Source organism: Ranitomeya variabilis, chromosome 4 (genome assembly GCF_051348905.1).
Source record: "Ranitomeya variabilis isolate aRanVar5 chromosome 4, aRanVar5.hap1, whole genome shotgun sequence".
Lineage (NCBI taxonomy): Eukaryota > Metazoa > Chordata > Amphibia > Anura > Dendrobatidae > Ranitomeya > Ranitomeya variabilis.
This window is the reverse complement of record NC_135235.1, coordinates 49,370,352-49,514,530: the sequence shown is the minus strand read 5'-3', so window position 1 is coordinate 49,514,530 and position 144,179 is coordinate 49,370,352. Positions and strand designations below refer to the sequence as shown.

Sequence of the window (144,179 nt, the reverse complement as noted above, 5' to 3'; positions counted from 1 at the left end):
ATACAGTTTCAATGCCTTTATAGAGTGTTAGGACTACTGTAAGGGGCATTATGCTCAGTTGGGGGAGCAGTGAGGACATCCTACTATGCGTAGGGAAGCTGTGGGCCCATCATAATTTTAATAAGGAAGCCTTGAGCCCAGCATACTGTGTACAGGGGAACTATGGGCTCATCAAACTGTGTATAAGGGAGCTGTGGGCCTATGATACTGTGTATAGGGGAGCTGTGGGCTCATTATATAGGGGAGCTGTGGGCCCATTATACTCTGCATAGGGAGCGGTGGGGAATTATACTGTGTATACAGGAGCCGTGGAGTGATTATATTTTGTATTTGAAAGCAGTGAGCCCATCAATCTGTGTGTGAGGGAGCTGTACATGGGGAGACTCAGGGGATATTGTTAAATTGTTAAGTGTGGACTTACGCATTATTGTTATAGGGTCACTCAGAGTATTGTGACAGTCAAAGGTGCACATGGGACATTTTTACATTCTAGGGGAAAAATGTGGACACTGTTTTCTAGGACACATTAATATTTTCTAGGTGGCAATTGTACGTTCTAGAGGGCATTTTGCTATTTAAGAGGGACAGTGGTGAGTATTATTATATTGTGCAGAGGAGGAGCCCAGATTTTGTACCACACAGCAGATATGACCACAAATGGCAGCAGCGGCTTTGCAATAGGGCATCTGCAAAATGAGGAGTATGTGCAGGTTGGTTATAGATGGTGCTGGAAATGTGAGAAGACAAATATGTCTGTCATGCATCTGAATTCAAACCCTTGAGCATGTGCTTTGTGGTCGGCTCCTTTTTCCGCCGAGCCACAGTAGTTTTTGTTATCCTTGCTTCAGTCTTTTTAGGATGACAGGTGTTTTCATTTACTCATTTGTCTGCCCTATCACCTTTTGGGTGCAGCTTTATATACTTTCCCCCTGCTGGTATTTCCTGCTGGTAATAGTCTCATTTGGATGTCCAGCCATACTGCTTTAGTTTAAGACACTCAGTGAAAGACCAGCTAAGGTTTATCTCTTAGCTGTTTATATTCTTTTTACTTTCTACCTCTTTTTTGAAATAGGTGGCACAGTTTATAATAGTACATACTTGACCCTTAATTTTGTGGTTTGTTTTACTCCACTCTGGGATCTCTTCCTATTTAGGCAGCCTTTATTTTCAAAAGGTAATTTTCACTCTGCTCTGCCCTCTGATTCTTTAGGAGAAATGTGAAAAGCTTGACGGCCTTTTGGGCAGCATAGGTCCAAGTTGCCATCTTCTAGTCTGGGTTAGGGTTACCTCTGTTCTCGCAGGAACCTTTGCGGAGTCAGGAGCTTCAGTTTGTTCATGAATCGGCAGGGTCAGTTGCAGTTTTTAATGTGTTACCTACTTACCCAAGTGAGTTGCTACACCATCTTAACATTGTCTTTGTTGTATTTTCTCTGTCGATAAGTTGTTGCTGGAAAAGTTGTCATGTCAGTCTGGGCTAAATGGAAAAGATGGGAAAAGTGAACAACTCCATCTAAAAGTATGTCAACTGTAAGTCACTATATATAACTGCACTGTAATCACTCGTGTGTTCTGCAGGACTGGTATCTGCCACTATAAGGTCACTGTATAACAGTAATATCATTGTTGGCCTTTGTATAGAACTTTATTTTCACTAATGGCATGGTTTTCTGCTGAGTTCCCCTATACCGACTGTTAGGATGCACCACCGTAGTTGTAATCAGGGTTACCTGGTTAGGGATCCACTCAGATGTTTTGACCCCTGAGCTGAACCGGTAGCTATGCCACTGAAGACAGTAATGATAATGCCTATAAAGTAGCTGTGGAATATGATGGCGCTATATAAGCGAGTAAAATAAATATATATTGCAGCTCCAATTACATGAAGGGGGTAAAGCTACAACATCCATCAGGAACCAGGAACTGTTTCTAGAAAAATAAAGCTCATTTTAATTTTTTATAACCTCAAGCTAAAGCTGAATTCACACATTACATTACTGCAACACCATCCAAGTACAGACTGTAAATTGTCTTGGGTGTCTTGACCTGAACTCAAAAAGCCTGATAGGGTGAAGTCATGGTCTGCACTCTGGTCCTTTCTCGGACAGTGATATATTGGCATTTGGGCAGCACAGTGGCTCAGTGGTTAGCACTGTTGCTTTGCAGCGCTGGAATCCTGGGTTAAAATCCCAAAGGATAACTTCTGCAAGGAGTTTGTATGTTCTCCCTGTGTGACTGCTCTGTCATATGAATAGGGATGGTCCTGGTCTGACTTTCCCCTTTAGCAGGGGGCTACAGTATATGATATCTAGCACAGATTCACTACAACTAGTTGGCTACAGGTGTCCTGTGTCCCTACGTTGGCATATTCATAGCTACAGTAGAGACCGGCAGCGCATCAGGCAGCACTGGACCAAGAGTGGCGGGGAACCGAGAGGCGAATATTGTTTCTTTTATATATTTGTTCCAAACCAATCATTTTGTCAATCAGTTTTACTTCCCAGAAAAAAACCTTCATAAGTAAATGGGAAACATTTTAGGAAACTTATCTTGGTTTATCTATTTGGTTTTTTTTTTATCATGCCATTAGTTTTAATTGATATTTCCAGTATTAAGTAAGGAAATGACGGATGTTTGTACCAAACCATGAAGCCATGAGAGACGAGCAGCTGCTGACTTCTTACTTCTTACGCATGCCGATTCTGCCCTGACACATACTGAGAATCGCCAGCTGTCCCTATCAGAAGGTTCCCCCAATGAAGGACTTGGCAGGTCTACAAGCTGATATATATATATGTCATTATTTACTTTCCACACAATATTAACCTCAGCTCATTTACGAACAACTTCTTCTACAATGTCTTCTGTAGGACGCCTAATAACCCTGCTGCTTTTTGTCACTACTAGTTTAGCTCAAGAGAAAGGTGTGGTACCTGTGGGTAAGTAATGGCCATAACCATTATAGACGCCATTCATCATATACTGTTATACCCACTAAAAATCAGTATTACCCAGTGGGGTCCAGTGGAAACCGGGTGCCCCTTTTGATCCTGGCGATCAGTTTGTTTGAGAACTTTGTAGGTTTGGGTGCTCACCAAAAACTCATTTTTAAAAGTATCTTCCAATCTCCAATACCTTTGGAATATCTACAGAATTGGGAGAAGCGAGTTTCTCTAAACTCTATTTCGTTATTCCTGCTCCTTCCACTGAAGTCCAAGGGAGTTGGGGCTCCTATTCTCCAGATAGTTGGGGGACGATAAAACCCTTACCTGCTAAGTATTTGTGATTTTCAGCAATGAGCAAATGTGTGGGCAAAAATGCTGCAACATAAGAATGCTTTCAAAAATAGAAATGCTAATAGTTTATTTTTATCAATTAAAGTGCAAAGTGAATAAACAAAAAAATAAATCTAAATCACATCAATATTTGACGTGATCACTCCTTCCTTTCAAAACCGCATCAGTTCTCTGGACACCTGCAGTTTTTTAAGGAAATCAGTAGGGAGGCTGTTCCAAACATCTTGGAGAACTAACCACAGATCTTCTGTAGATGTAGGCTTGCACAAATCCTTCTGTCTCTTCAAGTAATACCAAATAGACTGGATAATGTTGAGATCAAGGTTCAGTGGGGTTATATCATAAGTTCCAGGAGTCCTTGTTGTTTTTTAGTTAGAAAATCATTTTTAATGACATTTGCTGCATTGGGGTCGATGTACTGTTGCAGAACTAATATGGAGGCAATCAGATGCCTCCCTATTATTTCATGATGGTTAAGTATCTTAGCTGAGTTCTGAGTTGATGGCACTGCTAGACTGCTTCCAAATTCAAAAGGAAGCATGAAGTATTTTTCATCTGCTGCAGTAAGTTTCCTTGCCGACCACTGTCTCTATGGTCCTCATCATTGCCATTTACTTATTGCTTCTTCAAAAGAGCTTGAACAACATCTTGAAACCCCAGCCTGCTTTGAAGTATTTGCCTGGAAGAGACCTTGTTGATGCAGTATAACCGCCTTGTGTCTTGTTGTGTCTGCTCAGTCTTGCCAGGGTGTATGACCTGTGACATGAAAGTGTATTCCACAACTTCACCTGTGTAGCAGAGTTTGGCTGTTCATCATGCAGTTTTGAGCCTCCTACACAGCTGTTTCTGTTTCAGATAAAGACTGTTTCAATCTACATATGAAAATGATGATCATTCTCACCTGTTTGGTATAATTGGTTACTCATACACCTGAATATAATCCTACAAAATCCCTGACTTTGGGCAAGTGTAACTAGAAGAATTGTGATCACACCAAACATTGATTAGTGATTTAGATTTCTCTTATGTTTATTCACTTTATATTCCCCCGAGGAAGCAACATTGCGAAACGCGCGTTGGGGTCTGTCCTCCGCGTCCTTTATTGAGGTTGGTTTATCATGGGTGTTTGCCTTCTACCATTGTCAGTATATACTATTGCACTTTACCTATGGGCCAACAGCGTATTATGATTGATGATCTAGCCGTTTCTATATTTGACTATATTATTGGTTGGGCTTTTTCTACATGATTATTCTTATTTTGAAGCCTGTTTGCACTATGCACTTGCCATTCTACATTTTTTTGGGCTCTTATGAACTATTAGGGATAATTTTCAAATAGCTTTTTCCATATGTATCTTTTTTATTATTTATATATGCATATACATATATAGTCTTTTATTTGGCTGCCCCTTTAGGAGTTATATGTACATATTTAATTATCCATGGTTTGATTACACCATCTCCAATATACCAACTGTCTTTTTGGACATGTCGCTATATCCTTTTTGTATTTTGTTTCTATTTATTTATTTATCCATATGATGATAAAACTGTTTTGCTATGATCATCAATAAAAATTTCCATTTTTAATTTGCTCTGAGATCCATCTTTCGTTTTTATATTTAGTTAATAGATAAAAATTAACTATTAGCACTTCTATTCTTGAATGCATTCTTAGTTTGTAGCACTTTTTCAACACTTGCATAAATCTTTTGCACAGTACCATATAGACAAACTCCCCCATAATTGGGCTTGTTAGAGTTGGCAAACAGGCATTTTTTTTCTGTTGTGCTCTTAGACTTTGTCAAAGTTGACTATCTTGGGGACACATACAAGTGCTTCTCACTAAATTAGAGTATCATAAAAAAGTTAATTTATGTCAGTTCTTCAATGCAAAAAGTGAAACTCATATATTATATAGAGTCATTACAAACAGAGTGATCTATTTCACGTGTTTATTTTTGTTAATGTTGATGATTATGACTTACAGCCAATGAAAACCCAAAAGTCATTATCTCAGTAAATTAGAATAATTAACAAAAAACACCTGCAAAGGCTTCCTAAGCATTTTAAAAGGTCCCTTAGTCTGTTTCAGTAGGATCCACAATCATGTGGAAGACTGCTGACCTGACAGATGTCCAGTAGGCAGTCATTGACACACTCCACAAAAGAGGGTAAGCCACAAAAGGTCATTGCTAAAGAAGCTGGCTGTTCACAGAGTGCTGCATCCAAGCATATTAATGGAAAGTTGAGTGGAAGGAAAAAGTGTGGTAGAAAAAGGTGCACAAGCAACCGGGATAACGGCAGCCTTGAAAGAATTGTTAAGAAAAATCCATTCAAAAATTGGGGGGAGATTCACAAAAAGTGGACTGCTGCTGGAGTCATTGCCTCAAGAGCCACCACACACAGACGTATCCAGGACATGGACTACAAGTGTCACATTCCTTGTGTCAAGCCACTCATGACTGACAGACACCAGAAGTGTCTTACCTGGGCCAAGGAGAAAAGGAACTGGACTGTCGCTCAGTGGTCCAAGGTGTTGTTTTCAGAAGAAAGTAGATTTTGCATTTCATTTGGAAATCAAGGTCCCAGAGTCTGGAGGAAGAGTGGAGAGACCACAATCCAAGCTTCTTGAGGTTTAGTGTGAAGTCTCCACAATCAGTGATGGTTTGGGGAGCCATGTCATCTGCTGCTTGAGGTCTAGTGTGTTTTATCAAGACCAAAGTCAGTGCAGCCGTCTACCAGGAAATTTTAATTCCCTCTGCCGACAAGTTTTTTGAAGATGGAAATTTCATTCTCCCGCAGGACTTGGCCCCTGTCCACACTGCCAAAAGTACCAATACCTGGTTTATAAACAACAGTATCACTGCTTGATTGACCAGCAAACTCGCCTGACCTTAACTCCATAGAGAATCTATGAGGTATTGTCAAGAGGAAGATGAGACACCAGACCCAACAATGCTGACGAGCTGAAGGCTTCCATAACACCTCAGCAGTGCCACAGGCTGATCGCCTCCATGCCACACCGCATTGTTGCAGTAATTGATGAAAAGGAGCCCAACCAAGTATTGAGTGCATTTACTGAACATACATTTCAGTAGGCCAACATTTCAGATATTGAAATAATTTTTTCAAGCTGATGTTATAAAGTATTCTAATTTACTGAGATAAAGACTTTTGGGCTATCATTGGCTGTAAGCCATAATCATCAACATTAACAGAAATAAACACTTAAAATAGATCACTGTGTGTAATGACTATATATAATATATGAGTTTCACTTTTTGTATTGAAGAACTGAAATAAATTAACTTTTTGATGATATTCTAATTTAGTTAGAAGCACTTGTTTTGTAAGATTTTTCAAGGTTTCATGTTTGGTCTCATATTTTCTTATTTCATATGTGATGTTCAAAGAAATTGTGTGTTATAGGTAGTACATGGTGAAAGGCATGTTAGCTAAAAGTCATCTTCACATACTTCTGAGCAGGGGAGACTGATAGAAGTTCCATTGAGAAATTTGAATGTAGTTGTAATGTCTGCCTGAGACCACAGGGCCTGTATTGGACAGACTTGGGACAAGCCACTCCATCTGGCAGACTCCAGAGAAATCCCAATACCCTTCAACCCCTGTACAGGGATCTGGTTTTACAATAGGACCCAACTGGATGCAAATGGTGGTTCCATAGTAAATTAATGGATCGGAGGTGCGCATAAACGACCAGTGCTCCATTCACACGGGGGTTCTTCAGACCCTCAGTTCTTAGGATCGGTCGAGTTCCCAGCAGTTGGACCCCCAGCTACTGTGAAGTTATCCTATTAATAGGGAATAACTAGCTCCCCATGTAAGACTCTGTTCACATCTGCACTGTGGCTTCTGTCTAGAAAGCTATACCTTGATGAATCTGTCATACAATGGACACTAATGATGCCTGATGGAAAGGGGCGGACAATACCATTGGAGCAACCTGCGCTGTACCACAGGGGCCCAAGTGTTGAGGGGGCCATTCCAAAGCAGGTGGAGTTGTGCATTATGATGAGTTATTGGACTGTAAAAAGCCCAAATATTGTTCTTGCACAGGGTTCCTCATCAGTCTCTGTCCGCTCCTGCTAATGGACTCCATTGACTGACAATGTGGTCATTCGGGTTGGTAATTTTGACTGAAATAATTCACTTAAATTTTGGCTTCCTTCACAATTGTGAACAAAGTCTTAATTGACATACAAAGGTTTAATATTTATATTGGCCATTTATATGTTAAAGAAAAAAAAATACAAATAACCTTTCAGGATAAGCTATCATGTGTACATGAGGAATAACACTTTTCCTGGCTATTATCTGACTTGTTTTCTGCATTTTCACCAGTTTTTCCCTCTTCATGCGTCATTCGACTTGGAGCTGCTGGGAGGAGACATCTTTCCGTATGATTTCTCCCATACACATCACAGCAGGATTCCCTCATTATACAACAGTACTGAGCAGTGTAAATATGAATCCAGCTCTAGGGTGAGGCAAAAGACTTGTTAGAAAGCTCAGAAAAACCTATACATGGTTCTCTGTGCCTGTTTTATGACTCTGCTCATCATCAGTTGTCCTTCTCCCTTTCTCTCTCCATAGCGTATAATAAGAGGTGTATCCTGACACCACGGTAAGCTGGCAGTCCATCTTGTCTTGAGCAAGATGGATTGAAGCTGTTTTTTTTTTTTCTTAATGGATGATGAGTTCAGAAGTCAGAAAGAGGAGAAGTGGCTCATAAGGGGAAGAAAGAAGCATATTTTTACGATAAGATATATTAAAAAGTTTATTATACTTAACTGTACTTTTGATTTATGAAAAAGACCTTAATAATAATGAGCCAGATGAAATAAACGTATATAATTTAATACTGTAGTAGCAATATACTACTAATAACACTGCACACAGTGGAAGAAGGTCGGAAGCAAAACTGGTAGTGGTGATCTGAAAGTGAAGGATCATTTCTGCTGTAAACCGTGAAAATCATAAAATCTTCACATTTTTCTAGAAGTTTCATATTCCAGTTCTATTGCATGTTATGAGTAATTTCCAGTATTTTAACCAGGAATCTTACTGCACTTTTTTTCTGGCCTTTGTTTTAGCACGATGTGGAGCCAGCTTTGCAGAATCCTATAAACCAGTACAACTCCAAGTTAATGAAAATACTGACTGCACCTGGAACATAGACAGACCAAGTAATGAGACCACCAGAGTCATCTTCTCCATCCTCGAGTAAGATCAGACTTCTTGCCCTCTTCTATAATCTTTGGTTTGTAGACTACTTGGATGGCTTTGCAGCCATTTAATGGAACGAGCCATGATTGATAGACTTGGGAGTCATGTATGTCCAGAAGATCTGGGAACTAATAGTCATGTAGGTTCAGCCACTAATGGTTAGTAGTGGACAAACACCGGTACTAGTCTATGGAAGATCTAATTGCTCTTACTCTTTGCCAGCCACTAAATTTAGTCTGATCAGTAGCCATGTTGTACCCATTGTCCAACATAATCTAACATATGTATGTGAAAAGGGCTAAGCTGCATTACCACGTAAAGCCATGGTCGAGGGTGATGCTCTCTTGCAAAAAAAAAAGTAAACTCTTTTCGAGAAGATTGGACTGATTAATCTGATCAGAGTGTGGTGCAAGTGTCATCCGATATTCTTGTACATGGAGAAATTTTAAAAAAATTTCCACCTTCGCCAATCTAATAGTTGGCAAAAATAGGACAGCACTTGGATGTCATCCGAATGTAGTCCGATGTTTTTCATGCACCCATTGACTTGCATTGCCAGTTTTGATCAAAATCGAACATGTTTCTGATATTTTCCGTGGACCGCTCAGTCCAAGGAAAAAAAATTGGACATGTGAATGGCCCTATAGACTATCACAGATGCGAGTAGATAACACTTGTACGCAAAAATTTGACGTCTGAATGAGCCCTATCCTTGGATAACCCATTAAAGTTCTGTAGTATTTGGTTGTAATAATTGACTTATTTTCTAATGTTTTTCTAGTTTAAACCCAGGAGCAGACTGTTCCCAAGAAAATATTACTATCTTTGATGATAATTTTGACGTTCTGGGAGTCCTGTGTCCAAACGCTCCTAGGATTAATGTGTACGAATCTCCAGGCAGTGTGTATATCAGAGTATCCACTGACTCCGTGGCGTTTGTGAGGACTGCATATTTCTTGTACTATTCTGTTACTCCGGAAAATGGTAAGAGACCGATGTTACAATAATTTCTGTAATCATATACAAACCATAGATGTAGCCATAATTTAGGTAAACCTCCGGAGAAGTAGTAAGAGAGAGCGCGATATATACGGAAGGAGCAATTGCTTCTAACCAAAGGATTACAACCCATTGTACTTGCCAACGCTCCAGTTATGTCCGGGATTGGCAACTACCAGTCGGTAAGTCCTTAGCACCATAATAAAAAAAAATAACCAATGTCCCGGATGACCTCCTTTAAGGAGATGCATGGGTTTGTATTCAGTCTGGACTTGTCGACCATCTGTTATTTTGTTTCCTTAAGTATTTTGTTCTTTAGTTTTCCTTTTCTTTGCTTCTCCGCAGCTATAGACTGTGGAGGAAACCTGCGAGGTTATTCGGGAACCATTTCAAGCCCCAATTATCCGAATCGCCATCCTCACTTTGCATTCTGTTTGTGGCACCTTGAAGTTCCAAAGAATGCAAAAGTGAAGCTGTCCTTCAGTGAAATCTTGTAAGTTTCTTTGACAACTCAACTCATTTCCTCATTTAGGAATCAAATGTTTCTTGGGTAGTTAATACAAAATATAGAATTAATACTCCGTCTCACCGATCTCCTGCAGCTCCCTTTCCGATACTCACGTACTCCCTTCTCAGCACCCAGAAATACAGAACCTGTTTAGAAACCCACCAGCTGAACCTGGCCACTGTTGTGACAAGTGATTAGCTGTGTTGGTGTTTCTGGTCATTTCCGGGGTGTCGAGATGGGACCATTGGGAACTGGGGAAGCATCAGAACAGAAGCTCCAGTGAATATGTGAAGGGGAGAGGAAGCGACTCTTGATATTTTATGGAACTCTAAACAATTTTTTTTTTAAATATTACATATCGGCTGGACAACCCCTTCATCCATTGTGATTAGTGTCTTTTTATTGCAATTTTTTGTTTTCTTCTGTTCTTCCAATATAGTATAGAAATTGATCCCCTCTGCCGTTTTGACCTCATTGCTCTCTATGACGGTCCGGACACTAATTCGCCAGTGCTGGATATTCTCTGCGGTCGCACAGTGGCTGAGTTGGAGACGACTTCCAATACTTTGACCTTGTTGTTTAGCGCAGATTATGCAAACTCCTATTATGGTTTCTCTGTTGATTATTCAGCAATACCTCAATCTAATAACAGTAAGTACCGAGACACTTGTAAATCTATAAATCATGGTGACCTATATGTAGTGCCTATGCTATAATGTAGACTTTACAGGGACAAGTGGACCATCTTCATACATGAGATGATACCCCCTGGTATAGGCTCAGGATAACCACGTATGATGTATTTGACTCCCAACCTTACGTCTTTAGTAGAAGTAACAAAAATCTTTTTTACATCTTTGGCTGAAAGTAGTGTCGAAGATATCTCTGTCATACACTAAAGAAGAAAAATACATAAAAAATATATCTTTTAGTCCAGATGAGACTGATGAACTTACTTTGAAAATCGATATAATGGCTGTATTAGGCTGGCGTCACGCACAACGTATAAAAAATCGGTCCGTTTAAAAAGAGATGAGAATTGCACAAATGTTTCATGAACAGTGATCCATATGGAATGCCAGGATGCAATTTCCTAGCATCAAAGTATCCGTGTGACATCCGTATGGCGAGATTTTCTTGCCGGCTTGCAATATGGACATATAATGGATCCATGGGCTCAAATATTCGTGAAAACATATATACAGTCTATATATATATATATATATATATATATATATATATATATATATATATATATATATATATCAGTGAGACACATATAGATAGATAGATAGATAGATAGATAGATAGATAGATAGATAGATAGATAGATAGATAGATATTTCAAACAGAGCTAGGTAGCAGAAAAGCCGGTAATTCAATTGTCGGCCTTTGCTAAATCCTTACTGAACCCGACAGGATGTGAGACATGGTTTACATACAGTAAACCATTGCATATCCGTTACATTTTTATATGTCCCTCCCTAATAATGTTAGTAGTGTGTGTGCAAAATTTGGGAGTTGTAGAGGTTAAACTAAAGGATTAATTCACGGAAAAAACTGCCGTGGGCTGCCGCGCAATTTTCTCCGCCAGAGTGGGAAAGCCAGTGACTGAGGGCAGATATTAATAGCCTAGAGAGGGTCCATGGTTATTGGCCCCCCCTGGCTACAAACATCTGCCCCCAGCCACCCCAGAAAAGGCACATCTGGAAGATTTGCCTATTCTTGCACTTAGCCTCCCTCTTCCCACTCCCCTGTAGTGGTTGCATATGGGGTAGTGAAGGGTTAATGTCACCTTGCTATTGTAAGGTGACATTAAGCCTTGTTAATAAAGGAGAGGCGTCAATAAGACACCTATCCATTATTAAGCCACTAGTCTGAAACGGTTTAAAAAACACACACATTAAGAATAAAGTCTTTTAATGAAAGAAAGAGAGAGAAAGAAAGAAAGAAAGAAAGAGAGAAAGAAAGAAAGAAAGAAAGAAAGAAAGAAAGAAAGAAAGAAAGAAAGAAAGAAAGAAAGAAAGAAACACACAGGTTTTAAAATCTTTATTGCGCACTCAATCTAGTGTGACTCCAGTCTTATACTAATTTACTAGCAGTATATTAAAAACAGGCAAGCTATTCTGATACTGATTTGCAAAGTTAGTACACCTGCGTCATCAGGTCTAAGATCTATTTAATAATTTCTGTAGTTTGCACTATAAAAACTGGTGACCAATCAGCTTTAATTCCTGGGCAATTCAGTGAATTTACAGGAGACACAAAGTATATGTATATAGTCCAGGGGAGCATCAACACGATATTACATATGAAAGAAGTTGGGTCCTTACCAGCCCCTTCCCACAAAATTTTATACACACACACATACACTCACCGGCCACTTTATTAGGTACACCATGCTAGTAATGGGTTGGACCCCCTTTTGCCTTCAGAACTGCCTCAATTCTTCGTGGCATAGATTCAACAAGGTGCTGGAAGCATTCCTCAGAGATTTTGGTCCATATTGACATGATGGCATCACACAGTTGCCGCAGATTTGTCGGCTGCACATCCCAAAGATGCTCCATACAAGGCAGGATGGATCCATGCTTTCATGTTGTTTACGCCAAATTCTGACCCTACCATCCGAATGTCGCAGCAGAAATCGAGACTCATCAGACCAAGCAACGTTTTTCCAATCTTCTACTGTCCAATTTCGATGAGCTTGTGCAAATTGTAGCCTCAGTTTCCTGTTCTTAGCTGAAAGGAGTGGTACCCGGTGTGGTCTTCTGCTGCTGTAGCCCATCTGCCTCAAAGTTCGACGCACTGTGCGTTCAGAGATGCTCTTAGGCCTACCTTGGTTGTAACGGGTGGCGATTTGAGTCACTGTTGCCATTCTATCAGCTCGAACCAGTCTGCCCATTCTCCTCTGACCTCTGGCATCAACAAGGCATTTCCGCCCACAGAACTGCCGCTCACTGGATTTTTTTTCTTTTTCGGACCATTCTCTGTAAACCCTAGAGATGGTTGTGCGTGAAAATCCCAGTAGATCAGCAGTTTCTGAAATACTCAGACCAGCCCTTCTGGCACCAACAACCATGCCACGTTCAAAGGCACTCAAATCACCTTTCTTCCCCATACTGATGCTCGGTTTGAACTGCAGGAGATTGTCTTGACCATGTCTACATGCCTAAATGCACTGAGTTGCCGCCATGTGATTGGCTGATTAGAAATTAAGTGTTAACAAGAAGTTGGACAGGTGTACCTAATAAAGTGGCCAGTGAGTGTATATATATATATATATATATATATATATATATATATATATATATATATATATATATATATATATATATATATATATTTATTTTTTATTTTTTTTTAAACCAGAATAAACCTTCCCCATTTTGGGTAAATTAGGATTACCATAATTATTAATATTTGCCAAATGGCAGAATAATGAGACAGAAAGAATGTTTTAAGGTATTTTTATTACTGCAAAGTCAAAAGTTTACATACATTTCATTAGTATTTGGTATCATTACCCTTAAACTGAATGACTTGGGTCAAACGTTTGGGATATCCTTCCACAAGCTTCTCAAAATAGTTGGTCGGAATTTGGGCCCATTCCCCCTGGCAAAACTGGTGTAACTGATCCAGGTTTGTAGGTCCCTTACTCCCACCGGCTTTTTCACATTTGCCCATACATTTTCAATAGGATTGAGATCAGGGCTTTGTGATGGCCACTCCAAAACATTAACTTTGTTATCCTTAAGCCACTTTGTTACCATTTTGGCATTATGCTTCTGGTCATTGTCCATTTGGAAGACCCATTTCCGCCCAAGCTTTAACTTCCTGGCTGATGTCTTGAGATGTTGCTTCAGTATTGCCACATAATCTTCTTTTCTTATGATTCCATCTATTTTGTGAAGTGCACCAGTCCCTCCTGCTGCCAAACAACCTCACAACACGATGCTACCACCTGGTTCACAGTTGGGGTGGTGTTCTTAGGTTTCCAAGCTTCTCCCTTTTTCCTCCAAACGTATCGATGGTCATGATGCCCAAAAAGTTTAATTTAGTTTCATCAGACCACAGGACATGTCTCTAAAAATGAAGGTCTTTGGCCCTGTGTGCATTTGCAAACATTAATCTTTTTTATGTTTCTTTTGGAGTAATGGCTTCTTCCTGGCAGAGTGGCCTTTCGGCTTATGTTGATACAGTACTTGTTTCTCTGTGGATATTGACACTATCTTACCAGCTTTCGCCATCATCTTCACAAGGTCTTTTGATTGTCCTTGAGTTGATAAGCATGCGTCGGACCAAAGCACGCTCATCTCTGGGACACAGAACCCATCTCCTTCCTGAGCGGTATGATGGCTGGAAATTCCCATCTTGGTTGTCCTTGCGTATAATTGTTTGTACAGTTGAACGAAGCGCCTTCAGGTATCTTGAAATTGTACCCAAGGATGAGCCCGGCTGTGCAAGACCACAATTCTCTTCCTGATATCTTGGCTGATTTCTTTAGACTTTCCCATGATAGCCTAACAAAGAAGCAGTGTGTTTCAGGTGAGCATTAAAATACATCCACAGGTGTGTCTCTAATTAACTCAGATGTTGCCAAAAAACCTACCAGAAGCTTCCAAACACATGACATCATCATATGAGCAGACCAGACTTGTTTAAAGGCACAGTAATCTTAGTGTATGTAAACTTTTAACTTTGCAGTAAGTAATAAAAATGCCTTAAAACATTCTCTCTCTCTCATTATTCCGGCATTTGGCAAATATTAATAATTGTGGTAATCCTAATTTACCTAAAACGGGAAAGGTTTGTTCTGATTTCATGTCAGATATTGAGAAAAACATTCAGATGTGTCTTTTTATATAGTGGATGGAAACTTCTGGTTTCAACTGTATACTGTGTGTATTTATATATCTTTTTGATAGAGGTCCAATGTACTGTGTCATGAGACATCTCCTGTAGGAGCCATATGAAAATCATGCTGTAAGTGCACTGGGGGGGTTGTCATAGCATTTGGACTATTTCTTCCAAGTGCATTGACACGCCCCCAGTGCACTTCCGGATTGATTTGCATATGGCTTCTATGCTACATTTCTCATGAATGGCACATTCAATATCTCTAAAAAAAATTTTTTTTTTTTTTTTATTTTTTTTTATAGAGAGACAAGTACATGCACAGCCATAGCAGTACATCCATATGTAAAAACATGCTGACAGGTTCACATTATAGTTTGGTATTTTTGGCTAAAAAGCATTTATGCGGTTGGGTTCAGTAACTTTTTTGGACCTCTTAGCTTCTATGGTCTCTGTGCAACAAACTGCATAATAAGCCCAATTGAGCTTGTTCAGCATTCAGACGGCAGCGTCTGTAACCCTTATCTCTCTTCTCCTGAGCTCTTCTGAGCTGATTAATGGCCACATCAAGGTTCGATTTTGACTGATAAATCAGATTTGAAAATAAAATTATATGAAAATAATTAAAAAATGAATTTATAACCAGGAATAAAGAAGGAAGAGGTGGTACATAATAGAATCCAAATGTGCTTTCTAAGTTTTGGATTCACCCCCTTTCCCACTGTAGCTGTATCCATCTCCTGTAATGTCTCTGTGTCTATCATTTATGGCTTTTGTGTTATGTCACAGGCTCCTTGTCTTGCTCCGGTGATTCCATGACGGTTATTCTTAATCCAGATTATATTAACGGACTGGGATATAATGCCCTTGATCTGACACTGATCGATCCTTCCTGTGTCGCTCAGTCAGCAAAGCCTCTAGTGTTCGAGGTGCCATTCTCTGGCTGCGGCACAGTTAAAAAGGTGAGAAGGCGAGGTGTACAAGTACACAATAAGTTTATCATTTCATCTGCACTAATTAATAATCATTATTTATATTTTGCTCTTATCATCTGTTCACAGGATCGCCAAAACCTCTAGGGGTTTTTTTTTAAAGGGGTAAATGGAGTGGTAGTGCGCATGCATAGTCGCCACTCTCTTCAGTTTCATGGGACTGATGTGCATGCGCACTACTATTCACTGCTCTCAGGGATTGCTTGGAACCTCAGTAATCATACATGTACTCAGTCTACCCATTGGTTAGAATCTGGCCTTAAAGGGATGCTCTCACCGTAGTACTTGTAGAGCACACGGCTCCCCTACCTCTCGGATTTCTACTTGGACGAGTGCACCATCCCCAAATTGTGCACTCTCTAATTCTGTAAGCAGAAGCAGCTGTTCCTTGCCTAGGAAACCGACCACCTCTGATAGACCGCATAGGTGGATGGTAACCAAGGTAAAGTAAACTTAAAAAAAACAAAAACCCTCCCTCTAGTCTTGAGAAATTAGACATTTTAATAACAAGTAAGCTACAAAGATGCTTGTGTTAGTGTTGAGGATAACTCTTTAAAGTGTCTACTAAAAATGGCAGCAATTCAACCGCTGAATTTTGTGCTTGTTTTTACAAAACCGTTCACTCTAACATCTTGCAGAAAATCCTGCAGACTAACCAACAGTACGGTCACAATGTTCACGCTACCTTTCATCTCTTTTCTTGGTTTATGGCTATGTGCACAGAGAGTTTTTTAGAGGAATCTTAAAAAAAACACTTGAAAAGTTGCTTAAACACTTGAAAGAGTTTTCCTAATCATTTCTTTTGTAACACCACTTTGCTGTTCAGTTATTCAGTGTTTTGAGTGTTTCTTTTTTCCCCACTTCATTTTTTTCTTAAATTCCTGGTGGAAAAAAAAAAGAAATCAAAAGTTTTTTTGGTTGTTTTTGAGGGGTTCCTGATGGAATCAGCTCAAATTTGGCACTGTCTAATCAAAAGGCTGCAAAAAAAAAAATTGCTTCCTGGGAAAAAAAAATATTTTCCAAAGTGCTTCAAAAAACTCTTTGAATCTGCTTCTGGAAATGAAAAAAAAAATACTCCATTTCCTTCACATTTTTCGGTTCCCTTTCTCCAGGTTGAGGACCACCTCATTTACTACACAAATACAATCCATGGTCGTCCTGGTGGTGGAGTGATCACAAGGCACAAAGAGCTGCAGTTCATTGTGACCTGTGAGCTGGACAGCGACTCTACAGCGGAGATCATGTACATGACCACGGACGACGTCATCCACGACCAACAGGAGAGCGGGAAATATGACGTCAGCCTGGCTTTCTACCACACCCAAGACTTCAACTCTCCAGTACTGGATTCTCCTTACTTCATTGACCTTAACGACACCGTATACCTCCAAGCTTCAGTAGGAACCCAGGATCCAGACCTCACTGTATTTGTAGATACCTGCTATACATCCCCGCAGTCAAATTTCCAAGCACCCAATTATGATCTTATCAGAAACGGGTAAGAAGCGAAAACGCCGAACCCCTACAAGTTTTATTGTTCATAGATATTTAAAAAATATATATAGATTTTCACTTTCTTTTTGGGAAACAGCTTCACTTCTGTCTACTGGTTGAGTCTGGTATAGCATTACTTGAATGTCATAATGATGTTATACCAGACAGAACCTATAGACAGGGGAGGCGCTGTTTCTAGGAGAAAAATTTTGTTTGCATATGAACACAAACTCCACTGACTACTTTTCTTTTTTTTATTATTACAGATGTACAAAAGATGACACTTACCACAACTTCCCTTCTGGCAGTGGATACGCCCGTTTCAGTTTCAGCGCCTTTAGGTTCCTAAATGCCCACACCTCTGTGTATCTCCAGTGTCGGGTTGTAATATGTGATATTAATGATCCCGACTCCCGCTGTAATAAGGGATGTATCACTCGTCAGCGCAGAGATCTGAACTCCAAGGTTTGGAAAACCCACGCTGTGCTCGGACCAATCCGTCTGAAGCGCCATAGTGAATCGGAAGCGTCAGGTGAGATACCCTACAGCAGAGGTGGGCAAACATTTCTAGCACGTGGGATCCTTTTTTTTTTTTTTTTACAAACTCAAGTCAAGTAATCTACCAGCAACCGATGTCGTGGAGCCTCAACCTGGCTGCCAACTTCAACCTGGCTGCCAACCTCACATGATGTGGTCACATTTTAGATACGTTATTATTGACCACAGTTTGGTTCTCATACCAATGAGGTTCCCAGTTTGTCAACCTCAGATGCCAACGTTGCTTACCATGCCACATTACAGCATTATTAGCATCAACCAACAGTTGAAGATGCCCTAGCACAACAATGGATGCCAAACATGCTCTTCTTCTCTTGGTAGTCCACTTCTGTCATACAGCCTCAGAAATCTTTACTGTCCTCCTCACATCAAGGTTATGGCAGGTCTATGTCCATTGGCTTGTTGATACATGAATATTACATAAGACTCCACAGTGTAACTATGATGATCTTCTGTTTTTGGCTCTTTCGACAGGTTCAATCAATGAAAATAAGGAAGAAGTTATCAAGACCGATCAAGGCAGCTTGTATGTTTTTGGAATCTCTGTTCTGGTGGTCAACGTTGCCATCTTAGCCCTGGTGCTATTGAAATATTACAGAAAGGAGCCGACCGGATACAGATACCTCCCAGTGGCCACACAGTAACCTATTACTCCATACATATCTGCACTTCAGTGCTTCCCCTGGAGCAGAACACCTTCTGAAAATAAAAGCACAAAACCATGAATTCCTCTCTAATAATTTCTGGGTGGCTGAGATACTGGACCACACAGTAGTCAACTAGTCTTACTGTGTGAAGAGGCATTATACCTGGCATACAAAAACATTTAAAGGAAACATCTGGTAAGGCCGGATACATATATACAAGTTTGTACATGTACAGTCCTGGATTTGCAGACTGGTCGCAGGTCCTCCTAGGCATATAGACTGTTGAGTTCAGGTCAGAAGACCCATAGCCAGTTCTGTAATTGTGGTTTGTGCATGGACTGTAAAACTCAGACATGCGAAACCAGTCTAAAAGAAACACTAATAGTTAAGAAAATTCACCACCGCTATTCTACAGGCAGCAATCACATCCGGGGAAGCACTCTGTCCGAAATATAAGGTGCACGCCCCAGAAGTGGAGCCCTATCTCCAACATGGAGGTCCTTCTTGCAAGTGTGCTCATTCCCATCAGTGGTGGCACCAGTTAAAACTAAATCGAAAGGACCCTTGTTCGGGACATAGATACTTGTCCCGCCTCTGGGACCAGTACTTATTGTTACTGCTCACCCTAGATCTGCCATAAATGGATGAAATCACACCTTTAAAGGGTTTGTCAATCTTCAACTAAGTTAGCCCATAGGCTCAGTTATCCTCTTAGGTTCAAGTGCGGTTTCATGTTGACAGCGCTGCAGACGATCAACGAGCTCAGCAGCTGGTGCCACCTACATAGGCAGAGCGAAGCAGCTGTGGAGATTAAATGCTGGACCCAGTTTTTGACTGAGCCTATGGGCTACACCTTAGCTAATATTAGTTAAAGGCGGTTGAGCCTGAATCATGGAAAATGATTCTATTCTCCAAAATATTTAGAATTGAGAGTCCTCAGAGGTTGATACCTTTTAATGGCTAACTGAAAAGATGGTAACAAACATCTATGAACTGTTCCAATATTTATGGACATAAGTGTTAGGCTACTTTCACACTAGCGTCGGGAACGACCCGTCGCTGTGCGTCGGGCCGACGTTCCCGACGCTAGCGTGGTCTCCGCCGCACAACGGGGGCAGCGGATGTATTTTTCCAACGCATCCGCTGCCCCATTGTGAGGTGCGGGGAAGTGCGGGGAGGTGGGGGCGGAGTTCCGGCCGCGCATGCGCGGTCGGAAAAAGCGGACCGTCAGGAGCAAAAAACGTTACATGTAACGTTTTTTTCTCCCGACGGTCCGCTACCACACACCCAAGCGTCGCAAAACGGACGCGACGTGTGGCAATGCGTCGCAAATGCGTCGCTAATGTTAGTCTATGACGAAAAAACGCATCCAGCAAGAACTTTTGCTGGATGCGTATTTTCGGCAAAACGACGCATTTGCGACGTATTGCAGTTAACGCTAGTGTGAAAGTAGCCTTAATCAGTCACATAATGGTAATTCTGCTTCACGTCACCTGTCTTATCTATGGCATTTTTCTGTGCTGTGTTGTGCATAAATATGTGATTCTTCAGAATTTCTATTAGTCTTTGCCTGATGAAGAGACCTGAGTAGTCTCGAAAGCTTGAAATTTGTTACCATCTTTCAGTTAGCCATTAAAAGGTATCAACCACTGAGGACTCTCAATTCTAAATATTTTTCTCTCCACTGGCTAACGCGGTACCAAGATATATATGTTTCCTGTATCTATTCTCCAATAAACTTGAAAAAAAAACAGAAATGTTAAACACTACAGAAAAAAAAACTATAAGTGACCGACTACCACATTGTCCTGCTTCAGTATTTACCGGTACTAAAAAAAAGACAATTCTCTCAAAATACACTTTCTTTAATCGAGTTCTCACAATACACGAGATGAACCATTGAACAACAAATTCATGGCTGCTACATCCGTTACTGAGCCGCCTCCGTCCATTCACAATGTTATAATTAGGATATAATTAAGACCTATGTATGTGTGGGTTGGCATGAATTATACCAAGTTAATGCATAAAAATTAAGTGCATTCACATGTGGCAAACAAACCTTTTTTTTTTTTTTTACTTCAATTTTCATGGCAAGACCACATTATTTTTGCCAACGTTTTGGAAACCTGTGGCAAAAATTGCACCACAAAGAACCAGAACCCTACAACCACTGGAGCAGTGAATATCATCTCATGACAATGGCACTCCTCATCAGTGGGAAATATTAGTCTGGAATTGATGAGTCAGTCCTCAATGCAGATGTGGTGGAGGAAAAAAAAAATTAAAAAAAGGGACAAGTGTAAGATTCTGAGCGACAGAGCCCAAATTGTTTCTTTAGAGAAGAAGAGGACTAGAATTCCAGTGGCATGTCAGGCTTGGAATGTCACTCTCCGTTACCCTTTGGATCCTAGAGCCCAAATTGTGATGGCGGTATGACCAGGTCCGAACATCTCCAAACAATGTCTTGTCTTAGATTTCTGGTCTGCAGAAGCCCAACCTGTAAGCTTAGTATAGGATCATGGGCTCCCAAGGCTTATTGATACCCTTGGGGAGCGAGGCTAGCCTGCCTGGTGCAATCCCACAGAAGAGCTACTGGTGGCAAATTACTGGAAAAGGTAATGTTATGGTAGAAAGAGGTCAGAACACACAGAGTAGCACAGTTTGTGGCTGTGTAACCAGGGCCCGGTCACAATGCCTAGTGCATTTCCATCTTGTACATTTAAAGTATATCTACGGGTTCTACCAATGGGACTTGAATCTATCTTGAGAACGTAGCCCATTGCAAGCAGCTTCCAGGGAGAGGTGATTGGAAAGCCAGTTGCCTGCCCACCTCTCCAAAGACAGAGGTGGGTATTAAGACCCCGTTTTGGAAGTCACATTGATGGGATGAAGACCTGTTGTACAATTTATGGCATGTCCTCTAATTATATGCTGCAAATGTACTAGATGGAAATACTCTTTAAAAATAAAATTGGACTATGCAGCAATGGAAAAGGTAGTCTGATCTGATAAATCACGTTTTCAGTGGAAAGCCGGGTGAGTGTGCATGGTGTCTGTGGAAGAGATGGAACCAGGATGTACTAGGAGAACTACTGGCGAAGACTGGCATTGTTCTGCTGGGAAGTCTGGGGTCCTGGACTTCAGGTGGATTTTATTTTGACCACTACCACCATCCTAAATATTGTACAGATCAAATACATCCGTTCATGACGCCGATGTTCCCTGAATGGCAGGGGCATCTATCAGCACAGTTATGTCTCTGTAACACGGCAAGAGTGGTTCAGGAATGGTGTGAGGAACATGATGGAGATCAAGGTGATGACTTGTTTCCAAATTCTCCAGACCTCACTCTGATCAATAAAAAAAATATCCGTTGGACGTAATGGAAAAATATATATAAAACATATGCAGACAGAAAGTGTACTTGGCACCGAAGTGACACCCACTTATAAGGGATTTTACTTTGAAGATTTTTCTATAGGCTTCGGGGATAAAGCGATCCTAGGAAGACTGAGGCGGTGCTATGCATGCAATTGTAACGATCCAAACAGGTATATGAGAAGAAAGAAGGTTGCAGCACTCACCATCGGCTCTTCATTTCTTTATTCAGTGAAACAAACCTTAATAGGTTGTGGCATTAGAAAAAGGCTTAGGCGTAACGAGGGGAGCGGGGAGGTGCAGGAACGAGACGGACGACGGCCGTTTCACGCTATTGCGCTTCTACGGGTCCATGTGAGTTGTGTTTGTGATGTCATATCCTTTTATAGGGTTAAGACATTTCACGTTTTACTTTTACAAGTGCAAAATAAAATAATACATTAAAAACAACAATAGACTCGGACTGCACAATTACAGACAAACACTCATTAGATGAAAATTGACATGTCGATTTTTTCATTGAGGCCCCAAGGGCCTTGCGCGTTAGTTTTAAGAATCCACTTGGCCTCCCTCTGGAGGAGTAATTTATTGCGATCGCCTCCCTGTTTTGGGAAGGAGACCGATTCTAGCCCTGCAAATCTTAGTACATTAGGGTTCCCACCATGGCATTCGTGTACATGTTTAACCAAGCGAACTCTCCCTTTTCCAGTGAGGATGGAGTTATAATGCTCGCGGAACCGTACCATAAGGGGTCTTATAGTCTTCCCTATATAAAAACGATTGCAGGGGCAGAAGATGACATAAACAATGAATTTACTTTTACAGGTTATAAAATCTTTTACGGTGTGGTGGTGTGTGCCTATCTTTAGTAGCCTATCTGTCAGATGGAAGGCACACATGCTACAATTTCCACATTTGTGATTGCCAGGTGGAGCAGATTTCTCAATCCAATTTTGATTGCGGTTTTCTATGCGATTTCTAACAACTAGGTCTCCTATGTTTTTGGAGCGTTTATATGAAAATAATGGGGATGTCGCGGAAAAATCTGGATCTTTTTGGAGAATGTGCCAGTTTTTTCGAATCGCTGCATGTATTAAGCTGTCTACTGGGGTGTGTTTAAAAATGAAGGGGAACCTCCGATTTTTATTATTGTCTTCTGATTTTTTATTTATATAGTTTTTTCTTTTTTTATTACCCTTTTTTAAAAGGTCTATTTGGGATAAATTAAGCACCCGTATTTCAGCTTCTTGGAGCAGAGATTCTGGATAACCTCTTTTTCTAAAACGCGCTTTTAAGTCCTGAATTTGTTCTTTGCAGATCTCATCATTATTGTTGATTTTTCTTAGTCTGACCATCTGACTGAATGGAATGCTGCGCTTTGTATGATGTGGATGGGCACTATTAAAATGCAAGACGCTGTTTGTCGCCGTGTTTTTTCTATGGACGCTAGTTATTATTGAACCCTCCTGTATCTTTACCTTAACATCTAAGAAGTCTATTTCATTGCCTCCAAAAGTGGATGTGAATCTCATATTTTCATCGTTTTCATTTAAGTATTTTACAAAACCATTGAAGTCTCCTTCACCCCCATCCCAAACAATAAAGATATCATCGGCATAGCGCAAAAAAAGCCGTATATGTTTCAAGAAAGGGTTTTTGGGGCCGGTGACATGCCTCTCCTCAAACTCTGCAAGGAACAGGTTTGCGAAGACGCATGCCACCGGGGTACCCATCGCGGTACCGACCTTCTGACGATACCACTGGTCCAAAAATTTAAATGTATTGTTGGATAACACAAATCCCAAACTTTCTACTATAAATGAAATAAAATCGTCATCTTTTTCAGTGTTGGATAAAATACAGCAAATTGCATCTATGCCCTTTTGCTGAGGGATTCTAGTATACAAACTAGTAATGTCTATAGATGTCAGGGCAAAGGTGGGTTGCCACCTGAAGTCTCTCAACGCAAGGAGAAAATCTCCTGAGTCTTTGATGAACGAAGGAATTTCATATAATAGTGGTTTTAGAGACCAATCAATGAATTGTGAAAGGGGTTCTGTGATTGAGTTTAATCCCGATACGATCGGGCGTCCAGGAGGTTTTTTAGAATTCTTGTGAATTCTATCTCGAGGATTAAATTACTGCCTGCCGGAATCTTTTGACTTGGGCGAATTCAGGATTGAATTATTTAAAAGCACGCGCAAATTGCACCTTCATAAATTTTTTTGTAAAAATAAAGACGCACCTATTGTGAGAGTAACCACGGATGTACCAGTCACTGTGGGCCAGTTGGGGTTTATAGCATGTACAGATTTAAGTTCCTCGGATAGGGAAATTACAAATGTCCTGGCCAATTTATGTAAAACTAATGACAGTCCAGCAGAAAAAATGGAAGCTGATGAGAATAATTCAACATTCGTTGCCTTCAAAGGTGGGGTAAAATCACAATGGATGCCCCCCATTTCTCCAGGCAATAATATAGACCTATTCGAGGACTTGGTCATAAAAGACGTAGAGGCGATCCTTTTCCCACAACCCCTTAAAAATCTCCCCATTTCGGAACAAAAAGCTCTAAATGAGATACAAGGGTGGGAAGATATTATAATAAGAAGAGCAGATAAAGGGGGCAACCTAGTTATCCTAGATAAAGTGTATTATATCGAAGAGGCTTTATCGCAGCTCAACGATTTAAATACATACCAGCCATTAGAAAAAAATCCTACTAATTCTATCAAGGATAAGCTACGTTCGTTGTTACGTAAATATGTGGAAAAAGGAACCATCTCTAAAAAAAGAGCAGAAAAATTAATACCTGAATACCCCAACTATCCCAACTGGTACAGTATCCCGAAAATTCACAAGAATTCTAAAAAACCTCCTGGACGCCCGATCGTATCGGGATTAAACTCAATCACAGAACCCCTTTCACAATTCATTGATTGGTCTCTAAAACCACTATTATATGAAATTCCTTCGTTCATCAAAGACTCAGGAGATTTTCTCCTTGCGTTGAGAGACTTCAGGTGGCAACCCACCTTTGCCCTGACATCTATAGACATTACTAGTTTGTATACTAGAATCCCTCAGCAAAAGGGCATAGATGCAATTTGCTGTATTTTATCCAACACTGAAAAAGATGACGATTTTATTTCATTTATAGTAGAAAGTTTGGGATTTGTGTTATCCAACAATACATTTAAATTTTTGGACCAGTGGTATCGTCAGAAGGTCGGTACCGCGATGGGTACCCCGGTGGCATGCGTCTTCGCAAACCTGTTCCTTGCAGAGTTTGAGGAGAGGCATGTCACCGGCCCCAAAAACCCTTTCTTGAAACATATACGGCTTTTTTTGCGCTATGCCGATGATATCTTTATTGTTTGGGATGGGGGTGAAGGAGACTTCAATGGTTTTGTAAAATACTTAAATGAAAACGATGAAAATATGAGATTCACATCCACTTTTGGAGGCAATGAAATAGACTTCTTAGATGTTAAGGTAAAGATACAGGAGGGTTCAATAATAACTAGCGTCCATAGAAAAAACACGGCGACAAACAGCGTCTTGCATTTTAATAGTGCCCATCCACATCATACAAAGCGCAGCATTCCATTCAGTCAGATGGTCAGACTAAGAAAAATCAACAATAATGATGAGATCTGCAAAGAACAAATTCAGGACTTAAAAGCGCGTTTTAGAAAAAGAGGTTATCCAGAATCTCTGCTCCAAGAAGCTGAAATACGGGTGCTTAATTTATCCCAAATAGACCTTTTAAAAAAGGGTAATAAAAAAAGAAAAAACTATATAAATAAAAAATCAGAAGACAATAATAAAAATCGGAGGTTCCCCTTCATTTTTAAACACACCCCAGTAGACAGCTTAATACATGCAGCGATTCGAAAAAACTGGCACATTCTCCAAAAAGATCCAGATTTTTCCACGACATCCCCATTATTTTCATATAAACGCTCCAAAAACATAGGAGACCTAGTTGTTAGAAATCGCATAGAAAACCGCAATCAAAATTGGATTGAGAAATCTGCTCCACCTGGCAATCACAAATGTGGAAATTGTAGCATGTGTGCCTTCCATCTGACAGATAGGCTACTAAAGATAGGCACACACCACCACACCGTAAAAGATTTTATAACCTGTAAAAGTAAATTCATTGTTTATGTCATCTTCTGCCCCTGCAATCGTTTTTATATAGGGAAGACTATAAGACCCCTTATGGTACGGTTCCGCGAGCATTATAACTCCATCCTCACTGGAAAAGGGAGAGTTCGCTTGGTTAAACATGTACACGAATGCCATGGTGGGAACCCTAATGTACTAAGATTTGCAGGGCTAGAATCGGTCTCCTTCCCAAAACAGGGAGGCGATCGCAATAAATTACTCCTCCAGAGGGAGGCCAAGTGGATTCTTAAAACTAACGCGCAAGGCCCTTGGGGCCTCAATGAAAAAATCGACATGTCAATTTTCATCTAATGAGTGTTTGTCTGTAATTGTGCAGTCCGAGTCTATTGTTGTTTTTAATGTATTATTTTATTTTGCACTTGTAAAAGTAAAACGTGAAATGTCTTAACCCTATAAAAGGATATGACATCACAAACACAACTCACATGGACCCGTAGAAGCGCAATAGCGTGAAACGGCCGTCGTCCGTCTCGTTCCTGCACCTCCCCGCTCCCCTCGTTACGCCTAAGCCTTTTTCTAATGCCACAACCTATTAAGGTTTGTTTCACTGAATAAAGAAATGAAGAGCCGATGGTGAGTGCTGCAACCTTCTTTCTTCTCATATACCTGTTTGGATCGTAAAAATATATATAAATCTGATCCATGGAGACATAACACAGCTGACAAGATTTAGAGGATCTATTGCTAATATACACAGTGCCTTAAAAATGTATTCATACCCTGTGAACCTTTCCACATAACACCCACAAACTTACATGTATTTTATTTGGATTTTATGTGATATACCAACACAAAGTAGCCAGTATTTGTGAAGTATAAAGAAAATGACACATGGTTTTATAATTAATTTAAAAATATAGATCTGAAAATTGTATTCAGCCCCCTGTTGTCTGATTCCCCTAAATACAATCCTGAGTGACCAATTGTTTCCAGAAGTCACAGAATTAGTAAACTGAGTCCACTTGTGTTTGATTGATTGCTTCTCAGGATAACTACAGCTGTACTTTGAAGGTCTCAGAAGTTTATTTGAAAACATCAGGGATCAAACAGCATCATTAAAACCAAGGAACACACCAGACAGGTCAGGGATAAAGTGATAGAGAACAGCAAGAAGGGTTAGGTTGTAAATAGTGAGGAACGAACGTGCTCAGATATGGTGTTATCCGAGACTGCCTGGGTGCTGAGTGTCTTCGGCGTGCTCGAATAAAATGTTCGAGTCCCCGCAGCTGCATGTCTAGTGGCTGTTCTATAGCAGCAACATATGTAGGGATTGTCTGTTTGTTAGGCAATCCCCGCATGTGTTGCGGCTGTCAAACAGCCCTGAGATATGCTGCAGCGGGGACTCACATATTTTTTGAGCACACCAAAAACACTCGGGTAGCACCTTATCTGAACAAGGTCACTCATCACGATTTATAAATAAAAATAGCCGAAGCTCTGAACATCTCATGGAGGACTGTGCAATCCATCATCCAAAAATGGAAAGAGGAGTATGGCACAACTGCAAACCTACCAAAACATGGCTGTCCACCTCAACTGACATCCCAAGTAAGGAGAGCACTAATTACAGGAGCAGCCAAGAGGCCCATGGTCACTCTAGAGGCGCTGTAGAGAGCCAAAGCTCAGGTGGGAGAATCTGGGAACAGGATGACTATTAGGGCTCATACTCACTAGCGAGACACTCGGATGAGTCTCGCACGGCAATACCCGGCACTCAGGAGCGGAGCGTGAGGCCGCATAGCAATACATGCAGCCGCACGCTCCACTCCTGAGTGTCAGCAGCAGTGCCGGGTATTGCCGTGCGAGACTCACCCGAGTTTCTCACAAGTGACTATGAGCCCTTAGTTATAATCTCCACAAATCTGGCCTTTATGGAAGAGTTGCAAGAAGAAAGCAATTTTTGAAAGCCATAAGAAGTTCTGTTTCAAGTTTGCAAAAAGCCATGTAGAGGACACAGCTAGCATGTGAAAGAAGGTGCTCGGGTCAGTTATGGCCAAAGTAGAACTTTTTAGGCTAAATGCAAAATGCTATGTGTGAAGGGAAACGAACAATGCACATCACCCTGAAAACACCATCCCCACTGTCACACATGGTGGCGGCAGCACCATGCCGTGGGGAGGCTTTTCTTCAGCAGGGACAGGGAAGCTGGTCAGAGTTGATGGGAAGATGGATGGAGCTAAATACAGGGCAATTGTGGATGAAAAACCATTAAAGGCTGCAAAAGTCTTGAGACAGGAACGTAGATTCACCTACCAGCAGAACAGCAACCCTAAATCTAATTCCAGTACTTGCAGTGCTTCAATGGATGGTTTAGATCAAAGAATATTCATGTGTGTGAACGGCTCCGGTCACAGTCCAGACCTAAATCCCATTGAGTATCTGTGACAAGACGTGGAAATTGCTGTTCAGACGTCTCCATCCAATCGCAATGAGCGAGTGTGCAAAGAAGAAGAAGAAGAAGGGGCAAGCATGTCACCTCTAGATGCGTAAACCTGATGAGACATACCACAACAATTTCACATTGCAGTGAAAGGTGGTCCTACAAAGTATTGACTCAGGGGGCTGAATACAAATGCACATCACAATTTTTTATATTTTAAAATTATTTAGAAATCCTTGTATCATTTCCCTTTCACTTCACAAATACTGGCTACTGTGTGGTATATCACATAAAATCCCAATAAAAAATATTTAAGTTCATGGTGCAGCATGGTAAGAATACTTTTTCAGGGCGCTGTAGAGGTCAGATATCCCTGGAGACCTTCTCAGGTCTTGTGGATTCCAGGCATCAATGAGTTGGCGCGGTTTAGGCTGCTTTACACCTGTGAAGAAATTTTAATTAGGCAACACCATTACCTTGGAAAACCTTCACACATTGGTATTAGTTACTCTACTTATCTCATGTGATAAAACACAGATGTGACCGTTCCCATCTAAATAGCACAAAAAGTACTGACATTTTAACTCTTCAACTTATACCTGAGCGACGATAACATGTCCAGAGCAACCAAAGATAAAAATTAAATGGATGCCTGTGCTAACTGTGACAATGACTGAAGTGACTGGGGGGAGTGTAGACTTTACAGGTCATCCCCAGGAGTCAATGTGGCATAGTCTTCAGAAAAAAAAAAGAGAGTGAGGCCCTAAATCACAGTATCAGACATGCCGGCTTCTGGAAATAGAAGTGTTGCGAATACGTTAAATAATAAATGGCGCAGATCTCAAACTGTACAGATGGCATTATAGGTCGCTCACCATACGGTAAAGCATTGCTTAAAAAACTCTGTAAGTGGAGCAAGGAAACTACAGGGAGGACTAAAGGATAGCAGAAATGGTAAATCGGCCAGGTCAGCTCTCCGTGACCACTGCACACAAGTCCTGCGAATCGCCTCCTAGCTGCCGGTGTCCGCAGCTCTTCTTTTGATAAGCCACCATGGTGTGAAGGTATGTGTGCACCATTAAGGCTAGTCAGAAGAGAAACCATGGATGCCGGGAGGTAGAAAGAGATTTGCAAGCTTCAGTGCAAAGGTTACGAGACACGGACCTGGCCGCTGGATAAGGGTGCACCAAAAAGGATGAATTCATGGCCAATTATTAGGAGTGCTTCCAAATGCAGTAATTGTCCACTTTGTGCTCCCTGGCCAAGTAGGTTTTGCAGGTCATTACAAGCAGAATGCGGACACCATCTACACGGAGATCAGAAAACACCGGTCAATGCAAATATTACACATTACATTATATACGGATGTGATAAAAGAAATATACAGGGGCACAATTTGGAGGACAGGTGTCAACAATAACAGTTTTGATAGAACGTTCGATTCTTTCACTGAATTAATTTGAACAATTAAAATCACAATTTTAACAAATGAACTGAAGGCGTGTATGAATTACCAAGAAGAAAAACCACATGCCTTCACTGACATGTCCATCAGCTGGTAAGTAGTGTTTCTTCTGTCAATCCTGTGTAACCTGAAACATTTCTTCTCCGCTCCTATCTGAAGCCAAATTCCTATTTCTGCTGAAAAGATTGAATCAGAGCTCTGCAGACTGGTGACAGTAACTTGGAAGGAGGGATGCAGGAGAAATAACTAAGGATCGCAGTGAAATCAGTAAAACAAAGTATTTGCAAAGTTACACAAGGCAGAAAGGTTAAAATTAAAGGATTTTTTCCCATTAGTCAGGGTATGTCATAACTTGTTGACAAAGGGGTTAATGCTGTAACCCTTTGTTGGAGTCACTCAGATTACCAAATTATGGGCTATGACAACAATTACAATTCCCTTTAATTCTGATTCAGTAGAGAATATATTACTGTCCAGATAAGCAGCACCTAAGAGAATACCACACCATCTATAACCAAAACAATTGCAAATCAGCAAGGGAGACTCCACAGCTGACGCGCTGGTAGTGAGTAATGTAACGTATACAGAACATAAGGGTATGAGCTCCTCCGCAACCATTTTTGTGCTGTCCCAATACATCAATAATGAAAAAGAAAACAACTTTACAATAGTTCTCCAAGGGTTATTCCCATTTGTGCAAGATACCTGCATGATAATCGCTATGAGTTTGAGTGCTAAGATATCTATGGATCCAGAGAACTGCCCCCATGGAGAAAGCGTCACTCCATTTACTGTCAATGGATGTCAACGGATGGGAATAGGCGATAATTTGGCCAATTTGGAATAACCCTTCAATTAAACATTTCCTATCATTTGGCGTCTACAGCTCATATGCAGACTGATGTGCGTCTATGGTAGAAGACCACAAATTCTGTGCAGAGTAATACTGCAGCCTTGTACTTCTGACTAACAGACAATTGCCAGAATATGATTTCAGGCTCAGACTGCACAGAGATTGTTTGTTGTCTGTTACCATGGAAATGCATCGCTCTGCGTAGTAACTGCAGAAACAAAATTGATAAGAAATTTTAAAAACCTACTGCAAAGTTTCTTTATTCATTTTATAAAATGTTTTTGATGATGTATGTTGGCTTTGGCGTCACGTTTGGATCTGTAGGTTATATTCCTTCCAAGCGAGGAAAACCGTTCATGTCGAGAACCCAACGGTCACTGATGTGGAAAACCTAGAGACCACTAAAGTGTTCATGCCAGGAGTCGGAGAGAAGGACGGACATGTCACTAGCTAATCCACGGACAAGTCATCGTAGTCATAGTCTTGCTGATGACAGTGTTCACTTTGGCCATTGACTAGCTTTTCAGGTGAGTTTTGGGATAATGAATTGCTTTGCATTAGATTTATTAATCGGTCCAGCCGGGTATCTAGATGCTCCTGTAAACTTCTCATCCTCTTATCAATATGTGCCAAAAGTGTCCTCTCCACGCGCTCCATGTGTACTGACAGAAGCTTCTCCAACGCCAGATCCATCTTTTCTTCTCTGCAATAAAACACACAGACTTTAGCTAGATGCAAATGTCCTTCCGTTCTTTATTATATTTTTTTTCCTTTTTGTGTTATTACTTTTGTATACTTTCCTTCTGACCATGAATCTGCAGTAAGGCCAGCTTTGCACGCTATTCTTTCATACAGTTCTCAGCACACTAAACACATTAAAGGTCCAAATCCACCGAATCCTGACCAATATCTCTTACTATGAATGTAATGGACTGTGCGACAAGGTTGGGACAGCATTCTTAGCCTGTGAACGGAAGCATTAAATGGGTTGTCCAGGCTTGGGACTCTGTGACTGCACTCTTATGAATACACACATTGCGCGCCGCCAGGATTCTCCGATGCCAGGAGTGGGTGGGTTTGTGACTGCAAGTATGCAATTTCATACTTCTGGCCACATTCTGACTAGAACTGTCAATTCACTTGTACTGAGCGAGGCCGTGCACGTCTAGTCGGCATGTGACCGCATGTATGCAAATTACATACGTTCAGTCACACACCCACCCGCTCCCAGCACCAGAGAATCCTAACAGCACAATGCAATGATTTACAAGTCTGCAGACACATAGGGCGAGACCCAAGCCTAGACAACCCTTTAAAATGCTTCTATTCACTGACCGTAAGCAGTCACCTTATAAGAAAACAAAACAGAAGACCTACTTGTAGAGTTGAGCAAAAAAGTTTGCAAGACACTGGTTTGGCATTCATATGGGTGCTCCATGGCAGCCGAACCAAAGCCCTGCAAACTTCCCTTGCAGTCATATAGGATTATGTCATGTATAGGGTAACAGCAGAGGATACTTACTTTAGTGCCGAGGATGGTTCTTGTCTATTTTGTCCACATAAATTACGCAGGAGAGGCAGCAAAGCATCAGGACCCTGAGGACTGGCATCCGAGCCTACAGTCTTTTGCAGTAGTGAAGACATAACGGACTTCATATGATTCTCAGAACTTGTTTGTTGAACGGAGGAGTGAGACGCAGACTCCTGACCTGGGTTTTCCACTTTTGTATCAGGAGTCGTGCTGGCGTTATGCTTATGTTGTCTGGCCTCCTCCCTGATCTGGTCTCTGCCATGCTGGAAGCTGCCAAAGAGCTGCATTAACTGAGCCCCAAAAGGTGTCTGATGCTGCAAGAAGGCAAAGAAAGAGGATTAGTGAGAACTGCAGACCAAAATCCACAGAAAACAGAAGATTCCGCTATTAATGAAAACATAGCAGAAGTGTATCCTAATGGGTCTTCCCACGTATAGGGAGTACAGATCTGGCAGGTTTGCACCACTGCATGTAAGAATTCAGTCCTCCAGAATGAGCTGCAAGGGAAACATATTTACTTTTAACTAAAGAGATAATTTTCCTTTAAAGGGAGTTTATCTTCAGTTAAAGGGATTGTCCAATTTACATGAAAGTCTCTCTAAAGGCAAAAAAGTACAATGTATGAAAAATAAATAAAAGAACATTAACCAGTCCAATCGCACGGCAGTCCGGAAATCTCAGCTTGGATCGGAAGCAGTGACGTTCCACAGTTACCCGTCTACTCAAGCATGTGACTGGCTGCAGCGGTCAGGTGAAAGTACATCATTTGAGACATATCCTGTTCCAGTCACCTGACTGATGCAGCCAAATCACAGGACCACAGAGATCTGGTGACTGAATGAAGAGATATTATCGATACCTAGAGTGGCCTGCACTTGGGCGATGGGGGGAATCAAGTATTTGTTATTGAATACCAATATATGGCTTTACAGAAACTTTTATTTAAGCTGGACAATCCCTTTAATTACAGTGTATGGAGCTGCGAGGACCCCGGCCAATGAAGCTTGTAGCAGCTGATTGGCGGCAGCGCCAGGTGTTGAACAAGCACCGATCTGATATCACAGTTGTAGACAACCTCATTAACTAGAGTATCCCTCCTGGCTGCTTAGATATAAAAGTATCACATAACCTGATCAACAGCACCTGTACAAGAAAAGATGGTAAAGTGGGAGGGTGATCCAGCTCTGAGCTATACGGGAAGTGGACAGTGTGTCGTTCCAAACTGCTCCAAAACCGTGCACTTGTGTCCCCTGACTGCAATACAACATATTATAGGACTATTGCAATATCAGTGAGAAAAAGGTGAATAAATACCTGTCCTGGGTGTCAATTGGGCAGAGTATTATACACAGGGAGAAAATACACGACAACAAGCAGAGATCTTGAAAACCATGAAGACTGACTGCAGACAGAATACTGGGGTATTGTAGAATGCTTTATAACAGAACGAATTACATTTATTTACATCTAATATATAAAGCTGAATGTTTGTGTGTATATATATGTGTGTGTGTATATATATATGTGCGTGTGTGTATATGTGTGTGTATATACCGTATTTTTCTGACCATAAGACGCACTTTTTTCCTCCAAATTTGGGAGGAAAGTGTGGGTGCGTCTTATGGTCCGGATGTAGCATGTGGGGAGGGGGGCAGCAGTGAGTGGGATCGCAATGTTATCCCACTTCAGGAGGCAGAAAAATGTCCACACTGCTGGGGAAACCATGTGGTCCCGATGATTAAGTGCAGTGAATATTCATTAGCTACTCCCCGCCCACCTATCAGCTGAGCTGTGAGTCCAGAGCAGCAAATGAATACTGCACTTAAGCAGGGACACACATGGCTTCCTCAGCCCTGATTGCTGCAGCAGCTGGGAGATCCATGTGTCCGGGGGAGGAGGAGGCAGCAGCAGCAGGGTCCGGGGGAGAGAGGAGATCGCTGGGTACCTTCCTGGGCTGGAGCTGAGTGCTGTGCAGTGTGCACAAGGAGGACCTGTGATGTCAGAAGTGGGCGGGCTGGAGCATCACAGAGCCCTCCCTCTTCTTGACATCATCACAGGTCCTTCAGACTCCAACACTAGAATCTGCTGGCTTCCATTACCTGTGCTGTGGAAAGGCAACAAGAGGGAGGGCTCTGTGTGTGCAGTCATGGGATGCTTTTACCTCACCACAGTGGCTGCCACAATTAAGAGGTTAGTCCTTACAAAACACAATAAAGCACTCTGCCACTCCTTTAGTGAACTATAACTCCCAGCATGTCATAGGATCTGCAGGACATGCTGGGAGTTATAGTTCTCCCATGGGATTTTAAAGCAGCACTCCAGTGTTATTTTGCAGTGCTGGAGTGGTGCTTTCAATATAAGCCCTGTGCCCCCATTCTTATACTCACCCTCCAGCATCTTCATATAGTACTTCACAGACACCACACTGGTCCCGCAGCTTCCAACATAATAACGTACTATTATATATAATAACACCACATATAATAGTATGTTATTAAATATCTTACCACATTTTTTTGCTTTAAATATTTTTTTCCCTAATTTCCACCTCTAAAACCTGGGTGCGTATGTGTGTGTGTGTGTGCGTGCGTGCGTGCGTGCGTGCGTGCGTGATTAACATCTGCACCGTCGCGGCTACAGCCACAAAATTTTGCACAGTCACACGTCTGGACCCTGAGAGCGTCATAGGCTATGTTGTGAGGCGAAGTTTTAACCCCGTGCGTTCCAGTTCACCAAACAATTTTTCCCCTATCTACATAATGGGGAAAAAGTGAAAGGGAAAGTGTTGGAGGCAAACTGACAGATGTGAACAAGGGGGACTTAAAGAATGAGAGCGATGGAGCCAAAGAGTATATACCGTACAGTTGCTAAGGTAGGGACATGGGATACTCACCACACCACCACGGGGATATGAACACACACACACACACACACACACACACAAAATGCGCCACACACTACCACGTGCTTGAACACATATACCACCCTCAGCACACATTTCACCACACACACACACAAACCTCGCCACATAAAAGTCGAAACATAAAAGTCGAAACACAAAAGTCGCCACTCAAAACTCGCCACACGTGCAAAACTCACCTCATGGAAAACTCGCCACACGCAAAACTTGCACACGCGGAAAAATTGCCACATACACAAAAGTTGCAACACATGCAAAAGTTGCCTCACACAAAACTTGCACATACTCAAAACGCACCATACATAAAACACGCCACGTGCAAAACTCGCCATGCGCAAAACTTGCTGCACACAACTTGCTACACTAACCTGTCACATGCAACTCAACACACAAAAACTTGCTACACGCATGTCGCCACACAAAACTCATCTCACAAAAGTCGCTACATGCATGTCGCCACACGCAACTCAACACACACAACTTGACACACGAAACTCGCCCTAAAACACACACAAGTCTGGTATTATCCTTCAAAAATAAAAATCTGATTAATAAGCAGACAAACTACAAGAGCAACAAATGTACCATATAGGAATCCGGCAGCTGTCAGTCACATGACCAGTCTATTATGTGTATGTGTGAGCTAATATATACTGCCAGGGGGTGGGCTTACTGTTGGCTGGGGATTTATCAGGCTGCCAATTTAGCTTATTAATACGGAGGTAAAAATACTGACCAAATAACGTGTGAACGTGGTCTAATACAGGAGGAGATGACACACAGGTGTATACTTGTATACTATATACAGGGGAGATGACACAGGTATATACTATATACAGGAGCAGATGACACAGGTACATACTATATACAGGGGAGATGACACACATATATATATATATATATATATATATATATATATATATATACTATATACAGGAGGAGATGACATACAGGTATATACTATATACAGGAGGAGATGATATGCAGGTATATACTATATACAGGAGGAGATGACACAGGTACATACTATATACAGGAGGAGATGACATACAGGTATATACTATATACAGGAGGAGATGATATGCAGGTATATACTATATACAGGAGGAGATGACACAGGTATACACTATATACAGGGGAGATGACACACTGGTATATACTATATACAGGAGGAGATGACATACAGGTATATACTATATATAGGAGGAGATGACACACAGGTATATACTATATATAGGAGGAGATGACACACAGGTATATACTATATACAGGAGGAGATGACATACAGATATATACTATATACAGGAGGAGATGACACACAGGTATATACTATATACAGGGGAGATGACACACTGGTATATACCATATACAGGAGGAGATGACATACAGGTACATACTATATATAGGAGGAGATGACACACAGGTATATACTATATCCAGGGGGAGATGACTTAGGGTACGTGTCCATGGTCAGGATGGCCGGCGGTATCGTCGGAGCGGCAAAGCCGCTCGGCGCTAAGTCCCGCCCCCTTCTGGGACGCGATGATGCCGGATGTGTTCATTGTACACATCCGGGATCATCGCACCCCTCGCCATAGGGCCCAGTGTTATGCCTTGCGGGGACGCAGCATCCCCGCAAGTTAAACGGACATGCTGCGATCTGAAAAGACGCGCAGCATGTCCGGAGTCGCAGGGAAGCCGGATGCGCGTTTCCACGCATAGTGGACACGGGATTTCATAAAATCCCCTCCAATATGCTGGAACATCTGGACGCTGCGTGTTTTACGCTGCAGCTCTGCGCAGCATCAAACACGCAGCGTTTCCTGACCGTGGACAGGTACCCTTACAGGTATATACTATATATAGGAGGAGATGACATACAGGTATATACTATATACAGGAGGAGATTACATACAGGTATATACTATATATAGGAGGAGATGACATACAGGTATATACAATATACAGGAGGAGATGACATAGAGCAGGTATATACTATTTACAGGGGAGATGACATACAGGTATATACTATATACAGGAGATGACATACAGGTGTATACTATATATAAGGGAAATGACAAACATGTACAGGTCCTTCTCAAAAAATTAGCATATAGTGTTAAATTTCATTATTTACCATAATGTAATGATTACAATTAAACTTTCATATATTATAGATTCATTATCCACCAACTGAAATTTGTCAGGTCTTTTATTGTTTTAATACTGATGATTTTGGCATACAACTCCTGATAACCCAAAAAACCTGTCTCAATAAATTAGCATATCAAGAAAAGGTTCTCTAAACGACCTATTACCCTAATCTTCTGAATCAACTAATTAACTCTAAACACATGCAAAAGATACCTGAGGCTTTTAAAAACTCCCTGCCTGGTTCATTACTCAAAACCCCCATCATGGGTAAGACTAGCGACCTGACAGATGTCAAGAAGGCCATCATTGACACCCTCAAGCAAGAGGGTAAGACCCAGAAAGAAATTTCTCAACAAATAGGCTGTTCCCAGAGTGCTGTATCAAGGCACCTCAATGGTAAGTCTGTTGGAAGGAAACAATGTGGCAGAAAACGCTGTACAACGAGAAGAGGTGACCGGACCCTGAGGAAGATTGTGGAGAAGGACCGATTCCAGACCTAGGGGAACCTGAGGAAGCAGTGGACTGAGTCTGGTGTGGAAACATCCAGAGCCACCGTGCACAGGCGTGTGCAGGAAATGGGCTACAGGTGCCGCATTCCCCAGGTAAACAGCGGCAGAAGCGCCTGACCTGGGCTACAGAGAAGCAGCACTGGACTGTTGCTAAGTGGTCCCAAGTACTTTTTTCTGATGAAAGCAAATTTTGCATGTCATTCGGAAATCAAGGTGCCAGAGTCTGGAGGAAGACTGGGGAGAAGGAAATGCCAAAATGCCTGAAGTCCAGTGTCAAGTACCCACAGTCAGTGATGGTGTGGGGTGCCATGTCAGCTGCTGGTGTTGGTCCACTGTGTTTCATCAAGGGCAGGGTCAATGCAGCTAGCTATCAGGAGATTTTGGAGCACTTCATGCTTCCATCGGCTGAAATGCTTTATGGAGATGAAGATTTCATTTTCCAGCACGACCTGGCACCTGCTCACAGTGCCAAAACCACTGGTAAATGGTTTACTGACCATGGTATTACTGTGCTCAATTGGCCTGCCAACTCTCCTGACCTGAACCCCATAGAGAATCTGTGGGATATTGTGAAGAGAAAGTTGAGAGACGCAAGACCCAACACTCTGGATGAGCTTAAGGCCGCTATTGAAGCATCCTGGGCCTCCATAACATCTCAGCAGTGTCACAGGCTGATTGCCTCCATGCCACGCCGCATTGAAGCAGTCATTTCTGCCAAAGGATTCCCGACCAAGTATTGAGTGCATAACTGAACATTATTATTTGATGGTTTTTTTGTTTGTTATTAAAAAACACTTTTATTTGATTGGACGGGTGAAATATGCTAATTTATTGAGACAGGTTTTTGGGGTTTTCAGGAGTTGTAGGCCAAAATCATCAGTATTAAAACAATAAAAGACCTGACAAATTTCAGTTGGTGGATAATGAATCTATAATATATGAAAGTTTAATTGTAATCATTACATTATGGTAAATAATGAAATTTAACACTATATGCTAATTTTTTGAGAAGGACCTGTATATACCGAGGTGAAAATGAAAGGAATGAGGGAAAATAGTGGAGTAATCGGAAAATGACAGATGTGAGGTCAAAATGACAGATGTGAGGTGGGAATGAGAGGAGTGAGGGGGGAATGAGAGGAGGGGGAAAATAAGAGGAGTGAGGGAGAAAATGAGAGGCGTGAGGGAGAAAACGAAAGATGTGAGGTGCTAAATGAGAGGCGTGATGGGAAAATGAGAGAAGTGAGGTGCTAAATGAGAGGCGTGATGGGAAAACTAACCACAGATATTTACTATGCCCAGGCAACCCCGGCCTCTTCAGCTAGTAAACAATAAATCTCAATAAACTTTATATCCAACCAGAAATGTGAAAATAAGCAAGCACCGTTATTATATGCCGCATTATGTGCGCTCACCTTCTGCTGTGCACGCACCATATTCATAAGTTGCTCTGCCCCAGGTGACATTTTCCCGCCCATGCTGTCCATAATGCTCTGCACACGATCCAGATTAATGGACGACCCAGGCACATATGACGCTTGAGGACATCGATCAGGGACAGGGGTTATTTGTACTGAAATCTCGCTCACCAGGACACTGCACCGGCCGCCGAGTGACAGAAGCTGAAGACAGAAAAGTCAGTGAGTAAAACTTCAAAATATTAGCCAGAACGTAAAAGATATAACTGACCGAAAGACATGTGGCTTTACCTAGAACATTTAGCAGAATGGCATCCCCATACACACAGAGGCTTAATGTCAGCTGAAATGTGTATGTGCCCCACAGACAGGGAGGCAAGAAGCTGCAACAACAAAGGTAAATCTAGTAGAAGCTTCTCCAGTCACTCTGATTAACCCTGTACAATCAGCCATGTCTGCTTCTAGTGGATTAACCTTGTACAATCAGCCATGTCTGCTTCTAGTGGATTAACCCTGTACAATCAGCCATGTCTGCTTCTAGTGGATTAACCCTGTACAATCAGCCATGTCTGCTTCTAGTGGATTAACCTTGTACAATCAGCCATGTCTGCTTCTAGTGGATTAACCCTGTACAATCAGCCATGTCTGCTTCTAGTGGATTAACCCTGTACACGCAGCCATGTCTGCTTCTAGTGGATTAACCCTGTACAATCAGCCATGTCTGCTTCTAGTGGATTAACCCTGTACAATCAGCCATGTCTGCTTCTAGTGGATTAACCTTGTACAATCAGCCATGTCTGCTTCTAGTGGATTAACCCTGTACAATCAGCCATGTCTGCTTCTAGTGGATTAACCCTGTACAATCAGCCATGTCTGCTTCTAGTGGATTAACCCTGTACACGCAGCCATGTCTGCTTCTAGTGGATTAACCCTGTACAATCAGCCATGTCTGCTTCTAGTGGATTAACCCTGTACAATCAGCCATGTCTGCTTCTAGTGGATTAACCCTGTACAATCAGCCATGTCTGCTTCTAGTGGATTAACCCTGTACAATCAGCCATGTCTGCTTCTAGTGGATTAACCTTGTACAATCAGCCATGTCTGCTTCTAGTGGATTAACCCTGTACAATCAGCCATGTCTGCTTCTAGTGGATTAACCCTGTACAATCAGCCATGTCTGCTTCTAGTGGATTAACCCTGTACAATCAGCCATGTCTGCTTCTAGTGGATTAACCCTGTACAATCAGCCATGTCTGCTTCTAGTGGATTAACCCTGTACAATCAGCCATGTCTGCTTCTAGTGGATTAACCCTGTACAATCAGCCATGTCTGCTTCTAGTGGATTAACCCTGTACAATCAGCTATGTCTGCTTCTAGTGGATTAACCCTGTACAATCAGCCACGTCTGCTTCTAGTGGATTAACCCTGTACAATCAGCCACGTCTGCTTCTAGTGGATTAACCCTGTACAATCAGCCATGTCTGCTTCTAGTGGATTAACCCTGTACAATCAGCCATGTCTGCTTCTAGTGGATTAACCCTGTACAATCAGCCATGTCTGCTTCTAGTGAATTAACCCTGTACACGCAGCCACGTCTGCTTCTAGTGGATTAACCCTGTACAAGCAGCCACGTCTGCTTCTAGTGGATTAACCCTGTACAATCAGCCATAGCCATGTCTGCTTCTAGTGGATTAACCCTGTACAATCAGCCATGTCTGCTTCTAGTGAATTAACCCTGTACACGCAGCCAGGTCTGCTTCTAGTGGATTAACCCTGTACAAGCAGCCACGTCTGCTTCTAGTGGATTAACCCAGTACAATCAGCCATGTCTGCTTCTAGTGGATTAACCCTGTACAATCAGCCATGTCTGCTTCTAGTGGATTAACCCTGTACAATCAGCCATGTCTGCTTCTAGTGGATTAACGCTGTACAATCAGCCATGTCTGCTTCTAGTGGATTAACCCTTTACAAGCAGCCATGTCTGCTTCCTGTGGATTAACCTTTTACAAGCAGTCATGTCCTTCTCAAGTAGATTAAACCTTTACAAGCAGCCATGTCTTCCTCTAGATTAAACCTTTACAAGCAGCTATGTCCTCTTTCTGTTGACCTGTGGATTAACCCTTTACAAGCCAACCTATCCTTATCTATTAGATGGGCTGCATATTACAGAGACATCATATTACATGGCTGAAAAATAATATTCAGTTTGTGAAAAAGTTCAGGCTCCTGACAGAAGATGAGGAAAAGTTTTGCCTCATATGCGTTTTGCCGATTCGCTGCCAATTTGGATGCATAGGTGAATTCAAACCATCATTTTAATTTCTATTACACAAATGAATAATACACAAAAAAATAAGAAACTTTGTGATATTTGTTAGCAGGGAAATTTGCTTCTTTCGCCTCCTGGACTGTTACACTCGCAGTTCATGGGTAGCATAGGTATTAAGTGAAGACATATTTTCACATTACTGAGAAAGATGACAGTTGGTGTAGTTACAATAATATGGAAGAGGGAGGAGCCAGAGGCCAACAAAGACATTCTGCTGCAAGTTCTCCTGAACCGACAGTTACAGTTCTCCATAGAACCTTATGAGCACCAACTGTCATCTCCTCTCGGTAATGGGAATGTCTCTATTCACTGAAGACACATTTTTACCTTGAATTGAGAATTTTGAGAAATAATGATCAGTATAGGAGGAGAAAGAAAATTTCTATAATAAACTTTGTAATAGGTCTTCTTATTTTCACATGTGCTATCGATTTATAAGAAAAAAAATTAAAGTGACGGTTATAATTTAACATTGATAAAAACGTATAGAAAATTTACAAAACTATAGTAAAATTACAGTCGATTGGTTGTAATGCCAAATTAATTGAATTAACCCATTTCCTGTGGTGTGAGGAACACATCATATATCAGGTGCTGGTGTATGGAGTGGGCTCAAGATCGACACCATATTTGCTCAATAGCAACTGTGAAGAACTCTCAACTGCTGCCATGATTAGCCAAAAACGTACTTTAACAATACAAGACGGCACCGGGAACTCGAATTTCAGGTGAGCTTTGTACAAAACTGCAGGACTTTCTTCTCCACTGCTCTCCAAAGTGCAAAATCTCTCCCCTCGACTGGTACCCAAGTACTCCTCTTCTTTGCCATTCTGCGACGCGCTGTAGATCTCAATAGTCCGGGCTTCACTATGGATTGTAATCCCCAGGATCCGATCCTTCCCTTGTGCTGCACACAGTAAAGACAAGGTGCATGGGTTGTCTCCTTTAGAGGGTGTTGGTAGCTCCAGAAGTACACAATGCTCCCTGAGAAAGAAAAGAAAGAAACACAATGTGAAACATACATTAGTGACTTAATTCTTCTTCATATCTGCTGTCCAGGTGTGTGTGTGTGTGTGTGTGTGTGTGTGTGTGTGTGTGTGTGTGTGTGTGTGTGTGTGTGTGTGTGTGTGTGTGTAAATCGCAAGTAGCATAAAAGTGGAGGAAATTTTGTAAAATATAAGAAATAAAATCTGCAGTGGATATTGATGTGGATTTCAACCCTTCCCTGAAATAGGACGTACTAGTACGTTATATGTTGCGTTCAGGTGCATGTAGTGGGATCAGAAGTTGAGCCTGTAGTATACAGCACATGTATAGGGCGGCATTGGCCTCTAAAAGCAGCGACCAGAGCCAGTTCTCATTGCTGCAGTTTAACCATTTGAATGCTGCCATCAATATTTCAACTCTAATAAGTTCCCACTGTAATGAGATTGTGGGAAACCAATGAATTGTCATGTCATCTGGGGGGCTTACTTTCCTTACCATCTTGGTGTTCCTATGAATCATAAGTAACTCCCTCTTAAAAAATGCAATAAAAAGCAATAAAAACATTGCATGTACACCAAACATTTTTTTTAATAACACAAATTTCTCAATTTTTTTATATAAAAATTTGTGTATATATATATATATATATTTTTTTTTTTTTTTCACACACACACACCCCTTTAGGATTGAGGTAACATAACTGATAGAAAACCATGCCGTTTGAATGAATGCAGTAAAAACAAAACCTGTCCTGGCAGTAAATAAAAAAAAAGAGCAAGCCTACGTGTACGCAAAAACTAAGAAGTTATAAACCTTAAAAAAGGGGAGGAAAAATAAAAGTACAAAAATGAAAGACTGCCCTGAAGAGAAGGGGTTAAATCTGCCGGACGTCCCTTTAAGCTGTCGGTTTTGACCTTTCCAATGTGAAATCTGTACCAGAAGATCTCCGCCTGACGCACTGGGTCAGGTTTCGGCACAGATATCACTCACCCTCATGCAATGCAAAGGGCAATATGTGCACGTGATTATATCCTGGGGGGGCACACCACACCGCCACATTATATTCCGGGGGTCTGCAACCTGTGGGTTTCCAGCAGCTGTGCAACTACAACTCCCAGTAGTCTGGGAATGGCGCTGATTGAAAACCCCTAGTCCTGGAAAACACATCATTTCGGAGGGGAAAAAAAGACTATAAACTGGTTATGCTAATAAACAATAAAATACCCCAATAATTGTAGGGGTGACAGACCCCCTTAAATTGAGTTCTCACCTAGAGGGAGACTCCTCCTCGTTTTGGGCAGGACAGTCCACAGCAGACAACTTCAGCACAGATGCCAGCTCAGCCCGGCACCGCCAGGAGCTAGAACACAGCATGGGAGGCTGAGCACGCCCGGCCAGTAGGGCAGACCGTGGTCCGGACATCACCGAGCAGATGCTGAGTGCAGACCCCGGCCTAAGAGTGCGGTATACTACGGGGCCAGTCACAGGCAGCCATGACAGCAAGTAGGGGGGACAATGAGAATCAGTACTGTAAATCAATGACAGACGCGAAACCGGAAGTTGATGGATGGGAGGACACATTTTTTGATGCACCACTTCCGGTCACAGCTTGAAGCGCCGCCTCCAGAACGTTCCGGCGGCCATTTTGTCGTAGTCCAAATTGTGTGCTGCCAGTGGGCGGTCTCTGTGATTACATGTCACATGATCAGGTTTACTATGGCTCCGTAGATCCTGTATGCGCATGTCTGCAATGAAGGCTGCAGGGCGGTTATGCAGCACGTTATGACACAGTATTAACAGCAAAAGTTGCAGTCAAATCTATTAAGCTTTTAAAGATATTCTGAATTATTGGACTCTTCCTGAGGGGAAAATGAAGAATGCACTAATACCATGGGGCAGCGTTATCAAAACTGAAACAAAAAAAACTCTGCAATGTCCATGGCAACCAATCACAGGGCAGCTTTTATTTTCAAGGAGCAGCTTAAAAGATAAAAGCTGAGTCGTGATTGGCTGTCGGGGGCACCAGCGATGGTAGATGAGGCGCATTGACGGATACTGGTCGGCGTGCAAAAAACTGACCGAAAATGCGTCTGAACTTTACCTTGCTGCACTATTGGATGGCAGAGTAAAGGAGTGTTGGTGCTACTGTGCTGCGGTCTATCTGCCCGTTAGGCAGCGCTCACACAACCGGTTTTTCAGTCCCATTGACAGGATGACAGCACTTCGACCAATGTTATTCAGTGGGGCGGTGTGGGTGAGCGTTTTTTTCACAGACAATCTGTGTGTGAAAAAAATCTCGGCCTGCACTAGTGTCTGCTTTATGTTGGATGAGACGCTCCCATTCAAGTCTATGGGTGCGCAGAAAAAAATCGGATTCTATATGGGGACACAGTATACCATCCGTACAGCATCCGATTGTTACAGATTCATTGCAAATCCTTAACCTAAGAAACTGCAATTGGTCCTGTCAATTTTTTGGATGAAACACTGACGATTATACGCTGGTGTGAACGTAGCCTCCATGGGTCGTCTGGTCTCACGTACTGATGACCTATCCATAGGCGCGCCTGCCGACAGCTGTTATTTGCTCTGTTTGCATCCAGAGGCCGCCAAAGCAAACAACAGCTGATCGGTTGGGGACTACTATCGTTAGGCAAGTACGGACTGGGGCTGAAATTCAGCCCTGGCATTTGAAATCACACAGGCCCATGTTGTCCCCGTCCCCAAGCATCAGATGAGATATATTACTAATATTACCCTGGATGGAGGAAAGGAAGATTTACTACAAGACCAATATTTCCAATGATACCCATTGCCTGCTGGGGTTTGTGACTGAGTCAGCAACTTTGTGCTCCATCACAACTCTAAACAGTATGGGTGTCTTGAGAACAACGATTCTGTTAACAACATAGCAGACAAGGCAGCTAGTGATGAGCAAGTATACTCGCTGCTCGGGTTTTCCTGAGCATGGTCGGGGGGGTCTCTGAGTATTTATGACTGCTCAGAGATTTAGTTTTTGTCCAGGCAGCTGCATGATTTACAGCTGCTAGACAGCCTGAATACATGTAGGGATTCCCTAACAACCAGGCAACCCCCACACGTACTCAGGCTGGCTACCGGCCGTAAATCATGTAGCTGCGTCGAGAAAAAGTAAATCTCCGAGCAGTCACAAATGCTCGGAGACCACCCGAGCGTGCTTGGGAAAAGGCGAGCAACGAGTATACTCGCTCATCACTAAAGGCAGCCCATGACCAGATAAGCCCTTCTGGCATTTGCCAGATGGCCAGTCCGGCCCTGCTCAGCGGTGGTCCCTCCCTGGGGATTTCTTCTACTGTATGTTAGTCTCTCGGTACGGTGCTGTCATGGTGCAGGGAAAAAATAATTGCTTACCGGTATTTGGATTTTCCTGTACCATGACAGCACCATGCTATTTATATATTACCCTTTCTGGTGGTGGAATGTTTTCCCTCTTTTTTCCACTTGGTAAAATAATTATGAGGCTATGTGCACACATTGCGGATCTGCAGCAATTTCCCATGTGTTTTACAGTAGCATGTTAATCTAAACCAAATCCACAGTGCACATGCTGCGAAAAAAACCGCGCAGAAACGCAGAGGTGTATTTACCGCAGCATGTCAATTCTTTTTGCGGATCTGCACCGTTTCTCCACCCATTGACTTGCATTGAGTGAGGCACATCCGCAGCAAAACCGTAGGTGTAAAAAAGATTTGCGGTTTTGCTGCGGATGAAACGCTGCAGATCGGGAGGAGGAAAGAGTGTGGGCGGAGCTATGTGCGTGTATGTGTGTGTGCAGGCGGGGGTCTGCGTGTCAGTGTGTGGGGGTCTGCGGGGCTGTCCATGGGTGTGCAGGGGTCTGCGGGGCTGTCTGGGGTCTGCAGGGCTGTCCGGGAGCCTGCGGGGGGGGTCTGCGGGCTGTCTGAGGGGCTGTGCAGGGGTCTGCCGTGGCTGTCTAGGGGTCTGCGGGGCTGTGTCATTGTGTGTGTGCAGGCATCGTCCGATGGGACTACAAGTCCCATCCGGCTATGCCTGCTACAGTGACAGTAACTGACACATTAGCCAATGATGGGACAGTAGTAGTCCCATCATCTGGCTAATGTGTTGAATGTAAAAAAAAAAAAAACCCACATACACATATACAGTACAGACAGTACATACATAGTTCACATTCACCAATCACCTTGCCCTCGAAGCCCTTGCTCACCTGAAATAAAATTAAAATAATAAACCAAAAATATACTGTTTCCGCAGTAATCCAATTAGTACGATTGTCCCACGACGATCTCCCGTGGAGAGCTGCCACATTAGCAGATGCGACCGCTCTCCACGGCCCTCGGGATACAATGACGGAAGGTATCTTTCCGCACTGTATCCCTCCACTGTGAGTACAGTATATTTCATACTGTCACTTACGACACTGTTGCGTGGGGAAAATTCCCACACATCATTGCCATAAAGTGAGAGCAATGAACTAAAGTAACCTCTTCAGTGATGCACTGCAGGAGCCATTGTCTATAGAGCGGTGACATCACCCGATGTCACTGTTCTATAGGGGAGATTGTCGTGGGACATTTGTTATTAATTGGACTGCGTCGGACAGGGAGTATATGGTTGGTTTATTATTTTTTATTTTTTGCAGGCGATCCAGGGCATCGCAGGAATTAGGCGTAGTTGTAAGTATGGTGAAATTAAGAATATTAAAATACTTTATTCTTATGTGTGTGTCTTTTATTTTACTCTTTCACTACTATAGGATTAGTAATGGATACATGTCTTATTGATGCCTCTCCATTACTAACCGGGCTTAAGGTCACCTTACAATACAAAGGTGACATTAACCCCTTATTACCCCATATCCCACCGCTACAGGGCAGTGGGAAAAGAGGGGCTAAGTGCCGGAATTGGCACATCTTATAGATGTGCCATTTCTGGGGCGGCTTGGTGCTGGTATTTGTAGCCGGGGGGGGGGGGGCAAATATCCATGGCCCCTCTCTAGGCTATGAATATCAGCCCGCAGCTGTCTGCGTAGCCTTGTTTGTGCATATATGTGCAGCTACCTCATATTCTCTGTGCACGCTGAGGACTAAGGAGAGGTACCACCCTTTTATTTCAATAGGTTTCCTGTTCCTAGGCGTGGATACTCGGTACGGTACTGTCATGGTTTTGGAAAATCCAATTACTGGTAAGCAATTGTGGCGCCCCAGGGTCCTGGTCGTCACAGTAGCATTGCTTTCCTCACAGGGAGAGTGATGTTACGTTTGGAAGCGATGAAGGATATCTTTTATCAGGTAACCACCATACACACAACATGTTCACACTCCAGGCCACAAGGGGGAGCTTTTGATCCTATTTACTAGGTGACTCCCCTATATATATTGTTTGGAGGGAAACAGAGATTAGATTGTCTGAGAGACAGAAGGGAGCAGCCGACCTAGAGGGTCAGAAGGTCTGAAGGGGCTGTGTAGTCTGAAGCACTACAGCTCCTGGAAAGAGACATACAGAAAGCAGATCATTGTTCAGTGAGCGTGCAGGAGAGCGAAGCACAGGAGTGATATCAAGGGAGACCAGCTAAGAGCAGGCTGCCTCCCTCTGAGGCGCAGATAACCGGTAGCCGGACCACTGAGGTTTTAAGGACTCTACGACTTACATCAGAGACCGGCAGGACAGCTGAACTGCAAGTTACCTGTCCGCCTTAATACCCAGGAGGCACGGTGACACCTATAGAGGCCGGGGCGTGCTAGAGTCCCTGTAAAAAGGCTCAAGTCACCAGTCATACGGGTTATGTCCTATCCTATATGGGTGACATAGAGAAGAACTGTGAGGACCTTATGTGAAGCCATAGGCAGTAAGGGACTACAACACCACCGCGCTAGAGTAAGGCTTTTAACTTCACCTGGTAAAGGGGACTCTTGATTCGCTTCCAAGCCGGCCAGACCCTGCCTGCCCTGTGATCTGGTGCTCTGGACTGTGGCTGCTGAAGTCTTCAGTAAATAAGGTAAAGAGACTGCAAATCTGTATCCTCGTTCTTTACTGCACCATTCACCATCTTCCATCTACACACCGGGAGCCCTGGGAATATACTTCACCTGTGGGAAGTTATACCATCTAGCTGCCATAACATCACCCCAGAGGACCCTTAAAGCAGCGTCGGTCTCCACTGACCGAATATCAAAGGTGGCGTCACAAACATAAACCCTATTCATCAAATCCCTTTAAAGACTTTCCCGTTACATGGGCGCCCAGGGCCACGAACCGGGTCGCCACCGTGACATCCCCCTGTGAACACCGGACCCGGTACCGGGTACCCCACGGCCCTGGCAGGCGACTCACAATATCTGATATAAAGTAGTAATTAAAGGTTAATTTACATAAACCGACCGGTGGCACAAAATGACCTCCAATCAGCAAACAAACTACTGGCAGCCATTTAGTGCTGCTGATTAGTTTTTGTAAATGAACCTTAAAGGGAACCAGACAGTTCCCCCATACCTGGCCAAACCCACCAGAATATGTTTTATTCCTGTCTAACAAGCCCTTTCTACAATATATGTAACTGCAGTGAATGGCAAAAAATGTAAAAAAAAAAAATGTTTGCTATATGCTAATTAGCGTTAGACTAGACGAGGTGGTGTTGATTTTCCCAGACTAGTCATCCCAGTAATCAGTATTCTCCTTCCAGCTACTGGCCTTCGACTCCTTTGTGGATGGCAGGTTACTTCATCATGATGTGCTCCCTGCACATGCGCAGTTGGCCTATGAAGGCAGGGAACGTACACCCGGCTTCGTTGTGTACTGACATGAAATGATGAAAGTCGCACCCATGGGTGAAACTTGCAGAGTGCCAGCGGGAATGACGGCTCTTGCAAAGCATGGGATCACAAGCACAAGGGTGTGATAACATGGTGAGTAGAACGACTAGTCTGGTGAAACCAAAGCCCCCTCGACTTAATGATTAATGGTACAAGCAGGGTGGATGTGCTTTATAGACATCGCACGCCCACTGTGCTTCTATTTGACACTGTAAACTCATCCGGGGTGCGAGTTTATGAGCCGCGGCATGTGAATTATTTGCAGTGGAGACGCCAGTCTCCCCTGCGTAGTCTCACCCATAGCCATTCAATACATGCGGTAAATCCGCATAGTTCAATCAACACATGCGGATTTACCGGTGTAATTAGAACGCAGCATTTAGGATGCAGCCAACTTATGCCGCGTCCAAAACGTTGCTATATCCTGATTGTGGGCACATAGCCTTACCGATGCACACAAGCCGCCATTGTTATCGGCAGCTCGAGTCTTATTTACACAGCACAATGTGCTGTCGAAAATGATGGGCTTTTGAGCAGCACCAGACGAACAAGTGTTTTTCTCATTCATCGGTTGATAATAATCGTGCTGTGTGAACAGGCCGCCTAGCTGGAGAGCAGCAATCCTAGGAACGCAGTATCGCGATAATCCTGCAGTGTACATGGACTTGTAGTCATGATAATAATCAGATTAAACACCAGTATCAGGACGTCTCAGCGTCACCGTGACCTGTTCATTAAACATTAAACCATCATGGGACGTCATTCACACACTTTATCCATAAGAGTATATAAATGGCTGGTTAATTATTTCATTAACACAAGATTATGTTTTATTACAGGAGGAAAATCAATGTGGCAGTAAAAAGTCAGGAGGCAGAGGTATAAAATGTGTCTGATCTGGAAAGTATATTCTGCATTAGATATTACTGCATGCTGACCTGACATTAATAGTGTAGGTAAAGGAAAATGGTCATTGCAATATGCAAGAAAAAAAACAAACACTTTCCCTAAGGCTCAGGTCCTACAATGGGCGTTTGTTGCACTGTTGATGCTGCAGATTTTGTGCACCAATTAGGTGACCATACTGACTTCTTCCATTGCATTTTCATATAATTATTTCTGCTGTGTTTTTTGTCTCATTTTAGTCGTTCACTTTCCACTTAGTTTTTGACACTCTCTGGTATTTGGCATTGATAAAACCTTATCGATTAAAGGGAACCAGTCACCAGTTTTTGAGCCTATGAACAAATGGCACCACCTTTAATTGCTCCTGTGCTGCAGCACACAAATATGTCTATCAGCTCCCAACTCCCCGTGTATACCCCCCAAAAATATGCTGTTTTATGCTCTGCTCTCAGTCTGGCAGAGATTGTGCGCCTGTGAGGCTCTGGGGCGGCTTCATGTGGTGTTCTGCTTAGGTATTCATACTGATGGCTTATGACTAGTGATGAGCGATTGTACTCGTCACTCAGGTTTTTCCGAACATGCTCGGGTGGCCTCCGAGTATTTATGACTGCTCGGAGATTTAGTTTTTATCGCCGCAGTTGAATGATTTACAGCTATTAGCCAGCTTGAATACATGTGTGGATTCCCTAGCAACCAGGCAACCCCCACATGTACTCAGCCTGGCTAGTAGCTGTAAATCATTCAGCTGCGGTGATGAAAACTAAATCTCTGAACGCTAACAAATACTGGGAGATCACCCGAGCAACAAGTACACTCGCTCATCACTACTTATGACGGATCCCTCACTGACCTGCTCCCTAATTTACATACTGAGTATAATATGTATTGGAAAAAAGTAAATCACATTCGGCAGGCAGCGGCGCTTGCGCTGTAGCATGATCACATCTATAATGTCCATTTAATTATTTTATTTGGTGGTATAAATGTAAAAAAAAATTCTCTCTCAAAATATCTCCATCCACACCTGTAGAGTAGCATCTATTGGCGATCCGATAGATGCTACTGCACAGGCGCTGCCATCTTGGTGGAGACATTTTTTTTTCCTCTAGCAAAATTGCACCACCACAGTAGCATCTATCGAATCGCCAATAGACGCTACTACACAGGCACAGCTGGAGCCATTTTGAGAATATTTGTTTAAAATTTATACCACCAAATAAAATAATTAAATTGGCATTATTGATACAATCATGCTGCAGTGCAGGCACGGCTGCCTGTCTGCTGAATGCAAATTTTTTCAAAACATTATTTTCAGTATGTAAAATAGGGGGCAGGTCAGTGAGGGATCAGTGACCTGTCATTAGCCATACAGTTGAATATGTAAGCAGAACATCACATAAAGCCCAGCGCACAGTCCATAGACACCTCCCCTGATGTGGTGGCATACCCTGTATCTCTAGACACCTCCCCTGATGTGGTGGCATACCCTGTGTCTCTAGACACCTCCCCTGATGTGGTGGCATACCCTGTGTCTCTAGACACCTCCCCTGATGTGGTGGCATACCCTGTATCTCTAGACACCTCCCCTGATGTGGTGGCATACCCTGTGTCTCTAGACACCTCCCCTGATGTGGTGGCATACCCTGTGTCTCTCATCACCATTGTGCGCTCAACTCTAATGCAGTTTGAGACCAATTTCTCACCGACACAGACAGATCCCGCATCAGTTTCCAGTTATAACTGATGCTTAGCTCGGCTTCATGACAAAATGCAATAAGGACGAAAATACTGCACCTACCCGGATGTGGTGGCATACCCTGTACCTCTAGACACCTCCCCTAATCTGGTGGTACACCCTGTATGTCTAGACACGTCCCTTGAATGTGGTGGAATACCCTGTATCTCTAGACACCTCCCCTGATCTGGTGGCATATCCTGTACCTCTAGACAACTCCCCTGATCTGATGGCATACACTGCATCTCTAGATACCTCCCCTGATTTGGTGGCGTACCCTGTATGTCTAGACACCTCCCTTGAATGTGGTGGCATACCCTGTATCTCTAGACACCTCCCCTGATCTGGTGGTATACACAGAATTCCTAGACACCTCCCCTGATCTGGTGGCGTACACTGTATCCCTAGACACCCCCCCTGATCTGGTGGCATACACGGTATCCCTAGACACCCCCCCTGATCTGGTGGCATACACGGTATCCCTAGACACCCCCCCTTGACCTGGTGGCATACACGGTATCCCTAGACACCCCCCCCCCTGATCTGGTGGCATACACGGTATCCCTAGACACCTCCCCTGATCTGGTGGCATACCCTGTATGTCTAGACACCTCCCTTGAATGTGGTGGCATACCCTGTATCTCGACACCTCCCCTGGTGTCAGCACACCCTGTATCCCTAGACACCTCACCTGATTTGGTGGCATACACTATCTCTAGTTTCCATTTATAGGGAAAAAAAATGGGTAAACGTGGATTCACTCTGCTGCTGAATAACTGGAAGTCCTGGTGTATTATCAATATAGATTGTGGTTTTTATTCATTCAATGCGTTTCAGAGTTCTAAGACTTCTTCATCAGGAAACGCCACAAAAGGGACATTTTGTGGTGTTTCCTGATGAAGAAGTCTTAGAACTCTGAAATGCGTTGAATGAATAAAAACCACAATCTATATTGATAATACGCCCGGACTTCCAGTTATTCAGCAGCAGAGTGAATCCACGTTTACCCATTTTTTTCCCTTCGGTTGGTCACCATTGGGCCTGTGGATCTGCGGCAGCGAATACTTCTATAAGCTAAATTTTAGCTCCATCTGGTGAGTACAATTCAATCATATTAAACTATTTGTATCCCGGATAAGACCCTATTTGCGCTATTTTCCCCAGCAGCACTCATTAGTTTCCATTTATAACAGAGGCTTAGCTTGGCTTTATGACAAAATGCAATCAGGGAGAAAATATTCTAAACGTGAATTATTTACAAAAGTCACATTTCAGTACCGATACATTGTCCTCTTTACAACAAAATGTCCTGATAAACTAATGGAACCTAAAAACAAGTGATCAAATCTTCTGTGGTGTTATCACACTGGTGTTAAATTAAAAGGGTTTCCCTAAGAATAAAGATTATTGTTTAAAGGCCCAGAAGTAAAAAACAGAACAAAAAAATATTCACCTGCACCTTTACCTCACAGTTCCCATTCCTACACTTACACTGTCCTCACTGGTCCGTGTTTCCTAATCCCTTCCAGGGAAAGGCAGTGGTGACCCGTCTCAGCCCATGGTTGGCTGAGCTGCTTTTCCCTTGTGTTGAGAAGGGGGAATCAGAGAATATTATTTCAATGTTCTGATGTCTTTCAACAATAATTTATATTCCCTAGAAAAAAAAATTGTAAGTGTTTGTGCTAGCGTTTGATCAGGAAATAACATGACAATCACATCAAGGTCCAAACGATGGGACCCCCTACGATCCTAAAAACTGTGGTCTACAAAACCCCAAATGCATGTAGCACAGGTCGAGCATGTGCCCCTCCACGTCATTCATTCTCTATGGGACTGCTGGGAAAAGCAGAGTACGGCGGCTCAGCCATCTCCGACAGTCACAAAAAATGCCTGGAGCAGAGGTGTGCATGCTCGACCTCCGTTCCATTAAGTCAAGGCTGTTTAGAGGCCACTTGCTGGGATCAGTGGAGGTCCAAACAATGGGACGCCAATCAATCAGGAAGTTATTCTCCCATTCCATGGATATGGGATAACTTTAAAAGTTGACACAAACCATTTTTTTTGCAATTTTCATATAAATCAATGTGCTGTCTTGCTAAAACATGAACACGCTGGCTTGATTAGGCAGTCACTCTCTGCCCTAATCAGTAGGCTAGCTCATGGTTACGAATTAGGCCATTTTCAAAGTAGCGTAATATGGGTAAGTTTTTGGCAGTGTTATGGCAGCAACACCCAGACATGTAAGTTAAAAACAGTAGGAGCATTATAGCATTCTGTGGTGCTCTAGATCTGGATCTGATACTTGGGAAAGTGTTGTGCCTTTATATGGGCAAAAAAAACCTTTATTAGACTCGCCTGAATGTGCTCATAGACTAAGGCTTCATCCACACATTTGTGTGAGATGTCTGTGTCCTATCCTACTTTTTCTCAGACAGCACATTGAAGCACAGAATTGACCGGATCTATTCACGCATCCGTGAAATTCACAGATCAAAGTGTGAAATCCACAAGACTCATAGCAGCTCCTATTCTGATCGGTGGTTACAGATGAGGATAGAACACACTCTTATTCCCACGGATCCATTACTAAAACCGATGAGTATGGATCAATGAAACTATGAGTCCGTGTGCAGTCCGAGAAAATGTGTGACTGCTGCCCAAGTTTGCAAAAACAGTATATTATATTTTCCATTGATGTGAGACTAGTGACCACAGGAGTAGTACACGGAGCTAATTGTGTCCCTTAAAATGCCAGAAAGTGCTGAAGACATTGCTTTTCAGCATTTACTGATTCACACTTTTTGGTAGCAGCGAGACCCATATAGATCAACAGTCCAAACAATAGCCAGCACTCATATCTTCTTAAAAGAATTGACTTATTGATCTAGTAGTATAAAAAGGCACAAAAATGGTTGACCACAACTGCACAAAAATTATAAAGTCTGAAAAGAAATATCTGCTGCTCTCCCAGGCAATATGTTTCAGACCTGCATGGTCCTTTGTCAAGCCTAAATTGACAAAGGACAATTCAGGTCAGAAACATGTTGCCTGGGAGAGCAGCAGATATTTCTTTTCTGACTTTATAATTTTTGTGCAGTTGTGGTAAACCATTTTTGTGCCTTTTTTGCTGCTGTATCAATAAATCAATTTATTTAAGAAGGTGTGAGTGCCGGCTTTAATTTGGACTGTTGCTATTACTGGAGTATTTTGCTGTGCACCCAAAAAGATGAGATGATTGTTCCTTTCTCACATTTTCCATTATCTACTGATACCCATATGTTTTGCTTCTATGATCTCATATCACACTGCTTTGCAGTTTTTAATAAATTTATATCATTTTTAAAACTTACAATAAAGATACTGACAAAAACACTTCATTAGATATCTGACATTTATCCACTCTGGTGTACAATGTCCACACAATTTCAATGATGAAAATGGCAATGCATCTGAGCAGTTTCAAACGTCTAAGATTATGAGAGTACTGTGCTGTAGATCACCAATGCTAATACATTCCTCTAAAAAAAAGGTTATCAGCCGGAGTTCCTGGAGGTATACCATAAGGCTGGAATCACCCACACAGTTTTTGGTGCAGTTCGGACTGGCTGCTTGTCTCTTGGCCTGAACTCAACAGCCTTAAACATGTCTATGAAACTGATAAGTTTGGGTCAGCAGATATGCGATCAGTCCGTGCTCACACCTTGATTAATGATTTAGAGCTGTGGAGTCAGTAAGCCAAACCTTCGACTCCACAGCACTGGTCACTACTGAGCACGTGCATAGAGTGCGGCACAGATTCATCTCAACTAAAAGTTAAGATCCTTAGATTAGAAACAGAAGAGACATTTAAAGAACAATTCAGAACTTTCCCAAATTCTTATGAAAACATTTAAAGCACATCCTGCATTGTATTACTGTATCAAATTTATTATATTTTAGGAGTCCGAGTCGGTCAATTTTATACTGACTCAGACTCCACAGCCCTGTGTGAAACCAGCCTAAGATTATGTGCACATGAATCTTTTTGCAGAGTTTTCGGAGTAGTACTTTCAAGTTTTTGAATAGGATTTGGGGAGTCTCCGCTCAGTTTCTACTCCAAAACCTCCTAAAAAAAACCTGTGTGCACATACCCTATGGGAAGATTTACACATGGTAGATATATTGCAGGAATTTCTGCACCTGTTCCGCTCATGTAAATGGAACTTGCAGAAATCCATGCACTTGCCACCAAAACAATCCCATTCAAATGAATGGAAATAATTCTCTGCTGCAGAAACTTCGGCAACTAAATCTGCCACATATGGAGCCACCCTTCAGGTTTGTGCACACTAGACTAATCTTCTGCAAAGTTTGTCGTAGAAATGCTGAATATTTCGTCCTTTGTATTGCAAAGAGTGAAGTTAGCAGATAAGGTTGGATTCACACATCCAGCGTTCATGGTTCGAGTATAGATCGGCTGCAGGTCCTCTGACCAGAGCTCAAAAGCCTCATATATTCCTTTGAAGCTGTCAGGAGACCTGTAACCAGTCTGTTCTCGGACCGCAAGTATCAGATATATGAAACCGGCCTAAAAGCTTCAAAATTCAAACCCACAGCGCCGGTTGATTTACATTACAGATTTTCTCTGCAGGATGTGAACTAAATTTCAAAAAAAAAATTCAACCTCAATACTGCCACAGTAATAAACTGATTTTCCATCCAAAAGATCTGCTGCATATAAGACCGATGTGCACATATTCATACACTTATCCTCTCTGCTTCAACTTTGGGGAAAAAAAAAGTGTCAAAAACTGCACATGTGATTCCAGCATTAAAAAGTCTTTTTATTGTCCCCTTCACTCCCGTGCCAAATGAGAAGGAAACGTTAAAGGCGAAGTTTTAGATTTTCCAGATTTGCGTTCGTAATTCACAAGGCGTTGGCCAACAAGGTACTTGTCATTCTTAATGTGTTCATAAAGCCGCTTGAACTGTCGGATTTGGAAAGACAGGACACCCATTAATATCACCACCATCAGCAAGAAGGGATAGATACGTCGCTGAACTAGAGTCTGCATTTCGTAGGTGACACCGACCAACAGTACAATAGCGGCAGAAATAATGTAAGGTATACACAGCGACAGCAAAAGAACAGCAATGACCGGAGCGGCCAGTTTACCAAGTATGAAGTGGAGATCGATGTTGCGTATTCCGTTAGCGTAGACCTGTTCTATCACAGTTTTCAACCACCACTGAGGACCCATTAGAGTTATGGCCGCTATTATCTTTGCATGCAAAACGCCGAGGGCCCAGTCCTGCCACGGATAAAAAAGTGGCGTCTGATCCAGAGGAACACGGAGAGGTGCAACAATAATCAGTTCAAATAAAAGACCAAGGAGGAGAGGGACAACTCCGGCCAGAAGGAAAGCGACAATTAGGGTCTTCATAATTGTTAGTGACCATTCTTTAACTTTTAGGAGGATCACATGACGTCCTTGTGGCATCCACGCAAACAGTACAGTTAGAGCTCTAATAGACAGCCAGCAAACATAGAGACCACAGGCGGCCGTGTATAACTCATGGATTTTTGCAGTCCCAGTCCAAAATGACATCAACCAACGCCCTACAAAAACTGGGAGCGTCAGGCAAACTAAACTAGCAATCAGTAAGGTGATGCACATGAAAATTATTAATAAAAATATCCGGAGAGGAAATCTGACTGGCTTATGGTACGGCTGGAATCCTACCGGTCCTCCTTGCTGTAAAATGGCTTGATGAGCAGCATGCAGACCTTCGCCAACCACAGGGACGGCATTATTTCGGATAAGCGGATTATTTGCGGCCTGTTGATTTGCTTGGTTGTCAGTATCCTCTTGGTCTCCGAGAAGATAAGAGTGCAAGTCTAGTAGAAAGCCAACTGTTACAGTCCAAGCCCTGACCAGTCCTTTCAGCCATTGTCGAGTATGTCCTTGCTCTAATAATGCCGGGAGAACAACCTGGAGAAGCAGCAGTTCCAGGGATAACTCGCTCACGGGGGCGTCGCTGTATAACATCACATTGTACGGTAAGAAGGTTGGCAGCACGTGCTTCATAATACGAATGGGAAGCCAAAGCATCAGTATCACGATAGATCCAAAGACAATCACAGATAGCAAAAACCTCCGGATGTGCCTATAGATCGGCAAGTGGATCATTTCCTGGACTGGGTTAAAATCTGGATCATTCAAATTTCGGAGAAACCACAGGACCCCCGGTCTTAGCACCTCACGTAGAAGCAGGATGAAAGATGCAAAGTAAAAGACGTAAACCATGCCGACCAGCCAGTGAAGAAACATGGTCGTTCCCGGGGCGGACTGGAAGCTTAGTTCTCGATCTTTCAGAGAGGCATCGAACATTTCCAACGAGCAAATGTCCAACCACCAGCCACAAATAAGGGGAAAAACGCCAATCTCCACCACGACCAGTAGAGAAACCTTCACCACGATGTAGCAGATGCCCAATATTCGTCTGGATCGTTGAAACTTGACAACCGCGGCTAAGCTGTGGCAGAGGATCAGTGTGACGGCCAACAAGACGTAGCCGACTATGGTCGTAAGAAGCCCTTCAAAGTGTGAGGCCTTCACATAGCCGTCAAATCCCAGGCCGACTACGGAGAAGTGTCCGATGTGGTAAGGACAGAAGGCGAACACCAGGATGAAGAGGGTATTCAGCGACACCACCCAGAAGACGTGCTCCAGGAACACCAGCGACCCATCCAGGCCCAGCATCCGCTCCCAGGTCAGCTCCTCTGCAGCGCGGTCCCACTCTAGAGCGTTCCAGTTCATATCGTCCTGCGCGCCGTTGTTGACATCGGCGGCATCTTCGAGAACGGCGTCATCTTCGTTGTCTTCTTCCTCGTCTTCTGCCTGGTCGGGATTTTCACCCACCACCACGTTCTCCACCGGAGGGATGGCGGGATGGTCCATAGCAACGTTTTCCACCACGACGTTGCCCGCGCCTTGCGCTTCGTTTTGCTGGGCCGCGCCGTTCTGCGGCTGAGGGAGGTTTTGCTCCAGCCACAGAGGCGCACCGCCGTGGACGATCTGTTCTCTCAGCCAGACCAGGCTTATGAACGCGCAGAGCGTGCAGGTGACCACGAAGACCCCCTGCAGACAGTCCGCCAGCAGGTTCTCCGTGGAGAGCATGTCCAGGGGGAGGGTGAGGAGGGAGCTGACCGAGCCGGTGAACAAGCACTTGTAGATACGGCACGCCGTCAGCGGCACCACGCCCAGCCACGCAAACGCCACCAGTGTGTAGTGGAACCAGTAGCGGATGGCCGTGCCAATGCTGGTGACCAGTCCGGTGCAGATGTCCTGGATGGGCAGCCGGGAGGGCATGTCCGGGGAGTAGATGGGGGTGAAGGCAAATCTGTGCTTACACAGCTCGCAGTACTCCTTCCTGCTGTGCTTCAGCCATTGCAGCAGGCACTCCTGATGGATGAACTTAATGCTGCCGGTGCACACGCACGGGTGGTACAGGGGCTTCTCCGCGGTGCCCTCAGAGCGACAGACCCTGCAGATGTCTTCCTCTTCTGTCGCCTCCATTCTGGGGGACGCAGCCACTTGCGACGTCTAACAGCGCGGCCCCTGCAGGCTTCCGTACCGCCGACAAGCAGCAACAGCGACTAAAGCGACCGACGGTCCTCGGCCTGCGACCAAAACAACGGTCTCCGTCCCAGAGTGTCTCGCGATGTTTAGAAGGCGGAAGTGACGTAGGAAAAGAAGGACGCGGAGTACTTCCTGGTGCAGTCACGTGATCATTGCCACGCACGCGCAGTCTGTGTCTGACTGTGACCGCCTGGCCGGTGGTGGTACCGGCTGCTGCGGCGCGATGCGGAGTCCGTATTGGTGACTTGCGTTCTTTGCCACGGAATTTCACCCAGGCGGGCGGCCATAATGTCAGAGCGCAGGGAGGGGAGTACAGACTACTCACTAAGGCTAATTACACTCCATTATGCGAAGTATTGGCGTCCTGAAAGAGACTTGTTCACACGGACACGTAGCTGTCTGCATAGACTATCACACCCATCCGTTTTGACACATTTGTGCATGTTTCTGGTTTTTGTATCCGTTTATTTACTACTAGACCACCGCTGTGTAATCACTTCAGGACCCCACAGGGATTAGCAGCTTACACTCGGTCCCAGCGATGTCAGCTGTATCACGTGACCGCTGCAGCCAATCAGCCAGTGCATGTGCATGTACCTGTCACATGACAGCAGTCTAGGACTAGCGGCACTGACATCACTGCGGGAGGTGCTGTGCACCGATTTTATTATTTTGAGGGTCTGAAGCGATTGAGCAGCTGGGTCCGGTAGTGGGCAACTCGGGAGGCGAAGAACAAAGTCTGCCGAACTGGTTTATTCTTTAAGGGAATGTACATGGATCCATTTTTTTATAAGGATTGTCCAAGACTTATTTTTTTGAAATATGAGCTTAAAACCAACAAGCAGGTCACTGGCCGCTCCTGCCGGTGACTCAGCTTCTGCACAGCAACAGAGCAGCTCTTCCTCTTCCAGGCCGCTCTGTTGACAGAGTGACTGCTGATGTCATCCTGAGTGACAGCCGCCCCCCTGCTGTTAGGTAGTAGGGAGCCAGCTGTCAGTCTGCAGTCACTCTGTCAACAAAGCAGAGCGGAAGAGAAGCGCAGCTCTGTCAACGTGACTTAAGCGGAAGCCACAAAATAAGCGGCTGTGACCAATCTATGCCGGCAGAGATCGGCGCGAAGCATAACAGGAAGCTATGTGGCAAATAACTGCTTGTTAGTTCTTAGGCCCATAGATCCAATCAGCTAGAGTGTGATAGAATCAGCACTTGCCAAGTACCCTCAGGATTAGCAATACAACATAGCTTAGAGGATATCCCAATGTTAAAACTTAGCTTTTACTCGGTTCAGATAAAACCTATAACAACCCAACTAATACCCCACTCAAAATAACCAAAACAGTGCTCATGTGAACCAGTGCACAAAAGATAAAAATTGGTTGGATCTCACCAATGATGACAGACATGTAGTCACGATACTATCCCTCCCAGTATCTTTAGCTGAGAGTCGGCGGTCCACGTATAGGGATGGGGATTGGGGGTAGGGTATATACTATCCTTCCCTGTTTAGCCCCGTTTTAAACTCCTGTCCTAACAAGGACAGGCCCCAAGTGATCCCTAACTGTGGGCACCACCAGCAAAATGGACGCTTTTCATATCCAATAGCGGAGACTCATCAGGGGCGTCTGTTCATGTTACTGATCCCGCAGTGGCTTTCCAGGATTCATTTGGGACCGTACACAGAGATGGCACATTAGGACTCTCTGGTACCCAGCCACTGCAGGACCAGTAACATGAACGGACTATGATTAATGTCTTTTTGGCGCATTCTCTTGCTCCCCAGATGAGTCTCTGCTATAGGATATGAAACGCGTTGGGAGAACTTTGGAACCTGTCCATTTTGCTGGTGGTGCCCACAGTGAAATGAAGTTAAAGATTAAATGAAGTTTCTGAAAATCCTGTTCCTCTCCTGCAGTTTGTTTAAAAAACAAATTGGGCTTTACTCCCCCCATCCTGGGTGTCCAGCATTAACTCCATTGCTGCTCCCGGTGACTTATTGTCTGCAGTGTTGATGCTACATCGACTGCAATTCAGCCAATCGGTGAGCTAAGCTGCCCGTTACATCATAGCTGCCCGTCACATCATAGCTGCCATCACATCACAGCTGAATATATATGTTAAGGGGGCACCACGGTCTATAAAGTGGGATCACCCTGACCTATAGCATATGCATAACCAAAGGACACAAGAGAAAAAGTAAAGGTCATACAAATGGGGATCACCGCAACAAGGATTCAGCTAGGATATATACAATACCAGGGTACCCCTGACGAAGCCTCCTGAGTGGGGCGACACACGTCGGGTCTCCGCTTCACCTGCGCCATTTTTTGACCAGTTACACACTTCTAGCCCATGGTATTGTATTTGCAGGGCTGGGTTCAGGGCTCCGTGGTATTTCACTTGCATTTAACCCCTTGTGGTGATGCAAGTTAGCATTATTGCTCTTGTGCTATGCCGGACAGGGACTTGTTTTTATTTAGGGGCAGTCTTCTGCGGCTGCATTGGGTATTGTATTCATTGTATTATGTGATACTCTGGTAAAGTCGCCCTTCACTCAGTCTTCTGTCATATATATAACAAGCTTGTTTCATTGAACTGTGTGTATTTTTGTGGTGATGTCCACATAGGTATTGCCTCATTAGGTATTGATCTATGGTCTTGGGCGCAGGTGTTAGCCCTATTTCGGGCTGAAGTTATAAGGGACAAGACTGTTGCCTTTTTTAATTGTTTTTAAGTGTGTGTTCACTGTATTACCTTTTTTCATGTGTACTGTAGTGTACTAATAAAAATTGTATATATCCTAGCTGAATCCTTGTTGCGGTGATCCCCATTTGTATGACCTTTACTTTTTCTCTTGTGTCCTTTGGCATCACATCACAGCTGCCATCGCATCATAGCTGCCATCACGTCACAGCTGCCCGTTACATCATAGCTGCCCGTCACATCACAGCTGCCATCACATCACAGCTGCCATCGCATCATAGCTGCCATCACGTCACAGCTGCCCGTTACATCATAGCTGCCCGTCACATCACAGCTGCCATCACATCACAGCTGCCATCGCATCATAGCTGCCTGTCACATCATAGCTGCCATCACATCATAGCTGCCCGTCACATCATAGCTGCCATCACATCATAGCTGCCCGTCACAGCATAGCTGCCATCAAATCATAGCTGCCCGTCACATCATAGCTGTCATCACATCATAGCTGCCCGTCACATCATAGCTGCCCGTCACATCATAGCTGCCATCAAATCATAGCTGCCCGTCACATCATAGCTGCCATCACATCATAGCTGCCCGTCACATCACAGCTGCCCGTCACATCATAGCTGCCCGTCACATCACAGCTGCCCGTCACATCATAGCTGCCCGTCACATCATAGCTGCCCGTCGCATCATAGCTGCCCGTCGCATCATAGCTGCCCGTCGCACCATAGCTGCCATCACTTCACAGCTGCCCGTCACATCACAGCTGCCATCACATCATAGCTGCCATCACATCACAGCTGCCCGTCACATCATAGCTGCCATCACATCATAGCTGCCCGTCACATCATAGCTGCCATCACATCATAGCTGCCCGTCACATCACAGCTGCCATCACATCACAGCTGCCCGTCACATCACAGCTGCCATCACTTCACAGCTGCCCGTCACATCATAGCTGCCATCACATCACAGCTGCCCGTCACATCATAGCTGCCATCACATCATAGCTGCCCGTCACATCATAGCTGCCATCACATCATAGCTGCCTGTCACATCATAGCTGCCCGTCACATCATAGCTGCCCGTCACATCATAGCTGCCATCACATCACAGCTGCCCGTCACATCATAGCTGCCATCACATCACAGCTGCCCGTCACATCATAGCTGCCATCACATCACAGCTGCCCGTCACATCATAGCTGCCATCACATCACAGCTGCCCGTCACATCATAGCTGCCATCACATCATAGCTGCCTATCGGCTGGGCCGATGTTGGTTTTGTAATATGGAGTAGAATTCCTATAAAAATCTATGTACCTGCAACCATAACCTTGTGGTGTGTGTTGTTTTGTTTTTGACAAGATGATCCTTTGGGTATTATTCCACTATTTGCCTTTGCAGTAGGAAATGTTGCAGGCCTCCATAACAGAGGAAGGGGAGAAGTTTTTATGCGGGCATATAACTCCTGACTATTCTATGCAGAGAATAAATACAAGAGAGGAGGGCAAAGAAGCTGCACATAGAGGAGACAGTCACTGTATAAAGTGGTGCTTTGTTTATAGGGGGATGTCGGCATTTTTGTTCTCTGAAGGTGAGGCAGCTGAGAGGTAAGCAGGGGTTGTAAAGGGAGGACAGGAATGTTAGGCAGGGGTAACTCAGCTACGCAGCGGGAAAATGTAGCAACTGCCTGAAAAAGCGGTGTGCAGTACTCAGCAGACCCATAGAAAAGCACATGGTTGCGGTCTAACATGAGCACTGATCCATTTTAATGGAGATGAAGTTGCCCCATTCTGCCGATTGGTGCAGATATCAGCGGTCAGACACATACCAATCTAGAAGTTATCAACTATTCTGTGGATAGGTGATAATTTATCTTAACTGGACAATCCCTTTAATTTATAGGCTTTAATTATAGACTTTTGATTATTTTTTAGGGGACTATCCAAATGAAAAAAAATCTGAAAATATTGCAGTTGTCCTCCTAACCACAGGGTGCGATCAATATACTGACATTTCTTGGCCACTGCAGCTCTCCTGAGTAGGGATAAGCGGACCCATGGAAGCTCAAGTTTGGTACCTGACCCAAACTTTAGTTCAAAGTTAGGGTACCCGAACTTGAACCAGAACCCGATCCCCATTGAAATGTATGGGGACCCAAATTTTGCAACTGGAAAAAAACTCCAACAGACTTCCCCCTCAACTCCGAACTTCAGCGTTTAGCTCCGAACACTAACTGTAGAGTACAGAAATTGTCTATCCTCCTGAGACGAAAGGTCTTGCACTGAGATAGGTCGGGATAGTAGAAGTATGTCTACACATAAAGGCTCTGTGTGCAGCTCTCCTACCACTCCTTGTCCTCTGGGGGAGAGGCTGTCTACTCCGTCAGCTCCTGAACTCTGTAGTAAGTCTGTTGACATTTCTACTACCTTTCATACATTTTAGCTGCCATAAAGCGCATGCACCCTGCCTCACTGACAGCATAGGCAGAATGGAAGTGTGTCTCCGGCTAGGTTCACACCTATATCAAAGTTTCCATCAAGAAGCTCCATCACAATTCTGTTTTGTATTTTTTTATAAAAAACTGCTTAACATGTCACTATTTTTTTCACATTAAAATGACCAGAAACCAAATGAACCCCAATATTAGTTAATGGGGTCCTTCTGGTGTTGTTTATGTCCATCACAGTATAAACCCATTTTTTTTGCAGGAGTTTCGTTTTTCTATTACTAGAATGCTGGGGTGCACAACCTGTGTCCCGAGGACCACAAGAGACCGCTAATGCCATTTATTTCACCTAACCAACCTTCTTGTCTACATATGGCTGGAATATGCATGTATGGTAGATGTGTGTCCCATCTCAAGAAGCTGGCCTGCCATACTAGAGGTAGTGCTTATTCCGATACATGTCTCCTCCAGCAGTAGAGCGCAATGGGGCTCGGTTCTTCAGAGATATTTTGGATGCATGTGGTTCCCTTACAAATGCCCTTTAAGGGTAATGAATGGAAAATTTCTATAACTTTTGCATCAGGTATAACCAATTTTGGCTTAGAGGATCACCACATGTACAGTAATCGGATATTACAGTATCAGCATGCCGTGGAACCTAATAGGGTTGCACGGTCTTCTCCCATGCCTTTCTTGAATGCTTAGGCTAGTTTCACATTTGCGTTTAAAAACGCAGCGTTTTAAACGCAAACGCAGGTGGTGAAAAAACGCATGCAAACACTGCCTTTTTTTAAACGCATGCGTTTTCGTAAGCGGTAAAAAAAAGTGGCGTTTTGCCACGTTTGCATGCGTTTTTCCTGCGTTTGCGTTTTTGAAACGCAAGCTGAGAAGTGTGTGACAGCTGCCAATCATCAAAATCAACTAGAAAACCCACTAAAAATAGAAATAGCTAGGGTTAGGGTTAGGATCCCTAGTGTTAGGGGTAGGGTTAGGGTTAGGATCCCTAGGGGTAGGGTTAGGGGTAGGGTTAGGGTTAGGATCCCTAGGGTTAGGGGTAGGATTAGGGATAGGGTTAGGATCCCTAGGGTTAGGGTTTGGATCCCTTTATCACCTTGATGGTGGGGGGTGGCTTTTAAGTGTGTTTTCTGTTTTTTTTCTATGAAAACGCATGCGTTTAAAACGCAACCAAACGCATGTGCTTAAAAACGCATGCGTTTACATAGACAGCAATACGTTTTTTTGCCTCTAGAAATTACTACATGTTGCATTTCCGCAAAAAAACGCAAGCATGGAAACGACGCATGCGTTGTCAAACACGGCCAAACGCATGCAAAAAAAAAAAACGCATGCGTTTTTAATGTTAAGTATAGGAAAAAAAACGCATGCTTTTTTTGCGCAAAAACGCAGCGGCAAAAAACGCAAATGTGAAACCAGCCTTAGTCAAGTATGTTTTCCAAGACCTCCTTCCTAGGTTCATGTTGGGGAAGGGGGTAATAAGCATTGTAATGAAGCTTGTGATCCCCAATTCAAAATCTACAGCAGTGCCTCCAACCATCACAGGCCTCTAATAGAATTGGTCTGATATGGGTCAAAGGGACCTTTTGGGCCCAACCTCTGCATTCTCTATAAATACGCCCCTGCTTACAAATTCCTTGTCTCACATATCTGAAGTCCTGCTCTTGTGTTAGGTTTGGCCCTGTCTTGTGTGTAGTTCTTGTGTATTCTGTTCTTCACAGTGTTAAGCAGTTGTATACACGGCGGCCTTATCCTGTATGTAAATAAGCCTTCTCTGCCTTACATGGTCTGCACACAGACTGAGTCATCGTTAGCTAATTCTACAAGGGTCAAATAACTTGTGAGACTGGTTCCTACACATACCTGAGAGCTGAGGAGTACTCCAGTGCAAGTTATCAGCAAACTCTCAGTCTCCAACCTGCCAGGAAAGGGTTGAGACCTGGCTCTTCCAGTTTTGTGAAATGATTGTGTCACAGGACCAGGGACTGTCTTCACAATGAGGAACCCAAAAACGCTCAAACCACCATATTCAGATATGGGGGAGAAGTGGCTGCTGCTGGGTTTCCTTTATCTTTTGCTGAACGGTGAGTAATTTGGGTTTCAAATATGCACATGTGGGGAGTGGGGACCTAGGAAGTCCTAGGAATACACTCGGCAGGGGGTAATACAACCGCGAGAAAGAATGGGGATCTGATCCATCAGGGCTCAAAGTTCAGGATTACTTTGTCCTTTGTGTCTTTTGCTCCTTTTCTTGCTTTCTTAGTGACCTGCAATACTTTTCCCATTCTCGTTTCCTATCGTCGACATTTATAGCAAAGGATTGGAGATAGGCAACCTTAATCACTTCTGTCTCGCCATACCTCGGCATTGTTATGGAACCTGCCTATTCAGAAAGGTGACTGTTTACATACACTGCAATCCTTATTATAATGTTTATTGGTATTAGCAGCCATAATATTATTACTACTATATTATTATAGCCTGAGCTCTAGGACTTTGTCTCATCCAGTCCATAACTATACGTACAGAGGTGGCTATTACATTATGGGTTTGGCTATTATCCATGTGGTATAGATAGACACTATAATAACGACCCCATTACCTGCTCTAGGTGCCTACTGTTTTGTGCCACTGATTTTATAGCTGTGGCATTGGCCCCTTTGCATGCTTTATTATACAGGTATTCTCCACTAGAGATATCTCTTTCCTTGTAGATGAAAACCATTTTCACTCCATCCGAGAAAAAGGGTACGATTATTCGGATCAGACTTTGATCAAAGCGGCATCAATTTTTCTGGAACGTAGAAAGAAAATGTCTCCATTTTTGGACGTGTGCACAGGCCCATATCATAGGCACAAGGCTATTCGTGAAAACCACAGATAGGACTCATCCAATATAATCGATCGCATGCACGAGTATTTGCAAGTGACGGGATATGCGATACACAATGAACATAGTAATATTTCTGGACCATCATTAGGGGGTTTCAAAGTGCACCATGCGCAACCAAGAAGGACGTTGGAAGCTGCATTTTTGGACCAAAAGCAAAACAAGAAAAGAAGGCACATCCAAAAAATACATTTTTAAATATTTATTATGTATTCAAAAAACGTCCAACAAAAAAAACATTTAAAAAACAAAATTTTGAAAGGTACTACGCTAATAAAATAAACCGCTATCCCCCACATGGCTAGAACTAACACCACCACTATCATACACATTGTATTAGGGTAGTAACCTTCAAAATTGTGCTTTTGAAAATGTCTGTGTCTTTGTGTTGAAAGTTTTAGATACACAATTAATATTTCAACATTTAATTTGCAGCATTTTTTCGACACCTGCCTAGAACTTTTGCACATTATTATACATACAGTAGAATGCTTTTAAAGGGTGGTTACACTAAATTTGGATTCATATTTCCATTTTACTCATTCGTGTTGCTGTCATATAATCAAATTAATAGAAGCCATGGTGAGATCTAGGGGAGAAAAAACATTTGAGGGCGCGTTTAAAATGATATGTGTTGTACTATGGGTTTTACTTGGTTAGCACCATACCTTCAAGTTTAAGGCATTTTAAGAGCTCGTACATTGTGGTCATTATTAAGAAAAATGTAGTCTGGGCAAAGATTCTGTTTGCAGTCATAGCCCTGTATCTAATTGCCCTGATTAGTGTTTTTTTGGCTTTCACCACCTCTTTCCCCCATGCATCCAGCGGAGACCCTCTCAAACAGGTGCTCCATTTGTTCCGTATGGATTAATGCAAAGACAAGTCAGAAACATTCTAAACCAGACTTTAGTCAGAGTAAGGTCCTAACCTTGGTTCAGTTGAACTGTCGAGGTCAGTGTCGTGTCCTCAATACAGAACATGTAACAATGCCATATTTTGAAGTATGAAACCAGAATAAAGAACTATGTAACTGGTTGCCACTTTCCCATCTACGTTTTTGTGGGTTTCTGTCACACTGTGACGGTCTTTGGTAAGGAAGAGGGGCCTCAAACTGTGCCTGGAACTGGGAACCTAACTATCTCTGAAGGCAGAGAGGCCAAAGTCTTCGACCTTACTACACTACTGTTAAACCATTAACTGTCCCCTCCCCCACCCCATGAGGCATGGGACAGAAATGAATGGTAAACAAGACACAAAGACAAAACAGGGATAACAGAAAACCTCTATCATACAAAAGTACTAACCAACAATAGGGAGGAGGATAGGGACAGGGAGGAATACACTGAATGGGAACAGGGACCAGAAGATAAACATACACGTACTACAGCAAATCACAGAACCCTACTACAAGAACTCTACTCCAACCACTTAGCTTTAGCACACAGCACAGGAAGACAAATCTTTCACCGGCATGAACCAGAAGGTCTGACCAGTTTTTATAGGAAGAGGAAATGACCAGGTCAGAAGCAGCTGAAATGGAGCTGCATGTTTCTAACCAGTAAAGAAAGGGTCGTTAACCTCTTCAGCACCAGAGTAAACCACATCCATTTAATATGGGACACAAATCACAACATCTCTAAAGAAGACCAGTGATTCATTACCCTACGTGACCATCTAACTCCAGGTCTTCCGGAGGAACGTGGATAAAATTATAGCAAATTCACTGCACTCCAGGAATAGGTGCTCAAGAAGGGTCCAATACCGGTAATATATAGTAGAAAACCTTGGCTCTCAAATTGTAGCTGAACAATATATATCTTTTAATTGAATAGCAGTCAAAGAAAGTGAGAGTAGTACAAGTAGACATTTCGGTCCAATACGACCTTCATCAGTATACTCTATAGGAATAAAGAGTGACAATTGTCAACAGTTGACTACATAGAAGGAAAAAATATTCAAAGCATTTAAATAAAAGTAAACAAAATTTGTCATATAATGTGATGAATTCTCAATGTATTTAAAATTCTACAGTCAAGTCAATATATCTTAAACATCTGGCATCAGCCAGGGTTAAAAGGAACCAAAACCAAATAGTATAGGGCTATACTCAGTATATAAACCAAAAAACAAAAACAACCCTTAAAATTATCTTTAATTAACCATTTTAAAAATTCAATATACAAATTATACCAACCAACACCAAAACCTAGATCAGGGCGGAGTATAGGTACAATAATAAATGAGCCAGGAAATCTTAATAGGGAGAGGTAGTCCTGACTATATCCCTAATTGCTTCCTATTAGACCTATTTATGATGCCACTATGGCTTGCTCCTACACGTGGTCCCCTGATGAGCCCCTATACTAGGAGGGGGCGAAACGCGTAGGGACGGAGACATTGGACAAATTACGTCATATTGCTCAGATAAGTAACCTATTACGGTTCTGGTAGCATGCTCTGGTTCTCTATGGCAATTATATGTATAATATGACGATTTGTTGTGCTATGGCCATGAGAGACTAGTGAAACTGTATATTTGGGAAGTTTCTGTTTAGCTTGCTACCTATATGACTTGGTCTTGGTGATTGAACTATGTAGCCAATTATGGCAGTAGAATATCAATAGTTCATGAGCACAAGAACACTTTATATCTTTTCCCAATAAGCTGAATTTTGGATCCCTTTTTTCTGCTCCCTCTTTTTGTCCCTCATAATTATGGGACTTTTTGTATATCCTGATGTCTAAAAGGGTGAGCTTAGGAAACAGTTCTGGACTTTAAGGCCATGTTCACACTTTGCGGTTTTTACCGCGGAACCGCGGCGATTTTGATGCTGCGGTGTTGTGAATTTGGATTCTGGGCTCCCCCGGTGGCCGCTTGTGGAATTGGACTTGTCATCCTCTTTCCTGTTTCACCTGTTTCCATCAGTAGTGGGTGTCGCTATTTTAGCTCATTTCTCTGGTGGTTTCTTGCCGGTCAACAATGTTATCTGATGCCTCTCAGTGCTTGTTCCTGCTTCTGACAACTACTAGATAAGTTGGACTTTTGTCCATGTTTCGTTTTGCCTATTTGTTCCAGTTCACAGCTGAAGTTTTGTTACTGTGTCTGGAAAGCTCTCGTTGATCAGGGATTGCTACTCTGGTGTTATGAGTTAATGCCAGAGTTTAAGGTAATCTCTGGATGGTGTTTTGTTAGTGTTTTTCTGCTGACCATGAAAGTATACTATCTGTCTTCTGCTATCTAGTAAGCGGACCTCAAATTTGCTAAGACTATTTTCCTGCTGCGTTTGTTGTTTCATCTGAACTCACCGTCATTATATGTGGGGGTCTACTGTCTTCTTAGGAATATTTCTCTAGAGGTGAGCCAGGTCTTATATTTCCCTCTGCTAGCTATTTAGGTCTTAGGCCAGAGCTGGGCATCTAGCAATAAATAGGAAATGCTACCTGGCTATTTCTAGTTGCGCGGTAGGCTTAGTTCATGGTCAGTATAGTTCCATCTTCCGAGAGCTTGTCCCTCTATAGGCTTGCTATGATCTCTGCCTGCAGAGATCATGACAGTTTGACCGGCCAGAAACCACCAGAGAAATGAGCTAAAATAGCGACACCCACTACTGATGGAAACAGGTGAAACAGGAAAGAGGATGACAAGTCCAATTCCACAAGCGGCCACCGGGGGAGCCCAGAATCCAAATTCACAACAGTACGCATTTAATACGCCCGAGGGCCACTTTGAGTATTTGGTCATGCCTTTTGGTCTTTCTAATGCCCCTTCAGTTTTCCAGTCTTTTATGCATGATATTTTCCGCGATTTTCTGGATAAATTTATGATAATATATCTGGATGATATTCTGATTTTTTCTGATGACTGGGACTCTCATGTCCAGCAGGTCAGGAGAGTTTTTCAGGTTCTGCGGTCTAATTCTTTATGTGTGAAGGGGTCTAAGTGCGTTTTTGGGGTCCAGAAAATTTCCTTTTTGGGGTATATTTTTTCTCCCTCTTCCATTGAGATGGATCCCGTCAAGGTGCAAGCTATTTGTGACTGGACTCAGCCCTCCTCTCTTAAGGGTCTTCAGAGATTTTTGGGCTTTGCCAACTTTTACCGCCGATTTATTGCTGGTTTTTCGGATGTCGTTAAACCACTGACTGATTTGACCAGACATGGCGCTGATGTTGCTAATTGGTCCCCTCATGCTGTAGAGGCCTTTCAGGAGCTTAAGCACCGTTTTGCCTCTGCCCCTGTGTTACGTCAGCCTGATGTGAATCTGCCTTTTCAGGTTGAGGTTGACGCTTCGGAGATCGGAGCTGGGGCAGTGTTGTCGCAGAAAGGTTCCGACTGCTCCGTCATTAGGCCTTGTGCCTTCTTTTCTCGCAAATTTTCGCCCGCAGAGCGGAATTATGATGTTGGGAATAGGGAGCTTTTGGCCATGAAGTGGGCGTTTGAGGAGTGGCGCCATTGGCTAGAGGGGGCTAAGCATCAGGTGGTGGTATTGACTGACCACAAAAATTTGATTTATCTTGAGACTGCCAGGCGCCTGAATCCTAGACAGGCGCGCTGGTCTTTATTTTTTTCTCGCTTTAATTTTGTGGTGTCATACCTACCGGGTTCTAAGAATGTTAAGGCAGATGCCCTTTCTAGGAGTTTTGACCCGGACTCTCCTAGTAATACTGAACCCACAGGTATCCTTAGGGAGGGAGTAATTTTGTCGGCCGTTTCTCCTGATCTGCGGCGGTCCTTGCAAGAGTTTCAGGCGGATAGACCGGATCGTTGTCCGCCTGATAGACTGTTTGTTCCGGATGATTGGACCAGTAGAGTCATCTCTGAGGTACATTCTTCTGCATTGGCAGGTCATCCCGGAATTTTTGGTACCAGGGATTTGGTGGCAAGATCCTTCTGGTGGCCTTCCCTGTCACGAGATGTGCGAGTCTTTGTGCAGTCATGTGACATTTGTGCTCGGGCCAAGTCTTGTAGTTCTCGGGCTAGCGGACTGCTGTTGCCCTTGCCTGTTCCTAAGAGGCCTTGGACACACATCTCGATGGATTTTATTTCGGATCTGCCTGTTTCCCAGAAGATGTCTGTCATCTGGGTGGTCTGTGACCGTTTCTCTAAAATGGTCCATTTGGTTCCTCTGCCCAAGTTGCCTTCTTCTTCTGAGTTGGTTCCTCTGTTTTTTCAGAATGTTGTCCGATTGCACGGTATTCCTGAGAATATTGTTTCTGACAGAGGTACCCAATTTGTGTCTAGATTTTGGCGGGCATTCTGTGCTAGGATGGGCATAGATTTGTCTTTTTCATCTGCCTTTCACCCTCAGACTAATGGCCAGACCGAGCGGACTAATCAGACCCTGGAGACATATCTGAGGTGTTTTGTCTCTGCTGACCAGGATGATTGGGTTGCTTTTTTGCCATTGGCAGAGTTCGCCCTCAATAATCGGGCCAGCTCTTCCACCTTGGTGTCCCCGTTTTTCTGTAATTCGGGGTTTCACCCTCGATTTTCCTCCGGTCAGGTGGAATCCTCGGATTGTCCTGGAGTGGATGCGGTGGTGGAGAGATTGCATCACATCTGGGGGCAGGTTATGGACAATTTGAAGTTGTCCCAGGAGAAGACTCAGCGTTTTGCCAACCGTCATCGTCGTGTTGGTTCTCGGCTTTGTGTTGGAGATTTGGTCTGGTTGTCTTCTCGTTTTGTCCCTATGAGGGTCTCTTCTCCTAAGTTTAAACCTCGGTTCATCGGCCCTTATAGAATATTGGAGATTCTTAATCCTGTTTCTTTCCGTTTGGACCTCCCTGCGTCCTTTTCCATTCATAACGTTTTTCATCGGTCGTTATTGCGCAGGTATGAGGTACCTGTTGTACCTTCAGTTGAGCCTCCTGCTCCGGTGTTGGTTGAGGGTGAGTTGGAGTACGTTGTGGAGAAAATTTTGGACTCTCGTGTTTCCAGACGGAGACTCCAGTATCTGGTCAAGTGGAAGGGTTACGGCCAGGAGGATAATTCTTGGGTCAATGCATCTGATGTTCATGCTTCTGATCTTGTTCGTGCCTTCCATAGGGCTCATCCTGGTCGCCCTGGTGGATCTGGTGAGGGTTCGGTGCCCCCTCCTTGAGGGGGGGGTACTGTTGTGAATTTGGATTCTGGGCTCCCCCGGTGGCCGCTTGTGGAATTGGACTTGTCATCCTCTTTCCTGTTTCACCTGTTTCCATCAGTAGTGGGTGTCGCTATTTTAGCTCATTTCTCTGGTGGTTTCTTGCCGGTCAACAATGTTATCTGATGCCTCTCAGTGCTTGTTCCTGCTTCTGACAACTACTAGATAAGTTGGACTTTTGTCCATGTTTCGTTTTGCCTATTTGTTCCAGTTCACAGCTGAAGTTTTGTTACTGTGTCTGGAAAGCTCTCGTTGATCAGGGATTGCTACTCTGGTGTTATGAGTTAATGCCAGAGTTTAAGGTAATCTCTGGATGGTGTTTTGTTAGTGTTTTTCTGCTGACCATGAAAGTATACTATCTGTCTTCTGCTATCTAGTAAGCGGACCTCAAATTTGCTAAGACTATTTTCCTGCTGCGTTTGTTGTTTCATCTGAACTCACCGTCATTATATGTGGGGGTCTACTGTCTTCTTAGGAATATTTCTCTAGAGGTGAGCCAGGTCTTATATTTCCCTCTGCTAGCTATTTAGGTCTTAGGCCAGAGCTGGGCATCTAGCAATAAATAGGAAATGCTACCTGGCTATTTCTAGTTGCGCGGTAGGCTTAGTTCATGGTCAGTATAGTTCCATCTTCCGAGAGCTTGTCCCTCTATAGGCTTGCTATGATCTCTGCCTGCAGAGATCATGACACTGCGGGTCCGCAGCAGTTTCCATAGCGTTTACATTAACATGTAAACCCTATGGAAACCGCAAACCGCTGTGCACATGCTGCGGGAAAAACCGCGCAGAAACGATGCGGTTTACAACCCGCAGCATGTCACTTCTTTGCATTGAACCGCTTACTTCCCGCATATGGATCTAAGTGCAATAGTTTTTTCAGTGCAATACTATATCTTGTGCAATTCTACCAAAATTTACTTTTTTCTCTAGTTTGACCAAGGCTTGTGTTTGTGTGTATGGTGTTGGGGTTTCGGCGAGGGTAGTTGGGTAGGGTCTGAGTAGGGCCAGAAGGGACAGTCGACGCGGAGTGGGGGCTCCATGCTGAATTTAGGGTGCCAACCTCCACTGCCAGGAAGGTACAGTCTAATAGGAAGCAATTAGGGATATAGTCAGGACTACCTCTCCCTATTAAGACTTCCTGGCTCATTTATTATTGTACCTATACCCCGCCCTGATCTAGGTTTTGGTGTCGGTTGGTATTACTTGTATATTGAATTTTTAATATGGTTAATTAATAATAATTTTAAGGATTGTTTTTCTTTTTTAGTTTATATAATCAGCCAGGATTATCATCTATGTGATGGTAGATTTAAAGTAATATCACAATGTACAAATAGAGCTACCCTACCAGATGAGGGAGAGGAGGAAGGTACGATAGGACCCAGTGTCCTGTAAGAGATATTTCTATAAGGAGATATGGGAAGTACCAGTGAGTGATATACAGTTTAACAGGCGTATATTTGACAAATGAGAGAACAAATGGAGCAGGATATATCAGATTATGGAGCTAACTGTATGACAGCGAGTAACTCATAATCTTTATTCAGGCAGTTGGAGCCAGAGCTTGGAGGTCATGGATCTCATAAAGCCTCCCTATGTATAAGATGGCGTATACGGTCGCCACCTCGTCTCGGGAGGGACGGGCTCAGTGACTTGAAACTTTAGTTGTGAGACATTGTGGCCAACCGTGACAAAATGATAAGGTACAGGTAGCATTTAATAGTTGACTTATGTTTTGATATCCTGTCTTTGATGGGCTGAGTGGTCTCTCCTATATAAAAGTGTCCACTCCGGGCATTTAATCAGATAGATAAACTACATAAGATGTGTCACAGGTGGCGAAGTCTTTAATGGGATACCTTTTGCCAGTCTCCTTATAGAAAAATCCAATGAAAAGATATCTATTGTTCAGCTACACTTTTGCCAAGTTTATTCTACTATATATTGAAGAGGGATGTGACGACCTCGCGACAGTCTCCCAGGTACTCTGATTTCCATCCACACTCCAGAAAACATTGATTGAATTTCTATACATGCTAGTGAGTGAATACGAGAGCTGAAAATAGAACCACCACCCACTTACAAAACTTAACAACTGGTGCCAAAAGAACCGCAATGTTATGTTCCTGGTTAGGGTGGAGATATCAGCTGGTTGCCTAAGCTCAATGGCAAAAAGAACAAAAAAAGATGTTCCCCTTGAGCAGATGTCTGATGGACAGCCTGAGTAGGAGGTGGTGTCTGCATCATAGATATCTTGTGATGGGGGTGAGTAGCATTTGCCTAAAATGGAATGACGCCATATGGGGCATAGAGAGACCTACAGAAAATCAAAGCATGAAACTCCAGCCTTTACTGCTTTTTGTATAGTTTGTCCCAGGTGAAGGAGACAAGTCCACTTGCATGAGAGTGCCAGCATTACAGAGACAGGGCAAGGAGGCTTATTCCTTAGAATCCTTTTGAGGTTTTGGGGGCTTTTTCCCCTCTTCTAGGCATAAAGAAAGGGGGAAGCTCCTAAAATGTAGTAAGTTATGTGCATAGTTGTTATGTTTGTGTAACACTAGCCAGTTTTTTATATACAGAACTGAGAATTGTATGTGTTTTTGATGCCTGAATGTGACTGTTATATGGCAACTGAGTGAGTAGGCCACAGGAGTGTGTAAGACTGACACACGGCATTGCTGTCTGGAGAGGAGACAGACAAAGAGGAGGGGAACTGCAAAGTGTTGCTAGTACCAGCCCAATATAACAAAGCCAAGCCTTTGGCTCTGTGAGTTTGTAACCACCAAGCCCATTAGCTCTTGAGAGACCATATAACCATTAGGCTGGTTGCCTCTCTATGAGTAATGCTGTTGTTGAGCTGTCTCTGTCCTGTGCCCATCAGAAATCTTGACCACATCCCTAAATGGGGAATCACTGAATGACCGTTGGGACCACTGTATCCTGCATTTATATAAAGGGGCACCCTTCCACCCAACAGCATGGAGGCTGTAATAGGAAAATTGTATGCCACAGTTATGTCAGTGACCGGTAAGTGAATTGTCTGCACAGGACAGTGTTAGAGAAAAGAGGAAATGTCATAAACCATAAATACCAAGTCATATAAATAATTAGTACATCCCTATTCATTACATGGAAATGGCACCCCACAGAACACAATGGGGGATTATTCACAGAATAACACAGGACTTTACAAGGATTTACTTATTATACACGTCTGGATAATCTCTAAATCCCATAAATAGGAAGGAATTGAAAAGAGGACTGACGTGCGCCAGTGCCGAGTCACAATGTGATGATAATCGACATTTACACACATGTAACCTTTTACCTGTGCACTAAATAGAGAGCTGAGGATAGTCAATATGTATGGAATGAGCAGTCAGCGTCTGTTCACACATTTTGCAACAAAAATACCTAACAAATGTAGAAAACAATGCATGTGAATGCAACAAATGCAGAAAGCAATGCATGTGAATGCAACAAATGCAGAAAGCAATGCATGTGAATACAACAAATGCAGCAAACAATGCTTGTGAATGCAACAAATGCAGCAAGAAATGCATGTGAATGCAACAAATGCAGCAAGCAATGCATGTGAATGCAACAAATGCAGAATGAAATGCATGTAATACAACAAAAGGCAGCAAACAATGCTTGTGAACGCAACAAATGCAGCAAGCAATACATGTAATTGTAACAAATGTAGATAACAATGTTACAATACATGTGAATGTAACAAATGCAGCAAACAATGCGTTTGAATGAGGTTTTAGATGTTTTTGTTTGAATGAGAGATTTTTTTTAATCCTTTTCATCCCAATGTGAAAATGACCCGCTGCTGCAAAATAATACATTGCTTGCTGTTATATACCCTGTAAAATCAGAATCCTGTACATTAGTACGGATACAGACTATGGACCTACAGGCACTTCATGTGCCGTCTTATGTAGCTTCCATGGGGCACCATATTCTCCCTGAAGGGTGCACTATGTCCACAAAGAGACATATCTGCAGTGTAAATTCCCCATATCTGCTGACATTTTTGCACTAAATTGTGCAGATTTTGTTTTTATTTTTTTATTCCATTGGGAGAAGTAAGCAGAAAATATCCCCAGCATAAACTGAAAAGCTGCTTAAAGGGAGAGGGAAGGAGGTTGTCACTCAGGATTTTACGGTACATGGCTCCATCCATTCCCCCATTGACATGGTGAAGTAGTCCTGTGCCCTCAAAAGATAATGTTTCCACCTCCATGCTTGACAGTGGGGATGGTGTTGTTTTGGCCATAGGCAGCATTTCTCTTCCTCCAAACGAGTTGAGTTAATGCCTCAATTTTTGTCTCATCTGACCACAGCACCTTCTCCCAATCACTCTCAGAATCATCCAGGTGTTCATTGGCAAACTTCAGACGGGCTGCACATGTGCCTTCTTGAGCAGAGAGACCTTGCTGGCACTGCAGGATTTTAAACCTTTACGGCGTAATGTGTTGCCAGTGGTTTTCTTGGTGACTGTGGTCCCAGCTGCTTTGAGATCATTAAGAAGTTCCTTCCGTGTAGTTTTAGGCTGATCTCTCACCTTCCTCATGATCAAGGATACCCCACAAGGTGAGATTTTGCATGGTGCCCCAGATCGATGTCGATTGACAGTCATTTTGTATTTCTTCCATTTTCTTAGTATTGCCCCAACAGTTGTCTCCTTCTCACCCAGCATCTTACTTATGGTTTTTTAGCCCATTCCAGCTTTGTGCAGGTCTATGATCTTGTCCTTGACATCCTTAAAAAGCTCTTTGGTCTTGCCCATGTTGTAGAGTTTAGAGTCTGACTGATTAATTGAGTCTGCGGACAAGAGTTTTTTATAAAGGTGACTATGTAAGACAGCTGTCTTTAATGCAGTTAATGAGTTGATTAGGAGCGTCCAACTGGTCTGTAGGAGCCGGAATCAAATACTTATTTCTCACTGCAAAATGCAAATAAATTTATATAATTTAAACAATGGGATTTTCTGGATTTTATTTTTGATATTAAAATTATAGACAGTTCATGTCTTTGCCAGTGGGCAAACTTACAAAATCAGCAAGGGATCAAATACTTATTTCCCACACTGTATATGTATAGGGGGTTGATCAGTGGTAGACAAACCCTTTAAGGTGTGCTGCATATTTTCTCTCTGTATCACAGAATAGATTTCCTATAAGTTCCATTAATGAAACACTCCTAGAATGTGTTTGTGACCTATGTGCACATTGAGGGAACGTGCACATGACGTCATTAATGCAGCAACGAAGCCATCCAAGTTTTATTCCACAAAGTCACTTCTTTAAAAAGCCAGCAGTTTTCTTCCTGAAGCAGCTCCATCGTTGATTTGTGGTCACCAGCGTCTTTTTTCACTGAGTTATACTGTAGCTAGGGAGCAGCTTCCTAACAGAAGCCACCCAAAGTATGACAGTGTTGTTTCTTTTAAATACTTCAGTGTTTCTGAGCCCTGAAGCGGTTAAAAGAAGTAACATAAGATGGAATATCTGCACAGCAAGGTTGTTTTTAAATTGCTGTGTATGTTCATGTTTTGCGGTGCTCTTTATGACGGATTGAAGGCGAATCTGCCTGAAGAAGTCAGTGTGTACATACCGACAAGCTGGGATCCATAATGTGATGCAGTTGTGTGCTGTTGTTGAATCTGATGATGTAGCCATAAACTGGTGGTAGTAATGGGGGATGTAGTCTTGTACTGTCAGTGGATCTGCTGATGTAGTTGTGTACTGACGGTGGTTTTGGTGATGTAGCTGTGTTATGATGATGGTTCTGGTTATGTAGTCATGTACTCATTGTGGAAATAGTGACTCAGTGTAGATGTGGCAATCTTTTATTTATTAGATTTGATAGTAGATGATTAGGGTCAGAGTGCTGGACTAAAAATGCCACCATCTGAATGAGGCGGTATATGTCAGCCAAACAAGTATTTGACTAAAACCCGCCCCATATACTATAGACAACTGTTTGCACACGCTGGTGAGTGTTCCTGTGTTCTCTGTAAGAGCTGTTGCTAAAAATCTCTGTTGGCGGCTTATTACTTAAAAAAGGATCTGCAGTCTGAAATTGGATTCTTATCTTCTTCCAACATCATTAGTCTTGGGCACCTATGAATATTAGACTGTTGGCCATACCTGTCAATGTCTCTGGGTTTGGCCAACTTTAGTCTAATATGAATGAGTGCCTTTACTACTATCTAAAGGATATGGGCACTTTTAGGGTATGTACATGTGATGTTTTTCAGATGGAAGACGTTCCAGGAGACAACAGAGTCTTTTATTTATCCTGAAGCATCTTTTCTTGTCATTCATGTTTTCTGACATCTTTTGGCTGTTTTTTTATTTAAATTGTATTAATGAGTGGCTTCAATAGGAAGCCGCCTGATAAGTGGTCAGGTCACTTCTTTTACCACTTTGAAAAACTGACGTGGTTAAAAGACGATCAAAAGACAGAACGTATGCACAGCAAGTCGTTTTTAGACTCCAGTGCATATTCACATTCTATTTAGCAATCATTTAGTGCTTTTTCAAGTGGGTTACAGAGCAGACCTGTATGAAATAGATGGTGTGAGCATATACAATTGCTCTGACTTCTCAGTAGGTGACATGACCACTCATTATACCCAGGGCAGCATGAACGCCAAGTACAACCCTGCTCAGGTGTTTTCTTTGTTTCTTTTATTCTAAAGTATTTTAGTTAATATTTTGTTAATGTTTCTTGTTGTTTTGTTTTTTCTTTTTTGTAGCATGATTTTTGTCATCCGTTAAGCAATGAATAAAATGCTGGAGTTTGTTTGTTCAGCGAAACCTAATTGAAAAAACACCAGCGGTTTTTTTAGTCTTTCTATAAACTTCAATTATAAAGTATGGAGCTTCTTCCTAGCAGAAAACGCCTGAATAATGTACGTTCCATTTTTAAAAAAAATGTTTTATGTTTTTAAAAGAACGTTAAAAAACCTGAACATAAATGAAGAGTAAGTTATTTTTCCATGAAAATGAATAAGAAAATTATTTTGACCACTTTTTCCAGCATTTTTAGGAGTGATTTGCTCAAAACACGCCATAAACAAACATAGTGTGAACATATCCAAAAACTCAAAAAAAACAGGAGCGTTTCCTAAAGGGATTTTTGCTTGAAGCACTCATGGTTCTTGACTGCGTAAAAAAAAATATACATGAAAAATATACGTAAGACCGTCATATGAGGCCACTGTATTGAGCCACGAACCTTTGTCAGTTGGGCATGAAGAACTACGAACTTTTAGCTAGTGGATGATTTACAGATTTACCCCTATTCACTGACAGCAAGCAAGAATTTAAAAATATCAAAAGTGTATTAGAAAGTTGCAAAACTTTTCATTATGTGATAAAAGTCGAAAAAATTGTCAAAACACAACGTAATCATGTTCTCTGCCAAGATCCACAAACAATGAACATACGTCACCTGTCAGTTCTGCCAGGCTCTGGTTGACAGCGTTATCTCCATGCACATGTAATAATTTTGCCAGAGGATAAAATTCATACAATTCCGGTATTTCGAGTCCTGCTGTCACTGTACGTTCTGGGTCTAAGGACACACCAGGAACTTTGCTCTAATTATTTTAAAGGCATTGTTAAGTACTGTATAAGAAAAACTCCATGGGTTTGTTATTGACTTTTACTAAAAATGATGGCCGCTTATTTCCCTGCCACAGTTAGTACATGGCTCTCACCCTCTCTCCTTCTACATTGCACAGAAAAGAGCGCCGTGCAGCGGCTGGCACTGGGATACCACAACAGAGTGGGGTCAGACGATCACAGCGGACGGTGACGCATACACCTACAGTAGTTAGAACGGCTTCATTGTTCTATTAGTAGTTCTGACTTTCTTTGCTCTGGTGCTACAAGGGTTAAACTGCTTAGATGGACTCCTGGAGTTCTCTGTCTTGGGTTGTATCAGCTGTTCTGAGTTCTTTACTCCCAGCAGGTATAAAAACCCTCCTCCTTGCTTCTGACGTTGCCAGTGATAGTTACCACTACCTGGTTTGGAGCTGAAGGAGAGAGTTCAGTGTTTGGAGTAGGTGGTTGGAGAGATTTTCAGGAGATTGATGGGTGGAGTTGGCTTGCATGTTAATCCTTATCCTCTCCCATTTGTTTTGTTTTTTTCCTATTCCTCCCGTTTCCCACTCTGTTGTCTTGTGAGTGTATTTGTATGATTGCAGTTTTCTTTAATCACTGTCTGGGTAGTGTTTTCCCATACATGTTAGCCTCACTGTGTGGGGGAGGGAACAGATACAGGTTGGGATAGAAGCATAGCAAGGTACATGACCCCAACGTCTCCACCATCCGGGGTAATCCAGGGGACAGCAATAGCCTAGGGCACCCCTAAATCGAGGGATCATGTATTCTCCTGTCACTACGTGACTGTGGCCATGTGCCTGGAGCTGTTAGATGAACAGACAAGATCATACAGTCATGGCCGAAATAGTTGGCATCCTTGAAATTGTTCCAGAAAATGAAGTATTTTCCCTGCCATAGTGTTTCATTTCATTCAAATGTCAATAGATAGTTTGTGCTGACACTGATGCACCCTGAGCCTGAAGGACAGCTTGCATTTCTTTGGAAGTTGTTTGGGGCTGTTTATTCACCATCTTGACTATCCTTTGTTGCAACCTTTCATCAATTTCTCTCTGTCGTCCTTGTCCAGGTAAATTAGCTACAGTGCCATGGGTTGTAAAGTTCTTGCCTATGTTGTGCACAGTGGACAGAAGGAACATCAAGATGGACTTGTAACCTTGAGATTGTTGATATTTTTCATCAATTTTGGTCCTCAAGTCCTCAGACCGTTCTCTTCTTCTCTCTCTGTTCTCCATGCTTAGTGTGGTACACACAGATACAAAATGCAAAGATTGAGTCAACTTCTCCCCTTTTTATCTTATTTTCGGGTGTGATTTTCATATTGCCCACACCCGTTACTTGCCACAGGTGACTTTGAATGAGCATCACATGTTTGAAACATCACACTCCCATCGGCACACCCGTGTCTTCACAGTGAGGGATCTGCTGAAGACTCCTGTGCCTGTCTTTATGGTCCTCCTGTGAATGTCGGCCCATGGCCGGCGTTCATAGGAGATCATGAATTCTGCTATACATAACAGTGTTGAAGCCCTGCTATGTATAGCACAGGCGATCATTGCAGCTCCAAGTCCACTTAGGAAAAATTTTTAAAAACCGCTAAAGTTCAAATCAGCCTCCTTTTGCCCCTTTAAAAATAAAACAATAAAAAATGCACATATTTGCTAATGCTGCGTTCATAAAAGTTCAATCTACCATTAAAAAAAAATAATCTGATTGGTAAATGACGTAACAAAAAAAATCCTAAACTCCAGAATTCCTTTTTTTTTTGGCATTTGCAACAGTGCAATAAAATGCAAAGAGGTGATCAAAAAATCGTATCTAAAATAAGCCCTCATCAAGCCCCAGATACCAAAAAATTTAAACGTTACGGGTCTCAGAAAATGGAAACATAAGCAAAAAATTTAAAAAAATTTCCATTTAAATAATGTTTGGTAGCTGCATACCTGTACTAATAGCAGGTCAAAAAAAAAATCACAAACATTTTTTTTTTGCAATTTCACTGCACTTGGAATTTTGCTTTCCCAGTACACTCTGTTGTAGAATGAATGGTGTAATTTAAAAGTACAACTTGTCCTGCAAACAACAAGCCCTCACATGGCTATGTTGAAGGAAAAAGAAATAATTTATGGCTCTGGAAGAAGAGGACAAAAAAACGAAAACAGAAAAAAAAGGAAAATGGCCATGCCTGAAGAGGTTACTACTATTGTTCTGGTACATACAACATTGATTGTTTTTTATTGCATTTTGTGAGGGGAGTGCAGTGTCTGAAAAAATGGCATTTCTGGCATTTCGATTTTACATTATGGCATTTACCATATGGGTTCAATAATTTCATTTTGTCATAGATTAATATTTTTCATTTTCTTACATTTTTTTATTTTTGAATTGAGAAAATGTATTTTTTTTTTTTTTTTTATATTATTTAAAACATTTTGATTCTTTTTTTAATTTTTACAAGTTGTGAAAGAGAATTTTTGTAAAGAGAATCTGACAGCAAGTTATTGATATGTAATCGGAGAGCAGCATGATGTAGGAGCAGAGAGCCTGATTCCAGTGATGTGTCAGTGCGACACCCCAGAGTCCTGGTCATCGCAGTAATGTCATTTTCCTCTCGGAGAGAGTGATATTACGTTTGGAGGCAATGAAAGATAACTGTCACCAGGTAACCACAAACATGCAACACATTCACACTCCAGGCCACAAGGTGGAGCTCTTATCCTATTTACTAGGTGACTCCCATATATATATAGTGTGGTTTTGGAGGGAAAGTAGTCAGTCAATCCCTCAGAAAGGCTGAGGTAGCAGAAGGGACACGGAGCTGTGCATGCCCTAAGAGCTGCAGCTCCAGGAAAGAGACATTTACCGAAGGAGAATATATTGTAGTGAGCTTGGAGGAAAACTTAGTAAAGAAGTGGATACCAGAAGGGGACCAGCCCTGCACAGGCTGCCTCCTTCTGAGGCGCAGAATCCCGGTAGCCAGAACACCGAGGGAGTACGGACCTGTATGCCTTGCTCCAGAGACCGGCAGGACAGCTAATTGCACGTTACCTGTCCGCACCATACCCACGAGGCATGGTGACACCTAATAGAGCCGGGTCATCCAAGAGATCCTATAAACAGGCTCAAGTCACCAGTCATACGGGTTTTGTCCTATCCTATACGGGGGATAGAGAGAGAGATATTACATCTGTGAGGACTTTATTTGAAGCTAATGCAGTAAGGGACTACAACACTACAGCACAAGGGAAGGCTATTGATTTCCACCTGGATAAGGGGACTCTGGATTTGCCTCTGAACTGGCCGGACTCTGCCTGCGCTGTGATCTGGTGCTCTGGACTGTGGCTGCTGAAACCAACAGTAAACAAGGTAAAGAGACTGCAATCCTGTGTCCTTGTTCTTCTCTGCACCTTTCATCATTCCACCATCTACACTTTGGGAAGCCCTGGGGAAACACTTCATCTGTGGGAAGGTATACCATCTAGCTGCCATAACATCACCCCAGTGGACCCCTTAAAGCAGCGTCGGTCACCCTGACCGAATACCACAGGTGGCATCACGAACACAAACTTTATCCCTTTAAAGACCTTTCCCTTTTACATGGGCGCCCAGGACCACGGACCGGGTTGCCACCGTGACATCCCCCTGTGAACCACCAGACCCGGTACCGAGTACCCCACGGCCCTGGCAGGTGTCACATCAGTTACTGGGCTGCTTGTTATTGTTTCAATATAATCAGTGTTATATTAGCAGGAGATTATCATTAGAGGACTAGTTGTCCCGTGCCATGTAGTCCTCCTGCTCTGTGTAACCCCGCCCCCACCATTGATAAGCAGCTATGTGCTAATGTACAGTATACACAGAAAGTTGCCAATCAGGGCTTAGCATTCAGAGAATTGGTAGATCTGAAAAACAGGGATTGTATCAAAACCATAAAAACAGCCCAGTAAGTGTCACATCACTGCAATCAGGGTCTTTGCCCCGATATCATGCTGCTCTCAGATTACGTAGTAAAAACCTGGTGACATATTCCATTTAAAATAATTTCTTTATACAATATATTTAACTACTGAGATTAGTAGACCTTCATCCTACACCTCTATGGAGTTTCCCCAGTTGGAATTCCCCCCCAAAAAAACTAGATTATATTTATCATAAGGCAAATTATTACTAGCTCTTAACTGGTTAAGCCAAGTTCTTGGAGATCCCCAGCGTAAAGTATTAATTTAAGTTCTCCAACTGTATTTCTGTGATAGAAGCCAAAGAACAAGCTACAGATGTAGCAAGGGTTAATGCAGCATATGGAGATCACGGCACAAACAAATGGTCATTTCGACACCTAACTTGACATTGGTCAGTGGCTTGTTCAAAGTTAAATTATCTTAATCTTGAGATAAACTTCTGTGATAACTTATCAAGAAGGCGAGTAGTGAGTCATGATAATCGTTCTTACATCTGTACCGATGAATTAGATGCAGAAAACAACATTGTAGGATTCAAAGGTTGAGTAGAAGGTAACAAAATAGGGTAATTATTAACCATATTACAATATTTTTTGCAAATTACATATCCTGCATTAGAATGGAAAAAAAAAAATATTACAATAGAACACAACCAAAATGTAAAGACACAGACCGCTCTGACATCTTGAATATAGAACACATCCGAGAAATTTAAACAAAACAGATCACAGTGACATCAGCAAAATAAAATGCTGACTATACAGTATATAAAGACAGACAACTCTGATATCAAGAAAATAGAACACAGCCTAGAAATAAAGAAACTGGGCATTCTGACATCATGAAAATAGACCACAGCCTAAAAATAAAGAAACAGACCATTCTGATATCATTAAAGGGAACCTGTCACCCCGTTTTTTCAGTATGAGATAAAAATACCGTTAAATAGGGCCTGAGCTGTGCTTTACAATAGTGTATTTTTTTGTCCCGATTCCCCACCTATGCTGCCGAAATACCTTACAAAAGTCGCCGTTTTCGCCTGTCAATCACGCTGGTCTGGTCAAATGGGCGTGGTGAAATGGCTGTTTCTCCCCCACCTCTTGCTTATCTTCCCGGCGTTTGCGTAGTGTTTTGCGCATGCGCAACAGCCGAATGCACTGCGCAACGGCAAAAAAAGTGCGCGATCTGTGTTATTCAGAGGGTTATCGGTGGGGGCGGCCATCTTCCTGAGGCCGCGCGTGCGCAGATTGAGTGCTCTGCTTCCCGGGGCTTCAGGAAAATGGCAGTGGGATGCCGCGCGTGCGCAGATGTAGATCGCGGCGGCCATTTTCCTGAAGCCGAGTTCGAATCTCTGCTTGACATGACCAGACACTGACGTCTAATTATTTTTTAACTCACAGTTCATGGTTAAATTGTGTGATATGATGATATGCCCTGGAGAGGTAGACGAGCGGTGAGCTCAGCTCTTCTCTGTGACACTATGAGTCGATGTGTACTGATTACAAACATTAGTATGTTTTGTGAGCGATTATGACCTCAGCCGGCGCTTTGTGTGCTGCTGACGGAGTCGTTCTGCTGTTAAAAACCTTATTGATACTATAAACATGGACTTGACCCCTGGAGCAATTATATAATATCATGTGATGACAATATGGACGCCGATTAGTGCTCTCAAAATAATTAGAAAAAATATATAATTTGTCATTATAGCCCGCAGCAACCAATCAGTGCTGAGCTTTAATTTTTCCACAGCAGTTTAAGAAATAAAAGCTGGGCTCTGATTGGTTGTTCTGAATTGGATGATCAGCAGGCATGAGTTGTCATCTTCCTTCACCATGTCCAATCCTCCTGATTGTGTAATATAAACTAGAAGTCTTTGGTTACGTCTTGAGAGAACTGGAAGGACCTTTAGTAATTAGCCTCTAAGCAAGTGATAATCAAGATGGGTAATATTTAGTAATTGACCCCCTCCTCTTTAACCCTTGATGGGGATGTACATTGGGCTTATTTTTTAAAAAAATAGGTCAGAATCGAAAGAAAAAAGTCATACCTCATATCCTGTTCTTCAAACAGAAGAAATGGAGGATTGGCAGACAAAGTAGACACCTCATTTAAGGGTTTCTGATTAGTTTATGGGTCAGAAAATTGAATAAACAAAGATGTACACAGGTGAAATAGATCAGTGTGACCGGGTCAAGCTGAACTAGGTAACTGGCAGCAAGCGACAGTCTGCTGGGGTTTATATAGGGGGGAGCTTTGCCTATGGCTCCCAGCGAAGAGCTAATTACCAGCTTACTGCAGCAAAACACAGGTGGACAGGAAATTGACAACTAGTCTCAGCAATCTTATAGCTGAAAAGCCTGCAGTCACCGCAGTATTAGTGCAGCCAGTGTCGGACTGGGGTGCCATGGACCCACCAGTAACCAACTCCAGATCCCCACTTTTCACCTACATGCTAATGTGACATATTATCCGCAATCACAAATTTATATAACAATGAACTGGGTAGATGGTTAAATTAATAAACTGCTGCCTTTGTCTATACGTAGAGAATCAAGTGTATTGTGCCAAGACCTGCTAATTTAAGAAAATGGTGAACTACTTTTGCGCAGGGGCCCACCGGAGGATTTTCCTGCTCTCCCGTGGGCCAGTCCGAGCTTGAATCCAGCACCATCTAGCGACCAGGGTAGAGGTGGCAGCAGTATGTTCAGACATGGATGTGACAAGAAGACTGTAACCCTTGAAATTCCGGAGGGGTGTAACAATGGAGCTGTAATCAGACCTGGTGACTGAGTCCAATGACCGTTATACCTCAAACAATGAGATCAGGTTTTGGATCGGGGCCTGGGAGTTTCCTATTACATCTCCGGTAGCGTACACATACACACGTAGTTATTTCATTAGAAAGCTATAAGACTTAGATATTGCATTGATGATTACAAAACCAGAATGATGGATACCTCCATTATTGTGGCATCTCCTGTAATCTGTAAATGAAGCATCTGTAGCAAATTTTTGCATAACGATAGTGATTCTGTATCTTTAGGATATTTCGTTTCTGGACTGGAGGACCAAGAAATTGTTTTTCCGGAACGAATGGTGAACAGAGTGAGGAGGGATGTGGATCAAAACACAGTAAGCCTTTATATTCATATCCTCTAATCCAGCCTTTAATCCTGTATATAATGAAAGACATAGGTAGTTCTACCGATAGTTATTCCTTCCGACCTCCGATACACCTGCACAATGTTTTCAATCGGGAGAGGGGAGGCTCCCACACACATTAGATAGTCAGCCGGCCCTGAAGAAATTATTAAAGTTCAGCTAACTTTGCTATACTGTATGTAGTCACTTTAACACTTTGTGTTGTACATCTTGTACTAATCTGATTTTATGAATAATTTTTCAATATTCTTTATTTAATACTAAGCTAAAGACTGGATAAAAAAAAAAAAAAAAAATTGATCATCCTTTGCAAAGTTATAAATCTTTGTGAAATACCCCATAACCTTATATTGCTCCCTTCTTTCTCAAACACAATGTTGAAAGTGCTGTTTTAACTGCCTAGTTCATGTTCTTTTAGAAGCTGCTTTGAACTGCTGCTCTAACGAGAATCCGTATTCACACACTATTTACAAACACTCTCACTGTCTGAAGAAGTGGAAGGAGAGCAGAAAGTTTCACATGGAGACAGTGTTTACAAGTAGTGTTTGAATACGGATTCTTGCTAGAGAAGCAACGCAAAGCAGTTTATAAAAGAGCACAAATTAAGCAGTTAAAACACCACTTTCAACATGATTTTTGAGAGCGAAGGAAGCAAAATAAGATAGTGGAGTATATAGTAAAGATGCATAACTCTGCAAAATTAAAAGCAAAACAAAAAAAAAGTTATTCATTAAGAATGGGGCTGGTATCCAGGCACGGATGGCACTCATTATTTCTCTCAGTGGCAGTAAAAATTGGTTGATCCAAGTAGCATGTTTATTTATCAATCAAAGAAGATTTCTCATGACAGAGGAGAGGTATATAGCTATTTAGGTTGTGTTTTTTGTGACACTTTTTTATTTTAGTACAACGTTTTTCTTGGGTTTTCAAGACTATATTAAAACCCCCTGAAAATTCCATACACCAAGCATGCTGTATATGTAAAAAAAAAAAAAACATGCCAAAGATGCTGAAAATGCCACAAATACATCACACATCAAAACACACTGTATGTAATGTGCTTCATATTGCACTACAGACTTCAAAGTTACATCTGGGAGCATCTGTTTTGGCCTGAAAAAGAAATGTAAACGTCATAAAAAGGGCAGCATGGTGGCTCAGTGGTTAGCACTGTTGCTTTGCAGTGCTGGGGTCCTGGATTCAAATCCCACCATGGACAACATCTGCAAGGAGTTTGTATGTTCTCCCTGTGTTTACGTGGGTTTCCTCAGGGTTCTTTGGTTTCCTCCCACACTCCAATGACACACTGAAAGGGAATTTAGATTGTGAGTCCCAATGGAGACAGAGATGATGTCTGTAAAGCGCTGTGGAATATGATAGCACCACTGGTGGACACAGACAAAAAAAGGCCCCTGTGCAAGAACAGCATATGGGCCCTTTGCAGCCCAAGAGTTCAACATAATGCACAACTCCACCTGCTTTGGAGATAGAAATGGGCCTCCTTACCTCTTGGAGCCCTGTGTGGTTGCATCAATGATATGTTGTGCTCTTGTCATGTCACAACACCTCTACAATTCAACCTTTTCTTGCTTTGACTTTACAAAAACTCTTACGTTATCTTTTATTCATTCTCATCTGGATTATTGCAACTCTCTGCTAACCGGTCTCCCTCTTACTAAGCTCTCCCCTCTCCAATCCATCCTGAATACTCATATCATATTTTTTTCCAACCACTACATCGACGCTTCTACCCTGTGCCAGTCGTTGCACTGGTTGCCCATCCGCTACAGAGTCCAATATAAACTTATCACTATCACCCATAAAGCGCTCCATGATTCAGCACCATTCTACATCTCTTCCCTCATCTCTGTCTATCCCCATTTAATAATCCTCATTTATGTAACTATTCCACTTTTGCCCTTCCAAAATTTTGTTTCAAATCTGATCCTTTATAGCATCTGTTCATACCCTCCATGCACTTAATAGCCCTCTGCGTCTGTACTGTACACATACTGGCTGGTGACCACTTCATGCAGCGTTATGTACATATCCTAGTTATTGTGAAGCAACTGCAAGGCAGTTGCACGCAACCTCTCCCAGGGGGCACAGGTAAGGGGAACAAGGTAGCACTCACCGTAAAGCACCACAGTGCAAGGCGCGGAGCGCCACTAGGAGGCAGCCGAGTAGTCAGACAGGCCGATCAGCAACAAACAGGAGACAAAGTACCAGAAGTCACAGCAAAGCAAGTAGTCAGAGACAAGCCAGAAGGCAGAACCAAACGGAGCGTGGTATCCAAAACAAGAGACGTAAGACGAAGTCGGGGAACAAGCCAGAGACTCAAAACCGGTAGGGGAACGAGGTACAGAGACGGAAAACATGAGGCGTAGTCAGAGATCAGGCCAAGTCATACACTGCAGGGAAGTGGTTTAATAAAAATAAGAGAAGTCAGAGGCAGAAGGAACACCAGGGTATACGGGTCAGCTGCTCTAGCCAGGAAGCATGAACTATCACTGACGCCGGCCAGCAGACTACAGAGGATTTAAAAAGCCCAGCCAGCTCAAAACGAGGCAGAGGGGATTAACATCTGCATGACCAGTCCAGAGAGGGAATACTGTAGCAGAAAACAGACCCCCGACCTGGATCAAGACAGTTATTATATGATGGCTGTATTGTACAATATCAGCACATTTTACCATGCGCCTTTCATGTTCCCCTATTCCCTCATAGATTATAAGCTTACGAGAGGCAGGACCCACACTCCTCTTGGTGTCTGAGTCATGTGTTTTTCTGTAATGTCTTTATTTATTATACAAGTCCCCTCTGTAATGTAAAGTGCTGCGGAATATGTTGGCACTATAGAAAAAAAAATGATTACTATTATTATTATGTCCGTCCCTGGATAGTGCTGTATAAGCAACGTATAATAATATTAAACTTAAATCCTTGAGTCCGGGAAAAAAACCTATTGGTTATCCTTGACTTTAACCTCTTCTTTTTGGCCTTGGATTTCAAGGTTTAATGCTCAGACCCAAAAGGATTTCATGGTAAATCTCTGCATACGTAGCAGAAGACATAGGTTTGGGAGATCTTATGCTCTGTTCTATTTAGGGAAGAGGGCCAAGTAAAAGCAGTCAAAAGCCGCCGCAGGTTTCTACATGCAGTATTTCCGGTTCCCTGAGCCTTTGATCGCACACAGAAATCACAGGACGGTCTGTAAAATATATTTCCTCATTGCCAGTGAGATCAGCAATCACATGAATACACATAGGCGCACCCAGAAAACGAGCCTAGGTGTGAGACATCCGCATACAGGAGAGACGGAAGGGATCTTCCAGTGTATCTCATTGAAGAACTAAGGCCTCATTCACATGATTGAAGGGTTTCTTGTATTAATGGGATTATGTTTTTTGTTTTTTTACTTAAATGCAAATATGGTTTAAAAAGGGGCACAGTATTTTGGCCTGGGATGTTTTTTTCTTCTTTGGTAAATTTATCAGCCAAGTTTGAAGCTTTTTTTCCAGGCAGAAACACTTCAAGAAATGACATTTTGCTTACTTTTCCACACTAATAAATAACTGCGCCCCAGCTGTAATGCGCCGTGGTTCTTCTGTGACTTCTCACAAAGTGTTATGGCTTCAGCCATACTGGCGTTTCTTCTAAAATGACCTAAAAATGATTATTCAAGAATATTTTACATAAAAGTTTTAAAGGAGTTGAGGACTTTTTTTGTTTTATTACTTAAGTGCATGTATTTGAGGCTAAAAAAGTATTTTTGAAATTGGGTTGTATTAAAAATTTTCCACCGTTTGCCTTCTGTAACCTCTGTGCTGTATTTTCTATTGCTGGCTGTAGAATGAGTTAACTGAGAGTTTGTCAGTGAGCTGTTCTGACAGTCTTATCGGACAGTTTGTAACTCTTTTATCTGTCTTTTTCTGGGCACCTGTTGATTGATGACCACAGGCCACGTGAAAGTTGAATGTGACTGAAAAACAAAAAGGCTGTAAAAGTAAAACGGTGTAAAGTTTTTAATGAAACCCAATTGCAAAAATCTTTTTTAGCTCTAAATAGTAAAAAATAAAAGGAGGACTGATGCATGGAAAAAAAATTGCACATACTGTATATCGTTCCATCTATGATGCAAAATTACATGAAACTGAGCAATATAACTTTTCATCTTCAGGACGAGAATGTATCCTATACCATCGAGACTTCTAACGGTACTCTCATCCTGAATCTGCAGAGGAACAGGTAATGTATGAAGAACATCGCCTAGAATATCAGTAACTTATTAGTGAGTGATTGAGGAATGTAAGATGGAACGAGGGAGAATTTCAGGAAAGAGGGGAAGCATGAGGGAAGTCTTGTAGGCGAAAGTCTAGGAGGCAATTACAGGTGCTTCTCACTAAATTAGAATATCATCGAAAAGTTAATTTATTTAAGTTTTTCAGTACAAAACGTGAAACTCATATATTATGTAGAGTCATTACACATAAAGCGATCTATTTCACGTGTTTATTTCTGTTAATGTTGATGATTATGGCTTACAGCCAATGAAAACCCAAAAGTAATTATCTCAGTAAATTAGAATAATTAACAAAAACACCTGCAAAGGCTTCCTAAGCATTTTAAAAGATCCCTTAGTCTGTTTCAGTAGATCCACAATCATGGGGAAGACTGCTGATTTGACAGATGTCCAGAAGGCAGTAATTGACACACTCCACAAGGAGGGTAAGCCACAAAAGGTCATTGCTAAAGAAGCTGGCTGTTCAGAGTACTGTATCCAAGCATATTAATGGAAAGTTGAGTGGAAAGAAAAAGTGTGGTAGAAAAAGGTACACAAGCAACCGGGATAACAGCAGCCTTGAAAGGATTGTTAAGAAAAGACTATTCAAAAATTTGGGGGAGATTCACAAGGAGTGGACTGCTGCTGGAGTCATTGCTTCAAAAGCCATCACACACAGACGTATCCAGGACATGGGTACAAGTGTCGCATTCCTTGTGTCAAGCCACTCATGACCAATAGACAACACCAGAAGCGTCTTACCTGGGCCAAGGAGAAATGAACTGGACTGTTGCTCAGTGGCCCAAGGTGCTGTTTTCAGATGAAAGTAAATTTTGCATTTCATTTGGAAATCGAGGTCCTAGAGTCTGGAGGAAGAGTGGAGAGGCCACAATCCAAGCTGCTGGAGGTCTAGTGTGAAGTTTCCACAATCAGTGATTGTTTGGGGAGCCATGTCATCTGCCGGTGTAGGTCCACTGTGTTTTATCAAAGTCAGCACAGCCGTCTACCAGGAAATTTTAGAGCACTTCATGCTTCCCTCTGCCGACAAGCTTTTTGGAGATGGAAATTTAATTCTCCAGCAGGACTTGGCCCCTGTTCACACTGCCAAACGTACCAATACCTGGTTTACAAAGAGTATCACTGTGCTTGATTGACCAGCAAACTCATCTGACCTTAACCCCATAGAGAATCTATGGAGTATTGTCAAGAGGAAGATGAGGCACCAGACCCAACAATGCAGACGAGCTGAAGGCTGCTATCAAAGCAACCTGGGCTTCCATAACACCTCAGCAGTGCCACAGGCTGATCGCCTCCATGCCACGCCGCATTGATGCAGTAATTGATGCAAAACGAGCCCGACCAAGTATTGAGTGCATTTACTGAACATACATTTCACAAGGACAACATTTCAGATTTTAAAATAATTTTTCAAGCTGGTGTTATATAGTATTCTAATTTACTGAGATAATGACTTTTGGGTTTTCATTGGCTGTAAGCCATAATCATCAACATTAACAGAAATAAACACGTGAAATAGATCACTCTGTTTGTAATGACTCTATATAATATAAGAGTTTCACTTTTTGTATTGAAGAACAGAATGTCATCAAAAAGTTCATTTATTTCAAATTTTGTGAGAAGCACTTGTATATGGCATCCAGAAGGTTGTCATTGGAAGGACTTAGCATGTATGTGGGGTGGTAGCTCTGGATAAGGCCACGTTCGCACGTTCAGTATTTGGTCAGTATTTTACCTCAGTATTTGTAAGCCAAAACCAGGAGTGGGTGATAAATACAGAAGTGGTGACGTGTTTCTATTATTCTGAACGTGTGAACGTGGACTTATTGTCTTTATTGCTGCATTCATTCTGCAGAAATTGACATTTAATAAAATATGCTGACGATTGTGCTTGGTGCACCCTTAGTGTGGCCATGAGGCTCATTGCACTGGACTGCCATGTCTTGTGTCTCTCACTGGCACTGACTTGCCTGAGCTTTCTCTGCAGACATTGATTTCTCCTGACAAGCCAGTGCTGTCCGTCCGTCACCAGTGAGGGAGACGGAGACATGTAAAACCATTAGGTGCACTGAGCCTCTTTGCCACACCCAGGGTGCACCCAGCACAGGAATTAGCATGTTTGATTAAACTTCAGTTTCTGGAGAACGGAGGTTGTTGGTGGGATTGTTGTAGGGGTATTGGACAGAGCTGGGTGGGATGGGTGCAGGATGAAGGAAAAGGAATATGTAGAATTGGTTTGTATTTTTGAGCACAATTTATAATGTGCACCACTTTTGTATCCTGTATATTTTTCATCATCCATAGAGATTTTGTGAGCAAAGACTTTGAGCACTTTATCTACAGCGAAGATGAAGGATTAGAAGCTCTGAAGCGCCCTGTACCGGTAAGTGTCATCACAATCAGGGCAGTATGCTGCGATATCTCAAGGCGGAGGAGGGAGAAGGTAAAAAGAATGGTGACTGCAAATCAATCTTAAGGCACCATTCTCATATTAGGTCCCAATAGTGGAACCAGCGCTAATCAAGCATTTATTGCATATACTATGGATGTGCCACAAATGGTAAAAGCGTATAATGTCAGAAGGGCCATCAATTCAGAATTGATTATATGGTGAGACCCCCAGATATTCATGGACGTTCCTCCGCAATGAAAGATGGTAGCTGTTCCCTCTAAAAAAACTCCATCAATTTTCTAATAAACCAATAAGTACTTTTTATAAAACCAGACAACTCCTTTCCTAATATTTTTAATCTCTTGAGAGATAATTTTCACATTGTTGTTTTTTTCTTTTTTTTGCAGAATTACTCCTGTTATTATCATGGACAGGTGGAAGGAAAGGAGAACTCTGTCCTCGCTATCAGTGACTGCCATGGCCTCAGGTTAGATTACAAGTATTTACATACAGGAAAAAAATGAGGTTACAACTTGGTGGAGCTGGATGTAAACTACAACAAATTTACAGTGGGAAAACAAGTATTTAGTCAGCCACCAATTGTGCAAGTTCTCCCACTTAAAAAGATGAGAGAGGCCTGTAACTGACATCATAGGTAGACCACAACTATGAGAGTCAAAATGAGAAAACAAATCCAGAAAATCACCTTGTCTGATTTGGCAAGATTTATTTTGCAATTATGGTGGAAAATAAGTATTTGGTCACCTAAAAACATGCAAGATTTCTGGCTCTGACAGACCTGTAACTTCTTCTTTAAGAGGCTCCTCTGTCCTCCACTCATTACCTGTAGTTGTGGCCCCTGTTTGAACTTGTTATCAGTATGAAAGACACCTGTCCACAACCTCAAGCAGTCACACTCCAAACTCCACCATGGTGAAGACCAAAGAGCTGTAGAAGGACACAACAAACAAAATTGTAGCCCTGCACCAGGCTGGGAAGACTGAATCTGCAATAGCCAACCAGCTTGGTTTGATTAAATCAACTGTGGGGGCAATAATTAGAAAATGGAAGACATACAAGACCACTGATAATCTCCCTCGATCTTGGGCTCCACGCAAGATCTCACCCTGTGGGGTCAAAATGATCACAAGAACGGTGAGCCAAAATCCCAGAACACACGTGGAGACCTAGTCAATGACCAGCACAGAGCTGGGACCACTGTAACAAAGGCTACCATCAGTAACACTACGCAGCCGGGGACTCAGATCCTGCAGTGCCAGATGTGTCCCCCTGCTTAAGCCAGTACATGTTCGTGCCGGTCTGAAGTTTGCTAGAGAGCATTTTGGATTATCCAGAAGAGTATTGGGAGAATGTTATATGGTCTGATTAAACCAAAGTAGAACTGTTTGGTAGAAGCAAAACTCGTGGTATTTGGAGGAGACAGAATGCTGAGTTGCATCCAAAGAACACCATACCTACTGTGAAACATGGGGGTGGCAACATCATGCTTTGGGGCTGTTTCTCTGCAAAGGGACCAGGATGACTGATCTGTGTACATGAAAGAATGAATGGGGCCATGTGTTGTGAAATTGAAAGTGCAAACCTCCTTCCATCAGCAAGGGCATTGAAGATGAAACCTGGATGGGTCTTTCAGCATGATAATGATCCCAAGCACACCGCCAGGGCAATGAAGGAATGGCTTTGTAAGAAACATATGAAGGTCCTGGAGTGGCCTAGCCAGTCTCCAGATTTCAACCCCATAGAAAACCTTTGTTTGGAGGGAGTTGAAAGTCCGTGTTGCCCAGCGACAGGCCCAAAACATCACTGATCTAGAGGAGATCTGCATGGAGGAATGGGCCAAAATACCAACAACAGTGTGTGGCAACCTTGTGAAGACTTACAGTAAATGTTTGACCTCTGTCATTGCCAACAAAGGATATATTACGAAATATTGAGATTAACTTTTGTTAATGACCAAATACTTATTTTCCACCATAATATGCAAAATAAATCTTGCCAAATCAGACAAGGTGATTTTCTCGATTTGTTTTCTCATTTTGACTCTCATAGTTGTGGTCTACCTAAGATGTCAATTACAGGCCTCTCTCATCTTTTTAAGTGGGAGAACATGCACAATTGGTGGCTGACTAAATACTTTTTTTCCCCACTGTAAAAGGTTTAAAAAATTCTACAGTTTTTCCATTTAGCCAGGAAATAAAAAGAAAGGGGCGCCGGAGATATTTGAAATCTCCTAGCTTTTGCTGCTACTGTAAAAAACAGCTTTTAATTTGCAGAACAAAAGGCTGCAAAAACCACTGTAAAAATGCAGCATGTGAACCTAACTTTAAAGACATCACATGGACACACCTTTGGGGTATGTGCACACATTAAGTATTTGGTGCAGAAATTTCTGCATCTCTTGGCAGGAAAAACACATGCTTCCGCCATGTTTTTGATGCAACAAATCTGCACAGGCCCTTAAGAGGTATTCTCAATGTACAACTCAAAAGCGGGTCTGCTTCAAATTCAACATCAAAAATCTCATTGTGAGCATTCCCTCAGGTATTTTCACACAGAGTTATTAGATAAGAAATTTCACAGAACCAGTTTTTTCTGGAGCATTTTTTATGTTTCTTTTTTTCACACAGTTTTTAGATATAGATTTTTTTAACCAATAATGACGTTTTTTGGAGTATTTTTGTTTTTTTAACATAGATTTTGGACATGATCAGAAAAATCCATGTCCAAAGAATCTGCATGAGGGCTCTTCATTTTGTGGATCAGAATGGGCCCCAGAGATATGACCCCGACTGATCAGAATGTAGTGCTGATCCGCCATATAACGGGAATACTACTGTAAGTGCCACGTTGAAAAAATAACTGTCAGTCAAGGAGGCGTCGGTTTAGCGCCTATTCCCAAAGCCATATGTCTGAATGTGTGTATATATATATATGGATGGATATTGACAGCAGAGGATTAGTATCATGGTCCAAACATAGTGACAGCCATTCACACCCACGCTATATATAGTGATATATACTTATAATAGGTGGGCAATGAATAGCAAGCATACCTCATCCTATGTAGCAAGTATATCTAGGGTCTCATTTACATTTTCAGTATTTTAAAAAAATCTCAAGACTTTGGGGCTGATTCATCAAAGTATTTTTTCAATAATTCCAACATAAATTTCTTTGAAAAGTCACTCGCCTTTTGACAAACTAAAAAAATGGTCAACTTTTTGGCATTTTCACTCCATTTTCTCCCAGCTCCACCAAAAGGGATGGAACTGGGCGCGACAAAGGTGTGAGGGGTGCATGGCACCACAGGTCATCTAATTCATGACAAGCCGTGGGGTTCCTTATGTCAAAAATATTACTCCAGTCAAACACTGGACTCAAACACTTTAGCAAAATTTGTGATGAGGAGCACGATTAATGAATCAGGAGTGTCTGACTCCTACACGCCCGGTCATCAAGGCCAGCGAGAAACTCATCAATCTTGATGAATCGGTGCCTATGTTTTGTCTGTTTGCATATATTTTTAGTGCCTTCCTAGTAACTACTTCTCCCTATTTTACAGAGGAGTTATGTACTTGAGTGACGTACATTATGGGATTGAACCCATAGAGCATCCCTTTGATGGAGCCCACCGGCTGTATCGGCTAGACGAGTCTCAAGGACCATTTATGTGCGGCGTGGAGGAAACCATGGACACCTCACATACTCTACTGCCCTCATATTTTCATCTCAGGAGGGTAAATGTCTAAATGCTGCTTACATATATATACAGTACATACACTGAGTGAAATAAGTATTGAACACGTCACCAATTTTCAACGTAAATATATATCTTAAGGTCCTATTGACATGAAATTCTCACTAGATGTTGGTAACAACCCATCCAATCCACACAGGCAAAGAAATCAAACCATATATGTCCATAAATTATGTTATGTGTTATGATCCTAGTGGCTGAGGATCACAGGAAGGACTAGCTAAGTTACTGAAAATAGAACAAGCTCTAGGGAGGTGGTAACTGAACTGACCGCAAACCTGAACCTAACCAACACACTAAAGATAGCCGGTGAACGTGCCTAAAATCCTGGACGTCTCGACGCAGCCTGAGAAACTATCTACTCCTGGAGGGAAAGTAAGACCTCACTTGCCTCAAGGGAAATCACCCCAAAGATATAGGAAGCCCCCAACAGATAATAACGGTGAGGTAAGGGGAAAACACAAACGTAGAAATGAAAACAGATTCAGCAAATGAGGCCCGCTAATACTAGATAGCAGAAGACAGATAGGGAACTGAGCGGTCAGTAAAAAACCCTATGCAAAATATCCACGCTGAGAATACAAGACCCCCCACACCAACTAACGGTGTGAGGGGAGAAACTCAGCCCCCTAGAGCTACCAGCAAGCAAGGAAATCACATATTAGCAAGCTGGACAAGAAACAAAAATAATCCAAGAAACATATGACCACTGATGGTCAAAAAATGAACAAAGCAAAACTTAGCTTCTCTAGAAGAGACTGATAACGAAGGACTGCAGGAGAGCTCCAAAATAGCACTGAAGACATTGATAGCAGGCATCAACTGAGAGTCCAAGTGAGCTTAAATAGGAAACCAGCCCACATATAACGAGACAGCTGATGCCAGTCACAAACCTGCAGAAAGACAGCACTCAAACAGTACCACTTGTGACCACAAGAAGGAGCCCAGAAATAGAGTTCACAACAGTTATGTGTAATAATGAGAAATGACACAGGGAAAAAGTATTGGACACACTTAGTGAAATTTAATTAATACTTCATACAAATGCCTTTGTTGCTGATGACAGCTTCAAGACGCCCTTGTATGGAGAAACTAGTCGCAGGCATTGCTCAGGTGTGATTTTGGCCAGTCTTCCACACAAATGCTCTTCAAATCCTGAAGATCCCGTGGACCCCATATATGAACTCTGAGCTTTAGTTCCTTCCATAAAGTTTCTCTTGGATTCAGGAACTGTGATTGGCAACTTTATTTTCTTTCTCTGAAACCATTTGAGAGATTCCTTGGCTGTGTGTTTGGGATCATTGTCTTGCTGAAATGTCCACCATCCTTTCATCTTCATCATCCTGGTAAGATGTTGGCAGATTTTTATCAAGAATGTCTCTGTACATTTGTCCATTCATTCACCCTTCCTTCATTTATATGAAGTTTGCCAGTGCCGTATGCTGAGACAGATTTTCTCATTTCCAAACTTCACTGCTGGTATATTGTTTTTGGGGTGATGAGCGGTGCCTTTTGTTCTCCAAACATGGTGTGTATTATGGCATCCAAACAGTTCAATTTTGGTCTCATCTGACCAGACTATATTCTTCCAATGTTTCACAGGATTGTCTAAATGTTGTTGAGCAAAATTTAAAGGTGATTGAACATGCTTTTTGTTCAGCAATGGAGTCTTGTGTGGTGAGCGTGCATACACGCAGTGGAGTTGGAGTGCATTACTTATAGTTTTCTTTCAAACAAATGTACCTGCTGATTCTAGATCTTTCTGTAGCTCCCCACAGGTGGTCCATGGCTCTTAGGCAACTCAGTGATAATTCTTTTCACTTTTCTGTCTGAAATCTTGCGGGGAGCACCTGGTCATGGCCGGTTTATGATGAAATTATGTTCTTTCCTCTTCCAGATTATGGCCCTAACAGTGCTCACTGGAACCTTCAGTAGTTTAGAAATTATTCTGTAACTAATGCCATCAGTATGTTTTGCAACAATAAGGTTGCGAAGGTCTTGAGACAGCTCACTGGTTTTACCTATTATGAGATGTTTCTTGTGTGGCACCTTGGTAATGAGACACTTTTTTATTGGCCATAAGTTGAACCAGCTGATATTATTTTTTTTTCTAAGTGGCAGGATTGCTTTCTAAGTACTGATATATTTCTGCTGGTGCCATGACTTTCAATGGCTTTTTGCACCTCTCTTTCTTCATGTGTTTAATACTTTTTTCCTGTGTCATTTTTCATTATTACACATAACTTAATTTATGGACATCTATGGTTTGATGCCATTGCCTGTGTGGATTGAATGGGTTGTTACCAACATCTGGTGAGAATTTCATGTCAATAGCACTTTTAGAAATAGATTTATTTAGAAAATTGCTGACGTGTTCACTACATATTTCACCAAGTCTATCATAGAATTATAGAACTATAGCTTAAAAGTATCTTTGAGATTTCTGCACCATGATGAGTTCTTTAGTATCTTCTGATATACTGGTATATGTTTTTTTTGTATGTTTGTCTGCTGCCTGTTATCCATGACATATCACATAAATGTCAGTCCATATGTTTTTATTTTCAACACAGAAGCGGGATGTTCTCGCTGTAACCAGTTATGTGGAGCTTGGAGTAGTGGTGGATAATCTTAGGGTAAGAAATCGATCTCTACTTATGGAATGTCATGTCTACAATGGGTTTCGCAAGATGTAGGTTATTAAAGGGGTTGTCCGGCCTTAGGCTACAAGTCTACAGTCACTCTATGTAATTTTTGTATATTTGGTCACGTACCGACTAGACGTGCTCGGCCTCACTCAATGCAAGTGTATTAAGCAAGGTCGGACACAAACAGCTCCCAATATGGTTCAGGGATATCCTATGTTATCTATTCTCCCAATCACTGTGGGTCCGACTTGTAGATACGCCTTAAATGTATTTTTCTGGAAAACTAGTCTTAAAGGGAGTCTGTCATCCCAAAGTGACTGTATAAGCTAAGCACATCACCTTGTAGGCGATATAACCACTGGTCTAATTGTTGCCTCCATTCTTCAAAAACCAAAGTATATTCAAATATGCTAATTAGGCTGCTCGGTTCACTGTTTTGCCACTGATTTTGTATGTCCCCGCCTCTCACACTGGTGATTGACAGCACCGACTTGCCTGAGTTTTCTCTGTGGCAGTGCTCACTCCAGGCAAGTGTCATTTCCATAAATTGGTCACTTTTCATGTTCTTTCTTAAAACTATGTCTTCTTACAGTACCAAGCTGATAAGTCTAACAGCACGGCGGTGGAGGAGGAGACCATACAATTGGTGAATATTGTGGATGGGGTAAGTCCTTCTAACACCATTGTTTTATAGTAACTAGAATGTATGCCGCCAAAGAGGTACATGTTATATATCAATAGAGTGAGGTGGGTAGTGCCTTTATGTGTATACCTTATATCCATAGTAACTTTAAAGAGTAACTGTTATTTTACATTTTTTTTCCATCAATCAATAGTACAAATTAATATAAGACATCTCATAATATATCTTCTCAGAGAAATCTGATTCTTTCTTCTCCTGGATTAATCATTTATTCATAAAAGTCACAATTCATGGGTATAGAATGTCTTTAGTGAATACAGACTTTCCCATTAGAGAAATAGGAGATGACAGTTGTCTTCTATGAAGAACTGTAACTATAATTTCAGGAGAACTTGCAGCAGAATGTCTGTGTGTTCCTCCAGTTCCTCCCTAGAATGTATGTGTGTTCCTCTAGGTCCCCCCTAGAATGTCTGTGTTCCTCTAGCTCCTCCCTGGAATGTCTGTGTGTTCCTCTAGCTCCTCCCTAGAATGTCTGTGTGTTCCTCTAGTTCCTCCCTAGAATGTCTGTGTGTTCCTCTAGCTCCTCCCTAGAATGTCTGTGTGTTCCTCTAGGTCCCCCCTAAAATGTCTGTGTTCCTCTAGCTCCTCCCTGGAATGTCTGTGTGTTCCTCTAGCTCCTCCCTAGAATGTCTGTGTGTTCCTCTAGTTCCTCCCTAGAATGTCTGTGTTCCTCTAGCTCCTCCCTAGAATGTCTGTGTGTTCCTCTAGTTCTTCCCTAGAATGCCTGTGTGTTCCTCTAGTTCCTCCCTAGATTGTCTGTGCGTTCCTCTAGCTCCCCCCTAGAATGTCTGTGTGTTCCTCTAGCTCTTCCCTAGAATGTCTGTGTTCCTCTAGCTCCTCCCTAGAATGTCTGTGTGTTCCTCTAGCCCCCCTAGAATGTCTATTTTCCTCTAGCTCCTCCCTAGAATGTCTGTGTGTTCCTCCAGCTCCCCCCTAGAATGTCTGTGTGTTCCTCTAGCTCTTCCCTAGAATGTCTGTGTTCCTCTAGCTCCTCCCTAGAATGTCTGTGTGTTCCTCTAGCCCCCCCTAGAATGTATGTGTGTTCCTCTAGCTCCCCCCTAGAATGTCTGTGTTCCTCTAGCTCCTCCTTAGAATGTCTGTGTTCCTCTAGCTCCTCCCTAGAATATCTGTGTGTTCCTCTAGCTCTTCCCTAGAATATCTGTGTGTTCCTCTAGTTCCTCCCTAGAATGTCTGTGTGTTCCTCTAGCTCCCCCCCTAGAATGTCTGTGTGTTCCTCTAGTTCATCCCTAGAATGTCTGTGCATTCCTTTAGTTCCTCCCTAGAATGCCTGTGTGTTCCTCTAGTTCCTCACTAGAATGTCTGTGTGTTCTTCTAGCTCCCCCCTAGAATATCTGTGTGTTCCCCTAGCTCCTCCCTGGAATGTCTGTGTGTTCCTCTAGCTCCTCCCTAGAATGTCTGTGTTCCTCTAGCTCCTCCCTAGAATGTCTGTGTGTTCCTCTAGCTCCTCCCTATAATATCTGTGTGTTCCTCTAGCTCCTCCCTAGAATGTCTGTGTGTTCCTCTAGCTCCTCCCTAGAATGTCTGTGTGTTCCTCTAGCTCCTCGCTAGAATATCTGTGTTCCTCTAGCTCCTCCCTAGAATGTCTGTGTTCCTCTAGCTCCTCCTTAGAATGTCTGTGTGTTCTTCTACCTCCTCCTAGAATGTCTGTGTGTTCCTATAGCTCCTCCCTAGAATGTCTGTGTGTTCCTCTAGCTCCCCCCTAGAATGTCTGTGTTCCTCTAGCTCCTCCTTAGAATGTCTGTGTTCCTCTAGCTCCTCCCTAGAATATCTGTGTGTTCCTCTAGCTCCTCCCTAGAATATCTGTGTGTTCCTCTAGCTCCTCCCTAGAATGTCTGTGTGTTCCTCTAGCTCCTTCCTAGAATGTCTGTATGTTCCTCTAGCTCCTCCTTAGAATGTCTGTGTTCCTCTAGCTCCTCCCTAGAATGTCTGTGTGTTCCTGTAGCTCCTCTTTAGAATGTCTGTGTGTTCCTCTAGCTCCTCCCTAGAATGTCTGTGTGTTCCTGTAGCTCATCCCTAGAATGTCTGTGTTCCTCTAGCTCCTCCCTAGAATGTCTGTGTGTTCCTCTAGCTCCTCCCTAGAATGTCTGTGTGTTCCTCTAGCTCCTCCCTAGAATGTCTGTGTGTTCCTCTAGCTCCTCACTAGAATGTCTGTGTTCCTCTAGCTCCTCCTTAGAATATCTGTGTTCCTCTAGCTCCTCCCTAGAATGTCTGTGTGTCCCTCTAGCTCCTCCCTAGAATGTCTGTGTTCTTCTAGCTCCTCCTTAGAATGTCTGTGTTCCTCTAGCTCCTCCCTAGTATGTCTATGTGTTCCTCTAGCTCCTCCCTAGATTGTCTTTGTGTTCCTGTAGCTCCTCCCTAGAATGTCTGTGTGTTCCTCTAGCTCCTCCCTAGAATGTCTGTGTGTTCCTCTAGCTCCTCCCTAGAATGTCTGTGTTCCTCTAGCTCCTCCGTAGAATGTCTGTGTGTTCCTTTAGCCCCCCCTAGAATGTCTTTTTTCCTCTAGCTCCTCCCTAGAATGTCTGTGTGTTCCTGCAGCTCCCCCCTAGAATGTCTGTGTGTTCCTCTAGCTCTTCCCTAGAATGTCTGTGTTCCTCTAGCTCCTCCCTAGAATGTCGGTGTGTTCCTCTAGCTCCTCCCTAGAATGTCTGTGTGTTCCTCTAGCTCCTCCCTAGAATGTCTGTGTGTTCCTCTAGCTCCTCGCTAGAATATCTGTGTTCCTCTAGCTCCTCCCTAGAATGTCTGTGTTCCTCTAGCTCCTCCTTAGAATGTCTGTGTGTTCTTCTACCTCCTCCTAGAATGTCTGTGTGTTCCTATAGCTCCTCCCTAGAATGTCTGTGTGTTCCTCTAGCTCCCCCCTAGAATGTCTGTGTTCCTCTAGCTCCTCCTTAGAATGTCTGTGTTCCTCTAGCTCCTCCCTAGAATATCTGTGTGTTCCTCTAGCTCCTCCCTAGAATATCTGTGTGTTCCTCTAGCTCCTCCCTAGAATGTCTGTGTGTTCCTCTAGCTCCTTCCTAGAATGTCTGTATGTTCCTCTAGCTCCTCCTTAGAATGTCTGTGTTCCTCTAGCTCCTCCCTAGAATGTCTGTGTGTTCCTGTAGCTCCTCTTTAGAATGTCTGTGTGTTCCTCTAGCTCCTCCCTAGAATGTCTGTGTGTTCCTGTAGCTCATCCCTAGAATGTCTGTGTTCCTCTAGCTCCTCCCTAGAATGTCTGTGTGTTCCTCTAGCTCCTCCCTAGAATGTCTGTGTGTTCCTCTAGCTCCTCCCTAGAATGTCTGTGTGTTCCTCTAGCTCCTCACTAGAATGTCTGTGTTCCTCTAGCTCCTCCTTAGAATATCTGTGTTCCTCTAGCTCCTCCCTAGAATGTCTGTGTGTCCCTCTAGCTCCTCCCTAGAATGTCTGTGTTCTTCTAGCTCCTCCTTAGAATGTCTGTGTTCCTCTAGCTCCTCCCTAGTATGTCTATGTGTTCCTCTAGCTCCTCCCTAGATTGTCTTTGTGTTCCTGTAGCTCCTCCCTAGAATGTCTGTGTGTTCCTCTAGCTCCTCCCTAGAATGTCTGTGTGTTCCTCTAGCTCCTCCCTAGAATGTCTGTGTTCCTCTAGCTCCTCCGTAGAATGTCTGTGTGTTCCTTTAGCCCCCCCTAGAATGTCTTTTTTCCTCTAGCTCCTCCCTAGAATGTCTGTGTGTTCCTGCAGCTCCCCCCTAGAATGTCTGTGTGTTCCTCTAGCTCTTCCCTAGAATGTCTGTGTTCCTCTAGCTCCTCCCTAGAATGTCGGTGTGTTCCTCTAGCCCCCCCTAGAATGTCTGTGTGTTCCTGTAGCTCCTCTTTAGAATGTCTGTGTGTTCCTCTAGCTCCTCCCTAGAATGTCTGTGTGTTCCTGTAGCTCATGCCTAGAATGTCTGTGTTCCTCTAGCTCCTCCCTAGAATGTCTGTGTGTTCCTCTAGCTCCTCCCTAGAATGTCTGTGTGTTCCTCTAGCTCCTCCCTAGAATGTCTGTGTGTTCCTCTAGCTCCTCCCTAGAATGTCTGTGTGTTCCTCTAGCTCCTCCCTAGAATGTGTGTGTTCTTCTAGCTCCTCCTTAGAATGTCTGTGTTCCTCTAGCTCCTCCCTAGAATGTCTGTGTGTTCCTCTAGCTCCTCCCTAGAATGTCTTTGTGTTCCTGTAGCTCCTCCCTAGAATGTCTGTGTGTTCCTCTAGCTCCTCCCTAGAATGTCTGTGTGTTCCTCTAGCTCCTCCCTAGAATGTCTGTGTGTTCCTCTAGCTCCTCCCTAGAATGTGTGTGTTCCTCTAGCTCCTCCCTAGAATGTCTGTGTTCCTCTAGCTCCTCCCTAGAATGTCTGTGTGTTCCTCTAGCTTCTCCCTAGAATGTCTGTGTGTTCCTCTAGCTCCTCCCTAGAATGTCAGTGTTCCTCTAGCTCCTCCCTAGAATATCTGTGTGTTCCTCTAGCTCCTCCCTAGAATGTCTGTGTGTTCCTCTAGCTCCTCCCTATAATATCTGTGTGTTCCTCTAGCTCCTCCCTAGAATGTCTGTGTGTTCCTCTAGCTCCTCCCTAGAATGTCTGTGTTCCTCTAGCTCCTCCCTCCTTCTTAGAATTTTAAATGCACCAACTGCCATCTCCTTTTTCAGTAATGGTGAAATCTGTTTTCACTGAATACACATTTTATAGATTTTATCCAGGAATTGAGACAGAGAGAGATCAGTCCAGGAAGAGAAAGAACTAGACTTCTCTCAAAAGATCTATAACAAAGTTTCTTATTTTCATATGCTATTCACTTTTGAAATAAAAATTAAAACAATGGTTACACCTTTAGGTGCTGGCCATCTACTAAATGGTCCTGCTGATAATTTTTAACCTGAATCACACATGGATCTTAAAGGGTTTATCCAAGACTTTTGTTTTACTATGTGCCTACAAACTAACAGGCAGTTAAATGCTAACTTCCTGCCTGTTGTGCCCGATCTCTGCCGGCACCGAATGGTCACAGACTGCTCCTGCCAGCGATTCAGTGGCTTCTGCTGATATCATCTAAACAGTTCAACTTCTTCTCTTCCATTCTGTTGATAGGGTGTCACTGACAACATCTTGCTGATTGACAGCCGTCTCCCTACTGCCTAACTGCGGGGAGACGGCTGTCAATCAGCATGACCTCTGCAGTTGGTCTCCGTCATCAGAGAAGCCTGGAAGAAGAAGAGCTGCTCTGTTGATGTTGAGCAGCTTAACCATCGGCAGGTTCGATCAGTGACTGCTAAGTTCCGACGCCCTGCCTGTTCATTTTTAAGCGCATAGTGAAAAAAAGTACTAGATAAACGCTGCAAATTGTCTCTTCAGAGAGGAAGAGGACTAGAACTCTAGCGCCACCTATAGGAAGTAGCAATCCTACAAGTCAATATTGACCCTTTAATGAACCTTGCCACATGACTTAGGATAAAAGCCAAATGATAATCCCGATTTACAGACACAGTGTTTCGGGATACTGCCCCTCATCAGAGCAAAGTATGAGATCTGATTTGGCTGTGTGAGAGGCTAAGACTGTTATCTAATGAGTAAGTTTTCTCCTTGTGTAGAGAGACATGCCAGGTCTGGAGAGCCAGTATGAGGAGTCTTAAACGCCTTCCATGCTCCTCTGTGAAATTAAATATGAAAATTGTCTCTTCAGAAAGGAAGAGAACTTGAACTCTAGCGCCACCTATTGGAAGTAGCGATCCTACAAGTCAATATCGACCCTTTAAGGAGCCTTGCAATATGACTTTGCTTAACTGTTTAATTCCTTATTATAGTCAGGGAAACTGTTTGCTTACATACCATTGGAGAAAACTGGGACCCAAGAGGTAAAGGGTCCCTCTTCCAACTCCAAAGCAGGTGAGAAGGGGGTGAGGCGTGCATTATGATGAGTTATTGGACTGCAAAGGGTCCATAAACTGTTCTAGCCCAGCATCCCTCTTCAGTCTGTGTCTACCCCCAGTCAAGGTAAAGGTATGACAATATCAGCAAAAAGGGCAAATGCAATTCTGGGATGTATTAACAGAAGTATACAGTCTAGATCATGTGAAGTCATTATTGCCCTCTACTCCTCTTTGGTCAGACCTCATCTGGAATACTGTGTCCAGTTTTGGGCACCACATTTTAAAAAAGACATCAACAAACTGGGACAGGTTCAGAGAAGAGCGACCAGAATGGTGACTGGTCTGCAAACCATGTTCTATGAGGAACGGTTACAGGGTCTGGGAATGTTTAGCTTGCAATAAAGAAGACTGAGAGGAGACTTAATCGCTGTCTACAAATATCATCTTTATTCTCATTTGCACAAGGAAAGACTAGAAGCAATGGGATGAAACTGAATGGGAGGAGACACAGATTAGATATTAGAAAAAAACTTTTTGACAGGGAGGGTGATCAATGAGTGGAACAGGCGGCCACGAGAGGTGGTGAGTTCTCCTTCAATGGAAGTCTTCAGACAGAGGCTGGAGAGACATCTGTCTGGGATGGTTTAGTGTATCCTGCTTTGAGCAGGGGCTTGGACCAGATGATCCAGGAGGTCCCTTCCAATTCTACCATTCTATGATTCTATGATATCCAAAAGAACAATCTTGTGGCATACGTTAGGCTAATGGTAGCCAATGGGGATGAGTTTCCCGCTGTGTACACCAAACCCTGATCTCTAGTATTAGGTGAAGCCTAATGTTATCTAATTAGCTCTTTGGGTTCTCTGTGTTCTCAGATGTTTCGTCCCCTAAACATTCGGATAGTCCTGACTAATTTGATTACATGGTCGTCCAGCAACCCCTTTGATGTAACAACAGGAAGCGCCGGGGATGTGCTGGGAAGATTTTCACAGTGGAAGAGTAGCACTAAAGATCTTCAGAGATGCGACATCTATCATCTTCTCATGTGAGTCACGACTTAATGCCTCGATCTGCTCAGGATGACGGTAACTTTGCTTATTATTATTATTTATTGTTATAGCGCCATTTATTCCATGGCGCTTTACATGTGAGGAGGGGTATACATAATAAAAACAAGTACAATAATCTTAAACAATACAAGTCATAACTGGTACAGGAGGAGAGAGGACCCTGCCCGCGAGGGCTCACAATCTATAAGCCAATATCTCAATCATTTAGGGCTATTCTTCCCTTTGCACAGTAGAACTTTTGTATTTTTCATTTGCTTCCTAAATGTAAAGCTAAGCAATGTTCCAAATAGTCTTCATACATTGTTTTCTACCATTTTGCTGCAGAGTGTCTGCCAGTCATCTAGCTGAGCAGTCTGCAAAAGTGTTACAAATCCATCAGAGCTCCCGATCCTGGTTCTGATAGCTCTTTCTGCTCCTCACCTTCTTTCTGTTAGTGTTAGAGATAGAAGAAAGGAACGGGTGAGGCTTGTACATAGATCTCTATGGTATGTCGAGAGGATGAAAGCAGCAATAGTCTCAGGGAGAGCAGAGAAAGCTTGTGTCAGATTACTAAGTAAGCACATGAGAAGAAAATCAGTGCAGGATAAAAGCTGTGCTGATATATGAGCTAAGAAACATAGCAGCACCCTAGATACACATAAACTTCACATCCAACCTGTATTACTGGCAGAAACACTCCCACGAGATAAAAATCTGCAACTTGTATCAGCCTACAATCTACATTTCAGGGGGTTTGAAAGTGAAAAGAGGGATGTAGATTGCAGAATTAAACTTTATACGCTAAAAGTAACCACTAACATAGTTAAAATAATTTGTTTCATAGCAAAGGTGTCCATAGCCTTAACGGATTACCTGAAATCCCCCACAAAAAGGCACAGAAGTTAGTAAAATGAATACTCACTTGGTCAAACCTCCACCACATCATTGCCTTGACACTGAACGGTTCCCACTAGTCTTTGTGTTTAGGACCCGCAGTGATGATTTCCCTTATAACCACATCCACCAACCTGGCCATCACTGATAAGTGGATGTCAGGACTGTCTTAAAATGAGATGCAAATCAGAGGTTTAGACATGGCTACTCACTTTCTTTCATAGCTGTGCTTCATTTCTCACAGCTATGATCTATGACTCCAGCTTTCCTGCATTGTCTATTGGAGCCTATGGTGGTCTGAAATCGACCTTCTGCCTCATCAGTTTTTGGGCGGTTGCTTTGTTCCTCTTCTTATGCTACACGGAGGCATTGCGTGTACAGATTGGCTGCTGTGTATGAGCGGAATCTCATCACGTGAAGAACTGGGAGTGACGTTTCCATTGCAGACAGTGAATAGAAAGACTCCACACTATGGGCATCGAAACCTCTCCTGAGAAATGATGCCATCCAATGTGCATTAGCCTTTGTTCACACATTGTGCCCGCAGTGATTTTTTTTTAAAATTTAACAAACACAACCCAAAATTAGTTTGAAAATTGTGGCAAAAAAAGTTGTGATTTTACCACTATTATCAGCAAACAAAAACCGCACCATGTGAATGCAGCCTTGCACTAGGTGACGTTTAGGCTATAAGGTGCCATATCGCAGCCACTATGGATGTGCCAGTGATGCTAAAAAGCAATTTTCATTATATTCATTTTTTTCCAATTAATGACATTTATTTTTTTTATTGCTTTCAGAGGGCGCGGTGCATACGGCAGTGTGGTTGGCATGGCATTCGTTGGCACCGTGTGCTCACCAAGCGTCGCCACCTCTATTAGTACGGTAAGTAGAGGGTTTGGTCTCGTTTTGCCGCTACTTTTGAGACGCTCATCATGGACTTGTCTGTGCAGTTCAGTCCCGGATCCACCCCGCAGTCTCACGCCACAGTGGTCGCTCATGAGCTTGGCCACGTCCTTGGGATGAGCCACGATAACGATCGATGTCCGAGCACCTTTATAATGTATGCTTCAGACAAGTAAGTATTCCTGGTGGAAGACGTGAATCTGTGCAATGTATTGTGGAAACTGATTATTATCACTCCATCCTATATATCCATTCTTTATACTTTGTTTTGTGCTATTCCTCTATTATTCCTCCTGGAAATATATTTAGCAGTAATTGACAACAGGGCGTTACCATTCCCTTTGTCAGTGAGTCATGTCCATACGCTATTTGGCACTAATTGGACAGGCTCCTCCCTATTGACAAGGGGAATGGTCACACCCAAATGCCATATTTCTCCTGCTTTTCCAAGAGGAATAACAGAGGGTCGGCACAATGCAAAATTTTAAAAAGAGATTGTTATTTAATGGTGGATTTACTAAAGCAGACATGTCAGGAGCGCTACCAAGACTCTGTAATTCCTTGATGGCGCTGACAATTTTCATTTTCTCTCTTCCCTTTTTTTCAACTTTTTCTTTCAAAGGCCAGAACTTTTTTTTATTTTTTTGTCGACATAGCCGTACGGGGGCTTGATTTTTGCGCGACGAGTTATAGTTTTGATTGACGGACCTATCTATTATTAAAACCTCACCTTGTGTCAGTCGACCTCAGTATAGATGGGGGCAGAGCAGTTTTTTTTTCTTGGGTTTTGTCTGTTAATTTTCTTGCATGGTCCAGGAAAAAATCGGACATGTGCACGGCCCCTTAGAATAACATTGACCCGATGTTTTATCAGATCGAAAATACAGTTGTCTGCAGGAGCCCTAAAACTAATTCGTTTTTCTCCCATGTGTCATCCATATTGCCGCCATTTACATCCTTTTATCATCTAGTTAAAAAAAACCTGAAAAACAGAAATTAATCTGATATTTTTTTTCCCATTGACACAGATGGAAAACTAATTTAATATGGATTTCTCCTAATTTTTTTTTATCCATTTGGGATGTATAGATGTGAATGGCCGAGTCTGATTTGCAAAAAATGATCGGAATATGATACGGAGTCTGATGGAACAGACAGGCATCTCCGTAATAAATATGGATGTGTGAATGGCTCCAATAAACTCTGCCCGTGAGGATATGTTCACACTAACTTCGGTGATGATTGTGTGATAAACTGTCCTCATCCAGACATCGCTCAGACCAATGTAATTCAATTGGGCCGTTCAGATGACCATTTTTTTGCACCGACCGAACGCCCACAGCATACAGTAGTGTCTTATGTATTTTGGATGAAATTTACCTTTTTAAGTTTATGGGTGCAAAAAAAAATTTCGGATACATTTCGGATCAACCATAGTACATCCGATTGTTAGAGAAACATTGCAATTCTTAACATAGGAAAATGTATTTGGTCTTTTAAGTTTTATTATATGATGATGTATAAAAAAAAAAGATTGCATGTGGATGATGATACAGCTGAAAAACCAGCAGTTTTTTCTTGGATGAAAATGGAACAATTTTTAATACGATGGTGTGATTTTAGGTTTTATGTGATGTCAGCGGATGTGTGATTGTGGCCTTTAGCTGTGTTCGCAGCCTAAGATTATTGAGCGCCATTTACAAATGACAGCAGCTCAAAGAACTTTTTCTCAATGGCTGCGTAGTCGCGAATTGTCGTTCCGCATCATAATTGGCAGCCATTAACACCGAAAGTGTTTGTTACCGGCTGTCATCAGCAAATTCTGAACTGCGCCTCAACACAAATTTTGGCCGCTTCGGCCGCATCCTTATAAAAAAACCTTTTCAGAAGTAAATCATGCAAAATTGGTTTGGAGATGGATTTTAATCCAGCTGATTTATCGATTTTTCTCCTGACATTGAATCGTTCTCAGTAATGCACAGACGTTTAGTACCTGCAGTGCCAATGACTTTGAAGCACTAATCCTGAGGGGCAAAGGGACTTGTCTGAAAAACCCGCCAGATCCAAACGAGGTCCTCAGTATACCAGTGTGTGGCAACAATGTGGTCGAGCGCGGAGAAGAGTGTGACTGCGGATCCTCAACGGTAATATACATTTTTATATTTTTTTTATATTTATTTATTATTTTTACATACTATAGGGTGGCTGTACTTTAAAAATATACAGTCACATTTAATATTGGCGGTGGACGGTCGCGTTTATCTGCTTTATTTTTTATAAAATCATTGCCTATTCACCAGAATAAGTAGGATATATCATCACTTTATGATTGGCAGATATCAGACCTCTAGAACCACTGCCACTGATTGTGACAATGAAGGAGCTGCAGCTCCTGTGCTGCAGCACCTTTAATGTCTTTCCTTTCACAGCTCTATTCAAGTAAATGGGGCTTGTTGCTGTTCCTGGCAGAGCCAGCTTGCTGGGGGCGCTGCTGCTGTGCAGGGGGTAGTCAGGGCTGCATCCCCTTTATTCTAAGAGGCAGTGGTCCTAGAGGATCTTTCCTAATACGTATTCTACACTGGGTTTTATATGGTGCCAATTTCAAATATAACATGAATACATGCAATTACCAAGAGGAAACCCTTCTCAATAAAATAAAAAAACATTAATTCCCTGCCATCAGGGCCAGGGATCTCTGTAGCGGATGTGCGCAATTTCTACAAAACGTGCAACTTTTCAACTTTTCTCTGCTTTATTGTAGGAATGCAAAAACCCATGTTGCAATGCTGCCACCTGCAGGCTAACCAGTGGATCACAGTGTGCACAGGGATTATGTTGTGAGAATTGCAAGGTAAAAATATCCTTATTTCAACTTTTCCCATTTTAAATGAATAAAATTGCAAAGAACAAGCAACGTTGCAATCTACTTGTTATTAGAAATCTTCTCAAGAACGGTTATTATCTCATTTTTACATGATTATATATTTGTGTATATTATGGTTGTATTGTGTTCAATAAGGGTGTCAGAATCTGCAATAAAGCCAAATTGTGCAGATTTTACTGCGGATTACCCTCAGGTCTGCAGCATAATTTGCCAATCCAGAATAAAAGACATATTGTATCTTATATAGTTAATAACTAGTGATGAGCGAGTATACTCGTTGCTTGGGTTTTCTCGAGCACGCTCGGGTGTCCTCCGAGTATTTGTTAGTGTTTGGAGATTTAGTTTCATCGCAGCAGCTGAATGATTTACAGCTACTAGCCAGGCTGAGTACATGTGGGGGTTGCCTGGTTGCTAGGGGATCCCCACATGTACTCAGGCTAGCTAGTAGCTGTAAATCATTCAGCTGCCGCGATGAAAACGTAATCTCCGAGCAGTCATAATACTCGGAGGACCCCTGAGTGTGCTCGGGAAAACCCAAGCAACGAGTACACTTGCTCATCACTATTAATAATTAAGTAAAAAACATAACACAAACTGTTTCTGCCACTCCTGGACCGGTAGAGATGATCAAAAAGATTAGACGACCATTGGACAGTGGCTCTGATCTGTGGCTGCTGGACCAAAGCCCTGTGAGCCTCCTATTACCTTCTGGAATCCTTGGCGCCTCTTCTGATTAGCAGGACTGATGTGACATCATGCGACCATTATGCCGTAATAGTGATGTTACACCAGGCACACTAATCAGAAGAGGTGCCGGGGAGGAGGTTGTTATGGCTCTGGCCTGGTAAACACAGACTACCAAAGTGGCCGCTGGACCAGGGTCTTGCAAATCTTTTTGATCATCTCTACATGCCGTTCTTGATACAACCCGCTTTCCTATAGAGACATGCCAGTCTTGATACAACTCGCTTTCATGTAGAGACATGCCGGTCATGATGCAACACACTTTAGTGTAGAGACATGCCGGTCATGATGCAACACACTTTAGTGTAGAGACATGCCGGTCTTGATACAACACACTTTAGTGTAGAGACATGCCGGTCTTGATACAACACACTTTAGTGTAGAGACATGCCGGTCTTGATACAACACACTTTAGTGTAGAGACATGCTGGTTTTGATACAGCACACTTTAGTGTAGAGACATGCCGGTCTTGATACAACACACTTTAGTGTAGAGACATGCCGGTCTTGATACAACACACTTTAGTGTAGAGACATGCCGGTCTTGATACAACACACTTTAGTGTAGAGACATGCCGGTCTTGATACAACACACTTTAGTGTAGAGACATGCTGGTTTTGATACAGCACACTTTAGTGTAGAGACATGCCGGTTTTGATACATCACACTTTAGTGTAGAGACATGCCGGTCTTGATACAACACACTTTAGTGTAGAGACATGCCGGTTTTGATACATCACACTTTAGTGTAGAGACATGCCGGTTTTGATACATCACACTTTAGTGTAGAGACATGCTGGTTTTGATACAGCACACTTTAGTGTAGAGACATGCCGGTTTTGATACATCACACTTTAGTGTAGAGACATGCCGGTCTTGATACAACACACTTTAGTGTAGAGACATGCCGGTTTTGATACATCACACTTTAGTGTAGAGACATGGCGGTCTTGATACAACACACTTTAGTGTAGAGACATGCCGGTCTTGATACAACACACTTTAGTGTAGAGACATGCCGGTCTTGATACAACACACTTTAGTGTAGAGACATGCCGGTCTTGATACAACATACTTTAGTGTAGAGACATGCTGGTTTTGATACAACACACTTTAGTGTAGAGACATGCTGGTTTTGATACAACACACTTTAGTGTAGAGACATGCTGGTTTTGATACAACACACTTTAGTGAAGAGACATGCCGGTCTTGATACAACTCACTTTAGTGTAGAGACATTCCGGTCTTGATACGACACACTTTAGTGTAGAGACATGTCGATCTTGATATGACACACTTTAGTGTAGATACATGTCGATCTTGATATGACACACTTTAGTGTAGATACATGTCGATCTTGATATGACACACTTTAGTGTAGAGACATGCCGGTCTTGATACAACACACTTCAGTGTAGAGACATTCCGGTCTTGATACAACACACTTTAGTGTAGATACATGTCGATCTTGATATGACACACTTTAGTGTAGATACATGTCGATCTTGATACAACTCACTTTAGTGAAGAGACATTCCGGTCTTGATACAACACACTTTAGTGTAGAGACATGTCGATCTTGATATGACACATTTTAGTGTAGAGACATGCTGGTTTTGATACATCACACTTTAGTGTAGGGACATGCGAGTCTTGATACAACCAGCTTTCCTGTAGAGTGATGTCGGTCTTGATACAACCAGTTGTCTTGTAGGGACATGCTGCTCTTGATCCTGTAGTGACTCCTGTAGTATATTGCTCGTTGAACAAATGAGTACTGATTTTTCTTCATACTTCAGTTTAAGGTCGGGGGAATACTTTGCCGAGCTAAGGCTAACATGTGTGACCTGCCCGAGTACTGCAATGGATCCTATGCCCTGTGTCCTGTTGACGTGTATATAATGGATGGTTACCCCTGCAACAACTCTTACTGCTATAGCGGGGTGTGTCAGAGCTATGACGATCAGTGCCAGGCACTGCTGGGTCCAGGTAATCAATGATTTCTCATTAGTGATTATGTTTATTGGGTTTATATCCACATTGGAGGCGCAATCATTATTGGGACCCTCAAATGTTTATCATGTTCAATCACCTTTCCAAGTAGGGATGTTACCACCTTTGTGCGGTCTGTCCCAAAGAAAGAAAATAGTCAAGCAGCCCTAGTCTGATGGGAGAGGAGCAGGGTACCGCTATTCTTCAAGTAGGAACATATTACAGTTAGCCAAGCTTATTGATATCACTGGTATTGGCCAATCATCAAATGTGTATAGGGGCCAGCCCAAATCTTCCTGTAACAACAGCAACTAGAGCGAGCTCCGATCACTGCTGTTTACCATATAAATGCCACTGTCAGTCACCGAGAGCAGCATTTAAATGACACAATTAACGGTGTGCAAGTGCACCGACTCTCATCGCCTTCCATGATGCCATCGCGGGGTGCTGATGAGTTGTCATAGCCAAAAAGTTGTGGCTCTTGGAAGAAGGGGAGGAAAAACCGAAATCTCAAAAGCAAAAAATCAGCGTGTCATGAAAAAGATAAACACAACTCATACTTTCATTCTTAGGGGGGAAAATTTACCACAACAAGTGTCTGGCCATGTCTTGCTCTCCTCGCCTCATACAAAACATATGAATGCTCAACCGACCTGAGAGTACATGTGTATAGAGACGTCAGAAATTGGCCTACAAGGATCTAAAGAGTATGGCTAGCCTAAAGCCCCACACACTCCTTAGAAAGCTAACCATTTAGCTACCTCCCCAGACTATCGCATGCACAGAACTGCTCGCTCTGCCAATCTCCTGCGTTTTGTATGAGAGAGCCACTGATGGGGGGCGGCTTATCTCCGGAGAACAAAAGGACCAGTTTAAAATCGAACATGCCGGATCCTTATCTCCTCAACATCATCTATCAGGGGACAGTTGGGAGGCCCCCATACACATTATACAGGGTGAGCTATTTATATGGATACACCTGGGTGGGTGGGCCATTTATAAAGTTGCATCCAAAATGGCCGACTTCAAAATGGCCGCCATGGTCAGTACCCATCTTGAAAAGTTTTCCCCCTCCCATATACTAATGTGCCACAAACAGGAAGTTGATATCACCAACCATTTCCATTTTATTTAGGCATATCCATATACAAGGCCCAACCAGGTGTATCCATATGCATGGCCCACCCTGTACTGTTGGCCGAATCCGTTGATGTTGATGGATTCATACAACATCAATCTAATGAATTTGAGGAGTTTAGTCTTCGGTGGTAAACCCCCTTTAGAGTAGTACCTTCATGGCGATAACTGTGTTTCCTTGTTGTTACCTCACAAAGGTGTAAAGCAAGCTGCCAATGTCTGCTATGAAACGAAAAACATTATTGGAGATCAATACGGGAACTGTGGAGTCGTGTCAGGAATACCCCAAAAATGTTCAACAGCGTAAGTAACTCATACTGATAGTTACCGAAAAATCATAATCCCACCATTCATAGCTGGAGGGGCAAGGCTCGTTAAAGAGTCGACATTGACTGTTAGGATCGGTGCTTCCAATAGGTGGCGCTAGAGTTCTAGTTGTCTTCCTCTCTGAAGAGACAATTTACATATTTAATTTCCCAGAGGAGCGTACATGGCTTATAAGTCTCCTCACTCTGACATGCCAGGCTGGGCTTGTCACTCTCCACAAGGAGAAATGTTACATCTTAGACCCTAGATATACAGACAGAAATACTGCATGTAAGTGGTAGGTTTTGGGGCCCTCTGCTGCTCCCTCTCCCCCCTTAGGATCCATTCCACCCCTATGGAGAACGGCATCATCTTTTCTGTCCCAATACAGACCTGACTAGGGCTCCTGCACCCGTCCATCCACACACAAAGCTACACACAGAGCCAGTCACACCTGCACCTTGTAGGACGTCAGTCACTGGTCCAATAATTCCACATTATTCCCACACTAGTTTTCTAGGTAGTTTTTTTTTCATATATAAATCACTGACCCATTACAATGATTGTGTCTTTTCATATATCCATTTATTTTTTCCCGGAAACGATTGACCACAAAAGTAAAAAAATAAACTGTTCACAGGTTCTACTTTTGCGGATCAAACCTGCCGATGCAAGTCAACGGACCCTTTGTTTATCTTTTTTTTTTAACACAAGATTTATGCTATACTTGTCCTTTTTCTTTTCATGCAGTAACAGCCTGTGCGGTAAATTACAGTGCACAGGGACGCCTCAGACAATACTGAACAGTAGTATAATTATTACCAACCTCAATGGGCAGGATTGTATCAGTGTAGACTATAACCTGGGCCCCGATGTGCCGGATCCCGGACTTGTTCACCAGGGATCACCGTGTGCAGAAGGAAAGGTCAGTCCTAATGTGACGACGTTAATGTATGATGCAAGGGGGGTCCACCAGAATGACATGGGATTGGTGACATATGTCTGATATTGGACCACATTGGTCCTCACTGTGCTCACAGATTGTATATAGCAATGGCCGCACATCAATTCAAGGCCAATGGGGCTGGTGCTGTTCTTTGCCCGTCAACCTCAGTCCAATTGACATTGATGCTCCATTCTAACAAAGATAGGTGCCCCATTATGGTGACATGGCTGGTCCCAGACCACTGATCTAGGATTTATCACATATGCTGTGGATAGCTGCTAACTTCTACCTACTGGAATACCCTGTAACCTATCGTGTAGATGAGTGAAACGTCATATGTGGTAAATATACTTTTAATATACAGTTCTTAAAGAGAATCTGTCAGTAAGATCAGCCAGCCCAAACCACAAATTGGAAGATGAACCCATAGACACCTTTTATATCTTCCAGTTGCTGCTGCATTCCTGAGAAATCTGCATTTTCCTTGCCTGTCACTTGACATCACACAGACAGGGAGCTATCAATCAAGCTAATGAGGCAGGGGCTGGGCAGGGAAACAACTTCAAGAGGCAGTGGCTTGGAAAGTGCTCTGTCACACCCAAAGCACTTAACAGCTCATTTCCATTTCAATTAAAACTCTGATTTCTCTAGAATGCAGCAACAGATTAAAAATATAAAGGTACCAATGGTTTAGTAGGGGTTTGATGTTACTGACAGATTCTTTGGAAAGGAATACTCCAAGCAAAAACGGATGAACTATGTTATCTCTAATGTAGGGCCTGAGGAACTGGTGCTTGACGGAGGAATTCTTTTTTTGGCATTCTTTAAAAGTGGTTGTCCAGTGCAAACAAGTTATCATCTATCACAACACAGGTGGTACCTAAGGGTGCTTTCTCATTGTGTTTAGGCACCTGTTCATTGGCCCTATAGGGGCTTATGTCCGAACCTCCCGCAAAGTGGGATTTGGACTTATGCGCCAACAGGGTCATAGTATATAATGGTGCTGACAGAGCGAACTTGCCCTCTGATGTGCATCATTTTCCAGTGAATACGCAGTCTGCTGCGTCTGCCTCCAATAGACATATACGCCCAAAAATGATGCACATCAGAGTGCATATTCGCACAATTATAGTCTATGGCCCTGTGAGCGCATACATCTGAATCCCGATTTGTGGTGGGGTTCGGACTTGAGCCCCAACAGGACCAACGAACGGGTACCTGAACGTAATGTGAAATCGCCATAATTGATATTCGGGGGGTCCATTTTCTGGGACTCGAACCAATCTGCATGACTGGGAATTTTTATCCCCATTACAGCATGCAGCAGCAGGTCAGACGCCGAATGGTGCTCCATTCATTCTCTATATGCAGCGCTCGGCAGCCCCATAGGAAATGAATAGAGCGGTGGTCTAACATGGACACTGCCGCTCCCTTCTTAGGGTGATAAAAGTTCGCTGTTCTGCCGATTGGTGCCGGTCATAGCAGTCAGACCTGAACTGATCGGCAAGTTATCAACTCTGCTGTGGATAGGCGATAACTGCTTTTCACAGGACAACTCCTTTTAATTCTCAACCTTCAGGCCCTATAATCAGGATAACTGTAAATGTTTAGACCTGAATTTTTTATTAAAGATTAATTTTACCGTTCCCAGGATGATAAATGTATGACGGCTGGGGATTTTTACCATCCTGAGAATGGCCGTCCCTTGTGTGAGTGAAGAGGTGATGCTCAGACACCGCTCCATAGAGGAACACATCGGGAACTTAGGACTGCTTTTGGGGTTCCAACATAATTGAAATACACATTAGAAATAACAAAAAACAAGGCTTGCACATTTAAGACTTGTAAAGCCCTGACTAGTGAAAATGTTGTGTAACTTGTACAGCAGTACTATTCTACAGTGACTCCTTGTGATTCTTCTCAGGCCTGCGTAAACTATGCATGTCAGAACGCCTCTGCTTTAGGATTCACCTGCGATATCAAAGGAAAATGTAACGACCATGGGGTGAGTGATTTGTTCCATTTGGAAATCCGATGAACATTCCCATGAAATTCGGTTTGCAAATTGATTAAACCCCAATTGATAGTACCCCAAGACCTCCACTTGCCATAAAAATCTGTTTATGACACCCTGAGGTTCCCGAGAATCCTAGGATCCAACCCCTTTCAAGCTCTTTGAGGCCAGTTTCACACTTCCTTGTTTTGCGGTTCAAGAACTGACCAGGATGCACAGACTAGCCATAGGTCTCCTAACTTGAGCTTGTTAGCCTCAAAGGCAAACATGAGCGTGTTGAGTTTAGGTAAGGAGTCCGGGGCCAGTCCGCACATCACGGTCCATACTTAGATTGTGAAACATGGATGTGCGTGTAACCCCAATATAATTTCACAATGCAGACTAGATCACAAGATGACTACAGACCCTAGACCAGATCCCATTGTGTTTTCAGACTTCAGAACAGTAGCAATACATACCCCGCTCATATATACAGGTCATGCCCCAAACTTAATGTCTTAGAGTAAGTTTGTCGTGAATGCAGCCCTTTTATCACACCCTTAATTAATTCGGATTTTAGATTCAGGCCATAATTAATGCAGGACCACAAATCAAACCACCAAAAAACATCCAAAAAATACACCAGAAACCTTCATAACATTCAGACAACTGGCCAAGACCACAAAATAATTTCATACCTCAGACCGAGCTTCCAGAATTCAACATCCAGCACAAACCACAAAAAAAATTCAGATCCCAAACTAGACCTTGGCTGCACTATGTCTGTAAGGCTTCAAGGACACACTTGCCAACCTCCAAGCCAACCATTCCGAGAGGACTCAGTATGGAAACTTCTTCCCACATCCGTCCCCTTATTCAGCTTCCGCCTCTTTCTTGCCCCTTTCACAGAAGAATTGTTCTAAGAGTTCTGCTTTCCAGGAGGTTCTGGTGCCACCTAAGATATTTTGCTTAAGCTTCCAGAATTGTCAGAGGTCTCCTTTTTAGCTGATCGCTCCCAGACATTTTGGAGGAGTTGTCATGAATGATGTAAGACTATGTAGTCATGTGTAGCCTTGGCCAGACTCAGACATCCAGATCAGTCTTTCGGTGGTGCATGTTTTCTGAATATCCCGACTGGTTTGATCAAATCGCCTTCTTCTTTAATTTCAGGTGTGTAACAACAATGGGAACTGTCACTGCAACGATGGCTGGGCCCCGCCGAGCTGTGACAGAGCAGGTTATGGCGGTAGCATTGACAGTGGACCCACCCACATTGGTAAGTAAGAAATTGCCTTATGGACCTGCTAATGCACATGTACTGGATTAATTTGGGGCAAATTTATCAACATTGTCTAATTCGTATAAATTTAGACAGGACAATCTTAGAATTTAGATCTTAGATTTATCATAGTGGTTACCGGTAAATCATAGAATGTTAGAGTTGGAAAGGACCTCCAGGCTCATCGTGTCCAACCCCCTGCTCAATGCAGGATTCACTAAACTATCTCAGACAGATGTCTGTCCAGCCTCTGATTGTAGACTTCCATTGAAGGAGAACTCACCACCTCTCATGGCAGCCTGTCATTGATCACCCTCACTGTCAAAAAGTTTATGATGTTTGATAAATCTGGTGTATTTTAAGACTGACTCTCCTAGGTTTGCAACAACCATTCATTGGCTATCTTTGTACCAGATATTTCTGGCAAAATTTAGATGCTTGGTGTTACAATAGGCTACACTCTTCTTGGTAAGCAATAGATTGGCTCAATAGACCGCACACAGACAGCACACGGACCAATATGCATTCAGCATGCACTAGTCTTATCCATGACCCGGGCAACCCTACGGAGCTGTACGTAAATAGCAGTCACAGAGAATTTACACATTTGTGTGAACTTGGCCTTATTGTCCACAGACTGAAGGCGACATCAGCTTTTCACTTACAAGTTCTATCGTTACCTATGATAGTCTACGGGACTGTTCACGTGTCCGTGTATTCTTGTGGACTGATCCTCACAAATACTTATAGAGATATAAGTCATCGATCAAACTTGCCAATGCAACTGGGTACATGAAAAAAATCGGACAGCACTCGGAAGTCATCCTAGTGCTGTCAGTGTTTCACTGACTGAAGCTTGAGAATCCTCCATCAGATTTTTTTTTGCATATGAGAAAAGATGCTGAATCACTTATGGTAAAAATTGACACAGTGACCAAACACTGCTGAAAATCTGGTCCAAAACGCTGTTGAAACTCATTCAGTTTTTTGCTTATTAGTAAAATCACTGACATCTGAATGAGGTCTAAGGCTAGGTTCACATTGCGTTAGGGCAATCCGTTTAGCGCATACGCTAGCGGATTTCGCTAACGCAATGTCCCAAAAGGGATCGCGTTTGGCGATCCCGCTAGCACAGATGCCCGATCTGCGCTAGCGAGGAACGGACCTCGGACGCTGCAAGCAGCGTTCGAGGTCCGTTGGAAAATAACGGGACATCGCTAGCGCATGGCAAAAATGGCATGCGTCAGCGATGCGTTAGCGACCCGTTAGCACATTGCGGACAATGGGTGCGCTAACGGACCCGTTACATAGCGTTAATTGCGACAATTGCGCCATGTAACGGAGTCCGCTAGCGGACACCCATTAACGCAATGTGAACCTAGCCTAAATAACAGTCATCCTGTAACTAATAATTCTGCATACCACCAGGTGCAGGCAACCTGTTGACATCTCCCTAATCTACCATCACAGATCTCAGCAGTTTCTATAGTATACACTATTGTTAACAAACTGAGACTTGCAATTTTACAAGGAGCACTTTGACTATTGCCGGGATAGTAAAATAGTAAGATAGGAGGAATTATTATTTATCTCTGCAACCGAAGAGACATCATTAAAACTGCCTTTTGTGTTCCCCACTTAGGCAGCATTGACTTCTGTGTAGTAGTCTGTGTTCACATCTGTGGTACAAGCTGTTCAGATCTGTAGTGTAGGCTGTGCTCACATATGTGATGTAGGCTGTGTTCACATCTGTGGAGTGGGCTGTGCTCACATCTATGGTGCAGGCTGTGTTCACATCTATGGTGCAGACTGTGTTCACATCTATGGTGCAGACTGTGTTCACATCTATGGTGCAGGCTGTGTTCACATCTATGGTGCAGACTGTGTTCACATCTATGGTGCAGACTGTGTTCACATCTATGGTGCAGACTGTGTTCACATCTGTGGAGTAGGCTGTGTTCACATCTATGGTGCAGACTGTACATCTATGGTGCAGGCTGTGTTCACATCTATGGTGCAGACTGTGTTCACATCTATGGTGCAGACTGTGTTCACATCTATGGTGCAGGCTGTGTTCACATCTCTGGTGTAGGCTGTGTTCACATCTCTGGTGAAGGCTGTGTTCACATAAGTGGTGTAGGCTGGATTCACATCTATGATGTTGGCTTGTTCACATGTGTGGTGTTGACTGTGTTCACATCTGGGGTTTTGGCTTGTTCATATCTATTGTGTGAGCTGTGTTCACCTTTGTTGAGTAGGCTGTGTTCACATCTGTTGTGTAGGCTGCATTTACATATGTGTTTTATGCTATGATCATATCTGTTCTGTAGACTGTGTTTACATCTGTGGAGTATGCTGTGTTCACATCTATGATTTAGGTTGTGTTCACATATATGGTGTAGGCTGTGTTCACATGTGTGGTGTAGGCTGCATTTACATCTATGGTGTATGCTATATTCATATCTGTTCTGTAGACTGTTTACATCTGTGGAGCGCTGCTGTGTTCACATCTATGATTTAGGCTGTGTTCACATATGCGGTGTGGTGTAGGCTGTGTTCACGTGTGGTGTTGGCTGTGTTCACATCTGTGGTTTTGGCTTGTTCACTGTATGGTGTGAGCTGTGTTCACGTTTGTTGTATATGCTGTGTTCACATCTGTGGGGTAGACTGTGTTCACCTCTGAGATGTAGACTGTGTTCATATCTTTGTTGTAGATCAGATTCCATCATATTTATAAAAAAGAAATAGCTCAATGTGCTGGACTTTTTTTCTGCTCCTATGGATGACATCGATGGAGATTATCAGGCACTATTGGTGTCCAGCATATGATAAATCCAGTACTTTGATTTCATTTTTCAGCTCCTATGACGCAACAGAATAAAAGAAATGACTTAATCAAATGTGGACAGAACCTTACTCGTAGTCATCTGATGATTTAATTTCTTATGTATTCCCAGACACCTCCTTACGTGATGGACTGCTTATATTCTTCTTGCTGGTTCTGCCAATCCTCATCCTCTTAATTGTCATGTTTATAAAGAGAGACGCAATTAGAAGGAGGTTTTGCCGAAAGAGAAGAAACAGGTATTTGTAGTAACCTAACATCGCTATATCCAGGAGTGAACATGACAGTCCTAATGCCCCACAGCACATCTTTCAATGGGGCCATCTTCTTCGATGCTTTCATAGAAGTACAAACTGAATGAAGATAGAGGCAATCACTGGATTATTGTTTGCCATGATAGATTATCATAACTTATTGATCGCATTGCCGGGTAAAGGGATGAAGGAGTGACAGAGGTGGCCCCTGTCTAACCACTTAGATTCTACAGCCCCTGTCTAAGAGGTTAAAGTACAGCAAGTGGAGCCAGCGGTCATTGCTGCACATAGAGGAAGGAATGATGTGGGCTCAGGAGCACATGATATGTGATGTACATGTGAATTGTTGGGAAGGGGTAAACAGCTGGTCTGCTGAGGTATCGAGACTCAGATCCTCACCTGTATAATATTTATGGCAATCAATTTAAAAAAAAATGAGAAAGACATCATGGTCGGCAGAATACTGTAGAGGAACAAGCCAAAGAGGAAGACCAGCAACCTGATGGCTTATTACTATCAAGATAACAGCGGAGAAGACCCTGGTGGACCTATCCAGGCTTGCACAAGATTGATCTGCCTACAGATTGTTTATCCATCATTTTGTCATGACTCAAGAATGAGCTGAATGTCGTTTAAAAAAAAACTAAATTGTGACCACAGCCCCAGTTTTTTGCCAAGTGTTAGGCCTTACTGATCTAATATTGGGATGGTTCAATACCTTACTGGCTGCCAAACCCTTTTCTCTGTGCCTTGCAGGGGATGAGCCCTTTACCTACTCTGTACCCCTTTTATGAGCATGTATCAGTGTTACATTAATTCAACCTTACTGAAACCTTCTTTTCTACATAGAGGTGGAAATAAACAGACAAGACAAGCACAAAACACTTATGCCAATCGCAACCAGAACGCCTACGACAATCGTAACGCTGCCAGCAACGTGCCGAGGAACCAGGTAACTATGCCCCAATGGTACTTATATTTATAGACGTGTTATACGTGAGATTCAGGCATACTATGTTTCAGTAAATGTATGAAATAATGAAAGGAATGATCTAGGATTTTACGTTAGACAATGGAGGTAATATTTATTAACAAAGTGAAACTTGTGAAACCAATTAGTTTTTTTTAACATAATGTTTGACCTGTTATATCATCATCTCAGTCTTTTTTAGGTATAGTAAATGTGTATTAGAGTCAGTCAACATTGTGTAACATGGCAGGATAATGGGTAGGCGAGGAGTTTGGTGGCAACCATTCTGCAGAGGGATCATGCAGCGACACTAGCCATAAATTTCAAGGTGGAGAGTTTAATTAAATGAGTAGTGTAGGGAGATGGATACAGCCCACAACAGATGGTCCACATAAAGTTGATTATTAATATTCAGTATGAGGCATATAGCCATATTGGTTCTCATGGAGAAAGATAAAATTTGAATAGTCTGGTTTCAACGATACTGGGCAGGCAAGCCCCCTTTAACAATCTTTTGGTTTGGATGTGGTTCATGTCCAGTTCTCCAGGATAAACTCTCAGATTTCTCTTTCAATTTCCCCATTCTTACTATCATATGGGAACAGTACTTGCTCCCATCCACCAGATCTTACAATTAGCATGAAGAGAAACTTTACTCTCCACCTGCCGAGGACTGCTCTTCACAAACCTTTTTCAACCACGCAGGTAGACTTTGACCTTCACCCACCATGGACGCTTCACTCCACCCGCCTTGTGCCAGGCCTTTCACAAGAATACAGATACTGTAGACTCCGTTTTTCACCTGCTACGAAGCCCTATGTTGGATAGGATGATTCACTCCACCTGTATCAACCTAGCTAACACTTCTTAAATTCCATCCTTATAACCACTCACCGTGTCACACTGGGGGATATAGCTAGACCTCCGACTTTACCTCAGCACCCCTTCTTACCTCAGAACCTCTGGTATCTCCAGTATTAGATCAGATAGACAGGGTGGACAGCAGTGTGAGCAGCCTCTTCTTGCATCAGCATATTTGGTGTCTCCACAATTAAATTAGAAAAACATGCTGGACAGCAGTGTGAGCAGCCTCTTCTTACCTCAGCACCCCTGGTATATATAGTATTAGATCAGATAGACAGGGTGGACAGCAGTGTGAGCAGCCTCTTCTTACCTCAGACCCCTGGTATCTCCAGTATTAGACCAGATAGACAGGTTGGACAGCAGTGTGAGCAGCCTCTTCCTACCTCAGACCCCTGGTATCTCCAGTATTAGACAAGATAGACAGGGTGGACAGCAGTGTGAGCAGCCTCTTCTTACCTCAGAACCTCTGGTATCTCCAGTATTAGATCAGATAGACAGGGTGGACAGCAGTGTGAGCAGCCTCTTCTTGCATCAGCATATTTGGTGTCTCCACAATTAAATTAGAAAAACATGCTGGACAGCAGTGTGAGCAGCCTCTTCTTACCTCAGACCCCTGGTATCTCCAGTATTAGATCAGATAGACAGGGTAGGCAGCAGTGTGAGCAGCCTCTTCTTACCTCAGACCCCTGGTATCTCCAGTATTAGACCAGATAGACAGGGTGGACAGCAGTGTGAGCAGCCTCTTCTTACCTCAGACCCCTGGTATCTCCAGTATTAGACCAGATACACAGGGTGGACAGCAGTGTGAGCAGCCTCTTCTTACCTCAGACCCCTGGTATCTCCAGTATTAGATCAGATAGACAGGGTGGGCAGCAGTGTGAGCAGCCTCTTCTTGCATCAGCATATTTGGTGTCTCCACAATTAAATTAGAAAAACATGCTGGACAGCAGTGTGAGCAGCCTCTTCTTACCTCAGCACCCCTGGTATATATAGTATTAGATCAGATAGACAGGGTGGACAGCAGTGTGAGCAGCCTCTTCTTACCTCAGACCCCTGGTATCTCCAGTATTAGACCAGATAGACAGGGTGGACAGCAGTGAGAGCAGTCTCTTCTTACCTCAGCACCCCTGGTATATATAGTATTAGATCAGATAGACATGGTGGACAGCAGTGTGAGCAGCCTCTTCTTACCTCAGACCCCTGGTATCCCCAGTATTAGACCAGATAGACAGGGTGGACAGCAGTGAGAGCAGTCTCTTACCTCAGACCCCTGGTATCTCCAGTATTAGACAAGATAGACAGGGTGGACAGCAGTGTGAGCAGCCTCTTCTTACCTCAGACCCCTGGTATCTCCAGTATTAGATCAGATAGACAGGGTGGGCAGTGTTATGATCCCAATGGCAAAGGATCTCAGAGATTACAGCAAAGTCTGCAAACATAAATACCAGCTCATAGGGACGTGGTAACTAGGCTGACCATATACCTGATCCTAGCACAAACACTAACAGTAGCCGGGGAACGTGCCTACGTTGATCCTAGACGTCTCGCGCAAGCCGGAGAACTAACTAACCCTATAAGGGAAAATAAGACCTCTCTTGCCTCCAGAGAAAAGACCCCAAAGTAATACAAGCCCCCAACAAATAATAACAGTGAGGTAAGAAGAAAAGACAAACGTAAGAATGAACTAGATTTTAGCAAAGAGAGGCCCACTGACTAATAGCAGAATATAGTAAGATGACTTATATGGTCAGCAAAAACCCTGCAAAATATCCACGCTGAATATCCAAGAACCCCCAAACCGACTAACGGTGTGGGGGGAGAATATCAGCCCCCTAGAGCTTCCAGCGATATCAGGAATCACATTTTGTACAAGCTGGACAAAAATATAAACAATGCAAATGATCAAAAATAAGGAAGCAGGACTTAGCTTATCTTGCAAGGAACCAGGACCTGAAGACAGGAGCAAACAGAAATGAACTGATTACAACGATGCCAGGCACTGGACTGAGAATCCAGGAAGTTTAAATAGCAACACCCCAGGCCTAACGAAGCAGGTGAGAACCAACCTGGTAAAAGACAATCCAAGTGCCAAATCACTAGTGACCACAAGAGGGAGCCAAGAAGTATAGTTCACAACAGTACCCCCCCTTTAAGGAGGGGTCACCGAACCCTCACCAAGACCACCAGGGCGACCAGGATGAGCAGCGTGGAAGGCACGAACCAAATCGGCCGCATGAACATCAGAGGCGGCCACCCAGGAATTATCCTCCTGACCATAGCCCTTCCATTTGACCAAATACTGAAGCCTCCATCTAGAGAGACGAGAATCCAAGATCTTCTCTACCACGTACTCCAACTCACCCTCAACCAACACCGGAGCAGGAGGCTCAACAGCAGGAACCACAGGCACAACGTACCGCCGCAACAAAGACCTATGGAACACGTTGTGAATGGCAAACGACACCGGAAGGTCCAAACGAAAAGAAACCGGGTTAAGAACTTCCAAAATTTTATAAGGACCAATAAAGCGAGGCTTAAACTTAGGAGAGGAAACCTTCAGAGGGACATACCGAGAAGACAACCAAACCAAATCCCCAACACGAAGTCGGGGGCCCACACCGCGGCGGCGGTTGGCAAAACGCTGAGCCTTCTCCTGTGACAACCTCAAGTTGTCCACCACAAGATTCCAAATCCGCTGCAACCTATCCACCACGGAATCCACCCCAGGACAGTCAGAAGACTCAACATGACCCGAGGAGAAACGAGGATGAAAACCAGAGTTGCAGAAGAATGGCGAAACCAAAGTAGCGGAACTAGCCCGATTATTAAGGGCAAACTCCGCCAATGGCAAGAAGGTCACCCAATCATCCTGGTCCGCAGAAACAAAACATCTCAAATAAGCCTCCAGTGTCTGATTAGTTCGCTCCGTTTGACCATTAGTCTGAGGATGGAAGGCAGATGAAAACGACAAATCAATGCCCATTTTAGCACAAAAAGATCGCCAGAATCTGGACACAAACTGGGATCCTCTGTCGGACACGATATTCTCCGGAATGCCGTGCAAACGAACCACATTCTGAAAAAACAAAGGAACCAGATCGGAAGAGGAAGGCAACTTAGGCAAGGGTACCAAATGGACCATCTTGGAAAAACGATCACACACCACCCAGATGACAGACATTCCTTGAGACACCGGAAGATCAGAAATGAAATCCATGGAAATGTGTGTCCAAGGCCTCTTCGGGACGGGCAAGGGCAGAAGCAACCCGCTAGCACGAGAACAACAAGGCTTAGCCCGAGCACAAGTCCCACAGGACTGCACAAATGACCGCACATCCCGTGACAAGGAAGGCCACCAAAAGGACCTAGCCACCAAATCTCGGGTACCAAAAATTCCCGGATGCCCTGCCAACACCGAGGAATGAACCTCGGAAATGGCTTTGCTGGTCCATTTATCAGGAACAAACAGTCTGTCGGGTGGACAAGAGTCAGGTCTACCAGCCTGAAATCTCTGCAACACACGTCGCAAATCAGGAGATATGGCCGACACGATTACTCCCTCTTTAAGAATACCAGCTGGCTCCGAGACTCCAGGAGAGTCAGGCACAAAGCTCCTAGAAAGAGCATCAGCCTTAACATTCTTCGAACCAGGCAGGTACGAGACCACAAAGTCAAAACGAGAGAAAAACAATGACCAACGAGCCTGTCTAGGATTCAGGCGCTTAGCAGACTCGAGATACATCAGATTTTTGTGATCAGTCAAGACCACCACACGATGCTTAGCACCCTCGAGCCAATGACGCCACTCCTCAAATGCCCACTTCATGGCCAACAACTCCCGATTACCAACATCATAGTTCCGCTCAGCAGGCGAAAACTTCCTAGAGAAAAAAGCACATGGTCTCATCACAGAGCAACCAGAGCCTCTCTGCGACAAAACAGCCCCAGCACCGATCTCAGAAGCATCCACTTCAACCTGAAAGGGAAGTGAGACATCAGGCTTGCACAAAACAGGCGCCGAAGTAAACCGGCGCTTCAGCTCCTGGAAGGCCTCCACGGCTGCAGGGGCCCAACTAGTCACATCAGAACCTTTCTTGGTCATATCCGTCAAAGGTTTAACAACGCTAGAAAAGTTAGCGATAAAGCGACGGTAGAAATTAGCAAACCCCAAGAACTTCTGAAGACTCTTAACAGACGTGGGCTGAGTCCAATCATGAATAGCTCGGACCTTGACTGGGTCCATCTCCACAGCAGAAGGGGAGAAAATAAAACCCAAAAAGGAAACCTTCTGCACTCCAAAGAGACACTTTGAGCCCTTCACAAACAAAGCATTATCACGCAAAACCTGAAACACCATCCTGACCTGCTTTACATGAGAATCCCAATCATCCGAGAAAACCAGAATATCATTCAGATAAACAATCATAAATTTATCCAGATACTTCCGGAAGATATCATGCATAAAGGACTGAAACACTGAAGGAGCATTAGAGAGCCCAAAGGGCATCACCAAGTATTCAAAATGACCTTCGGGCGTATTGAATGCAGTTTTCCATTCATCTCCCTGCCTAATGCGCACAAGGTTGTACGCACCACGAAGATCTATCTTGGTGAACCACTTGGCACCCTTAATCCGAGAAAACAAGTCTGACAATAGTGGCAAAGGATACTGAAACTTAACAGTGATTTTATTCAGAAGCCGATAGTCTATACAAGGTCTCAAAGACCCGTCCTTCTTGGCCACAAAAAAGAATCCCGCACCAATAGGGGAAGAGGATGGACGAATATGCCCCTTCTCCAAAGACTCCTTGACATAAGAACGCATTGCGGCATGCTCGGGTACAGACAAATTAAATAATCGTCCCTTAGGAAATTTACTGCCAGGAATCAAATCTATTGCGCAGTCACAGTCCCTATGAGGAGGAAGAGCACTGGACCTGGACTCACTGAATACATCCTGATAGTCACACAAATATTCAGGAACCTCTGAAGGAGTAGAAGTAGCAATAGACACCGGCGGAGAATCGCAATGAATTCCCTGACAACCCCAACTCGACACCGACATAGCCTTCCAATCCAAAACAGGATTATGGGTCTGTAACCATGGCAGACCCAACACGACCAAATCATTCATTTTATGCAGAACAAGAAAACGAATCACCTCCCGATGTTCAGGAGTCATGCACATGGTCACTTGTGTCCAATACTGCGGTTTATTTTCCGCCAGTGGCGTAGCATCAATTCCTCTGAGAGGAATAGGAACCTTTAAAGGCTCCAAGACAAAACCACAGCGCTTGGCAAACGACAAGTCCATAAGACTCAGGGCAGCACCTGAATCCACAAACGCCATAACAGGGTAGGAAGACAATGAGCAAATTAAAGTCACAGACAAAATAAATTTAGGCTGCAAATTACCAATGGAGACAGGACTGACAACCTTGGTTAGGCGTCTAGAGCATGCTGATATAACATGTGTAGAATCACCACAGTAAAAACACAGCCCATTCCGTCGTCTATGATTTTGTCGTTCGGTTCTAGTCAGGATTCTATCACATTGCATTGCTGGATCGGGGTTTCTATCACATTGCATTGAAACAGGTGTCTGTTCAGACAACACCGCCAGAGGATTAGCGGATTTGCGCTCCCGCAAACGCCGATCAATCTGAATAGCCAGCGCCATAGAATCATTCAGACTTGTAGGAATTGTGAAACCCACCATCACATTCTTAATGGCTTCAGAAAGACCATTTCTGAAATTTGCGGCCAGAGCACATTCATTCCATTGAGTAAGCACGGACCATTTCCGAAATTTTTGGCAATACACTTCGGCTTTATCCTGGCCCTGAGAGATAGCCAGTAGAGCTTTTTCTGCCTGAATTTCAAGATTAGGCTCCTCATAAAGCAATCCGAGCGCCAGAAAAAACGCATCAACATCCGCCAATGCCGGATCTCCTGGCGCTAACGAGAAAGCCCAATCCTGAGGGTCGCCACGCAAAAAGGAGATAACAATTTTAACTTGCTGAGCTGAATCTCCAGACGAACGAGGTTTCAAAGATAGAAACAATTTACAATTATTCCTAAAATTTCTAAATTTAAATCGATCTCCAGAGAACAGCTCAGGAATAGGTATCTTAGGCTCAGACACAGGACTGCTAACAACAAAATCCTGAATGCTCTGCACTCGTGCAGCAAGCTGATCCACACTAGTACTCAAGGTCTGAACATTCATGTCTGCAGCAAGCTTACAGCCACTCTGAGAAAAAGGGGAAGGAAGAAAGAGGAGAAAAAAAAACAAAAAACTCAGAACTCCTTTTCTTTTAATCCCACTTCTGCAATGCATTAACTATTCATTAGGCCTGGCATACTGTTATGATCCCAATGGCAAAGGATCTCAGAGATTACAGCAAAGTCTGCAAACATAAATACCAGCTCATAGGGACGTGGTAACTAGGCTGACCATATACCTGATCCTAGCACAAACACTAACAGTAGCCGGGGAACGTGCCTACGTTGATCCTAGACGTCTCGCGCCAGCCGGAGAACTAACTAACCCTATAAGGGAAAATAAGACCTCTCTTGCCTCCAGAGAAAAGACCCCAAAGTAATACAAGCCCCCAACAAATAATAACGGTGAGGTAAGAAGAAAAGACAAACGTAAGAATGAACTAGATTTTAGCAAAGAGAGGCCCACTGACTAATAGCAGAATATAGTAAGATGACTTATATGGTCAGCAAAAACCCTGCAAAATATCCACGCTGAATATCCAAGAACCCCCAAACCGACTAACGGTGTGGGGGGAGAATATCAGCCCCCTAGAGCTTCTAGCGATATCAGGAATCACATTTTGTACAAGCTGGACAAAAATATAAACAATGCAAATGATCAAAAATAAGGAAGCAGGACTTAGCTTATCTTGCAAGGAACCAGGACCTGAAGACAGGAGCAAACAGAAATGAACTGATTACAATGATGCCAGGCACTGGACTGAGAATCCAGGAAGTTTAAATAGCAACACCCCAGGCCTAACGAAGCAGGTGAGAACCAACCTGGTAAAAGACAATCCAAGTGCCAAATCACTAGTGACCACAAGAGGGAGCCAAGAAGTATAGTTCACAACAGGGCAGCAGTGTGAGCAGCCTCTTCTTACCTCAGACCCCTGGTATCTCCAGTATTAGACCAGATAGACAGGGTGGACAGCAGTGTGAGCAGCCTCTTCTTACCTCAGACCCCTGGTATCTCCAGTATTAGACCAGACACACAGGGTGGACAGCAGTGTGAGCAGCCTCTTCTTACCTCAGACCCCTGGTATCTCTAGTATTAGATCAGATAGACAGGGTGGACAGCAGTGTGAGCAGCCTCTTCTTACCTCAGACCCCTGGTATCTCCAGTATTAGACCAGATAGACAGGGTGGACAGCAGTGTGAGCGGCCTCTTCTTACCTCAGACCCCTGGTATCTCCAGTATTAGACCAGATAGACAGGGTGGACAGCAGTGTGAGCAGCCTCTTCTTACCTCAGACCCCTGGTATCTCCAGTATTAGACCAGATACACAGGGTGGGCAGCAGTGTGAGCAGTCTCTTCTTACCTCAGACCCCTGGTATCTCCAGTATTAGACCAGATAGACAGGGTGGACAGTAGTGTGAGCAGTCTCTTCTTACCTCAGATCCCTAGTATCTCCAGTATTGTATTAGACCAGATAGACATGGTGGGCAGCAGTGTGAGCAGTCTCTTCTTACCTCAGCCCCTCTGGTATCTCCAGTATTAGATCAGATAGACAGGGTGTACAGCAGTGTGAGCAGCCTCTTCTTACCTAAGCATCCCTGGTATCTCCGGTATTAGATCAGATAGACATGGTGGACAGCAGTGTGAGCAGCCTCTTCTTATCTCAGACGCCTGGTATCTCCAGTATTAGATCAGATAGACAGGGTGGACAGCAGTGTGAGCAGCCTCTTCTTACCTCAGACACCTAGTATCTCCAGTATTAGACCAGATAGACATGGTGGGCAGCAGTGTGAGCAGCCTCTTCTTACCTCAGCACCCCTGGTGTCTCCAGTATTAGATCAGATAGACAGGGTGGACAGCAGTGTGAGCAGCCTCTTCTTACCTCAGACGCCTGGTATCTCCAGTATTAGATCAGATAGACAGGGTGGACAGCAGTGTGAGCAGCCTCTTCTTACCTCAGACACCTGGTATCTCCAGTTTTAGACCAGATAGACATGGTGGGCAGCAGTGTGAGCAGCCTCTTCTTACCTCAGCACCCCTGGTGTCTCCAGTATTAGATCAGATAGACAGGGTGGACAGCAGTGTGAGCAGCCTCTTCTTACCTCAGCACTCCTGGCGTCTCCGGTATTAGATCAGAATACCCACTGAGAGCACATATTTCTTTTAGCATACAAAGACGGTTTCTCTCAGTTTAACAAGGCAGTGGCCATCGCTTCATACTATTTTGACTAAATGAGTGCAATTTACTAATTAAAGGTATTTAAAAATGAATTCTGGTTTTATCATTATAAACTATAAGGTGTTTTGTTTATTTTTGCAGGACAAGCCTTTCTCTGACGTTTTTACTATATCACATAACTTTCCTCAAAGGTTCGTCACATTTAGTTTATTACTTTTTGCTTCTATTTTTGCACAGGAATGAACAGATTTGGAGTAGGTTTACCAGCTCGGCATCTAAACTTAAAAATAGTAAAAGTGAAATATACAGTAGAAAATATTTAGTATTATACTGTTGAGGATATGACGACGGTCTCTGCATCCATAGGAATGAATTGGCGTCAGTCACCTGATAACTAAACCGGCTGTTCTCCCCGCCTATGTCAACTTTTGCGCCTGTATCTGCACATGCACTTATAGCATTCAGTGATACCTAAAAATGTGGCCAATGTCTTCGTGTTATGTGTGGGCAGCTGTGGGCCTTAAAATGAAGAGCTGGGGTCAACACTGACAGGGTTTAGAGTCTCCTGTCACAATACACAGTGTAAATGAGGAGTCAGGCTAAATCCCCATTGTAGAGTTGAGGAAAATGGTTCCCAAGACCCTTGTCCAGAGACCACAAAATGGTAGTTCTTGGCTGCCGGGCCAGAACCTTGTAAACCCCCAGCTATTTGCCGCCATCACTGGCTCCTTTTCTGGTTAGTAGACTCTGCACGATGTCATTGTTGCGGCATGACACATTCATGGGCCTACTAATCAAAAGAGGCAACGGCGATGCTGACACGTAGGAGGAGATTCGTAGGGCTCTGGTCTGATAGCCACAAACTACCAACATGGGTCCTGTGCGTCAAATAGTTCAACTTTACCCCATGGTCTTTTTTCATCTGCACATCCTACAAAGACTATACGTCTTCCCTTAGGTCTAAGGCCGGCCATACCTACAGCTGTGCTCAAAAGTTCGCTCAAAAAGAGAAAACACAGTAGTTTAACAACAAATGGCTTCACCCAACCACTAACCATGAGTGGAGAAAAAGTTTTGGTGTTTTCATATTCTCTGAAAAAAGGCCAAGAAAGCAAAAATTCTGCCGGGGTATGTAAACTTTTGACCACAACTGTATTAGATGGCTGTTGGCCAAATGATCATTCGTCCGACAGCCATCTCAGCCGACTCTCTACTCGTTCTGCTGAGTGCTCCTGCGTTCTCTATCAGAAAGTCGCCGACTGACACGTCAGCTGGTGGCTTATCTCTGGGAGAACATTGCAATCGGCATTCCAAAATCGGACATGTCTAATCGACATCTCCCCCGACCATAAGTCGGCCGGCGCCCCCAGACACATTGGACAGTTGGCTAAACTTGTTTGTATTGGCAGCTTTATCCGACATTAATCTAATGTGTATAGTGGCCTTTGCATCCCCCCATTCAATCATTTTGGCACATAGACAGATAAGCCATTGTGTCTGGAGATACATTGAAATGGGTAGAAGGGGTCTTCTAGTAGTATATATTCAAGACCCTCAACAATCACAAATATGGGATACCCAATTTAATGGCCAATTCTGCCAAGGGCAATAATTGAGCAGGCTTGGGTGAAGTACAAAAGGCTTTAACTTCATCAACTGACGATATCTTAAGTCCTATTATAAGGGATTTATCAATTAACTTAATGATAAAAGCTGCATACATTATTAGATCAGGTGAGGTTAAAAACATCTCGTTTAGAATAGTTGTATAAAGCTATCTGAAAGGTTTCACTGAATGTCAGGAATGCTTTCAGAATGGATTATAGACAGTAGCTTATCTGACTTAAAATAAACACACCAGTCTCATCAGGTCTAAGAGATTTATTTAATAATGTATGCAGTTTTTTTTCATGAAACCTAATGACAGATCTGTTTGAAAGGAAAAAAAATAAGGCTATGTTCCCACCAGGCGTTTTTGGTGAGTTTTTTTACACTGCGTATGTTCGAAAAACTGCAAGTAACCTATTCTAATTAATGGGGGCAAAAATGGTAAAGAAAATGTGCAACATCAAAAACTCATCAAGAGTTCATTATGGGATCATCGCCTAGATGTTACAATATGTTTCAGGTTAATTTTAATACTTTTTTTGTCTCGATTGCAGACAACCAGTGGCGCCCATCAGACCTCCGCCACCTTCCCGTCCTCCTCAGCCGTCGACAGTCCCACAGTATAACTGGCCAGTGGCCACATAACTTCTGACAACAATTCACACTCGAGCACCTCAACGTCATCACTGAGAAGTCTCAGGAACAAAACCTGATTTTCAGATTTTTGCCAAAGATCCCGCTGGGGACAATAAGTGCCAAATTGCTGAGCTAGAATCCCTGGGCCTTGGGCGTAGCACTGATGATCTATGGTCACACATAGCGGTTCTGCCACGCGGGCTGACTTGTCTAGCAGTGCCTCAGTTTTGTGGCAAACAATGAAAACAGTGAAACATGGGTGTTTTTTGCCACACGGTGAAAACCTTGGCATCACCCCCAACGAATGAACTTACCCATACAGTGTCACAAAGTCATCGTTAAGAGCTGAGAACCACATTATCAAGACATAACCGGGATGAAGGAATCACGATGAAAGCTGCTACATAACAAAATCTTAAAAATGCACTTTTATAAGATCCGTTTTAAGAAGCTGTATATATATAAATGTTATACGATATATAATGTGAAATCTTCGTTATTTCTGTGCCATACGACTTTTATTGTATTATACTCCTGAAACACAAACCTATGTGATATCTCTAGCTTCTGAGGAACGCAAGAACCTGTGGTTAGAGGTGAGCAGAATGATTTGCAGGATCCTGGTCCAGTGGCCATGTTAGTGGTCCAAGGTCACCGGACGAGAGCCCTGTAACCCAGAGGTGTCAAACTGCATTCCTCGAGGGCCGCCAACAGGTCATGTTTTCAGGATTTCCTTAGCATTCCACAAGGTGCTGGAATCATTCTGTGCAGGTGATTAAATTATCACCTGTGCAATACAAGGAAATCCTGAAAACATGACCTGTTGGCGGCCCTCGAGGAATGCAGTTTGACACCTCTGCTGTAACCCTCCTCCTATTCGCCGGCAGTTCTTCTGACTAGTAGACCTGTCGTGATGTCACCGTTGCGGTATGACATTGTACCAAGTCTACCACTCAGAAGAGGATGGCAGGAAGGAGGAGGTTTGCAGAGGTCACAGACTACCAACATGGCCTCTGGAGCAGGTTCCTGCGAATCATTCTGCTCGACTCTTTATCTGTGATGTGACTGCTTCTTTAAAAATATAGTGGTTGTGTGATGTCACTGGCTGCTTGCACATGATAGGCTTCTGTCTCTGTGATGTCACTGGCTGCTTGCACATGATAGGCTTCTGTCTCTCTGATGTCACTGGCTGCTTGCACATGATAGGCTTCTGTCTGTGATGTCACTGGCTGCTTGCACATGATAGGCTTCTGTCTCTGTGATGTCACTGGCTGCTTGCACATGATAGGCTTCTGTCTGTGATGTCACTGGCTGCTTGCACATGATAGGCTTCTGTCTCTGTGATGTCACTGGCTGCTTGCACATGATAGGCTTCTGTCTGTGATGTCACTGGCTGCTTGCACATGATAGGCTTCTGTCTCTGTGATGTCACTGGCTGCTTGCACATGATAGGCTTCTGTCTCTGTGATGTCACTGGCTGCTTGCACATGATGGGCTTCTGTCTCTGTGATGTCACTGGCTGCTTGCACATGATAGGCTTCTGTCTCTGTGATGTCACTGGCTGCTTGTACATGATAGGCTTCTGTCTGTGATGTCACTGGCTGCTTGCACATGATGGGCTTCTGTCTCTGTGATGTCACTGGCTGCTTGCACATAATAGGCTTGTGTCTCGGTGATGTCACTGGCTGCTTGCACATGATAGGCTTCTGTCTCTGTGATGTCACTGGCTGCTTGCACATGATGGGCTTCTGTCTCTGTGATGTCACTGGCTGCTTGCACATGATAGGCTTCTGTCTCTGTGATGTCACTGGCTGCTTGCACATGATAGGCTTCTGTCTCTGTGATGTCACTGGCTGCTTGCACATAATAGGCTTGTGTCTCTGTGATGTCACTGGCTGCTTGCACATGATAGGCTTCTGTCTCTGTGATGTCACTGGCTGCTTGCACATGATAGGCTTTTGTCTCTGTGATGTCACTGGCTGCTTGCACATGATAGGCTTCTGTCTCTGTGATGTCACTGGCTGCTTGCACATGATGGGCTTTTGCCTCTGTGATGTCACTTGCTTCTGATCAACCAATGGGGTAATGTCTTCTGTGTTTGGTTTGCTGGGGCTTTCTAATATTGACCCTGATGAGCACTGATTCATGGATGGCACGTGCCGCATTTACTAACTGATGAACTGGGGAACTAATGTATAGTTGTCACAATTGCATAGGCAAAATGGCATTGCTGTTATGTGGCTGGCAATCTCATCACAACTGCATGGGCACCAAATATTCTTAGGGCTGGCACTGCAATAGGAGAGTTTCTTAGTGCCTGGCACATTAGTATGATACTTGTATGGATTTTTTGTTGTAGGGATTAGTAGGATTTATACTTTTGTATCAGTAGACTGTAATCTGTTGTTGGCACTATACGGACAACTATTTGTGTTGGACCCTATTTTTTGGACATAGTCACTTCTCTGATGCTGGCCATCAAAATAAAATGTCCGTCAGCCAAATACTTACACAGCCGATGTACTATTGATCTCCTCGAGGCTGTGGGATACAGAAATAAGTAAGCCATGTGACCATTTACAATCTGTGTATAGAGGTGAAGAAGATGATGGTACTATATCTAAGTAATGTAAAAAATAAATATAATTATGATCCTGTACAATGCTGTGTGTGACTATAAGAAAGTAAAACAATATTTCAGACTCCACATGTTAATTCGACTTTTTACTTTATTTTAGAGGCACTTTAGGCCAATCACATGGTACATTTATTGTAGTCCATAGACCTTCAGCAGACCATCTGATGGCGCGGAGCATTATAGCTGCTGAAAACACTAGATAATAGCACAGACATAAAATGTAAGAGATGCTAGGAGACCCAGGTCTTCAGAGAGAAGAGTGTCTGGACTCCTATGGTTACTGTGTCTCCTGGCATAAACGATATCACGTGGTGACTGCAGCAGATCATCGGTGCATCTGTAAAATGACACATTTTTGGCATCGGTGAGTCTCATCTGATTTATGGAAAAACTAGTGCAAGTTGAAATTTATTTTTTCACATGCTGAAAAATCGCTCATCTGCACTGCCCAACTAAATAAAGCTGCGAAAATCGAAAATACGGTGGTGTGAATGAGCCCTGAGGTGTAGGAGGAATCTCTGATTACTGCCTCCCTCCCTAGTGGTGGGCCGGGGGTCCACTGCCTACCACACCGAAAACAGTGGTGACAAAATTAGTGTGCGGTCGTGACTCCATGCGGTACTATTCCCTGGCGGCTGCATGGAGGTGCGCGCTTTACCCCTCGGTGTTACAATAAATGAAACAGGAGGCGCAGTAGTAGTTGAGAAAGGAACTGACGTTTACTAATGGTTACAGATAGCGGTATAAAAGCCTGGTGGTAACACATGAATGGCACAGAAGCACACGATACTGAGCAAGTAGTGTACAGAGCAGCGCTACTCCAAGAGTTCCATATCTTACCCTTAATTCACTCCTGCCAAGAGAAAAAAACTTTCCTTCCTTCTCTATCTAGTCATATTATTCCCAACTTATTCTTCCCTACTTTTTAAAGATCCAGACTGTTCACAAAACTATATCTCGGTACGTTTTTTTCCCTCATTTTTATTCCAACCCTCCACTTTTGGCTCTTATATACCTCATTCATTTCACATTTATATTTTAAAAAAAACCTTTTAATTTTGTAAGATCTTTTCCTACTTTTTCACCTCTTGGTGTTAGTTTTTTATTCTTCACCACTTTTTAAAAAACTAGAACACTCACAACACTCTACGTCAGCTCAATATTCCCTATTTTCTCTCAATCACAGCTCTCTCCCTCCTCCCTCCTAACCTCTAGATCTCTTATATTCTGTAAGACATTTTAGGATAAAAACTGTAATCAGTTAGTCTCCTCTTTGATCTTTCTAGTCTATTCACTCACTCCTTTTCTTACACCTTTCACCTTAGGCTAGGTTCACATTGCGTTAGGGCAATCCGTTTAGCGCTAGCGGATTGCGCTAACGCAATGTTTATTTAGGGGCCGCGTTCAGGGGTCGCGTTAACGTCCCCGCTCTCGCAGATCCCCGATCTGCGAGAGCGGGGAACGGACCTCGGGCGCGTCACAGAAGAACGGCACATCACTAGCGCGAGCCAAAAAAGGCACGCACTAGTGATGCGCTGCAGGCGAAATTTACATTGCTGTCAATGGGTGCGCTAACGGACCCGTTGCACGGCGTTAATTGCAACATTTTCGCCGTGCAACGCTGTCCGTTAGCGATCACCCACTAATGCAATGTGAACCTAGCCTTACTTGTTAACACTTTTGGATATTGGCCCCTTCCCTCTCACAGGGTCTATTCTCACAATGGCCCCATCGGCGCATATGTCCGATTCCCATTTTGTGAGGACATTCGATGTTGTTAACCCCAATGGATATTATCACCCCGTCTCTCCTTTACGGCTTCTGCTTCATCCCCATCACTATAGGGCAGCTCCCATTCTTAGTATTTCCTCTTCATAGAGACGTATGCGGAGAATTCAGGCTACACTTTCTCACAGTATATGAGATTAGGAAAGCTGGTTCCTTTTATTCATACAGTAAAAGTTATTTTATTTTTCTATATTTAAAACAAGGTCTCTAATATATCCTGTTTTGTACCTTCATGTAAGAAAACAAATAAATGTATCAATTAATATTTACAAATATACCTGCTATGTAAATAAAACAATCTTGCTACAGTTTGTCTTTCTGTGCATAGGTCTCACTGAACAGTAGATAAAATATAAATTATATAGATTTCCTTTAAAAATATACATTTTCACTACGAAGTCCTGGCAGAATAACTAATGGAGGAAGAGCTTGGGTATCATGAGCGTATGATTGTTGTATATTGAGGATATTGGCCGGACGCTGCAGAAGTTTCTTGGGTGATGTATTAAGTAGGGGAGATCACACTAGGATATATAAAGAATAGAATGTAAGTATTCTTCCGGAAGAAGGCATCGCGCCGAAACACGCGTTGGGGCTCGTGGCGGTGTGGTTTCCCTCAGGTACTATAATGACTATTTATTATCCTTGTTAGCTTATGAGTGTATGCTTTGGTTATTTTCTTGCACTTATGCTTCTTAACTTTTGATATACCCATGCACTCTCATTGACTATTTGGACTTTTAATGTGCAGCACTTCAGTGCACTTTATGTACCGAACTAATTCCTATTGTATAGCTTGTCCTTTGGGACCCACATTGCCACGTTTTTCTGGTGTTCATTGTCTCAATCTTGCTTTTCCCTTTTATGTTTCTGATTTTACGGTTATTTAATAAAGATTCTTGTATTTTATGGGTTCTTGTAGTGCTTTTCTTTTTTGGTTCTCATATATATTCTCTGTTGCACTGAACTGTTTACATATATATCCGTGCATCCTTTACACTATTGTTTGGAGGTGCACATGTGGTCTGGACCATATGCTATATATATCTGTAACTCTGTATGTAACCCCTTTCTCATGTACAGCACCATGGAATTAATGGTGCTATATAAATAAATAATAATAATAATACACAGTACAGACCAAAAGTTTGGACACACCTTCTCATTTAAAGATTTTTCTATATTTCCATGACTATGAAAATTGTACATTCACACTGAAGGCATCAAAACTATGAATTAACACATGTGGAATTATATACTTAACAAAAAAGTGTGAAACAACTGAAATTATGTCTTATATTCTAGGTTCTTCAAAGTAGCCACCTTTTGCTTTGATGACTGCTTTGCACACTCTTGGCATTCTCTTGATGAGCTTCAAGAGGTAGTCACCGGGAATGGTCTTCCAACAATCTTGAAGGAGTTTCCAGAGATGCTTAGCTCTTGTTGGCCCTTTTGCCTTCACTCTGCGGTCCAGCTCACCCCAAACCATCTCGATTGGGTTCAGGTCTGGTGACTGTGGAGGCCAGGTCATCTGGCGTAGCACTCCTTCTTGGTCAAATAGCCCTTACACAGCCTGGAGGTG

General features: G+C 43.0%; 4 protein-coding genes across 5 annotated transcripts; 2 read left to right on the top strand and 2 right to left on the bottom strand.

Moving 5' to 3' along the window:
- The first annotated feature begins 2,807 nt into the window (after positions 1-2,807).
- Positions 2,808-18,672, top strand: CUZD1 (CUB and zona pellucida like domains 1). Its single transcript, XM_077257058.1, has 9 exons — positions 2,808-2,936; positions 8,413-8,542; positions 9,327-9,529; positions 9,890-10,037; positions 10,492-10,703; positions 15,699-15,871; positions 17,014-17,399; positions 17,662-17,927; positions 18,428-18,672. Exons 1-9 carry the CDS (start codon positions 2,855-2,857, stop codon positions 18,595-18,597), a joined length of 1,770 nt encoding a protein of 589 aa, XP_077113173.1. The 5' UTR covers positions 2,808-2,854; the 3' UTR covers positions 18,598-18,672.
- Positions 18,673-29,892: 11,220 nt separating this feature from the next.
- Positions 29,893-44,335, bottom strand: C4H10orf88 (chromosome 4 C10orf88 homolog). The gene is made up of 5 exons (XM_077258486.1): positions 43,992-44,335; positions 42,424-42,718; positions 39,403-39,609; positions 32,396-32,718; positions 29,893-31,576 (listed from the first exon to the last, which is right to left on the bottom strand). The coding sequence occupies exons 1-5, from the start codon at positions 44,300-44,302 to the stop codon at positions 31,324-31,326; spliced, it is 1,389 nt and encodes a 462-aa protein (XP_077114601.1). The 5' UTR covers positions 44,303-44,335; the 3' UTR covers positions 29,893-31,323.
- An 11,159-nt stretch (positions 44,336-55,494) lies between these two features.
- MARCHF6 (membrane associated ring-CH-type finger 6) lies at positions 55,495-59,915 on the bottom strand. The gene has a single exon (XM_077258485.1). It carries the CDS (start codon positions 59,746-59,748, stop codon positions 57,025-57,027), a length of 2,724 nt encoding a protein of 907 aa, XP_077114600.1. The 5' UTR covers positions 59,749-59,915; the 3' UTR covers positions 55,495-57,024.
- A 6,878-nt stretch (positions 59,916-66,793) lies between these two features.
- On the top strand, positions 66,794-140,877 carry LOC143769699 (disintegrin and metalloproteinase domain-containing protein 9-like). Of its 2 annotated transcripts, XR_013214465.1 has the most exons (23): positions 66,794-67,071; positions 88,659-88,747; positions 92,958-93,025; positions 95,382-95,460; positions 95,877-95,956; positions 99,053-99,227; positions 101,821-101,883; positions 102,488-102,559; positions 109,337-109,506; positions 111,205-111,289; positions 111,358-111,482; positions 113,283-113,454; positions 114,072-114,161; positions 116,739-116,928; positions 118,266-118,371; positions 119,125-119,299; positions 121,245-121,325; positions 122,484-122,589; positions 125,550-125,676; positions 126,541-126,643; positions 136,069-136,118; positions 138,090-138,851; positions 139,010-140,877. XR_013214465.1 is itself a non-coding variant. In XM_077258484.1 (22 exons), exons 1-22 carry the CDS (start codon positions 66,984-66,986, stop codon positions 138,178-138,180), a joined length of 2,385 nt encoding a protein of 794 aa, XP_077114599.1. In that variant the 5' UTR covers positions 66,794-66,983; the 3' UTR covers positions 138,181-140,877. The 2 variants fall into 2 exon arrangements, 1 of the variants encoding a protein (XP_077114599.1); XM_077258484.1 differs by having other exon boundaries at positions 138,090-140,877.
- The last annotated feature ends 3,302 nt before the right edge of the window (positions 140,878-144,179 follow it).

Coding starts and splice junctions, on each gene's coding strand:
- CUZD1 (XM_077257058.1), top strand. CDS start 2,855: ATGTCTTCTGTAGGACGCCTAATAACCCTGCTGCTTTTTGTCACTACT. Junction 10,038..10,491: donor CTGTCCTTCAGTGAAATCTT/GTAAGTTTCTTT, acceptor CTTCCAATATAG/TATAGAAATTGATCCCCTCT. Junction 15,872..17,013: donor GCTGCGGCACAGTTAAAAAG/GTGAGAAGGCGA, acceptor CCCTTTCTCCAG/GTTGAGGACCACCTCATTTA.
- LOC143769699 (XM_077258484.1), top strand. CDS start 66,984: ATGAGGAACCCAAAAACGCTCAAACCACCATATTCAGATATGGGGGAG. Junction 101,884..102,487: donor TAGTGGTGGATAATCTTAGG/GTAAGAAATCGA, acceptor GTCTTCTTACAG/TACCAAGCTGATAAGTCTAA. Junction 118,372..119,124: donor CCCCAAAAATGTTCAACAGC/GTAAGTAACTCA, acceptor CTTTTCATGCAG/TAACAGCCTGTGCGGTAAAT.
- C4H10orf88 (XM_077258486.1), bottom strand. CDS start 44,302: ATGTGTCCTCCCATCCATCAACTTCCGGTTTCGCGTCTGTCATTGATT. Junction 32,719..39,402: donor TGGTGCGTGCACAGCAGAAG/GTGAGCGCACAT, acceptor GCCTTCTTGCAG/CATCAGACACCTTTTGGGGC. Junction 31,577..32,395: donor GAACCATCCTCGGCACTAAA/GTAAGTATCCTC, acceptor GTTTTATTGCAG/AGAAGAAAAGATGGATCTGG.
- MARCHF6 (XM_077258485.1), bottom strand. CDS start 59,748: ATGGAGGCGACAGAAGAGGAAGACATCTGCAGGGTCTGTCGCTCTGAG.